At 42.5% G+C, this 111,729-nt stretch overlaps 2 protein-coding genes across 2 annotated transcripts in view; both read right to left on the bottom strand.

Annotated features, from left to right (window-relative positions):
* Window positions 1-12,766, bottom strand: part of Glut4EF (Glucose transporter 4 enhancer factor) — a 323,600-nt gene extending 310,834 nt beyond the window's left edge. Inside the window, exon 1 of the mRNA XM_080267338.1 lies at window positions 12,206-12,766. Coding sequence (XP_080123464.1) covers window positions 12,206-12,541 — 336 coding nt within the window. The 5' untranslated portion in view covers window positions 12,542-12,766. The remainder of the gene's footprint in view (window positions 1-12,205) is intronic.
* A 4,130-nt stretch (window positions 12,767-16,896) lies between these two features.
* Window positions 16,897-96,335, bottom strand: Rpn1 (regulatory particle non-ATPase 1). The gene is made up of 15 exons (XM_080267336.1): window positions 96,190-96,335; window positions 88,730-88,915; window positions 72,636-72,793; window positions 62,690-62,885; window positions 56,190-56,387; window positions 46,169-46,309; window positions 43,756-43,963; window positions 43,219-43,427; window positions 39,212-39,488; window positions 36,911-37,032; window positions 34,210-34,396; window positions 30,824-31,076; window positions 29,627-29,832; window positions 23,923-24,041; window positions 16,897-17,432 (listed from the first exon to the last, which is right to left on the bottom strand). The coding sequence occupies exons 1-15, from the start codon at window positions 96,271-96,273 to the stop codon at window positions 17,250-17,252; spliced, it is 2,727 nt and encodes a 908-aa protein (XP_080123462.1). The 5' UTR covers window positions 96,274-96,335; the 3' UTR covers window positions 16,897-17,249.
* Window positions 96,336-111,729: the final 15,394 nt, after the last annotated feature.

Genomic DNA, 111,729 nt, shown 5'->3' with positions numbered 1-111,729 from the left:
CATTTTCTCTCCCTGCTACCACGCTAATCTTTCAAACTTACGGGAATTGAAATCTTGTAGTGGAAGGACTGAAAAAAGCTGGGTTGCGGGTCATACGAGGTCATTATTTCAAGATGTTTTTTACTGACCTCAACCACGGCAGCGAATCAGTAAAAAGATGGACAGATAGACGGAGATAAATAAAAAGGAAGATACAGTGAGAGAGAGAGAGAGAGAGAGAGAGAGAGAGAGTGTGTGTGTGTGTGTGTGTGTGTGTGTGTGTGTGTGTGTGTGTGTCGTATTTCATATACTGCCACTTTATATGGTATTCATTAATTTGACAGTCAACTACCAGTATCTAGTATCCGTATGAAGTAGGTCTGAAGACAATACAAGCAATCATACCAGGAAATACAACTTAGGCTTAGGAAAGTTCGGTTTATAAGTACCGGCTAAGGATCGTAAACTAAGAAGACTTGAATGAGCAACACGGAGAGAAAAATGACAGCTACAAACAAGGCAACGGAGGGAAGATTTTTGGTTGGTGTTAGGGAAGTGGGAGAGAGATCCGGAGAGAGGGAGGGGGCAGGGAGAGAGGGCAAGTAGATGAGGAGAGAAGGGAGTGAAGGTAAGGAGAAAGAGAGAGATAACAGAAGGAATAAGGGAGCAGGAAAAGGGGAAAGAATGATCACTGCTGGCACACACACACACACAAGGTACTTTACTACGGAAACACCATGGGAGTTGAACCCTGGACTCCACTCTCCTTCCCTGCCCTGCTCTCTCTCTCTCTCTCTCTCTCTCGACAACATTTTCCCGTCTTCTCACAAATTAATCTACCCTAGCTTCATTCCTTCCTCTTCCTCCTAAACTGAGTCCTTCCCGTTCCTCCCTCATCTCTCCCTTCCTTTTCTATTTTTTCATCTCCATCTCTCCTGTTTCTCCTAAATTTACCTCCCTCCCTCTTCCTTCTTTCCTTCCCTCCCTCCCTCCCTTCCTTCTCTTTCTCTGCCTCCCTCTTCATCCCAACCTCCATCTTCCACTCCCTCTTTATCTCCATACTTCTCACCCTTCCTCTTTATATCCATCCTTCTCTCTTCCCCCTATTTCCATCAATCTCTCCTTCTCTCGTTATTTTCATCATTCTCTCCTTCCCTCTTCACATCCAACATTGTCTTCCTGTATCCCTAACCTTCTCTCCCTCCCTCTTTATCCCTACCTTTCTCTCCGTTATCCTACACTGCTCTTCCTCCTTCTTTATCTCCATCCTTCTCTCCCTCCCTACAAGGTCCACAAAGCTCATAAGACACTGGTGGTTCGCAACTTCGCATTATACAGAGAAAGAGAGAGAGAGAGAGAGATACTTGTGGTACAGAGCATGTGACAAACAAGTGTAACGAAGCCAGCAGCATTAACCTACTCGTAACTCTGTGTAATAAGGACAATTACACTGAGTCCCTGTCTGCATACCTAAGAGAAGAAAACAACGTGGGGGCTGAAGATGTATTTGACAGTGTGTGACAGAAGGCATTTTAGCTATACGTTTACATATATATATATATATATATATATATATATATATATATATATATATATATATATATATATAACGTATTGGCCCACAAGGGGGCGTCTTTTTCCTCACCCCATCCTTATGTGGGAAAAGATGTCTAGATGATGATGATGATGATGAATTTTGCCTTCTGACCTTGACTAAAATCTTGCTATAACCAAGATGAACTTATTTTTTTTCGGCACTGGAATGTAGGGGTTTGCAACTTGACTACCCGTTGTCTATTGCCACAGGTTTACGGCAGCCTCTTTTAGTAACCTTTTCCTAAATCGCCTTACTCCATTCCCGGTTACTCTCATATTATCCACTTCGAGGTGTACGGGTCCGGGGCTAAGCTATCGACGTCCAGTTGCTTTAAGGGTAGATGACCAGCCTACTTCACTTGGTGGCATTACCAGAATGTGGTTAAAAGAAAAAAATAACTGCCACATATAATGGATCGTAGAGTCATCACTCCGACCGGAGCAATTTAACCACAAGGCTATCTTTTACTATTTCAAATCTTATTAGCCCTCTCCGTAAAAACTGAGAGAGAGAGAGAGAGAGAGAGAGAGAGAGAGAGAGAGAGAGAGAGAGAGAGAGAGAGAGAGCAGGAAAAAAAAAAATACTCAAAACTCTAGACCCACGCATGAGGAGAAACGCTGATTTAACGGCGCTTCACGTTACCACAACATCAATAACAGACAAAGCTGCCCAGTAGGTAAGCACGGAAAAAAACATATATATATATATACAATTTAAAACGTACAATTTTCGATCGACCCGAATGTACTTTCAAAGCGGCTGAAGTCTGGCCAGTATATAGGGCCGGAAATATATGGCGTAGTCACAGGCAACCGCGATCCTCCTGGGCCGATACCGTAGTCATATAGGATCGAATCCGATTTTAACGGTAAATTAGTTTCGTTTTTATTTATTCATTTTCTTTTGTTGTATTTTTCACTTTATTTTTGTGTGGTTGGATTTTTCATGTTAACATTGTATGGTCGGATTTTTCAAGATACTGTAAGGTCGTATTTTTTCACTTTGTTGTATAGGTCGTGTTTTCACTTTACTGTATGTGAGTACTTTTCACTCTAATATTGTATGGTCGTATTTTTCACTTTATTATTGTATAGTCGTATTTTCATTTTATTATATCGCATTTTCACTTTAATACTGTATGGCCGCATTTTTCATTTTATTATTGCATGGTGGCATTTTAATGCTAATATTGTATGGTCGTATTTTTCATGTCAATATTTAACGGTCGTATTGTTCATGAATACTGTATGGTCGAATGTTTTAATATTACATCCGTATTTTTCATGCTAGTAGAATTTGGTGGTATTTTTTTACTTTAATGTTATATGGCCGTATTTTTCACTTTAATATTCACTATGGTTTGGTTATGACGTCTCTGGTTGCTTTACGAGGCAAGATAATTGTACAGTAGCTATACACAAACTACGGTATCTTAAACACAACTTAAGCTCAAGAAAGTTTATAAATACGACCCCTGAACAAAGGGCGGTATGATACGTGGCTCTGGAGATTTATTAACACTTTTTCAATAGCTATTTATTCTGCACATTAAACCTCAATATCCTCTTGTATGAGTCCTGATGCAAAGAGGTCAACATTATAATTATAAATAACATACATGAGAATGGTAAGGTGTAAAAAGCAGATTAAATCACTAGGGGGGATTTGTAACGAGCTCTGCAAAACCCATTTTGAATATGGCGCTGTATTGGTTTAGGGAGACTTTGTAAAACCTCTTCCTTCGGTATTTTGTCCATTACACGTTAATACCGGCATCCTTTTGTTACCAATACAAAATCATTTGAATATTAAAAAGATATGAACAACTAACAAGACAATATCCAGTCTTAATATGCAAAAAAGTGGCGAAGGAAGAACCGCTAAGATGCCTCCCCTGCTATGGAGTATACACGCTAAAGAAACTGGCGGTTTGTTGTGGTGTGTGGTAGCTGCTGCATCCTAATGAACTGGGAACACTGCCCAAACACCCCCCCACCCCACCCACACACGCACAGGCTTGACACACATTAACCCATTCAATACAATATCCGTACACTTTTGTCCATCCCTCTGACTGAAGGAATATGACTGGCCTACTTAAACCAACAGCTAAATTCTCTTTCTCTCTGATGGGGGGGGGGGGTAGCAAGAATGGAATGGGCGTGAGCATGTCAATCAGGAGAGGAGCTGAAAGGAAACCCAGGCTGCACGCTAGATCAGCCTATATGGCTAAGACTACCGCGTTTTGTGTGAGGTTGCCTACGGACGACAGTCAGAGGTTCCGTTCGTATTTTGCGTGTTTATTCAAGTTTTACAGTCTACAATCTCTCTCTCTCTCTCTCTCACTCTCTCTCTCAAAATACTGCACTACTGCGTGCTTGCCTACAGACGAAATTCTCAGCCTTCGTCCGTCTTTTGCAGTGTTTATCCAAGTATCACAATCTGCATAAACTACAACATGTTCCTTTTACAACAGGCTGACGTCTACAACTGTGTATCTTCTGACATTCTAAACTGATAAGCCAATCAACAGTCCTTCAATAAATAAAGTGATGAAAATATGTTGGCTACCGGTACCTGAAACTTAAAAATAATGTCCTTTGTGGTGAAACTTTTTTTTTTTACACCTTGTGGAGCGCCGCTAACAAACCCAAAGGCTTAACTGGTGGATTCTCGTACAGCAAGGGAGAATGTTTTTTTTTTTCTTGGTATTTATTTTCTGGTTCTTCCGGGTCTTTTTCCTACATAATTCATGTTAGATTACAAGGAAAAAATGGGATGTGTGTGTGTGTGTGTGTGTGTGTGTGTGTGTGTGTGTGTGTGTGTGTGTGTGTGTGTGTGTGTGTGTGTGTGTGAGATGGTCGGGGGGGGGGACTAACGGTGGTTGTGGTAGGTGGGGGAGGCTGCCTGGTGTGTTTGGTTGTGTACTCAAATGACCTCCGGCTGCTACACAACCTACCCGCCACCACGACCGTCTCCACTCATACAAGTCACTCTCACTTTAGATGATAATATGAAGATAACGAGTACCGCGTCACGTCATCAAAAGGACGCTGCCCTCTCAAGAGTCGATATGCAGCTACAGATTATGCAAATGATGCTAACGGCGCTTCCCAAGCACCTCACTTTCACAAAATGGACAATCCTTCGACGTAACCCTAGCGACAGATCTTTGAGAACATCCGATTGAAGTGGCCGGTCTCCTGCAGCCCTCTAGGTCACGTTCAGATGGCCTGGGGCAACAACAATCTTCGTAGCCCATAACATTGGCTAGGGAATGCTGGCATCACCGGTACCGGTATGTATGATGACAGGAAAAAAACGTAAGTTTAAAATTAACAATCATGATCTCAGCCATTCTTGCTTTAAATTTCAGATGATCACCCTCTTGGACACTTCCTACTAATGTCACACTAATGCCACATCTATAAGATAATGTAGGAAATAATACCGTACCTATATCGGTAACCTACATAATGTTTCATCAGTTCCAGATAGCTTTCCATTCTTGGTGTTCCATTTTAAGAAAAAGTTACGGTACGTCTTTCCATTTCTGTCAAAAACTCCCCCCATGTCATTTTGCAAATAACCAACTGCTAATCCTTCAACATACCTTCTCAACTTCCCCCCCCCCCCAAAAAAAAAAGAATATAGTGCTGTTGTGCACCACATTTGCGGTACCCTACCAGTAAATAATACTTGATGCTTTCAGTGTTCAATTTAAAGCCAATATTCAACAAAATGTTCCAATAATTTGAGCCTCTAAGAAAAATAAAATGTACACAACAGGCCAGGGTCTGGCCATTAATTAAAGCAATGGTTCTTAAACTTTCTCGTGCTGCGGACCCTTTCTATTAAAACTAATCATGTGGCGGACGCTTAATTATGAGTGGATTTCCCTCCTATCCTACCTCTTGAGTTTAAAGCTATTTGCGGACTATAATATACTAAAATTGTTACTGAATTACTTATTAATGGCTTAACTTGAACAAGACTTCAAATTTTACTTCACATAACTGTCATAACACTTCATTTTACAGTTTACATTATAATTAGCCTACAAATTTTATCTTATACTCAAATTAGCCTACGGACCCCTTGGAACGTTCTACGGACCCCTGGGGGTCCGCGGACCACACTTTAAGAAACACTGTATTAAAGTGCCAAGTAACATATTTTAACAGCTTTACTCAGATGACGTAAGGTGTAGGCATTACTGTATTTTGGCTGCTGCCAGGATAAACCTACTGAGTGGTCTATACATCGACCCCTTTTGGAAGTGGGAACAGATGGAAGGTAAAGATTACTGTTACCACCAAACAACTTCATTAAATTTCGGAGATTGTTCGAACTCAAAGTATTAGGTGTAGCCTTCAATAACTCCTTCAATACTAATTTGGCAGTTGAATGAACATGTCTAAAGTAGCAATGATTAAGGCGTCACCGGTTTGAAGGGGTTAAATTTATGAACACTAGTGTGTATATTCACAGTCATTATCCCACATTCAACAGTTGCATCGGTGTACAAGCTACGATCCGAGACGTCTCTTATGGTTATGGTCTACTTTTGCTGATGCAATACAATTTTATCCAACAGAAGATTCTTGAGAAGTGAAGGGTGAATAAAGGCTATTTATTATTCTCCAGTTCAGTGTAAATCCTGAGCTGAATTACATCGTCTGGATATAGCAAGAACAGAACGAAAAATAAGTGACGGAGCTGAACTAAAGCTCACCCTGGACAACGCAGGCTATGTGGTTACAGGCACAGCAAGCAAAACAGGAGGCTGATGCTTGAGTACGAACTAAAGCTGAAGGTTCGTACCCTGGCATGGCTCGCGTCCCTTCCCACCCATGCCTCTCTTCGCACCGGGATGGCCAAAAGAGAGAAGGAGGGAGTGGGGAGGGAGTTAAAGGACCGTATTTGTAAAGCATCTTAACTAATTTACTTGATAAAGAAATCTCCATTACAAATAACTACTACCACAGTGCTCTCACTCTCTCTCTCTCTCTCTCTCTCTCTCTCTCTCTTACAGTGATATGCAGTCTAACTGAGGGTGAAGTGCCTGGTAGGTGTACACGTGAAGACAAACGTAACTATATACAGTCTAACAGTCACAACTTAAACAAAGATCAACTTATAAATATGGCCCCTGGTGGGTACGCTGCAGGTATGAGGGGCATGAAACAGCAGGGCAGGAAAATATAGGGGCAAGCTCACCCACCAGTACACCTGGGGACTTGGACATAACGTCGACGGATTCTAGTCGTATTCTAGAAGTTGAAGACAATAAAAATGTACTGACTCTCCTAATGACCCTCGTGCAAATGATCATCAGCCCTCGTATCAATCTCAGCCCTCTACGTCTTGCCTTATTAGATAACTAAATGTAAACTGGCGTGTTTACCGAGACGCCACACATTAGATATTAGATTGAGGTCCAGTGTCACGTTTTGGGAAGCTTATTCAATCTGAGACATTTTCCTCCAAAGATTCTCACTTGCTAACATCACGCGAAGTCGTTCACTAAGGCTTAGCAAGGCCTCTATATACCGGTATGTATGTGTGTGTGTATATATATATATATATATATATATATATATATATATATATATATATATACACGGTATATAATTGTATGTGTACTAACGAGGACGGGCGAAATTGTCAAGAAAGTAACAAAGCGGGTCTGATACGGTTCATCTACCGAAAAACTTGAAAATAATGCCAAACTATGATCCACATTCTCCGAGACTATACAACGGTAGTTAAATCATACGTAACCATTATTCTATGAATGCAGAACAGACCTACGCGTGCCGATATTTAGAACTATTCATTTGTACGGCTTATCATATCCTATAACCACGGCTGATAAAAAGCGTGCAATCAATGATTTATGACAAGACAGCGATTTAAATAGTCATAAATGTCACAAACCTGTCAAGCCATGCACGAAAATATTGACCATATACCATACGGTACATCCAAAACCATGAAAATTTCAGTATCGTGCTTAAAGCTCTAATTACCCGTCCTCGCCCCGGAGGGACTCGGGAACGGATACTGTTTTAACTCAGCTTGTCTGTCTGCTGGTTTGTGTCTGTCTGTCTGTTAACAACTTTACGCGAAAACTGTTGGTGCAATTTTGACTCAAATTACAGGTATGATGGACTATGACTTTCTGATCACCTGATTAAATTTTGGGCCAAATCGGGTCATGGCCCAGGCTGTAGGCCCAAAAATTGTAAAAATAACAATAATAATAATAATAATAATAAAAATAATAAACATCGTTTTTTTCGCATTAACTCTTTTAAAATTTGTCATTTCGACACGAAACCAAAACCTAAAGGTGCATCTTTCAAATATGCATCCTTCATTACATTAAGGGGGTCATCCCCCAGTTAGGGATAGGGGGGTCAGTGTCTGGTGGGTCGGGGCTAAAATTTCAAGTGGACAAAATCGTCAATTTTCACCCAATTTAGACCAAATTTTATATGTGACATCTTTGACTAGATCCCCCGTTGTGTTTATAAGTCAGCACTAAAATGACTGCCGGGGACGGGTTTGCTGTGCCTTGGCACCGCTTCTTGTTCAAGTTGTCTCACAACACAGTACAAAATAAGATTCAGAAAAGAATTAATACATCTAAAATGTATTGCATTTGCCTTAATATGACGAAAAATTAACTGCAATTCGGCAAGAAGAATGAAATGATTGCGGTACTACATTCCGTAGGCTACTGCTGCAAAGATTAAATGAAATACGATATTACCAGTATTCCTGGTTTGATGAGCAATAATCAATAAGTTGATGGCTATATAGTACTGCCAACTTTATTTAGTATACCAACCCATTCATTCTTAAAACTAAAATTAAAACTGCTAAACAATAACGTACCGAAATAACTGTTGAAATCTTGAAGATTTTGAAAAGAATGGAAAATATTAAATTGGCACTGTTTTTACTTTTCTCTGTTCTTGATACATTTCTCAGTCACTTACTCCAAGAAAGCATTTTTCTTCCACTAACTGCAGTCATAATTGCTAGGCCTATGCTATGTTTATGTGTTACAGTGAACTTACTTCATTACTATTTCATTAGATACATATTATTTGTGTGAACTTTTTTTTGGCCAGCTCATGCTACCCTTACTGTGAAATTAATGGGTAAATAAAGAAAACTGTTTTTGTTTTTTTTACATTCACATTTAATGTTTCAAAAACTGCTGATTTGAATCATGCTTTAAATCAGTTTTAAATCACGATTTACGTCACGCCAACCCTGCCTTAACATTTTTTTTTCTCTCTCTCTCTCTGAGGAATGAGGGGTGTGTGGGGTGAGTGGAATGGAATGAGGTGGGGTGGCCATAACACTAGCCTATATACGGTATATATACAAACTTCTAGATTTAAGAAAAAGCAAACTACAACGTATATTTCTGCAAAACAGTGTATCACGGTCCTTAATCATTTACCTTCATTTTTGTTATTATTATTCCTGCTACTTTTGCACATTGATTCAGCTTATGAGAGACTAGCGAGTGTATGTGAGTGATGTGGAAGGGATGAATGGGAGGGGGTTACCGACAATGAGATAGGGGGATAAGGTGTTGAGGTGTATAAGTGAGGGTGGTGTGATCTGAAGAGAGGGCAGCCTGATGCCAGAGAAGAGGGCTGGCAAAATGACCGACCCCTCGACGCACATGACGTACATGAAGAGCACCCTTTTTAGGATGGAATTACTAAAGGCTATATGGTATTTAATCCCGCCGGTTCGATGGTCTTTCCTGAACTGAGTAATATCGTCTGAAGGCAACAGGAATAGAGTACGGTACGTCGCCGAATGATAAGCGACACAACAAGTGATACAATCATATGTCAAAGTTCAGCTGCTACATCAATAAGACTGAACCACGTACTGTACAGTAGCCAACCTAGTGCTACGGACAAGGAGTCACTAACTGGACCCCTTCAATTCGATAACGCAATTTACATTAACCTAGCTTTGAAGGGATTTAGAACTGAAGGAGTTTGATAAGCCGTCATTAACTCCATCACTAAGCTGAATAAAATCGCTTGGTGGTAGTAACGGGGGAAAAAAAAAAGTTGGACTGAAGGTATTAATAAAACACCTGGTAATATCATTCAAACTGAAATATTCGTCGTGACAGTACTTGGCGCTCGAAATAAGAAAACTAAATCGTATCGCCTGTAATAGGCACTTTTAAACCTCTCAAAGTGCAACAAATGTCAAATTCTGGGTCAACCGAGGGTTTTCCTTCTAAAATCCTGAACTAAGCTGGTGATTTACACCTTACTCAACAAAATAAAAATTTAAAACACCCAAAAATCTCATCAGCTATCAACGTTACCTAAATCTCAAACTGGTTGTAAGGCTACATCTCACCATGCGATAATGAATCAATTTTTATCTCGTTCCTGATATAAGGTTATGGGGGCTCTTGTGCAGCCTCATCAACAGTACAATTCACTAAACTGCATTAAAAAAAACACACACGAAAGATTCCAGTTGCCGGTAATGTTCCATAGAGACCAGGTACCGTACTACCTAGCCTGATACAAATTCATTACCAGTGTTGTGTTTTTGCTGCGCAGAAGACCCGTGAGTCTCCCAGAAATCAATGATGCTACACCGGTCAAATGCAACCAGAGGCTACATAACATGTTAGCTAATGGCTTGGGATCATACGATAAGGTCCACTCGTTCAGTGGCCGAGACAAAAAGTAAGGTACGATTGATCAACAACTGCTCTCATAAGAATCCTACAATAAATAAAATATCAATACATAAAATATTTAGCATTAAATATCCCCTTTAAACAGATAATTGTGAGTGATAACACCTTCTCTCTAGCATGTACCTATCCATGACTCTTATCAAATGCTTATGAATCCCGTCTGCATGTTCAGAAAAGTGGTATACGTACCAACGCTATCCAACGGGGGCACTCAGCGGAACGCATCTCTTCGACAAGGGCAACGTAATTTCCAAACCACCCTTCATAAGGGTTAAGTTTTCTCATCACTGATTAGTTTTTCACAAAATATGTTTTCCGGGTCCAGAATCTGTAATACGATCCGGATCAGTCACAAAACTTAATCGATTGTTCCCTGGGGCATGGGCTATCTACCCGCCAAAATTGGTCCAAATCACTCGTTTAGCTTTTGGTAATCCTAACAGAGAAACAAGCTAATCCAGATCAATCCCAAAAGTTAGTCGATTGTTCCCTGGGACATGGGCTATCTTCTCACCAAATTGGTCAAATCTCTCTTTCAGTTTTTGAGTAATCCTGCTAACAAACTAACAAACAGAGGTGAAAACATACAGTACTCTCCTTATTGGAGATAATTACTTTCCTTTCTTGATCCCAGTAATCCATCAAGACTAAAACAGAGAACTGTCTCTTAATTTCCGAATTTGCTTTGCCCATAATCATTTTAGCAGTCCTGTACATAGTAAGGACACCATTTATTTTTTCTTTCTTCCTTTCATTTACAGTAAAATCTAAGGCACAGCTCATATAAAAGTATTTGAATTAGTGTCTTCCCCTGGCTATATGCAATTAATTTAAATGACGCAAAGGTAGTTCGCTTTCCCTGTTGTAGGGTATCTGCTTGTGAATGTAGTTGGTATTTACCGGTGTAATAGGTAGTATACCTCGACACTCAATATCCTGACTACTGGTGCAAAATTTAAATGTGTCGGTGATTTAATATAAAATTATTTTAAGATTATATCCACTCAAATTACAGCCTTTCCCAAAGTAACATGATACACCCTACATGTCAATTTTTGGGCAAAAAGAATGTGCATCCGTAAATAAGTTCGTTTTCCTTTCTTATGCGGAGGGGTCGATCTTGAACAAATCACAGACTAAAGTGACGATAATAAATTATATAATGTGGGCAACTAAACTCTTCATAATGCTGTCGGTGTACAGTAGGTACCTGAGTGACAAAATGAAAAACTGGGGTCTTCAGTCTTTTAAATGTCTCGATCGATGTTGCGGTATACAAGATTGCCGTATCAGATTTCTAACAAATGCTGGCTACTCTTTCCTTTTGAATTTTGTTTAGCCAAGCAACTTACAAAGAGTTATCCTTCAGATAATTTTAGTACAACGGCACTTTACCGTACGTTCATGTTTTTTATTCGTACTCACTTGTCTTGTTACATTACTACCAGACTGTACCGTATATGCTTAAATATTGTCAGTAATACAATAAATATTCCACGTTACTGGTATCCATTACGTATATCAGTATATCACTATCCATCAGCCCTAGCTTACGGTGCCGATGTTACCATACACTGTATATATGTCAAGATGCTAACCCAGACTACTATCCATGCCGGCAGCAAAGATCATGTAAAGATCATTTTTATTATACATATAAACAACTACAAGGACGTGCTATTAACTATCATTTTAAGCTTAATTACCGATTACAGCGACCACCAGAAAGTAGAGTGATTTGCGGCAAATAATTATTTAACTGATGCTACTATTTTGGACTCGACTTCGGGGAATGTGAAGGAAAAAACAATCAGACTTCGAGCCGACAACATTATACTGTAACGTATATTTACTTGTGCACTTACCTCTGGACTGACGACGGAGATGAGCACTTCATCAATATTGGGACGGTGGTAAAGAACAGTGCCAGACACTTCTCTGTTATTGTGCGTTATATATACGCGTTGACCAGCACGCAGTTTGACAGATGCGACCGCAGTGAAGCCACTGCCCACTAAGTCCCCCTCACGAACTTCTCGTGACCGTCTTTCGCCTTCAATTCGTACAGAATAAACCGTAGGTCCATCATCAAATGTCTTTACGGCACATATTACTCCTGCATAGTACTTGCCATCCTCCAGATTGCAGGCCACACGAGTGCCCAAAATAGACCGTTTCGCTAAACGTTTTCCGGTAGACATTGCGAACAAAGATATTTAGCTCGATTTCAGTGGCAGTGATAAGAATTTTTTAAGTACGTGAAAACACCAACTTCAGTGTTTTAGACTATTATTTTATACAAGCACCGCCAGACAGAGGCTTCCCTTGCCTACAGTAACAGCAATCAACTCCCACTGCTATGTCACAATCCAGTAAGCGTCTTTATCTTGAACACAGATGCTCAAGAGAGTAAAAACGCACACAAGTCCGTCCTCGATATACATTTGCGTGGAACTGAATGTGAAATCAGCTGAGCGGCTCGAGCGGCCCAGCTGACAAACAACAACAAAACCACGTGACCTCCTACTCGCAGTGTGATTGGCTCCCGCATGTCTGACCCAGTTTTCTGATTGGTTAACGTGCCGGGGCTGCTGGCTCCATCAAAACAAAGAACGTTCACTGTTATAGCATCTTTACTGATTTTACAACTTTACTGGCGTCTTCAGCTTGCTGTATATAAGCCAAATACATTACTGTATCCAGTTCAGAGTAAAAACCATTCCAAAATGACGAAATAAAAGACTTATGTCAGCTGTGTTTTGGTTGATCCGCCGACCGCACTCCCTCCCCGTGTTCGCCTGTCAACTATCGCCGGCCGGCTTTATGAGCTATAATAAATACTCTCTTTTTAAAGCCAATTCCGTTATTCGATGTTCAAATATTTAAAAATTAGCGTTAAACAAATATTTCTGGTTATTTCGCACATAAAGGAAGAAAATATTAACTGAAGGAAATTAAATGTGACAAAGTTGAAATGCAGAGTCCCTCGCGAGAACAGCGCCGAGTTTACGTTTCATACATCTGCAATGGTGCCACACTTAGGAACCCATACGGTATTACAGTCAATTTATTTAGTGAACTTATTCATGTAAATCTGCTGTGTGCTTCACTTCTTGTAGGTAATATGCCGTCCCCGCAGGACACAGTACATTGTTAATCATATTAATTTACAGTGCGACTTCTGGCAACTTCATATATGGCACCACATGCGCACAAGTAAATTTACCGCTGCTATAGTGGACGCTGGATCTGCGACGCAAAAGAAGTGATGCCAAGAACCACCAAATTGTGATGAGACTACACAATAAAATTTAACTTGATATACTTATCATATTTAACATTGCTTATTTACTCCTGCTACAGATATGGCTAACTTTAACTGATGATTGCGAAGTGTGGAAGATGAATCGGTTGCATGGCTTAGCTGCTTGTAACTACAAATAGGAGGGGTTGGGGTGTGGGGGATGGCAAAAGCTTTTTTGAGTAGTCATTATCCTACGAAAAAGTTCTGTGCTTACGGAATCCAGTACTTAAGTATACATACGAGTGTCATTGGCTTTTATAGCGTTATTGTACCGAATCTGGAAGTGCCTTTGTTCAAACTATTATCTTGTTCCTTTAAGTTACAATAAGCATATTTAACTTACCATTCCATTAACTTACCTGAATATGCAGACACCAATCACCTTAACTTACATTTTATTACACAACCGTTCTTATATATATATATATATATATATATATATATATATATATATATATATATATATATATATATATAGTCGTTTGTGATTATTCAACTCATAACCAGCATGGTCCCTTTATTTTATTTGACATCTTCATTTTTATTAGTCCATTCCACAAAATTCAAACGTGCCCCTTCCCCCTTTTGTGTGTTCTTGTCTAATTGTCGTTACCTAACTGTATCCTTACAGGAATAAGTCAAGCTCGTACTGTCGCGTGTATTAAACCATTTTTATCTTACATATCCTTAAATTTGTGAATAATTTTGGCACACTCATTCGGTACTGCATTCCACTGATCAATTGCCCTGTTTGGGAAAATGAATTTCCTTGTGTATTTATCGCCTCTTTTTTTATATAGTTTTTTGCAGTGTCCTCTTGCTGATGCTTCCCCATAGGTTATATATATTCATTTATGTCTATTTTCTCTTTCCCTGAAATGCATTTGTATAGCATAGAATCACGTCTCCTCTTTTCCTTCTCTCCTGTAGTGTTGGTAGTTTCAACTTTTCTAGTCGTTCTTCGTAGCTTAGATCCCTCAAGCTTGGTGCCCATCTTGTAGCTGCCCTTTGTACTTTTTCAATCTTATCTATGGCAATCATCAACCCTTCCATTATTACATTACGTATCTGACTGGGCACAGGCAAGAAACTCTGCTCCCTCATGCCCAGCAGCCCTCCTGTGCACAGCTCATGGTATCACACATTCATATCATGAAGTTTACATATAATATATATATATATATATATATATATATATATATATATATATATATATATATATATATATATAAACAGAATAAAGAGGCTACCCCTTTAAGATACTACTATGACAGCAGAATGTGGCTTCAAGCTTATAGTGAAATGTGGCTACAAGCTTGGTACCTGTCGCATTTTGTTTTAACCTTTGCCCACTTGATAGAAAAGTGTGGCTACATGTAGTCTGATTGGTGTTCAGTTATACTAGTAACCAAAGAGACTCATTCTTACCTCATAACTCTCCCTGAACTTAATAAAACCACAAATAATACTCAAGTTCTTGGAGTGAACTATCTCTTATCACCTGACAACAAAACAAACTGCTGTATAGCCTTATACAGTAATTTAGCTTTTCCATACACATTGCTCACTGAAGCTTCTACCAACCTTTTCTTTGACTTTCTTCTTAGTCAACTCTGATTTTCCTCTCAGGTGTATGCTCTACTGATGCTGTACTACACATGCTTTCTCCTATCATTCCAAATTTTTTGGTATCGTTTTTCATACCCTTCTTTTCATAGAGCACTATCTTTTATTTCCCATCTTAATTACTTTAACAGAAGGCATAGATGAGTGAAACTGTGCCAGCAGTGGAAAAAGGCTGTGATTGTACCCCTGTACAAAAATAAGGTGTGCAAAGTGAGTGCAAGAATTATTGTGGCATAAGATTACTAAGTGTTGGAGGGAAGGTATATCTATCTATCTATCTATATACCTAGGCCGCTTCCCCCAAGGAAAGGGAGGTAGCCGAGACAGGACGACACACTCCCCATTTACTCATCCATTCGCATCTTAGCCCCAAAGGGGAGAAGGGACAGATCCTCACTACACCACACCGCACAAGGGTCAACCACGCAGTGCAATCAGTGACATCCGCAGCAGGGACCGACAGCAACCTGGTGAATGTAATGAGGCCACAGTCGAAACTATGATGATGGGAAGTTGGGGTTCCATGCTAATTTTACTTTTTTTTTTTTTTTTTTTTTTTTTTAATTGGTATAAGGCATGGAAGGGGAGGAGGGATGTCTCATCCCATTTTCTGTCACACACTACAGGCAGACTCTAATAATTTTGAGCAAATGCGAGGAAAACCATGTCCGTATATACTGTATATGGACTTCGCAGTTTTGGGTACTATGGGTTAGTCCGTATACAATATATACGAACTCGGCAATTTTGACACTATTGGTTTGCCTGTGTATATATGGACACGGCATGGAATGGGTTAACCATAGAATGTACCAACAAACAGTACTAGCAGCAGCACAGGGGTCCAGTCGCTTGCCCTAGTGTCACAATCCATATGAATTAAACACACATGTCATTACCTCCCATCTACCAGCCACTGTACCTTCACAAATGCAGGGGTCCTAAAGAGACCTCCAGGTCTAAAAGACTGAATTTTCAATTCTAAGGCCATAACTCACTGCATTAAAGCATTCTGTTATAGAATGTTTCCCCCCGCAACATTCATCCCTCCATCATCCAATCCTACGTTGCCCCATGAGGAGCGTAGGAGTCTGGGGCTAAGCAAGTTGGTCCTGACGTTTAAGATGAGAGTGAACAGCCTCACTCATCCCTGAGTGGCATTACTTGAGCAATAAACCCCAACCATCCCTTGGATATAAACCGTCACTGGCTCAATCTGATTGGAGCGCCGCAATTACCCACCAAACCACTAGGCGCCATAATTTGGTTATATGGTTACCACCCAGCACAGTAAATGGTTTCCTGGTGTACAGGAAACCATTCGGCTTGCCACTCAGCGTAGAGTCACCCATAGGCAGAAGGAAGAGGAAAGAATGAAGGAAAGAAAGAAAAAAGAAGGAGTGTAAAGTTACCCATAGGCAGAAGGGCGAAGAAAGAATGAAGAAAAAAAACGACACAAGAGGAAAGGAGGGAGGAGAGGAAAGGGCAGTCACCCAAAAGCAGCACTACATCTTTTTTTTCTTTTTTTAAGAAACATAATTTTCAAAAAATCAATTCTGCTCCACTACTATCTATAAAAATAAGTACGGCAATATGCTTTCATACTGGATAAAAATGCAAGAAATAGTTGTTAATGACATCTTTATATATATGACAAGTGATGACATATTCATTAAAGTACATCAATAAATATTAAGTTGCAATCTGCTTCTTCAGACTACATTAAAAAAAAAAAAAAAAAAAAAAAAAAAAAAAAAATCAAATTCAGGGTATTAACAATTCTGTTACAACAGCAATAATTATGCTGTGTCTTACTGAAGAGCCTGCAAAATGTCCTACAGTTCGAATCCTGTATTAGGTATTATCTATACAATAACGTACCTTAGTACCTCCATAACTAACCTGAATCTTGACTTACACTACCCAAGTCAAATAAAAAATAACACAGAGGACCTAGCAATTGAACCAATCCTTCATGACTAAGTATCAAAGTCAGGGTTCTTTTTGAGAATGACAAAACCTTCCATGATCGGTGTGAGGGGGATGTACTCGTCAGTGGCCAGCTCTGCTCGCTCCCCATGTGACAGCAGGACAGGAGTTGTGTGAGTTTGGAAGCCTGTGATAGTTTTGGGTTTTCCAGCCTGACCCACAACATCAACAGCCTGGAATGTGTTGTGTTAAATTCGTATCACATAATACTGTACTGCCTACAATACATGCAAAATCAATTACCAGCATTATCATTACCTTAAAATAGTGTGAACCTGTATGCATGATACTTTGTACTGTACTGAGTATTCTCAACTAATGCAGAATGACACAATTTAATGATTCCAAACTAAAATGTTGATGCTGATGTGAAAGTGAAATGGATAGTAGTGTGAAAGAAAAAAGAATGAAACTAAGGGCACTTCTGGCAGAGAAAGTCCTTATGTGGTGTCCAAGGAAGAACTGTATACAGTACTGAAGAGAAAGAAAAGACAGAGGAAAAGGGATAAATGACAGAATGAGAGAACCATGTAAAGTACTCAAGGCCAATTCCTGTCAGGAGGTTCTTGGGAGGGAGAAAAGCACTGGAGATGGTGACAACACCCAAACATATAGGCAGATTCACATGGTCATGTGGAATGTGAAAGGTGTGAATGAGGAGAGTAAGAGGGTGGAAGTGGTGAATGTGTTCAAGAGCGCGAGATATGCCATGATGGCACTGTGTGAAACTCATATGAAAGGGTGTGTAGTGGAGGAGTGGGAAGGTGCAAAGTGTGCAAGGTCAGGCATGAATGGGCGAGGAAAATGCAAGGAAGGAGTTGCTTTGTTGATGAATGAAGTGTGGCCGAGTGGAATGAAATACTACAAATGTGTCAGCTCAAGATGTATGCATGTCAAATTCAAGTTTGAGAAAGTGGAAGTGGCAGTGATTGTAGCATATGCAACATGTGAGGACAGGAGTGTGACAAAAAGACAGATTCTGGGAAGAGATGGATGAAGTAGTAGGAGAAATGCCCAAGAGTTATTAAGTGATTGTAATGGGCGATATGAATGGTTGAGTAGGCACTGATCCCGTGATATAATGGGCAATAATGGAGTACCATGAGAGAATGATAATGGGAAATGACTGAACGACAAGTGTCAGGAAAGGAGGCTGTGCATCTATAATTCTTACTTTAAACACAAAGATGCACATAAATATACGTGGTATAGAGGGAATGGAGATCATATTCAAAGAAGCTTGATTGATTACGTGCTCATAGAGAAATCAATGCTAGGTAGTGTTGCAGATAAGGGGGCAGTGAGAGGACAATGTGGAGGTCTGTCAGATCATATGATTGTGGTAAGCAAGATCAAACAGAGGAGTGAGGTGGACCAAGAGAAACAGGAGCTGTCAGGCAGAAAGACTGAAAGTCAAGAAGCTGAGGATCAAAGAAATGGCAGATGAATAAAGGGCCAAAGTAGGGGAGGAGTTAGAATCAGTGAACTGAAATGAAATGGATCTAGACAGCTTGTGGGATGTATACAGGGACTGCCTTGTTAGCAGTGCTTAAACAGTCAGTGGCGTGGCAAGAGTACTGTACCAACAAAGAAGAAAGGTACGGCATGGTTGGATGAAGAGGTTATGAGAGCAGTGGAGGAAAAGAGGAAGAAGTGGCTAGAGTGGATACAGGACAGGGGTTCAGTTGAAATAAAGAAATGAATATACTGAAATTAAGATGCACGTAAAGAGACTAGTGAAGAGGAAAAAGGAGGAGGTAAATGATGATCTAGGAAGAGAAATGAATGCAAATTACTCTGAAAATAGAAAGTTATTCTGGAAAGAGGTGCAGAAATGCAGAAGTGACAGTGGAAAGATATGTGAAAGTGTGAAGGATGTAAGTGGTAGATTATTAACCCACAGGGATGAAGTAAGGACCAGATGAGAAGAATATTTTGAAAGTCTGATGAATAGGAAGAGGGTCACCAAAGCAACTGTTAACATGAATCATTTTGAGAGTGTACTGAGAAGGAATGCAGTATCAGGAAACATGACACTTGCAGAGGCGAAGAACATTGTGAAACGACTGAAAAATGGGAAAGCAGCTGGGGTTGATGAGGTGTATGCAGAGATGATTAAGGGTAGTGGAGAGAGTGGAATAAAGTGCTTCTTGGAGATATGTATAAGGTATGGATTAGTAAAACTGTGTCACTGAAGTGGAGAAAGGCAGTGATTGTAACCTTGTACAAGAATAAAGGTGGGTGAAGTGAGTGCAAGAATTATCATGGCGTAAGTATCCTAAGTGTGGTAGGGAAGGTATATGGAAGAATTATTATACAGAAAGTAATACAAAGATCTGAAGTCCTAGTGGGCAATGAACAGGTCGGCTATAGGAGTGGCAGACGATGTGTGGATCAAATATTTATGGCAAGACAGACAATGGAGAAAGCATGTGACAAGGACTAAGGTGTTTATGGCATTTTTGGATCTGGAAAAAGCATATGACAAAGTAGACAGAGATGGATCGTGGAAGGTTTTGCACATGTATGGTGTAGATGATAAGCTGCTAGGTGCCATCAAGAGTTTTTATGACGGTAGTGAGGCATGTGTAAGGGTAAATGGGCATCTAAGTGATTGGTTCATGATCAGTGTGGGCGTGCGACAAAGGCTGTGTGATGTCCCCATGATCATTCAATATATATACAGATGGGGTGATGAGAGAAGTAAAAACATGAGTAAAGGAGAGAGGGATGGTGCTGGTAATGAATGGTGATGGCAGAATATCCCAAATCTGTTGTATGCTGATGATGCAGTGCTACTTGCAAATACCAGACAAGAACTTGGTAGATTAGTGCAGAGTTTTTGTAGATGTCTGTCAGCATCGTGCTTTGAAAGTAAATGTAGAAAAGAGTAAAGTGATGGTTACTGAGAGAGAAGGTGACTCCCAGTATGATGTTACAGTGAATGCAAGGAGACTAGAACTTGTGAGAGAGTTCAAATACCTGAGTACAGTGATACATATGAGAGGAAAATGTGCAAAAGAAGTGGAAGTAGAGTGACACAAGGAAGGAAAGTAGCTGGTGCTATGAAGGCCTTGATAAGAAACACAGGCTTGAGTGTTGCAGCGGCATGCAGCTTCCATGAAGGTGTGTTAGTGGTAACTTTAACTTATGGATGCGAGATTATGGTGTGGCGTGGAAACTAAAAGTCAAGTGTGACAGTAGGGAGATGGGATTGCTGAGGAATGATGTGGAGTACAGGAAGTGGATAGGATACGAAATAATGTGATTCGTGATAGATAAGGAATGAGGAAGTCTGTGGACACCAGAATCGGAAAGTACTGAGATGGTATGGTTATGTTGAGAGAATGGATAACAACAGTGGTGAAAAAGGTATATCTGAGTGAATCTGAAGGAAGGAGGTGGCAAGGTAGGCCAAGGAAAAGTTGAAGGATATGGTGGATGAGTGTGTGAAGAAGAGAGGTTTGGAAGTTGGTGAAGCTAGGGGACTGACAAGAGATCATGCTAGCTGGATGAATATTGTGAGAAGTGCATAATCAGTGATTTGGCATCCCTTTTTTGGACAGCGTCCAGATTGACTCTATCAGATACGTTTATGTGAAGCTACAGAACGTGGTGAATGTTTTTGACGTATCAGATAGAACCAGGAGTCCGGGAGCTTGAATGGTGAGTGAATGGAAGTGTGGCCTCATTGGACTAGGCAAATCTGTGCTGTCTGGATGTTGCTACTCCTCACCCTGCCCTTGGGTGGGAAAGGAGGTCCGGATGATGACGATGATGATTATTCTTATCATATCATCATTATACATATCATCATCATTATTATTATTATTATTATTACTTGAAGACTAGGTGTACGTAATTATGACCATTTTGGAACAGACATTCATTCAGGTTGGTGGTCTATACTCTTCTGCCACTCCATCATGAGAACAAACGTTTGCTCATGAATATCAGATTCTACGTTCAACTGCCTGCTAACACAAATGGATATCCATCTACTGAAGCTCGATATACAGTACGTACTGAACATATACTTATGAACTTTATTGCAGAGTACGGAAAATTAATAAGGGTATTATAATACCCTTATATATACAGGGGGTCCCCTACTTATAAACAATGGACTTACATATTTTTTTATTTTGCGAATTTAGAAACATTACCTCAAAATTTGAATTTTGATCCTTTTCTGGGCTAACAACATGCGGTATGATGCAGCAGCAGCGAGCTGAGTCACTCCCAGTTTGCCAGGCAGTCAATAGCGTGAATAATCGACACTCCAATGCTTTACAGTGTTCTGTGTTGCCTGCATTCTTTGGGATACCCCCCTATATCTACATTGTGTTTTGTGCATCCATCATGTCTATGAAATTCTGGTGTCCACAGACTTCCTCACCCTGCATCTTTCACGAATAACATTTCGTATCCTATCCACTTCCTGTACTCCACATACAGTACATTCCTCAGCAGTCCCATTTCAACTGCTCTCACTCTTGACTTTTCATTTTCATGCCACACCATAGTCTCACATCCATATGTTAAAGGTGGCACTAACACTCCTTCATGTAAGCCTCATGCACCAGCAACACTCAAGCCTCTGTTTCTTATCAAGGCCTTCATAGCACTAGCTACTACCCTTCCTTGTGTCATTCTACTTTCCACTTCTTTTGCACATTTTCCTCTCTCTTCTATCACTGTACACAGTATTTGAACTCTCTCATCAATTCCGGTCTCCCTCCATTCACTGTAACATCACACTGGGAGTCATCTTCTCTCTCGATTATCGCCACTTTACTCATTTCTACATGTACTCTCAACGCACAATGCTCACTGACATCAGCAAAACTCTGCACTAGTCTACTAACCTCTTGTCCAGTATTTGCAAGTAGCACTGGATCATCAGCATACAACAAATTTGATATATTCCATCTATCACTATTCATTACCAATGCCATCCCTCACTCCATTACTCCTGTTTTTACTTCACTCATCATCCCATCCATATATACAGTATACTGAACAACCATGGGGACATCACAAAACCTTGTCGCACGCCCACACTGATCGTGAACCATTCACATAGATGCCCATTTATCCTCACACATGCCTCACAACCATCATGAAAACTCTTGACTGCACCTAGCAGCTTACCAACTACACCGTACATGTGCAAAACCTTCCACAATCTTCTCTGTCTACTTTGTTGTATGCTCTTTCCAGATCCATATATGCCATAAACACCTTATAGCCCTTCTCAAAAGCCTTCTCCACTATCTATCTCAATGCAAATATTTGATCCACACATCCTCTGGCACTCGTAAAGCCACCCTGTTCATCTCTCACTAGGACTTCTGATATCTTATTTTCCCTATAATAATGCTTCCATATACCTTCCCTACAATACTCAATAAACTTATGCCATGATAATTCTTGCACCCACTTCTCTCACCTTTATTTTTGTACAGGGGTAAAATCACTGCCTTTTTCCATTCTGCTGGCAGTTTCACTCATCTATGCCTTCTTACATATCTCCAACAAGCACTTCATTCTGCTCTCTCGACAACCCTTGATCATCTCTGATTACACCTCATTACCCTCAGCTGCTTTCCCATTTTTCAGCCACTTCACGGCGTTCTTCACCTAGGCGAATGTCACGTTTCCTGGCACCATATTCCTTCTCTGCACACCCCAAAAGCAATCATTTTTACAGCCACTCAGCTCGCTCTATTCTCATTCATCAAGCTTTCAAAATATTCTTTCCATCTGGTCCTTACTTCATCCCCATGGGTTAATTATCTACCATCTACATCCTTCACACTTTCACATTTCTTTCCACTGTCACTTCTACATTTCTGCACCTCTTTTCAGAATAACCTTCTACTTTCAGAGTACAGTAGTTTCCATTCATTTTTCTTCCTAGATCATCATTTACCTCTTTCTTTTTCCTCTTTGCTAGTCTCTTTACGTGCTTCTTGCTCTCAATATATTCCATACTTATTTCAATTAAACCCCTGTTCTGTAACCACTCTAGCCACTTCTTCCTCTTTTCCTCCACTGCTCTCTTAACCTCTTCATCCCACCATGCCGTACCTTTCTACTTTGTTGTTACTCTTGCCACGTCACACAACGCTTCAGCATTCCTACCTAAGCAATCCCTACATGCATTCTACAGGCTGTCCAGATCCATTTCATTCCAATTCACTGATTCCAACTCCTCCCCTACTTTGGTCCTGTATTCATCTGCAATTTCTTTGATCCTCAGCGTCTTGACTTTCAGTCTTTCTCCATGACTGCATTTTCAACTTACAAAAAAATCGACTTAAGAGAAGTTTCTCAGATCATAACCTCTTTGTAAGTAGGGGACCACCTGCTCTGTAAACAGTAATACTGTGTTGATGAGTATGTAGGCAATACTGACACTATTAAAGAACAAACTTGTGGCCGATCCTATCAGAGGTCTCCCTCCTGTCAAAACCACCATTAATCCTTGCTGAGCTCAGACCTTATGTGAGGCACAATGAAGGTCTGCACAGGCCATGCTGCAAGCCTCATACGAGGTACAACTGACAGTGGTTATAAAACAATGACTCAGAGGAAGTAAACAACTTCACAAAGAATCAGCATGGCAGGGGTTGACATACAGCTTGTCTATAAACTCACCTGACCAACTCTAACTGAAACTGGAAGCGGGTTGAGTTGCTCATCAAAGGTGACCAACATGCGGGGCTGGATGGCCGTCACCAGGCAATACAACAGGTAGTGACTTTTGCCAAGAATTACTGGGAAAGAATAAATTAGCCAATATTAAAATGAAGTCTTTCACAGTATGGAGTAAATTGGATAATATTATAAATAAAGCAGTTTAATGATGAAAGTGAAGGAAAAAAGAAAGGGGTGAGAGTATGAGAGGTAAGTGAGAATAAAGAAGTATGAATGTAGTTATCATGGCCATCCCCTGTCCAGGGGTTCTCAGGAAGATGCATGGCATCAGAGCTCATCACAACAACAAAGTCTGTCATAACCAAGAATTAATTAGGCAATATGTTACTATAAATGGAGTCTGTCATTAATTCCTTTGAACCAATGATGCACTTGATTGATGTATTCTTGCAATTTCCAGACAAATTCATTAAGCTTTGGAGGACCTCTATGTGGTGAAAAGTCATACGAATGCTATATCTAACTACAGTACTCCCATTCGTCTCTCCAAACCTGAATAAAACTGTCTGAAGGCACCAAAATAAAATTTGACACTGGGATCAACGTATCAAAAATCAGTGGCAACAAAAGACAGCATTCAAGCCATACACTGACTGCGAATAGCTATCCTATAATTTATTTACCTGCCCTCTAATCCTTCAGTGTCCCATCAGGAGCACTGGGGCCCACGGCTAGACAACTTAGTCCAGACATTCAAGGTGAGCAAGACCAGTCGCTTGTCCAAGTGGTATTATGTAAGCAAAAAACCTCAACCATCCCTTGGATGTTGACCATTACAGGCCACATCCAAATGAAGTAGCATAACTTACTAGACTGCCAGGCATCTTATAAAACTATGTATAAAATTCAGGAAAAATCAAAGCACCAAATAAATTATAGTTTCGTGTCATTTTCAGAGGCTCCATCATGTCTGCATGTGTCAGCTTTGGTCACCTAATGGCAGCTTTCCATTCTGCCCGATCTCTGGCAGCTTCCCTGTTCAGTCCCTTATCCTTGAGGTTATGCTTAATGACTTCATCCCAGGCCTTTTTCAGTCCACCTCTCGTAATCCTACCCCTAACATTAACGCTTCTCACTTGCTGCACCCAATTATCATTCCCCATCCCCTCCACACGCCCAAACCATCTTAATCTACCTTTCTCCATCACAACACGAGCACACCCCAGTCCCATCCTACCTCTCAACTCTCCCATCATAAACCTAGCCTGCCCAGGCCTCACATTCAGGGATGCACTGCACATCCACCTAATCAATGTCAGTTCTGTACATCTAAACCTGTGAATATCCTCTTCCTTGACTACCCAGGTCTCACTACCATACAGCATTACACTCCTAACACATCCCACATGCAAAGGCACTGAGGGAGAGCCCTCTCAATGTCAGGAGAGGCAACAATTCCCTGAATTACTTCCAACCACTCCTCACTCTAGCCACAAAGCTAGCTCCAGTCCCACCTCCAGCACAGAACATGTCTCCCAAATAACAAAACACTTCCACACACTCAGGTGACTTGCCAGCAAGATCAATCTTTTCACACCTGACAATCTCAACATGCACTCCCCAGCACACCACACACATGAAATCAGCATTATCTCACAGTCTGCCTCTAATACCACTACATCTCTTATGTACCCACTTATCACAAACACTGCACAAGATGGAATTACTTTCCAAACCCTTGTGGCAAATAGCACATGGCTAGGCTACTCTCCCTCTTCTTTGACAGTACCACCACCAGCCCTAGATGCCATCACTTTTGTTTTATCTGCATTTTCTCTTAAGCCCTTGTGCCCCATACCACCTCTCGATTTCCCAAGTCTTTCCTCGGTCTCCCTTTCATTCTTTGCAAACACCAAATCAGCAGCATATAATACATCCCACGGGAACCCATTTCTGAAGCCAAGTGAGAGGGCTTCAATTCAGTAATCCCTCATTTATCTTGATGTGCAGTATCCGGACCTGTTCATTATCCGGATACTGGACCTTGGCTCTATTAAACCTTTATCCAAATTTACTTGCTATTAACCAGATGTACAAGTCCCCAAGAACTTCCATCAGCCAGCTGACGTGTTCAAACATTCATTAGCATGGCAGCTGGGCTCTAGTTGTGTGTGGGAAATAGGCCATAACCCACAACCTGAGCTAAAATGTCCATTTGCCCTTAAACTGAATGGTCAAAGTTGCACACTGGTCCGATCACTCCCTGAACCTCCAGCACTCGAGTACTACCAACCAAAACTCACAGGAGGCAACAAAACGTCTGTACGCATCCCCATCGAATGTCCAAAGTCGCGTGGTCACCAGAATTAGCCTTTCCCAACTGTCACTGCGCATCTAACTGAGACCGCAAGCCACAAGTCAGGTGACAGCGTCCGTCAGGCTCTACACCGAACATCCAAAGTCGCCCGGTCACCAGGAGTTGTTTCCCAATGGCCAATGTGCGTGTATGACAGACCACAAGCCACAAGCCAGGTGAAAGTGCCCGTCTGCCTCGTGACAGAAGGGTGAAAATCCTGCCCACTGCCTCTCTTCTTTCACCCCTCCATTTCCTCCTCCATTCCCTCCCATGTTCCCTGTCTTGCTATCCAGGCCTTCCAGCTCCCCCCTGAGTCCCTATCCTCCAGTTAGACTTAGATTAATGTGTTTTAGTCATAGGTGGAGTGAACACTGTCATTTGGGGTACGGATTCTCGCCCATCAGATGAGGTACAAAATAGTGTGGACAACTAGGCGACTCAGCAAAGAATATTTCGTGTTTGACCAATGAATTGTCATCTAACCTATCATGGAGTATTCATCCATCATCCAATCCTACATTGCCCCATGAGGAGTGTAAGAGCCTGGGGCTAGGCAGTTGGTCCCGACATCTAAGATGAGAGTGACCAGCCTCACTCATCCCTGAGTGGCATTACATGAGCAATCAACCCCAACCACCCCATGGATATAAACCTTCACCAGCTCAATCCGATTGGAGCGCAATAATTACCCACTAAACCATCAGGTGCCAAAATTTGGTTATATGGTTACCACCCAGTGTAGTAAATGGTTTCCTGGTGTTCAGGAAACCATTTGGCTTGTCACTCAGTGTAGAGTCATCCACAGGCAGAAGGAAGAGGAAAGGATGAAGGAAAGAAAGACAGAAGAGGGAGTGTAAAGTCACCCATAGGCAGAAGGACAAAGAAAGAATGAAGGAAAGAAAAACAGAAGATGAAGAAAGGAAGAGAGGAAAGGGCAGACACCCAAAGCAGCACTACAACAAGTGAATGATGAGCACCCCCACCTACCACAGTACATAATAATCATCATCATTCATCATCACCATCCGAACCTCCTTTCCCACCCAAGGGCAGGGTGAGGAGTAGCAATGTCCAGACAGCCCAAGATTGCCCAATCCAATGGGCCACGCTTCCATTCACTCATCTTTCAAGCCCCCGGGGTCCTGGCTCTATTGGATACGCCAAAAACATTCACCACGTTCTGTAGCTTCACATAATCGTATCAGACAGAGTTAATCCAGACGCTGCCATGTTAAAAAGGGGTGCCAAAAATCCCTGATCATGCACTTCTCCTCACAAAATTCATCCATAATATTCATAATAATAATTTTAAATATTAATAATTATGAAAACCTTAGAGAGTAATTATTTCATGCATCAATGAAAACTGTGACATCGATAAAGCATGTGTTTACATTCAGGCTGTTCAAGGAAAAACGCTTTGAAAATACAAAGGAATTTCTAAGTAAATGTTGGAAAATGAGAGAAGAAAATAAAGGAGCTCAGCAACTAGAACAGTAGCTAAAACAACATAAAGAGGGGGCCACTGAAAAGGCCACCAGAACTGCATCACTGATCGATAAATCATGTGTTTACATTTGGGCTGTTCAAGGGAAAACGCTTTGAAAATACAAAGGAATTTCTAAATAAATGTTGGAAAATAAGAGAGAAGAAAACAATGGAGCTCAGCAACCAGAGCAGTAACAAACAAAACATAAAGAGGGGCTGTTGAAAAGGCTATCCTGATCACATCATCGACCGCATTCCCCGTCAAGAGAATTCCCCGTCAAAACATCAGTAATTCTCCATCACAACAATTCTCACCTTGGACGATTCTGCGTCATTCACACATTATTATTACACATGACAAATGTTTATTTAATTGCCCCGGGACCATCTGATGGTGGGACTGTAAACAAAGCTACTGCTTTTTCTCTACTTAGTTTGAATACGAGTCGGAGATCGCATTCTCCAGTGACCCTGACTGGGTATAAATGACATGGACACTGGTTTTGGACTTAGGTTAGCTTCATTTACAGCTTTTAGGCCATGTAGATTGGCATTAAGCTTTTTTGAGGACTCATTTGGGTGGGTTTAGGACTTGGGGTTAAAACCCAAGGCTCAAAAATGCATCCCTATACACATTAAATCTTCCCCGAGATATGATACCCCGCCTAGCGATGGGTTTTTACTCAATTGCATCGTTCAACCAGGATATGCCTGTATTGCGATACCAAATCTAACGTATGAAAGTGAAGCTTGGACCTTGCTGGAAGGACACATGTCAAGAGTGAGAGCAGTGGAAATGAGTTATTTGAGAAGAGCATGTGGAGTTACATGGAGAAAGAGTCTGACAAACGAGGAAGTGAAAAAGCATTGTGGTGTGGATGTGGATGTGATAGAAAGTGTTAGGAAAAACACACTGAGGTGGTTTGGCCATGTGGAGAGGATGGAGAATGAGAGACTAACATGGAGTGTATGAGTGAGGTGGAGGGGGGAAAAGGGAGGAGGAGGCTGAGGATGAGATGGAGGGATGGAGTGGAGAGATATATGAGAGAGGGGCGTGTGAGCTGGGAGCAGGGCAGTGAAATGGCGGGGGACAGGGTGACATGGAGGCAATTTGTTTGTGACCACCCCTTACGAGATTAAGGTGTCTGGCAATAGAGAGACAGACAGATATTGATGAGCAAGGATGGGAAATATGAGATGGATACAAATGGAAGGGAAAGTTGCAGATACAAATAGGAGAGAGATAATCAATATGGCAGAGGTGAACATGGAAGTAAAGAAGTCAATGCATGACAGTACTGTGATCCCCAGGTTGTACAGTAAGCTTAGACTCTGATGTAAGGAAATAAGTCGCAATTAAAAGAGGTGGAAATAAGTTACCCAAGAAGCATGTACAGTTGTAGACAGCAGACAAATGAGGAAGGTTGCAAGCACTGTGTGGAACGTCTTAGTACTCTGAGATGGCCTGACCACTGGAAGCAAACAGAGTGACTAACTAACTTGCAAAATGTAGCAGTGAGGTGGAGGGACAGAAAGGAAAAGGAGGATGCAGTGCAGATGAGGTAGAGGGATGGGGTGTAGGAGTATAATGACTGATGGTGATAGATAAAGGGAGGCAGACTCATGGCTGAGGACAGGGCAAAGTGGAGATGAATTGTCTGTAGTCACCCACTCTAGGGTTAAGGTGTCTGGCTATAAAATGGTTAAATTATTATATGGTCATCCTTCATCTTTGCCATCCCTGTCTTATTCTAGTAGTTTAGTCACATTCTTGCAGGAACTGTCTAACATTTATCCTCTCTTCTTATGATCTCTAATTTCAAATTTTTAATGCAATGACAGCCTACACCAAATACTCACAAGTTTTTGTGTCAAGGAAGGCAATACATGTGGCTAGCAATCCTGCAACTGCAACCGGCGACATGAGCTGCCTGTTGCTGTGGTATGGGGAGAGAGTCATGGTGCCCTTGCCAAGATGGGTCAAACCCTGAGCCAATCGCACCATGAAGAGATTGTTGGGATCCTTGGCATGGTACTGGGCTAGCTGACGTAGCATTGCAGCCAACCTGCAGGCCATACAGTCCATTATAGATATCTATAAGATCACTGTATGTTCAGTTTATATCACTCAAAAAAATGAACTTACTACTCAGTGATGTGACTGAAAAAATAATAAAAATTTCAAATGTAGCAGCGTTCACCTTTCCAAGCCAATCTTTCCCTGTGATATTTCTCTTTACAACCATCCCTTGCACCTGCTATATGTCATCACGACTAGCTATTTTTCCTGAAAAACTGAGTGAGGAACCTACATCTCCACACAGTGGTTCTTACCACTGTAAAATTAATATAATTAACACATATACTATCAACATTAATTAAGTACATGAAAGAGGTATCATATTATACAATGACATATTGCAAACACAACTAAAATCACATATAACAAACACTCTGTTTTTCTCAACCTTTGTCCCCTCCTAGAAACTTCAAACAACTGATCCACTTCCTTTCTGCAATCTCTCATCTATAAATCCCTAAACTCTGTGCTACCATATAGATGGCTGGAGTTCTTCCTCTCCAAAAATTATAAATGGAGGAATTCTGCCGAGTTATCATCATCATCCCCACCTAAGAACAAGGTAAGGTACGAGTCAGAAAATAAGGAAAGAGGAATTATGAAAGTGAAAGAACTATCACCAGCAAGCACTGCAAAATGGGTGACACAACCATTCACACATTATTCGACCACCACAGAACCTGGCTCCATCTCACAGGCCTAATCTTCAGCACATACATTTTTGGATATTTTAATTCATAAATGCTCTCTACATACATTTGGCAAATAGTCCATCCAAAAAGGGAAGGGAAGGGCTGCCATACACGTCATGTGCTCCTCCAACCATATTTATCCAACTAGCATGATCCCCTGTCAATCCCCTAGCCTCATCAACTTCCACAACTTGCCTTCTCACACATTAATACACCAAACTCATCAACCAAGAAAGATCTTAAATAGAGTCAAAGAGAAAATCACTGAAGTGTCTAATGACTTACCTTGCATTATTAGTTCCTGCACCAACTAAACCCATGGCAAAAATTGCATTATGTGCTACATCTGCATCTGAATCATGAGAGAACTTGCTGAGTGTGTCCAAGATATTAAGCCTGGGGTTTGACACAGAGATGAGCCCTAGAGCAAGAGGTACAGCTCGCCTGATGACCGGTTCACAGTATCTCAGCAGGTTACCAAACTGTCGGAATGACATCTCAGCACCAATATCTTCACCCATGGAGATAAGAGCAATACCTGGCAAACCAACAAAAAACTTTGTATAAGTATGTTTAAAACAGAATACTGTACATGTATTCCAAATAATTTTTAAAAACCTGTACATCATCATCATCACCCAGACCTCCTTTCCCACCCTAGAGCAGAGTGAGGAGTAGAAAGGCCAGACAACCTAAGTTTGCCCATTTCAATGGACCATGCTTCCATTCGCCCATCATTCAGGCCCACAGAATCCTGGTTCCAACAGATAGGTCAAGCAAATTTCATCACATTCTGCAGCTTCACATATACCTATCTGACAGAGTCATTCCAAACGCTGTCACGTTAAAAAGGGGTACCAAATCCCTTGTTATGCGCTTCTCCGCACAAAATTCATCCAGCCAGCTCGGTCTCTTGTCAAGCCCTTAGCCTCACTTGACTTTCATACCTCTCTTCATCACACACTCATCCACCATATCCCTCCACCTTCTTGGCACCTTGCCTCCTCCCTCCTTCAAAGTGGCTCAGATATGCCTTTTTCGCCACTACTGTTATCCATTCTCTCCACACGATTAAACCATCTCAGTACAATCGCTTCAATTCTGGTGTCCACAGACTTCCTTACTCTGCATCTTTCACAAATCACATTATTTCATATCCCATCCATTCTCTGTACTCCACATACATTCCTCAGCAGTCCCATCTCCACTGCTCTTACTCTTGACTTTTCATATTCATGCCACACCATACTCTCACATCCATATGTTAAAGTCGGCACTAACACTCCTTCATACAAGGCTAGTGCGGCTACAACACTCAATCCTCTGTTTCTTATCAAGGCCTTCATAGCACCAGTGGTATATGTATATATATAAATTATACAAAAAAAACTGCATCCACAACAACTCCTCAACCTGGTGTTTTAAATGAGAAACAACTCTTATTGGTCTTAATGAGGCTAACAGTTTACACAAGAAATATCTTTTCAATGTACAGTCAGGTCCTGCTATTCGCAGGGGTTACGTACCAAAACACCCTGTGAATGGTGAATTCCACGAATAGCCGAAACCTACCAGAGAAGTCACTGATTTCAATGTTTAAGCTATTCCTATTTCCTACAAACCAACACCTGTAAATGCACTTTATGACACATTAATACTTCCTAAAAAAAACAGAACAGGATGATACACAGGCCCTCCTGGGTACAGTGTACTGTACTCACCACGCAACGATGTGTCAGTGTCCACACATATACTGTACACCTTTCAGATATGGGTGTGAGATTTTTTATGACATATGACAAGAGTCTGTTCCCATTAAGTCTGGAATGACAGCAGTAGAAATGGAACAGGTTGTGCAGGTTGGAAATGATAAGAACCAAAATGATTTGTGAAGGAGGAGTAACAAATTTTTGGACCATTAATCATGGGATACAAGAAAGTGTGTTCAGATGGTATGTTCACATAGCAAGAATGAAGTGGGTGGCAATAAAAATCAGTATACATAAGTGAAGTGAAAGGTAGGAAGAGTCATAGATGGCCAAGGCCATGGCAAGACGGTGTATGAATGTCAATGTGAGGTAAGAAAGTTCGGGAAGCATTTGTATTGCCCTAACATAATACACTTTAAGTTCCCTTCTTTCTTAACAACCAGTGCCTTATTTACATTGACTTTCAGACCTCATCATTCACAAACACAAAATTGAAAGATACCTGATACTGTGATACACCACAGGAAGTCACTGGGGGTAAGGACATAAGAATACCTACCAACTACACAAAGGGACATTAGGGCAGACGAGCAATTTTTGCTACTTTGCTAAGATTCAACATTCTCAAAGGATAAGACATTCAAGAACTGAATTTATATCCAGGTCCCTAACTGCACAGACATAAGGGGAAGCAAAATGATAACTGTGGAGGGGGGGGGGGAGTAACTAGTGAGCAGGACATGTTGGGATGGTAGTGGGTTGTGGGCAAGGCAGAATTATAAACAAGCAGTCCTTCTTATAAGCAGCATTATTTTTCTCTCTCTCACCTATTACATCCTCAGTAAATTATTTTACAAACCAGCTATCAGACTCCACTGGTACCTATAACTAGATTGGCTAGCTCCCCCAAATTATAAGTGTGTTATTTGGAAAAAGTGTTTATATTATGGAGCACATCACCGACATGCAATGCACACTTACTGTTCTGTGACGATGGCAATGTAAGTGGAGCACTGCTGACAGTGACAAAATGTCAAAAATTTTCCAAGAAATTCAATGTGGGAGAGTACAGGCAGAAAATGTACAGGGTGGATGAAGAGGTGGCAAGAAAGGCTGGGATGGCACTGGGTGGCAAGGCATGATGAGAGGGAATATAGCAATTGCAAATAGGAGTCATATGTTAAGCAGTATTGTTGAAATGAAGGTTCACAACATAATTTTCTCCTACAATACAAACAAGAAACAAAAGCTGCTCTAATATACCTGGGGTTTTTCAATGCAAGTAAAATACATTTTCATTATCATACTAGCCCCTTCAATCTAATGACATATATTTAAAGTTTATTTCTGCTGTCTAGATGACATTATTTACATTCTGATAGACTTTTGAAACAAATTAGTTAGATATAATTCATTCATTCATCATCTAATCCAGTGTTGCCCCATGAGGAGTGTAGGAGCCCAGGGCTAGGCAAGTTAGTCCGGCCATTTATGATGAGAACGAACAGCCACACTCATCCCTGAGCAGCATTATGTGTGCAATAAACCCCAACCATCCCTTGAATCTGCACCGGCTCAATCCGATCAGAGCACCTTAATTACTCACTAAACCACCAGGTGCCATAATTTGGTTACATTGTTTCCTGATGTACAGGAAACCATTTGGCTTGTCACTCAGTGTAGAGTCACCTGTAGACAGAAGGAAGAGGAAAGAATGAAGGAAAGAAAGACAGAAGAGGAAGGAAGAAAGAAGGATGGAAGAGAGGGAAGGGCAGGCACTAAAGAGCAGCACTACATCAAGTGAGTGGATGGTTAGCACTCCCACGAGAAGTTAGATATACCCTTCAGTTGTCTCTTCAGTAACATATATTTCCTATGCAGACTAAAATTCATCCAATGGAAAGAAAAAAAAAAAAAAAAAAAAAATCCGTGGAGTTAAAATTTAGAGACTCTGACTCTTACCAAGCACAGCCACAGCTTGTTGTGATGACAAGTCAACTTCTTTCTCTTCTGACTTTTCCTTATCCTTGTCCTTATCTTTATCCTTGTCTTTCTCCTTCTCTTTTTCCTTTTCTTTCTCTTTCTTGTCCTTTGACTTGGTCTCTTCTTGGTCATAGTGGTCAGTGCAAATGTGTAGCATCTCTTGGACCTGCGAAAAATAAAATACATACTCAATGTGGCTTCCTCTTTGTTCAACATACAGCCAAACACACATATATACTGTACTCGAATACAGATCTATGCTTTTCATTTTAAAATATGTGTTGGGAAGAGTATGTAGAGAATGTTAGGCGTGAAAGGGTTGATCTTGCTGGCGAGTCTCTTGAGTTTTGTTTTTGGGTGATACATAGTATTACCGTAGTGCGAGGCTATCCCCCCCCCCAAAAAAAAAAAAAAAAAAAAAAAAAAAAAACTTTAAAAGCTACTGTTCAAATTTTATTATTAATACATCAAAATGCAGGACCATGCAGGCCCTTCAGATGGTAAAAAATAATAATAATAATAATAATGTAAATGTATTCATCCATCCATCATCCAATCCTACATTGCCCCATGAGCAGCGCAGCAGCCCGGGGCTAGGCAAAATGGTCCTGACATTTTAGATAAAGTGAAGCAGTTAAAAAGGGCTGCTAAATTGCAATGCCAAATAGCCCTGGGTAGGGGGCTTTTTGGCAATCTACATAAAAATGCTAAATAAACTGGATTTACATGCTTGCTTTAAACAAAAATGAAATTACTTCCTTTAGAATGTTTGTGAATATTGGTTTTTGACATGTTTTGACACTTTTTAATATGGATATACCATATATATTGTATTTTGTTTTATTTAATGGTTTTAATATTTTAACCATGGTTGGATGTTCTATATTAACAAAATCTGAAGAGAGAAAAAATATATATGTATATAAAAGAAACAAAAAAAATTAACAGTACAAAAGCAAAATAACAAAAAAATACTGACGTGCCAAACGGCCTCGGGTGTATAAAAAAATTCATTCATTCGTTCATCATCCAATCCTACGTTGTCCCATGAGAAGCGTAGGAGCCCGGAGCTAGGTAAGTTGGTCCTGACATTTAAGATGACAGTGACCAGCCTCACTCATCTCTGAGTGGCATTACGTGAGCAATAAACCCCAACCACACCTTGGATATAAACCTTCACCAGCTCAATCCAATTGGAGCACCAAAATTACCCACTAAACCACCAGGCACTTAATTTGGTTATATGGTTACCATCCCGCATAGTAAAAGGTTCCTGGTGTAAAGGAAACCATTTGGCTCGTCGCTCCGTGTAGAGTCACCCACTGGCAGAAGTAAGAGGAAAGAATGAAGGAAAGAAAGACAGAAGAGGGAATGTAAAGTCACCCGTAGGCAGAAGGAAGAGGAAAGAATGAAGGAAAGAAAGACAGAAGAGGATGGAAGGAAAGAAGGAAGGTGGAGAGGAAAAGGCAGACACACGAGAGCAGCACTACATCAAGTGAGTGGATGGTAAGTGCCCCCACCTACCACACTATTACAATGAAAAAACAAGGAAACATAAAGTGACTAAAACTGCATGGATTACTCAGAAGGGATATGTGCATAACTTCAAATGTCTAATGCGAACAGTTTTTCCTCCACAGACCTTAGAAAACAAAAAATTGAGATATCAGAAAATGTAGTTTCAACAATTGTCCTAAAATGATTATCCCAAATAAATATAATAACTGCTACTTCAAAAATAGCCAGATGAATGCTGAAGATTGTACAGTATTTATTTTTTTTATTTTCCTGAAATTTAACAAATCGTTTATAAACAAAATTCATGCCACATAGCATGTGGAATGCCAAATAGCCCCACCCTACATGTCTCAGAGGTGGGGTTGTAGGTAGCTCTGTAGGTAGGGTAAGGAGCAGCTGGAGAAAGTTCAGGGAGCTGTTGCCTCTCCTGTGACTGAGAAGGCTAAGGGATCCTTGTATGCAGCATGTGTTGGGAGTGTAATGGTGTATGGTAGTGAGAGCCGGGCAATAAAGGAAGAGGACATTCATAGGCTCAAGCATACAGAAATGACAATAATTAGATGGATGTGTAGTGCATTCTGGAATGAGAGGCCTGGGGAGGCTATGTTTACGACTAAAGAACTGAGAGGACTGATCAGAGTGGAGTGTTTTGGTGTTGTGATGAGGGGCAGACTGAGATGGTGTGGGCATGTGGAGAGGTTGGAGGATGACAACTGGGTGCGGAAAGTGAAAAGTGTGAATGTTGGGGGTAGGGTTGCAAGAGGCAGACCAAAAAAGACCTGGGACAAAGTCATACAGTGTGAACTCAGGGTTAAGGGACTGAACATTGAGCCTGCTAGGGATTGAGCAGCATCGAGAGCCGCCATTAGGTGACCAAGGCCAAAGCATGGAAGCATGGTGAAGCCTTTATAAACAACATGGTATGTTAAACAATGATCCATGTAACTTTCAGTTACAATAACTCATTAAAAAAATAAATTAAAATATGCCTACTGAAGAAACTAACAAAAGCAGCAAGATTACTAGCACCTACCTTAGTAATGATTATTTTTCCTTCACTATACTATTATACTGGGTGGAAAAAACAATAACAGTAACAAATGAATAAATAAAATGAAATAGGATAACTATGACAACTGTTACAAAACATATTGATACATACCTTTAAAACATTGCCAGATCCAGCATAGGCACATACTTCAATGAGAGTACCAGTCATCTGACGGAAGGGGGATGGTAGGTTCTCAATGCATGAAAGAACTACTTCACACTTATCCTGGCAACCTGATGAATAAGTTTACATCAAACCTTTTGATAGTGATATACTGTACTGCACTACGGCTCTCTCCAGATTATTTTACTCAGCTTAGGAAACCATCTTACCAACAAAGGGATTAAGGAAGGCTACATCAAACCCTTGCAGTCTGAAATTTATCCTAAGCTGAATAAAGTTATCTGGGGATATCAATTGCATCAGTACACACACATCACAACAATCTTTTGTGTACAAGGTCTGCCCAAAAAGAAACCAAACTTTTTTTACAATGCCCCAACAAGGCAACCACAGTCGTATTATGATCGCAATAGGAAAGCTGTGTAACGGCAACTTTCAGCTTTACCCTAACACTTGCCACATCACGCAACATCATCAAGGTACATGCGCTTGAGCTAACGTGTTTAGCACACAAGGCAATTTGTTCCAAGTTGAAGAGCAACGTGTTTGCACAAAAATCTGTTTCGGATTGGGTAAAACTTTTATCATCATCGTCATCATCTATTCTTATGCTGCCCCAGAAGCCTGGGGCTAGGAAAGATGATCCTGAAAAATGTCATAATAGGTGATGAAACGTGAGCGTATGAGTAGGATGTTGAAACAAAAATGCAGTCGTCACGGTGGGGTTGGAAACATTGTCACCACAACCAAAAACGAGCACATCAGGGTTGCTCAAATGTGAAGCTGTTCCCTGTTTTTGGCTGGATAGGCATCATTTACCATGAGATTGTTCTATGTGGTCAGACAGTCAATAAAGACTTTTACTTGGATGTTTGAAGCATTTGAGGATTCGGTGCGAAGAAAGAGGACTGGAGTAAACAAAACCTCGATGCTGCACCATGACAATGCACCTGCTCATGTGTTGCTCCTTATCCGTGACTTTTTGGTGAAGCATGAGACAACTATCATCCCCCAGTCACTCTACACCCTGGATTTGGCCCTACCAGACTTTTGTTTTCAAAGCTGAAATCCACTGAAAAGTCACCGATTTCAGACAATAAATATGGAAGAAAATTCGCCAAGTGCATTAAACACGTTCACTCAAGCATATGTGCCTTGATGACTAAGTGGAATAGTGTGAAGCAACTAGTGTTAGACTAAATCTCAAAGTCGCTGGTATACCGCTCCTGCCTCAATCATGATACAGCTGCTAGTTGGTGTGCTATTTATAAAGTTCAGATTCTTTTTGAACAGACCTCATATCAGGGATACTGGTAATATGCTTGACCCCTCCCGTCCGGGTGGCATGTATACATGACGACCTGGGGACATCCAGGTGACATGTATACATGATTTAGTGTTTTGTAGTATTACTGTTATTGGCCATCATCCACTCACTTGATGTAGTGCTGCCTACATCTTCCTTAGCCTGTATCATTCTTTTTCTGTGCCTGTCCTCCTCTCTTCCTATTTCTCCCATCTTTCCTGTCACTTCTTATTGCTTTTCTTTCCTTTACAGGTGGCTTTACATTGAGTGACAAGCCTAATGGTTTCCTGTAAGCCAAGAAACCATTTACAACGCTGGGTGGTAACCATATAACCAAACAATACGTGCTCCCTACTTGTCAACAAGTGGGTTGGTGGAGGGTTAGTGCCCCTCCTCGTAAAACAACTAACTCAAAGTTAAATGGCCACCCCTTACGGGATTATGGCGTCTGGCAGTAGATAGTAGTAGTAGTAGACTGTTATTGTATTATTATTATGATTACTGCATCATATTATAAGAGCATATTATACTATAATTTTACATTATAAGTTTAGCTGAGAAATTATGATTTAAATAACAGTGATTTTTAAGAAAAACACCTGCTGGTGGTCTGGGTGGTGAAAATAACCCCTGGACGAGATGGGTTAATACAATGCTCCTTACAATAAGCATCCTCTGATATGGTGATCCATCTATATACTGCATGTTCTATGGTGTACCAGAGTTAAACTTCAAAAGACTTTGCTTTTTCCATAAGCAATGACTATTAACTCTTCTTTACACAATATTTAAAAATCCAAGACAATTCTTAATAGAATACTACGGTAATGTATATATTTATATCCCTCCTCCAAAAGTATCTGGAATAAGCTGCACATAAAATTACAAATACCGGATATTATATGCATTATTTTCTCTCTGCCATATATATTCAGTATTTTTATCTACAGCCATGTGGCATGAAGACACGAGGAAACACAAACCAAGATATGCCAGAGCAAGTCCAAGTGAGAGAAATCTTGCATAGGTGTCTTTTAACTCTGTCTCCGATTTGGCAAGAAGTGTTGTGACAAGTGCTTCAACCACCAGCTGGTTAGTTGTGCCTACTGCAATCATTCCTAGTGACAGTGCTGTGATGCCCAACACCTCCATGCTGCAGCGATCATCTGCCAGCACTGGGATTATCCCCTTCAATACTGCCTCCCTGTTGCTTCCAGCATAAGCCAGGCCCAGGCCCAAGATGGCACCTATTCGGATTACCTACAAGGTACAAGATGGTCATTAGTTTCAGGTACATGCTCTCCTTATCTTAAGTACGGAAAAAGTTCTAAAATATAATAATTTTTCACTTACAATTGATACTGAAAATTATGAGAACTGACAGATCAGCTTTATAGACAGCAATGCAAATTTCCCAGGCAATTTATCCTAAATTTACTGGACTAAATTAAATTAAAAAATAAATAAATATACAGAGGACTACCTATTTCTGCTATATACAATAAATACAATCCAAGAAAACACACAAGGTATTAGATGATTGGCAACCATCAAATCTGGCAAGAACTACCATAATAATGAAGTGTAGCAACAAGCTTGGTAACTAGCCACACAATCACCACTCTTAGGCAAGAAACTCAGCTGCATGTAAACAGAATCAAAGTCAAAACTATGACATACTGCTAAAATTCATACTCAACATTTCATACTTTTTTTCTCTCAACAGTTTCCAGCAACAGTTTGGAAGGCATTACCTTCCTTTGCTACTGGTTTAACACCCAGTTAATAGGAAACACCTGCTGCACCATAGCCAACCTCGATAATGGGGTTCTTTAAGAGGAAACATGGTGCCAAATGATTTGTTTTGAAATGACAGAACACTATGGGAATTATACAAACATGTCACCACCTTTACACTGGGTAAAGGCTGTAAACCAATACTGAAGAGAAGGATAATGTGGGCAGTAAAAACATATTTTAAAAGATAAAATATTAATTCCAATTAAAGGATAAATACTACTTGCTAATGATCAACAAAGAGGGGAGATTTGTGGCAATCATATATATATATATATATATATATATATATATATATATATATATATATATTAGATAGATAGATAGATTTATATAGATAGATAGATAGACAGATAGATAGATAGATAGAGACATATATATATATATATATATATATATATATATATGTATGGTACACTGAAAGCAGTGATGAGAAATAGGGAGGTGAGTATGGAAGTTAAGAAGTCACTGCATGATAGTATTGTGATCCCTACCCTGACGTATGGAAGCCAGGCATGGACCTTGCAAGAGAGGAACAAGTCAAGAGTGAGAGCAGTGGAAATGAGTTACTTGAGAGGAGCATGCGGAGTGATGTGGAGGGACAGGTTGACGAATGAAGAAGTGAAGGAACGCTGTGGGGTGGATGTGGATGTGGTTGAGAAGATTAGGAGAAATACACTGAGGTGGTTTGGACATGTGAAGAGAATGGAGAATGAATGACTGACTAAGAGGGTGTATGTAGGTGAGGTGGAGGGAGGGAGAGGGAGAGGTAGACCGAGGATGAGGTGGAGGGATGGAGTTGAGAGGTATATGAGGGAGGGGGGGATGAGTTGGGGGGAGGGTAGCCAAATGGTGGGTGACAGAGCGACTTGGAGGCGTTTTGTCTGCAGCCACCCTTTGCGGGATTAGGGCGTCCGGCTATAGATAGATAGATAGATATCTACCTATCTATCTATTGCCAGACAGCTTACAAGGTGGCCACAAATAAACTGCCTCAACGTCGCCCTGTCCCACGCCATTTCACTGCCCTGCTCCCAACTCACATCCCCATCTCCCATATACCTCTCCACTCCATTCCTCCATTTCATCCATATATATATATATATATATATATATATAAGATATATATGAGCGAACCAGGAGGAGGAAGGAGGCGACGTAGGCCAAGAAGAAGGTGGAGGGTGTATGGAAGAGAAGTATGGAAGCCAGTGAAGCTAGGGGACTGATGATATCAAGCTGGCTGGATGAATATTGTGAGAAGAAGTGCATGATCAGGGATTTGGCACCCCTTTTTAATGTGACAGCATCCGGATTGACTCTATCGGATACGTTTTGAGGCTACAGAACATGGTGAATGTTTTTGGCGTATCAGATAGAGCCAGGATTCTGGGGGCTTGAATGGTGAGTGAATGGATGCATGGCCCACTTGACTGGGCAAATCTGGGCTGCCCGGACACTGCTACTCCTCACCTTGCCCTAAGGTGGTCCGGATGATGATATACAGGTAAGCTCTTAATTCACGCGAGGGTTAGGTTCCCAGACCCTTCGCGTATGTAGTAAATTCGCGTACAGTATATGTTCTGCCCTTGTGTGCACATAATTACGCATGTCTATACATATATTACATCTGAATAATACTGTTTATGCACTACATACACCTTATAAACTAGCATTAAGTATTAAAAACAACAAAAATGTAACAAATTTAAAACTGAAACCCGACAACCACAGGCGTAGGTGGAGACACTTCAGCAGTCTAGTGCACTAGCCCTCACTGCCTCCTGTATGCTACATTCTGCCTTCTTTATTGTATGAACAGTTGACTCATTCACCCCAAACATGCAGTTACAAGACAATTCACAGGCGTAGGTGGACACTCTTTAGCAGTCTGGTGCACTAGCCCTTCTCCAGTATGCTACGTTCTCCTTCTTTATTGTAGGAACAGTTGACTCACCCCAAACATACGGTTCTGAGACAATTCATCATCAAGTCAATTCACCGTCAAAACATGGACAATTCCCCGTCATTCTATTAATATACTTATTATTGATTAATTAATACTTTAATAACTAATTTTCAGGGGGATTTTATAACTCATATAAGTAAAAAACTAGTGTGCTGTACTTGCTAAATAAACTGGTATGTAAATAAATGACGGGGAATCGTCCTGACAGAGAATTGTCGCCGACATTCCTCCCTGAAGTTTGTCCAACACTTTAACTTTCTCTGTCAGCAACATCACTTTACAAGTCAGTTTTGGTGTGTTACCACATGCATCACTAGCACTATGCTTATGCCCCATGTTGACAGACAAGGCAAGCAATTACTGGAAGGCAGAAAAATAAGCCACAAATAACGATTTGCAAGTCATGCATGGTTCGACCGTTCGGCTCCCACACACACATACACACACACACACATACATATGTGTGCACACGGGCAGCAGGTAGGCATATTTTATACTTTATTATTAATATACTTATTACTGATTAATTAATACTTTAATAACTAATTTTCAGGGGGATTTTATAACTCATATAAGTAAAAAACTAGTGTACTGTACTTGCTAAATAAACTGGTATGTAAATAAATGACAGGGAATCGTCCTGACAGAGAATTGTCGCCCACACTCCTCCCTGAAGTTTGTCCAACACTTTAACTTTCTCTGTCAGCAACATCACTTTACAAGTCAGTTTTGGTGTGTTACCACATGCATCACTAGCACTACGCTTATGCCCCATGTTGACAGACAAGGCAAGCAATTACTGGAAGGCAGAAAATAAGCCACAAATAACGATTTGCAAGTCATGCATGGTTAGACCGTTCGGCTCCCACACACACATACACACACACACACATACATGTGTGTGCACACGGGCAGCAGGTAGGCATTTTTTATACTTTATTTATTTCTCCTGTATATTGAAATTACTTATTTGAATACTATAATTTTGTTTTAATTATTGTACGAAAAATTCGTGGATAACCGAAATCGCATGAAAAAAGTTCGCGTGAATTAAGGGATAACCTGTATATATATATATATATATATATATATATGTCATAAATTTACTGCAATTAAAACTAATAAACATTCTTTCAAGAATCAAGAGAACATTCATTATTACATACAAACTTGCTTGTAGTAATTATAATTCAAATAGTGTATTTAAATGATGTAACAATGTCTTACCATGGTTTTGTGTCCAATGTAATCTGAGAGAAGGGCAAGAGCTGGGTCACACTCATTTCGGACACCACTATTGACAATACCACAAGCAAGCAGTGCCCCAGTCTTGATGAAGTCCTCAGAAGAATATAAATACTTGTCAATCTGTGTCAACCCTCCATCCACATCCCAAAGCAAGATCAATCCAAGGGATGCTGTGGCACTTAACATTCCTGATGTATGTGAAGAAGGATAAATCATATCAAAGAAATGACTAAACTGTGAAGCTAGTAACTATATCAGTTTTAAAATTATTTTGTTCTCATCAAATAAATCATATCTTATGAGAACCAACTGAATCATTAATGACTTCATAAAGAACAACAACTTTTAATTTGTTTAGCCCCAAACAATTACACCTTTAAATTAACTCCCTTATTCGCATATTCAGATAGTAAAAACACTTATATAGCTTTACATTGTACAGTGAGCTCAGTGATCAAAGAGATCAATGGAAATGAGGGCTGGTTAAAAATACTGTTATAAAACACAAAGACTTACCATGTTCCTTGTTTTTATACAACCATTTATTACCATCTTCAGTGAGCAGTTTGTCTGTACCAAAAGCAGCATTAACAAAACCATTGACGAAAGATGAAGCAAGATTCTGACGTGCAGAATCTACTTGTCCTGGGCCAAAAGTTGGACGATTGTTCTCCAAGTGTGATTTGTATATATCTTCAGGAGTCTTTGGATCCATGATGTCCAACTATGAAAATGAAATATGGAAACAGGCATGAATAAAACATACAGTAGCCAAAGGATGCATACAGACTAGTTCATCACAATCATCATCATGACCATCATCATCAACCTAATTCCCACCTATGAGATGGGGAAAAAAAAAAAAAAAAAAAAAAAAAATCGAACACAATGCCCAGAAAGGCTAACAATATAACCGTTTACACATCAATCAATCAAGCTCTTGGAATTCTGGCTCCACCTCACACAAAAATCTCTCTCCACATACTTTGTTAAAATTATTTTTTCTTATGTGCCTTTCATACAATTGTCAGATAGTCAGTCCTCACACAAAAAACTCTCTCCACATACTTTGTTAAAATTATTCTTTCTTATGTGCTTTTCGTATAACTGTCAGATAGTCAGTCCTTCCACTACCATGTATTGAAAGGGGGCACAACTTCACTCCCCTACCCCAGTCTGGCTCAAGGCACTGACCTGACAGTCTGTCCCTTAAGATCTTGCAATTCTCTTATGCATTACATACTTTTACATCATCACTTCAATGCTAACACCAACCATCCATATTGAATACAGGCTAGGACTGTTGCAATAAGAACTAGTGTAATGGTACAGTATTGATGGGGGTGATTTTATGACATGTCAGTGGATCGTGTAGAAGACCAGCAAAGTCTTCTTTAAGTGTATTCAAATTACCAGATTGTTCCATCTCCCAATGTCCCAATGTAGGACTGAACGTGCATCTTTCCTGACAGCAGACCTCAAACTATCTGATCACCACCCACCCATAGACATGATCCATCCATTTCATTTCTTATTTTCCTCAACATACCTTGCATTTTTTACAATCTCATTTACTATATATCATCCATACTCTTCTCAGTCCATGACATCTCATGTTCAAGCTCATTCAGATAGTTCTAGGACAATTGCCCCCTGGACAACTGTCCCCCGGACAATTGTCTCCGCAAAATATCGGCCGATTCACTGGACAAATGGTCGCAAGTGTCTAACCTAACCTAATTTAACCTGAAATAACCTAACCTAACCTAATTTAACCTGACCTAACCTAACCTAACCTAACTTAACCTGACCTGACCTGACCTGACCTAACCTAATCTTTAGCGGGAGGCAATTGCACAGAGGGGGCAGTTGTCCAGGGGGTTGTCCTACGGGCAGTTGTCCGGGGGACAGTTGTTCAGATACCCATTCAGACATTACTTTACCCTATCTCTATCCAGTTTCCCTGTACAACCATACCTTCTATGCACAATCTCTTCTACCATTTAATAAATGGACGTTCCTACCCCACGCTTTTCATAACATAGTTCACATTTATTTAACCTAAAGTTCTCTTTTAACACTTTCCATCCATCATCCAATCCTGTGTTGAACCATGAGGAGCTTAGAGGCCTGGGGCTAGGCAAGTTGGTCCTGACATTTAAGATGAAAGTGGCCAGCCTCACTCATCCCTGAGGGGTATTATGTGAACAATAAACCCCAACCACCCCTTAGATATAAACCTACACCAGTTCAATCCAACTGTAGCGCCTTAATTACCCCCTAAAACCCCTAGGTGCCATAATTTGGTTATATGGTTACCACCCAGCGTAGTAAATGGATTCCTGGTGTACAGGTAACCATTTGGCTTGTCACTCAGTGTACAGTCACCCACTGGCAGAAGGAAGAGGAAAGACTGAAGGAAAGAAAGACAGAAGAGGGACTGTAAAGTCACCTGTAGACACAAGAAGGAGGAAAGAATGAAGGAAAGAAAGACAGAAGAGGATGGATGGAGAGAAGGATGCAGGAGAGGGAAGGAAGGAAGGAAGAGAGGAAAGGGCAGACACCCGAGAGCAGCACTACATCGAGTGAGTGGATGGTGAGTGCCCCCACCTACCACACTCAGTATAAATATCGTATATCACCTTCACTTTGAATCTGGTTGGGGTGTGATACACCCGTATGATGATTTAATTTAAAGTTGCAATATCTGATGTACCATCTACAAACATTATACAGCATACAGAAAATCTTTAAAATTAATAGGCTTCTTGTAAATATGGGTTAATGGAAAAATGATGGAATTTATGCTACTCCTGGAAATGGTAAAGTTGCATCGGTAAGTTCTGTACACCCTATTCTACCTCCACGCTAAACAGGGCTGCACAGATCTTGGGCAAACTATAACACTAAAAAACCCTGAACCACTTACCTCACGACCAAGGGAAAGGAAATGTGTATTCAAGTGTGAATTTGAGAGAATTTCAGTGAAGTCTTCATAGTCATCCATTTCCTCTGGCAGCTCCAAAAATACTTGATGTCTTCCCAACATGAAGGCAACTTGCATCTTCACCTGTATATAAAGAATAAATACAGGTAGGTCACAACGTAATTCTGTAAAGAAACTGCAAATTATCATACTACAGTTTTCAAACGGATACTAAGGGACGGGGATCACAGCCAAAACTGATGCACCAAATTTTCTCCAAAAACTTAATGATAAGAAAGAAGTGTGTCTACAAGCTTGTTAACTAACCACATAATCATCATTCTTAGGCAGAAAACTCGGCCACAAATTAAAAAATTACATGTTGTTACAAATCACATCTCGTATTACAGTGCACGTCCTATTTTTTTTTCTTTACAGCTTTCAGCAATTCCTGGGAAGTAATAAACTGGTATTGGGGACTTAGCTTAGTTTCTAGTTCATTGAAAACAGCAGTTGTAACATTGACAAACTCAATATTAGGATATCATAAGAGCAAAAATGAATAATTTTTTATGTTTTCATGGAAGCATGCAATGTTGCTGTTTGCTGATGATACAGTACTGTTGAGTGACGATGAATGGGAGTTGCAAGGTTTGGTGAATGAATTTGGGACAGTGTGTAGGAGGAGGACTCTGAAAGTTAATGTAAACAAAAGTAAAGTTATGGTGTTTGAGAGGAATGAAGTCACAGAGTGTGCAGTGAGGTTGGATGGTGAGGATATGGAGAATGTGAGTGCATTCAAGTACTTGGGTAGTGTGATGAGTAAGGAGGGAACTTTGGGGGATGAAGTGCGAGAAAAGGTACAGCAGGGTAGGAAGGTTGTTGATACACTGAAAGCAGTGATGAGAAACAGGGAGGTCAGTATGGAAGTTAAGAAGTCACTGCATGATAGTATTGTGATCCCTACCCTGACGTATGGAAGCGAGGCGTGGACCTTGCAAGAGGGGAACAAATCAAGAGTGAGAGCAGTGGAAATGAGTTACTTGAGAGGAGCATGCGGAGTGATGTGGAGGGACAGGTTGACGAATGAAGAAGTGAAGGAACGTTGTGGGGTGGATGTGGATGTGGTTGAGAAGATTAGGAGAAATACACTGAGGTGGTTTGGACATGTGAAGAGAATGGAGAATGAAAGACTGACTAAGAGGGTGTATGTAGGTGAGATGGAGGGAGGGAGAGGGAGAGGTAGACCGAGGATGAGGTGGAGGGATGGAGTTGAGAGGTATATGAGGGAGGAGGGAGTGAGTTGGGGGAAGGGTAGTCAAATGGTGGGTGACAGAGCAACTTGGAGGCGTTTTGTCTGCGGCCACCCTTTGCAGGATTAGGACGTCGGGCTATAGATAGATAGATAGATGCAATGAAAGCAAGTATTTTCTAATTTAAGCTACAAATACTGATGGTGGTGTAATCTTATCATCATCCAGACCTCCTTTTCCACCCTAGGGCATAGTGAGGAGCAGCAACATCCAGAAAACCCAAATATGCCCAAGTACTTAAACATACTCACATTTTCCATTTCCTCATCATCCAACCTCACTGTACATTCACTGACTTCACCTCTCTCGAAAGCCATAACTTTACCTTCCCTATATTCACCTTTAAATTCCATTTCTATCACCAAGCCTTGCAGCTTCCCTTCGTCTTCACTTAACAACACAGTATCATCTGCAAACAACAGTACAGGGAGTTTCCAAACACTACCCTCTCTCACCAGGGCCGCTCCCACATCCACTGCCCTCCCTTGTATCTCTTTTATTACCCCACCCATATCCAGACTGAACAACCATGGAGACATGACACATCTTTGTTTCAATCCAACCTTCAAACAGAAAAATTCACTCAGTTCATTATCCACACACACTACAGCCATAGCACCCTCATACATATTCTTCAGGGCATTCAGCAACTTCCCATCTACTCCATATATTCTTAATACTTTCCACAATCCTTGTCTATCCACCCTGTCATATGCTTTCTCCAAATCCATGAAGGCCACATACAACTTCTTTCCCTTCTCTGGAAACTTTTCCACTAAAGATCTAAGAATGAATATCTGATCTACACAACCTCTTCCCTTCCTAAACCTCCCTGTTCTCCTCCAACCAACTCCTCTGTTATTTCCCTAACTCTGTCAATAAGTATCCTACCATATACCTTACCTATTACACCAAGAAAACAAATGCCCCTATGATTACCACACACTTCTTTTTCCCCTTTTCCTTTGTACAGAGGAATAATTATATCTGACTTCCAATCCTGCGGGACTCTACCTTCCTCCCAGGCCAATCTGCACATCTACATCCATTCTACTACTATCTCTCCCCATGCTTCAGCATTTCACCACGCACTCCATCAATTCCTGGGGCTTTCCCCATTTTGACTTTCTTCATTGCTTCCACAACTTCCATCCTACTGATTTTTTCCTCTTTTCTCACATCCCTCCTTCTCCCAGCCATTCCCCAGTCACTTATACTTGCATTACTTTCATTCTCTATGTTCAACAATTCCTTAACCCCTAAAGTACTAAGCTTGTTGATCGAGCTTTTTGCACAATTTCTTAAATGGACGAGCAACGCCGATCGTGCAACATCCACAAAATACTGGTGGCAGGTGGCTCCACCCCGGCTGTGACGTAGATGGCTTCTAACCAATCAGAACTAAGCGTTGGACACACTAGAGGGGGGGCCCAGGCCCGTACCCAGGCAGTGAGGGGGTGTACCCCCCCTCCCTCTTGCAACGTCTCTCTACCCCACTACCTAGTTACCCTACCTCCCATCGTTCTTACCACCACCACTACTCCTCCAACACCCTCCCTCCCATATGGATACCCCCCCAGTCATCTGCAGGGAGGGTATTTCCCCCCTACCTCCCTCCATGTCCCTGTACTCCACTGGGGCCCTTCTTTTGTGTTTGGTGGTGGTCTCCTCCCATCCCTCCATCCCCATACACCCCCTCCTGGTCTTACCACCTCCCCCCCACCCCCACCCTCCCCCCCACCCCCTAGCACGCAGTATCTTTACCTCCCCAGCCTCGAATATTTTGCGTATTTTTTACGCTTTATGGCATGTGTTTTTTAATCATTACCTGTAATTTATTCTTGTCTTTGCATACAGATATGCACACCACAATTATTTTAGCTGTCTTTATTCAAAACCCACTCAAAAAAGAAATTTTATTTTCCCTAGCTAGATTTGACAGCTTGGAGGGGAGGGGAGGAGGGAGAGGAAGTTAGGCAAGGGAAGGGAAGGAAAGAGGAGGGGAGGGGAGGGAAGGGAAGGGGAGGGAAGGGAAGGGGAGGGAGGGGACTGTAGGTATGAGGAGGGGAGGATAATTTTTACTATTTATCATATTTTAATTGGGGGGGTTCATGACCATTTTCCCTAGCTAGATTGACAGCTCGGCAGGGAGGGGAGGAGGAAGGGGGATTATGGGAGGGGAGGGAAGGGGAAGGGAAGGAGGGGACTGGAGGTATGGGGAGAGAAGAGGAGGGGAGGATAAGTTTTACTAGTTATCATATTAATTGGGGGGGAGGTTTGTCACCATTTTATTTTTTTCTAAGCGCATTACAATGGTTTATAACAACTATACACACCAGAAATAATTGATTTTGGTGATTTATATACGTATTTTTGTGAAGAAAACAGGTGCGAGCGGCGTATTTTCTTTCTCGCCGGAGTTGTGACAGGTAACTATTATCAACTTTGACGAGCCACAGCTTGGTGACTATGGGGTCTAGGAGGGTGGGGTTTGCGTTTTCAGGTGTGTAAATTCAAGCTCTATAAATCAAGCATAAAACTTTTAACCTTTGAGAACTCGAAAAATAGGCCTGTTTTTGCGTCCTGGGGGGTAGTCGAGGCTGGTGAATTGCGTACCCTAGGGGTTACAGTGTTCTCTCCATCTGCTCACCTTTTCTCCCTTCACTACTAATGTACCATTTTTATCTTTCACTCCCCAACTAACTTCTCTGGCACCCTGTCTAACTCTCCTTACCTCTTTCCAAAACATTTTCTAACACTCCCGCCACTTTACACTCCAGTTCCTTCCAAATGCCTCATCCACTCTCTTCTTACTCTCTCTTATTAATCTTTTCGCCTCTCTCCTCCTCTCTACATGTAACTCTCTCTTCCGTCTCTCAACTTTTTCCACGCCCATTTCTCATCCACTTACTATACAGTGTGCTTTCTTTTGTGCCACAGCCTCTCTCACCTCTTCATTCCACCATGCTGTTCCCTGCACCCCCTTTTGTCATCTCTTCATCCTACACACCACCTCAAATGCTGCACAGATTTCTTCTGTGAATATCTTGCACACACCTTCTACGTCCCCCATCTGCTCCAATCCATATTTATCCAATCGCTCCTCCACTTCCCTCTTATACTCTGCCTTCTTTCCATCCTCTTGTAACCTTTCCACCCTCATTGTGTGCACTACTTCCTCCTGTCCTTCCCTTCTTCTGTTTTTCCAATTCATTTGGACTTTGATCAGAAACTCCATTTCCCCAACCTCTATATACTCTTGCACCCATTACACACCCTCTCATCCTTTCATCCACATACACATAATCAGTCATTGCCTTCCAATCATTCAGTTCACCACCCACCCTTTCTCATCACTCGCCACGTATACTTATGGATCATTTTGTGCCTGAAGAGGGTATTGGCTATGACCAGCCCCCTCCTGGCACAAATGTCCACTAAAGCACTGCCATTCTCATCCATCTCTGCAGGCACACCCCATTCGCCAACTACTTCATCCACCTTCACATTCCCTACTTTTCCATTCATATCTCTAATCAAAAGCACTCTCTCATTCCTTTCAAACTTTTCCATGCACACTTCCACATTTGTCCAGAACTCCTCTCTCACTCTGCTTGCAAGATCTTGCGTTGGCACATACACACACACAATCACCCACATTTGTAGTCCAACTTTCAATCTTACCCACACAATCCTTGGGCCAACCGATCCATACTCTCTTGTATTCTCCATCCATCTGTTACTCACACCAATACACACTCCTTTTTTTGCCCTCTCATTCTCACCTACACCTGCACTTATACCCCATCCATACTCCCATTCTCTCACACTCTCATCTCTCCATTTAGTTTAATTTAATCCACATATATCCACTTTCACACACTCAAGCACCTGGAAAATCTCTCTTTCTTTCACCTCATCATTTGCAGTCCTTACATTCCATGTAAGTTATCCATACCATGTCCTTTGTTCGGTCCTTAGTCGTCACCTTTTGGTCAGGCTTCTGGTTTCTATTTTTAGTCAGTTGTTTTCTACGGAGGGGCACTAACCCTCTGCCAACCCACTTGTTGTCACGTACGGAACACGTGTTGGTTGGTTATAAGGTTTGCATTCAGCATTATAAATGCTTTCCTGGTTTACGAGTTACAAATGCACAACCTCCTTTCCTGCCACATATCCTTCGGTTGCTTCAAATTATCACTTTCTCCTGGTACTCCATTACAACCCATTACATCATCCTCAGTACCAGTGCCTACTCTTCCAGCACAAATTCAAAATACCACAAAACAAAACAGTATTCTTAAGTTCATTTTAGGACCAATGATTCTATCTACCTATTGCCAGACATTTTAATCCCATAAGGGGTGACCACAAACAAACTGCCTCCATGTCACCCTGTTCCCCACCATTTCACTGCCCTGCTCCCAGCTCACACACCGCTCTCTCATTTACCTCCCCACTCCATCCCTCCATCTCATCCTTGGCCTCCCCCTTCCTCCCCCCCCTCCACCTCACTCACATACACTTTCCTCGTCAGTCTCTCGTTCTCCATCCTCTCCATATGGCCAAACCACCTCAATGTATTTCTGCTAACACTTTCTATCACATCCACACCCATGTCACAATGCTCCTTCACTTCCTCATTCGTCAGTCTGTCTCTCCAAGTGACTCGACATGCTCCTCTCTTCCTCATTTGCCAGTCTGTCTCTCCAAGTGACTCGACATGCTCCTCTCAAATAACTCATTTCCACTGCTCTCACCCTTGATTTCTGTCCCTCCAAATACAGTATTACAATACTGTCATGCTGCGACTTTTTTACTTCCATGCTCACTTCCCTGTTCCTTATCACTGCTTTCAAAGAACCTTTCTTCCTTGTTGTACCCTTTCAAGCTCTTCACCCTCTAAACTTCCATCCTTACTCATCACACTACCCAAGTACTTACACACACACACACATTTTCTTTTCCTCCTCATCCAACTTCACTGTACATTCAGTAACTTCATTTCTCTCGAAGACCATAACTTGACTCTTCCCTACATTCACCGTTAGATTCTGTTTCTTACACACTCTCCCAAACTCATTCATCACGTCTTACAGCTCCTCTTCGTCTTCACTTAACAACACAGTATCATCTGCAAACAACAGTATAGGGTGTTTCCAAACACTACCCTCTCTCATTAGGGCCACTCCAACATCACTGCCCTACCTTGTACAGTATATATCTCTTTTATAACCCCACCCATATACACGTTTGCATGCATCAGCTTTTGTCACCTAATGGCAGCTCTCCATGCTGCTCATCTCTGGTAGCCTCTCTGTTCAGTCCCTTATTCCCAAGGTCACACTCTATGACCTCACCCCAGCTCTTTTTCAGTCTGCCGTTCACAACCTTACCCTCAGTGTTCACACTTCTCATTTTCTGCATCCAACTGTTATTTCCCATCCTCTCCACATGCCCAAACCAATGATTATTAAAAACAAATTGAGTATGTAACAAACTAATACAGTATCTGGATGTTCACACTAGCTACACGGCAGTGAAAGTATTCATTTCCCTTCTCTCCACGAAGAGAGTCACAGATGTCATAATCTGAATCCTTATCCCCATCATAAAAATAAATAAATAAATAAATAAATAATTAAAAGTAGGAAAACTATTCAGTGTCCCCAATGAAATGACCCACACATTGCATCAAATGTCATTACATCATCCAAGTCTAAACATCATTACATCATCCAAGTCTCTGGAAGCCTGGATCCATTTCACAAGCATATCCATGAACATATTTTTTTTTCTTTATACATGAACTTCACATACACCTGTTTCATTTAATCTTGTTTCGTTTATAAAGGCTCCAACATGCTTGCATGTGTCAGCCTTGGTCACCTAATGGCAGCTCTCCATGCTGCCCATCTCTGGTACCCTCCCTGTTCAGTCCCTTATCTCCAAGGTCACACCCTATGACCTCATCCCAGGTCTTTTTCAGTCTGCCACTCACAACGCTACCCCCAACATTCACACTTCTCACTTTCTGCACCCAACCGTTTTTCCCCATCCTCTCTACATGCTTAAACCATCTCAATCTACTTCTCATCATAACACCGATACACTCCAGTCCCATCCTTCCTCTTAATCAAAGACGAGTGTTCGCATATGCTGTCCGTGGGTACCAGGGCCAAAAAGACAGGTGTCTGCATATGCGGTCACAACCCCCCCCCATCCCACTCCACCCTCCTCACACCCACTACCAACCCCCACCCACCACCCCAACCCCCTGCCCTCCCCCCACCACCCCAACCCCAAACATCCACTGCCCCCCAAATCCCACCACTGTCCCCCAGTGCTCCCCACAGCCCCCTACCACCACTAACACCCACTCTCTCACCACCCCCACCCCCATGCCCCCCATAATCCCCCCAACAGCTTCCCCACCACCCTCCACTCCCTCCACCATCCCCCCACCACCCCCTCCTGCCCTCCCCCTACCCCTACCACCCCCAACCCTCTATCCTTCTGCACCCCCCCTCATCTCCCCCAAACCCCCCCCCAAAAAACACCACCCTCTAGCCCCCATTGTCACCCCCTCCCAATCCCCCACTTACCACCCCTATCCATCACCCCCCACCCCCACACCCTCACCTCCCCCAAGCACCCAGCTCCCATCCCCGCACCATCCCACAACCCCCACACCCCTCCACACCTCCCTGCCTACAAATCCCCCACCATATCGCACCTGCCGATTATGCCCGTCCTGAGCGTATATCAAAGAATTACGATGCCCATCTTTTAGGGGTTAACTCTTCCACTGTAAACCTAGCCCCCCCAACCCACAGGCCTTGCATTCGAGGACGCACTGCACACCCACCTAATGATTGTCATTTGGTATCCACTGGCTACCAAAGATGGTTCCAACCCACTGTCCTGAGTTCCTCTGTCCATACTAAATTTTCACAGTATTTCAATTCCCTGTTAATTCCTTAGCATCATCAATTTTCATACACTGCTTCCTCACACAATCACTGTACCATATCCATCCATATTCCTGGTCTACCATGCCACCACTTTCCTTTAAACTCACTCACATATACACCGCTCTCACCATCCTATCTATATTCATTTTTCTAAATTCATTCATTCATCATCTAATCCTGCATTGCCCCATGAGGAGCATAGGAGCCCAGGGATAGGAAAGTTGGTCCTGATACTTACGATCAGAGTGGCCAGCCTCACTCATCCCTGAGTGGCATTACATGGTTAATAATAAACCCCAACCACCCCTTGGATATAAACCTGCACAGGCTCAATCCAACTGAAGTGCCTTAATTACCCACTAAACCACCAGGTGCCATAATTTTATTATATGGTTACCACCCAGCATAGCAAATGATTTCCTGATGTACATGAAACCATTTGGCTTGTCACTCAGTGCAGAATCACCTGTAGACAGAAGGAAGAAGAAAGAATCTAGTAAAGACAGAAGAGGAAGGAAGGAGAGAAGGACGGAAGACAGGAAAGGGCAGGAACCCAAGAGCAGCGCTACACAAAGTGAGTTGATGGTGAGCATCCCCATCTACCACAATAATTTTCTAAATGACCATATAATCTAGTAAGCACACTCTCATCCACCCTCTTATCAATATGCTTCCTTATTCCATATCTTCTCTGTCCCAGTCTACAAAATCCACACAAATTCCTCAACTAGTTCATTTCTGTGGCTCTGTTTCTTAACTTTTCACACTAGTGTCATACCCAAGTCTCACACCCATAAGTTAATGTGCTCACTAACACACTAACACAATCATCTTGCTACCCCTACATTTCAGTCCTGTTTCAAAGAAATCAGAAAAAAAAATGCATTTCAATACTTATTTGCCTGAGAGAGGGAGCCAAGAACTCTGACAGCTTGAACATATTACTAAATGGATGGGTGGTTTAGTGGTAGGTGGGGGCGCTCGTCATTGACTCACTCGATGTAGTGCTGCTCTCGGGTGTCTGCCCTTTACTCTCCTCCTTCCTTCTTTCCTTCCATCCTCTTCTGTCTTTCTTTCCTTCATTCTTTCCTTGTCCTTCTGCCTATGGATGACATTATACTCCCTCTTCTGTCTTTCTTTCCTTCATTCTTTCCTCTTACTTCTGCCTGTGGTTAACTCTACACTGAGTGACAAGCCAAATGGTTTCCTGTACACCAGGAAATCATTTACTATGCTGGGTGGTAACCATATAACCAAATTTTGGCGCCTGGTGGTTTAGTGGGTAATTACAGCACTCCAATCAGATTGAGCCGGTGAAAGTTTATATCCAAGGGGTGGTTGGGGTTTATTGCTCACGTAATGCCACTCAGGGATGAGTGAGGCTGGTCACTCTCATCTTAAATGCCAGGACCAACTTGCCTAGCCCCAGGCTCCTACGCTCCCCACGGGGCAACGTAGGACTGGATGATGAATGGATGGATGGATGGATGGACGGATGGATGGATGTGTGGTTTAAATTAACTGGCAATGTGTCACATTTCCTACATTCACATTTTCTTGTTATTGTTTCCAATGTAGTAGCTACTGTGCTTAATATTTTAACTGGTTTGGATGATGATAATGAAGATAACAAGAATGACTATGATGATCACAATGACAATTTTAACACGAATCCTCTGCTATTAAAAAAATAAAAAAATGAGAAACTGTGGACAAAGGTTATGTTTCTTCTATTACCAGTTTATCAGGACACTCATCAAAGAGTTGCTTGATGAGTTCATGATCATGAAGTTGCAATGCCAGCCTCATGGCCTGTGGGTACTGGCCAAATTTTCTGTAGAGCTTGAGGGCTGTCTGGAGAAGATTAGTGTTTTCTGGGTCCGGCACATAGGGCACACAGCTTGTCAGGTACAGGCATACGCGTTGGTATGCATCCTGAAATTAATGATAAAAAGAATGGAGAGGAGTGTTTGGAGGTCTTTCATAAACACACACAAACACTAGAACACACACACGAACAGCCGGAGAGAGAGGACGTCCCAGGCATCGCTCCTGACCTTGAGTACTTGATCGGTACGTTAAAGATGGCCGAAAATGTAAACAATGAGGGAATGGAATTTCAAGGATTTGATGCTAATACTAATGTCATGGACCTAGTGAAAACATTAATTATGAGGATTAGTGAACTCGAAAAAAAAGTAGAGAATCTAGTGATAAAGGATGTGTCAGGAAATACGGAAACCACCATACAGAGTCTAATCCAGTCCAACGAAACAGCCAATGAAGAGATAAAGAATTTGAAGCGGGAAAATGTTGAACTGAGGAGGAAACTTGAAGAGAGTACCAATAAAACGGAGAAGGTGAGTAATGTACTAGAAGAACACAAGGCAAAGTGGGCACACGTAGAGGAAGAACAGAAAGAAGTGGTCAGCTTAAGAGAGATCATCCAGGAAGAAAGGGAAATGAACAAGAAAGAAATGGAAGAAAATGTAGTGAAAATACTGAAGAAAAAAGAGAAAATAGTGAGAGAAACTGTAGAAAGGAACAGATGTGTGATAGTATTTGGAAACAGGGAAGAGGAAGAAAAGGTTAGGTTCGCAAGACTCGAGAGAGACACGAACATGGTGAGAGGAATATTAGGCAAGATTGACCCCGAAGGAAACAAGTGGGTAAAAGAAATTGAGGAAGTAAGGAGGATAGGGCCTTATAAGAAAGGGGAAACAAGACCAATGAGAGTCAAGTTTACATCAGAAAGTGTAATAAATGAGATACTTAAAGTGACCTGGAAATTAAGCAAAGAGGCGGGGATGGAAAATATTATAATAAGAAAAGATCTGAATGAAGAAGAAAGAGAAGCTTTAAAATCATTAAAGGAAGAAGTAAAGGAAAAAAATGATAAGAGGACAGAGGAAGAACGTAATACTTTTTTTTGGAGAGTATTGGATATGAAAGTAAGGAAATGGTATTTAAGGAAATAGAAGTGAAGGAAATTAGGGGGGATGGTTGTGAAAGATCAGAAGTTGAGGAAGTGGTACGGACAGAGAGTAGGAGAGAAGAGGGTATTAATAATGTCAAAAATAATTTGAAGGTGATATATACTAATGTTGATGGTTTCATATCGACAAGGATCGAAATTAATGATTTCTTGAGAGAACATGAACCTGATGTCATGTGCTTTGTAGAGACCAAATTAAGAGAAGATATTGATGTTCATTTGGGAGATGGTAAATACAAACTGTGGAGAAAAGACAGAAAAGAAAAAAAGGGAGGAGGAGTGATGATAGCAGTGAAGAACAACATAAATGTAGATACTGTGGAAATGGGAGAAGGCAGGGCTGAAGTGATATATATGAAATTAGAAACTGGAGAGAATGTTAAGAGAGATATGGCGGTAGTGTATGTTCCCCAAAGACGAGAGCATGGAAGGATGACGAATACCATGAGATGTTGTCAGATATGGCTAGCTACTTGCAAAAAAAAATTGAGAAAAGCAATAATATAATTTTGGTGGGTGACTTTAATTGTAAAGAGGTGAACTGGGAGGAATGGTACTCGGGAGGCGGCGAGGGATTCTGTGGGGTACTATGTTATTAAATATAATAATGAATAATGTGATGACGCAGTGGGTCAAAGAAGAGACACGGTTTCGAGGTGAGGACACACCAGCAAGGTTAGATTTACTATTCACCAAAGAACCTGATGTAATAGAATCATTGGAATATCTCTGTCCTTTGGGAAAAAGTGATCACGTGGTCATTGAGTTCCAGATGTTAATAGGAAACGTCGAGCCAAGAGACGAGCTTCATAGACAGGGAAGATACAACTTTGGCAAAGCAAATTTTACAGGATTGAGAAACTTTTTTGAAAATGCGGATTGGAGAAAATTCAGAGAAACAAGAGAGATACAGAGGAAGTGGGATATCTTTCTAGACCTCTATAATTTGGGAGTGGAAAAATTTGTACCAAGAGTAAGAGGGAAAGAAAACAGGAAAAAGGAGTGGTTTAATAGAAGGTGTATGATAGCCAAAAAAGAGAGAGATAAGGCGTGGAACAATTGGAGAAAGAGAGGTAACGACAGAACAAAGGAAGAATATAAAAGAACAAGAAACGAATACACAAGAATACGTAGGGAAGAAGAAAGGAATTTTGAAAAAGGTATAATTGACAAATGCAAGGATGAACCCAAACTGTTTTATAGATTTGTTAATGGCAAACTGAAACAAAAGGAAGGAATCACCAAGCTGAAAGTAGATGGAGAGGTCTTTAATGATGCGGCAATGCAAGCAGAAATAATGAACAAACGTTTCCAGTCAGTTTTCACTAAAGAAAAGGAGCTTGTGGAAGGGGAGGGAGTGATTAGAAATGTTCCGGTGATGAAAGATATAAAAGTGGAGGTGCAGGAAGTGTATAAATTACTGGAAACTCAAGATGTAAGGAAAGCCCCAGGACCTGATGGAATTTCTAATTGGGTACTGAAGGAATGCAGAGAACAACTGGCGGATAAAATTCACAGTTTAATTGTATGCTCACTGGAAGAGGGGAAAGTGCCAAAAGAATGGAAGAGGGCAAATGTGGTACCAATTTACAAGGGAGGAAACAGGGAAGAACCCCTGAATTATAGACCAGTGTCTCTAACCAGCATGGTCGCAAAATTGTGTGAGAGAATCCTGAAAGACAGATGGATAAAATATCTGGAAGAGATGAATATTTTGGCTGAATGTCAGTTTGGATTCAGAAGTGGAAGGTCATGTGTTTCAAACTTGTTGAGCTTTTACTCAAGAGCGATTGATGTGGTACAGGAGAGATGGTTGGGTGGATTGTGTGTACTTAGACTTAGAGAAGGCCTTTGACAAGGTACCTCATAAAAGACTAGTGTGGAAACTAGAATATATAGGAGGACTACAGGGGGAAACTTCTGGAATGGATGAGAGACTTTTTGAGAGACAGACAAATGAGGACAGTAATAAAGGAAAAGATGTCTGGATGGAGGGAAGTAACAAGTGGAGTCCCTCAAGGCTCAGTGTTGGCGCCAGTAATGTTCCTGATTTATGTAAATGATATGGTAGATGGAGTGAACAGTTATGCGAGTCTGTTTGCTGATGATGTAAAGATCTTGAGGAAGATAGAGGTTGAGGAGGATTGTAAAATACTGCAGGAGGATTTGGATAGGATACACAATTGGAGCCGGACGTGGGAAATGAAATTTAATGTAAAGAAATGTAAAATATTGGAAATGGGTAAAAGTACCAGGAGACCATCACTGAATTATTTTTTGGGTAATGAATTAATCACAAAAAGGAGAGAAGAGAAAGATTTGGGAGTGCTGGTCCAAGATAGTTTGTCACCAGAAAAGCACATTAACAAGATAGTTGGAGAGACTTATAAGCTCTTGACTAACATAAGAGTAGCATTTCATTATATGGATGAGGAAATGATGAAAAAATTGATAGTGGCCATGATCCGCCCCAGGTTAGAATATGCAGCGGTAGTGTGGTCCCCACACAAAAAGAAAGATATAAACAAGATTGAGAGAATACAAAGAACAGCAACCAAGATGGTCCCCAGTCTGACAGACCTGTCATACAGAGAGAGGCTGGAAAAAACTGGATTTGCCTTCGTTAGAGGAAAGGAGAAAGAGGGGAGACATGATTGCGGTGTTCAGGACCATGGTGGGAGTAGATAAAATTGACAAAGAAGATCTGTTTGTATGGGATAAGAGAGCAACAAGAGGACATGGAATGAAATTGAAAAAGTCAAGCTGCTTGAAGGATATCAAGAAATATAGCTTTCCTTACAGAAGTATAGACTTATGGAATAGCCTGGACAAAGAGATCGTCCAGTCTAAAAACATAAACGAGTTTAAAGTTAAATTCGACTTATTGAGAAACAGCGACGGAAACCCACGAGCATAGTACATTCCGTGTATATCACAATTAGGTATATTCTTAAATATTTGGAATGACTTAGACAAAGAGGTGGTGCATGAGAAAAACATTCATGTGTGTAAAGGTAGACTTGATAAATGTGGATATGGAGACAGGACAACACGAGCATTGCTCAATTCCTGTATACTACAAATAGGTAAATACATCCTGAGATCAATGAATAGCAGATTAAAGTGTTTGAACAGTAACACAGCTTTACAACTCATTCATCAGTTATGCAACCCTCCGCTTAGAACTTATCTTTTCAATTTTCTTCCTTTAATATTACTGAACAGCCCATTCATCTTTCCCTTCACAATGGTTTCACTCAGAACTGTTACATCTAGTTTACAGCTACAGAAACTTAACCTAACACCCAGTTCTTCCCATCATCATCACACCCATACATAACCAAAATTCTTCTGAAGCTCTGACAAAGGAGTTTTCCTCAAACACTTACTTCTATCCTTTAATAGTACAGTACTTACTTAACATGATTTACTTACTTCTATCCTTTAATATTACAGTACTTACTTAACATGATTTACTCATTTTATCAGGTTCTCATTCTTCTCATGTTATCTCGTACAGGAAATAAACCACATGATATTTCTTTCGGCGTGGAATTCTCAGTCAAATTTCAATCATGGTGCAGAAAAGGTCATGTGCTTTAATTCACCATACATTAAAAAAGTTAAATTTTATATCAGGACCCTAATAAAAAGGTTTTGCTCACTTGATCCATCGAATGTGTCATGGTTGCCAGATGTGTAATGTATAAATATGCACCTGATTTTATTTGTATATTACTAAATAATGTAAATGCTTCTTAGAAGGTAACTTTGTGCAGTTCATGAAATGTGCCTTGTTCTGGCCCCTACTTAAGAAATCTAGTCTCGATGTTACGTTAAACTATTACCCTGTCTCTAATTTGTCATTCTTGTCCAAGATTATTGTACTCAATTAGCTTCTACCACTACAGTACTTGAAGGAAACTGTTGTTCCCCCTGTTCTGTTTGCACTTAGGAAAACACTCAACACAAACTGCGTTAACAATGATTCATAATGACTTGGTGGCAAACACGTGAAATGAGATGTCCTCTTTCTTGGGTCTATTAGATGTGTCTGAAGTCTTCGATAGAGTGGAGCATTAACAATTACAGGATGATCTGCCTTTTTATGGCACCCACAATATTACCATTTTACTCCTTAAGTTATACCTGCCTGACAGATGTCAGTGTGTGGTAGCGTGGTTGCCAACCACAACTGCTTGGACTCAGTTTGTCCCCCAAGGATCCATTTTAGGTCCAATTATATTTACCATGTATGAGAGAAGTTTTTCACCTCTACTTAATGCACACGATGCATCCTATCTTTTTTTATGCTGATGGCATGCAGCTTTTTGTTATGATGACCAATATTAATGATAATAAGAATAAACTGGAATCCCTAATGGCTGATATTAAGATCTGGATGGCAAAGAATCATGATAAAACTGAAATCATCATTATCTGAGGATACAGAAGGGATGGTGATGCTAACAACTCTGAAGACTGGTGAGTCACAACTCCATCCAGTCTGTTCTGTATGAAATCTGGGTGTACATTCCAATTAAAAACTAAATTATAAAGAACATACCGTGTGACTCAAGTTGCCAGAAGTTGTAACTTGCACAACAGAAACCTGTATTCTGTAAATAACAGTTTCAAAATAAACAATGCCACTTAACATTGGTCCATACAATGGTTTTGTCTTGCAATGATCAATGCAACTCGTTATGGATTAGTCTTTCCAAATAATCTACTGAAGAAGGTTCAGTCTGTGTTGAGTGGGGCAGCAAGGCTTATCTTTGGCTTTCTCCCAAGAAGCCCAACTATTTTATTCTAAGTTATACTGGTTGCCAGTTCAGACTACAATAGAATTTCAGCTGTGTTTTATTACTTTCATGGTTCTTAAGTTTGGTACACCAAAGTATCTTGCAGAAATACTGAAGCTTTCACCGGTGCACCCATGTGCAACATTAAGAAGTGAAGATGATCCCTTGCGCCTTGAGCCTAGAGCTTTCCATCAGCCATCTTTCTCTGACAGATATTTTTCCTATATTGTCCCTAGGTTATATAAAATGTTATTACCTATGAAGCAACTGACTTCTGCTGTATCTTTTATGGGACAGCTCAAAGCCTTTCTCTACTCATGAAGCTACTCAAAATAACAACATATTATTTGCCATCTTTTCTTTAGCATACTCAAAACAAAATGTTCCCCACTCATATGGCACAACAGGGTGGACTAATGAGAACAGTATGAGATAACCTTGTCAACATAATCTTGTGAGGTGAGGAGCTCCAGCTGTTCCATCTCCATTAGCAGGTCACATGCCTCAGCCTCAGCATTGTGCTGCATGTGGTATGGGACAATCACATGGGCCTCACTGATCAGCTCTGCACGTCTGGCATCATCATCATCACCCAGCGTCTCCCACTCTTGTGCAATCTCACCAGCAAGGTGCCTACACATGAACAATTATGATAATGAGAACAAAGCTGATCATAAAACCTGTGAAATAACTATCATTAGCTTGACCCTGCTCTCTGAACCTCCACATCTCATCAAGCTGTTCCTGTATTACAAACTAATATCCTTGCAACATTACATACACCTGTATCGCTCTTAATCAACCAGTCCTCGTATGCATTCCACAAATTTTTCAATTCCATTTGCTCCATCTTCACTGGCCCTTCCTCCACTGCCTTTTATTCATATCTGTATGTCACTGCTTCATTTCTCAGCTTCTCCATTTCCAGTCCACCCAGAGCACTATTCTGACCCAGCATCCATCATGGTCCTTTTTTACATTACTTTCACTGTGCACAGCATATTCATATGGTCAAACACCATCCTTTCACTATTCTCATGTCAATAATATTTCCATGCATTTTTTCTCTACAGGAACATAATCAATTAGGATCCCTTCAACATTTTTGCCGATCTATAACACGGACATTTATGTACCTCTTTGTGTTCAAAATATACATTAGTCATGTACAGCTTCCTTTCTTCGCTATAGCTAGACGGCCTGTTCCTTTAGAACATACACAGAACACAATTCAGATGAAATAATTATGAATTCTGATGCACATTTTAACCCCTACATGCCAGACGACTTATAGTGCAGTCGTCCTCTCACTGTGGGCAATTTTCACAAAATAGCCTGTTTTCAAACCTTCACATCAGGGAAAGTATAGTAGTTAAGAAAACAAAAATCATATTATTCACCAACTTTTCTTCTTAAGAATGAAACCATCCCAAGGTCTGCAGGCAGTCATGTTGAAGAGTAAGGACTTGAAGACAATGTGTAACTTTCGGCACGTAAAGCAGGATGTCGTGCATGTGCGTGCAGCCTCAACTGTGGCTTCACTCTCAACAAGATAACATCTCCACTACTATATAAACCAGACACAGTGGCATCCAAGGTACACCCTATGGCACTATCAATGAGCCCTTTCCTAGTATCTTTGGACAGAGACTTGGGAGGGGTGCATGAGGCAAGGGGTCTGCGTGATGTGAGAATGGAATCGGACGAGAAGGTTTAAGAAAATACCGTTCTACACCTGGCAAAGTCACGGGACAGACTGTAGTACGCTTGCATGCACTGGCAGGAGTCTCTCCCTACCCTTTAGAGGTGAGATCAAACATAAGCCAGTTCAAACTATAGCACAAATGCACTTGGGGCAAATGCTGACGCTCAGCAGCCTCTATTCATCTAAATTGCGTTGGCATATCCCGTTGCTCAGCATATAGGGGTTAAATACTCGGTACCAGATACTTTATACTGTACAGTACAATTCCAATTATCTGGTTACCAGGCAACTGAAATTATCAGACAACAGGGAAAATTCATGGACTGGCGAAGATATAAATAATATAACAGTGTGTCCCACTTTGATTGGCCACCCCTACATGGGATAGTCATGTGAAACTTGGGCAATGCAAAGTGAAGGCATTTCTGGTCAAGGTCATTTCCTAGTTAATCCCATTCCAGCCCTCCTCCCCCCTCTTTCCCCTCCTCTAATTTAGTCACCCTCTATACTTCCACAAATCACAAGTCACCTTACCGTCACCAGTCAGCACACAAGCAATCTCACTGTTGTGTTATAAGTTCGTGATTAGTAATTTGAACACTCTGTGATGCCAAAAGTGCAAACTAATCTTAAGCACACTGTGGTCACCTTGAAACAAAAGCTGGACAAATACAACTGTCTTGAAAATCGAGAACATTGTAAGAAACTGATATCGGTAAATGAATTTAACGTAGGAAATTCCATGACTTATGATACCAAGTCCCAGGGACCCAAGCTCAAGGAATTTTTTTATGAAATGCAAGATGAATAATTCCTCTGAAAAAAGGTATACTCTTCATAGGCTGAAAATGTGTGGTACCGGTACAGTTTTCTACCTAGCGAACTGAGTCTAACTACCCACAAGCTTCCAGTCCCTTTTAGCACCTTGGCAAATCCATTCTGTTAAATATTATTCATTATTTTATATGGCACCTGGTGGTTTAATGGGCAATGAAGACAATCCAATCAGACTGAGCCTGTGCTGATTTATATCCAAGGGAAGGATGGGGTTTATTTATTTATTTATTTATTTATTTTTAATGTGTCCAACTCTGGGCACAGGCTTCAAGGCCTATCCCAAGGTCCAGTAGTACTCCTTCACACCTCCACATGTCACCACTTCAGTGCTAATACCCACCATCCATCCATATTGAATACATGCTAGGACTATCTCATACAGGACCGGTGTACTGGTATTAGCGGAGGTACTTTTACATGTTGGCAGGTCTTCTGGTAGATCAGTAAAGTCTGCATTTATGAAATTCAGATCTTCAACTGTTCCCTGTCCCAGCTGGGATTCGATCCTGGGTTCATTAGGACTGCAGGCTGCCTCTCTACCGATTCAGCCACCACCTCCCCCAGGGACGAGTGAGGCTGGTCACTCTGATCTTGTCAAGACCAACATGCCTAACCCCAGGCTCCTACACTCCTCATGGGACAATACAGGATTAGATGATGAATGAAAGAAGGAATTTTATTTAAAAAAACATGCAAAAATAAACTATAGAAATAAATCACAAGCATTCACTGGTGAACTGATGTTTGGAGAGAAGTGTTCAACAGTACAGTAGTAGTTGTTCCCTTGGCAGTCTGGCTGAACAGCCCCAACTAAAGTACAGTTATCACGACTCCCTTGCTCACAGCTCTGCATACGTGCCGTGGCCCACCCATTTATTTCTCACCAGACTGGGTTATTCCACCCATCACTCTCCATTCACCTGTTTGGCAGATAACACAGTACAGTGGGTTCACAGAGTACGCTGTGATTTCACATACTGTGAATACATAACCTCATGGGAAAAACAACATATGGGCGGGACTCCCTCAAACCTTGATATTTTTTTAACTTTAGAGACATAATAAATGGAAAATTTTTAAGACATATACTACAGATATATCTAAAATAACAAAAATGTGGCCAGTCACTTTAAAAACAAAGGCCTGATGGACTTTAATAGCAGGGGTTCCGAGCCACGGCAACACACTTAGAATGCCCCCGCTGCACCAGCCACTGCACCAGCTGCCACATCAACACTTTCTCATAACTTGACTCCTCCTGAGCACCTTCCCCACAAGCCTCTGACTCAGTCACTTCGGCCAAAAACCCCTCGAAGTCCAATGCTGACACAACTGACATTGCATCTTCTTCCTCTACAGGAACTGGATCAGACGATTTAGCTGGTTCCTCGCTTTCACTTTCTTGAGGCCGCTGTGTGTAACTTGTTATGAGTGTCTGTTTCCTCCTGTTAATTTCTTGCCTATGCCTGTCCGTGTAGAAGCAGAAGGCTTTGTCGATATTACCGAGAAGCTCCTCCGTTCTTTGCTGGTAGATTTCCTGTTCCTTCAGTTCTTCTTTGACCTTATCCACTGCCGCAAGGATCTTGCTTATCCTTGACACAGACAGTTCTATGTCACTCTCCATCACACTAGGCTCCTCTACTTGACTCTGCCTGGCCTCAGGCTCGGCGTCAGCCTCGTCTACCCGATGCAACACTTCCTGGGGAGGCTGTTCCTCGGTAGCAGTGTGCACCTCTCGTATGTCCGCCGACGTTACATCCTCGAAACCTGGTACAGCTTGTGCTGCTGTCAGTGTGACTGCCTCAGTCTCCACCAGTGGCTGAATGCCGTCCTGTGGTTCGTGCGTAAGTGAGGCATGAGTAGTTGCCACGCATGGTTCACCATTGCAGGGGTTATCTTGTCCCAGGCCTGTAGGATGAAGTCACCTGCATTCCTTACTGAAAAACGACGCCAGAATGCCACAACAGACTCGTCGGCTGAGGCGGGTGGTAGTTCAGCTACTGGCGGAGACGGTGCGGGTTCAGCTGCGTCATCCATTTCTAAGTTGTTGTCTTCTTCTAGAGTATGAAGTTCCACTTGGGTATCGGTCTTCCTGCATAGGTAGTCGTACACCTGTTGGTGGTAAAATTGTTTCACAGTGGCAATCACTTCTTGATCCAGTGGCGGCATGAGCAACGTCATCCTAGGTGGCAGAAACACAACACAGCAATCCTTCCCCAGATCTTCAAGTACAGCTGGTGACATGGTGCATTGCTGAGCAACAACAGCATCTTGAAAGGGATGCCAAGTTCCCGACACTTGGCCCTGGCGTCCGGGATGCAGTGCCTTGTCAGCCACTCAGACATGATGTTACCAGTCAACCACCTGCTAGCAGACTTGTACCAGTACATGCCAGTTGTGTCCCTCTTAATGAGGTGTTTGTAGCATCTTGGGTGTGAAGCTGTGTGGACAACAACTGGCCAAATCTTGTGGCTCCCAGACAGGTTGACAGTCAGCATGACCATCATCTTTGACTTGTCCACCTTGCAACTGGGGGCTTCCTTCTGTTCCTTTGTGATGTAGGTTGATTTTGGCATGGTCTTGTAGTACTGTATAACATCGTCTTGTCAACGTCGTAGATCTGGTCCTTGGTGTACTGTCCTCCTTCAATGATCGCCCTTAATATTGCAGGATACTCTCTTGCGGCTACATTGTCGGCAGAGGCATGTTTACCCAACAGTTTTACGCAATGAAGTTCCTTGAATTGTAAAAAACGGTGCAGCCATCCAACTGATGCCTCGAAAGGTTTGTCCACACATAACCTGCGAAATGCTGCCTTGTAAAAGAGCTTGGCTTGGCCCCAGATATATCTACTGTTGAGTGGCACACCTTCCTTCTCCTTTCTCATAATGAAGGTGGAAAGGTATCTCGCAATTTTTGCATGATTACCCATGCGGGATTGGCCGTCAAGCTCTGATGCCCTGTATGTCTTCACAAGTCTCTTGATGACCTCCTTGTTTTTCCAAACAGTCCTCACTATAGATTTTGCCAGGTCCATGGCGTTGCCGATAATGGAGTTCCCTTGCCCCTCCTCTTTCTTACCGATTATCTCCATCTTGGCAGTGTGCGTCAAGAGTTTCTTCACTCGTGGTGGTGGAGGCATAGTGCTGAGAAGGGACAAAGCAGCAGGAAGCACAAAAAACAGCAGTCCATAGTACTCGATAAGGTAACCTGGGAGAGCATATCCTCACAGTGTGCGCGTCTTGGTTATAATGTCGCGGCCCCTCGCCCCACACCTACACTGTGCAGTAGAATGCCCGGGAAGTTCTGCACATCTAAGTCACAACTGACGTCATGATGGGCGCATTGTGGGGGGAGGTCGCATAGTCTGGGAAAATAGCGGTTTTGGGCCACTCTTTGCCTCTGCCTCGCGTATTGTGGGCTAAACTCGCGCACTCAAAGTTTTATGGCTATGATCGTGTACTATGCGATTCGCGCACTGTGATCACGCGTACTGTGCGAGCCCACTGAAAATACGCTGGAATTGCAAGCACAGTAATTTTGTCAAATAAAATCAATGATTCATTTCTATCAGCTAAAGTGTATCTTTTCTGCCAAAGCAAATGTGTTCAAAGATTATGTAACCTTAGAATGCATTTGCATTTGCATCAAATCAAATGCATTAAAAAATGACATCATCTTAAAATGCACCTGCATTGGCATCAAATGTTTTATGATAATATCACTTTAGAATGCATTTGCACTGTCATCAAATGTGTTTTAAGATTATGTTATCTTAAAACGAACTGTTAACAAATGCGGTCTAAGATTATGTAATCCTAGAATGAATTTGCATTGGCATCAAATGTGTTCTAAGATTATGTTCAAATGCATTTGCATTGTCATCAAATGTTTTCTAAGATTATGTTCAAACGCATTTGCATTGTGATCAAATATGTTCTAAGATGACTTCATCTTAAAACGCATTTGCATTGGCACTATCATCAAATGCATTCTAAGATGATATCATCTTAAACAACATTTGCATTGGTAGAAAAGAAATGAAGCAATTATTTTATTTGATAAAATTACTGAGCCTGCAATTCCTACATTTTTATTGTATTATCTGCAAAACACCTGAGTGGTGAGTGAGGGATGGAGTGACAGCGGTCAGGTGAGAAACAAATGGGTGGGCCACAGTATAAACAACTGTAAGCATGGAAACCATGATAACTACACTGGAGAACACTCCTTTCCAAATCATCCATTCACCAATAAATGCTCAATTTACTTCTTTGGTTTATTTTTCCATGTCTGATGAGCAAAAGAATGAATGCTATTTAACACAATAGATTTACTGTGTGCATTTTGCACTACTCCAAGACACTGCAACCAAGTGTGTTACATATATGGGGTGTGTCTGAGGTTGTTTCAAATGGAAAAAAGTTAGTGTGGCCCTAGACACGGGTGGTACTGCACATACTGCAATGATATAGCCTATAAATCAGATACCCAGGAAAAATCGGTAACCAGGAAGGTAAATTTCCCAAGCTTCGCGGTTAACTGGGATTGTATTGTAGTTATAATGAATACTATTTAACACAACAGACTTACCGTGTGCATTTTGCACTACTCCAAGACACTGCAACCAAGTGTGTTACATCTATGGGGTGTATCTGAGGTTGTTTCAAATGGAAAAATGATAGTGTGACCCTGGATGCAGGTGGTATTGTGCCTATATATCAGATACACAGGAAAAATTGGTAACCGGGAAGGTAAATTTCCCAAGCTTCTAAGTTAACTGGGATTGTACTGTATTTGATCCACACATCCCCTGCCACTCCTAATGCCTCCCAGTTCATCACTCATTAGAACTTCTGATATCTCTCTTTCTTTCTCTATGATAATTCTTCCATTTATCTTCCCTACGACACTCAATTAACTTATGTCACGATAATTCTTACACTCGCTTCGCTCACCTTCATTTTTGTAAAGGGTTATAATCACATCCTTTTTCCACTCTGCTGGCTCAGTTTCACTCATCCATGCCTTCTTACATATCTCCAACATGCAGTTCATTCCACTCTCTCCACTACACTTAATCATCTCTCCATACACCTCATCAACCCTGGCTGCTTTCCTATTTTTCAGCCGTTTCACTGCATTCTTATCTGTGCGAGGGTCACATTTCCTGGCACTGCATTCCTTCTCTGCACGCCCCCCAATCAGGTTTACAGCCACTCTGCTCTCCCTATTCCCATTCATCAGGCTTTCAAAATAATCTTTCCATCTGGCCCTTACTTCATCCCCATGGTTTAATAATCTACCACTTACATCCTTCACAATTTCACATTTCTTTCTGCTGTCACTTCTACATTTCTGCACCTCCTTCCAGAATAACTTCCTATTTTCAGAGTAGTTTGCATTCATTTTTCTTCCTGAATCATTTTCCTCCTCTTTTTTACTCTTCACTAGTCTCTTTACATGCTTCTTACTCTCAATATATTCAGTTCTTATTTCAACTGAACCCCTGTTCTGTATCCACTCTAGCCACTTCTTCCTCGTTTCCTCCACTCCTCTCTTAACCTCTTCATCCCACCATGCCATACCTTTCTTCTTTGTTGCAACTCTTGCCACACCACACACCGCTTTAGCATTCCTAATTAAGCAATCCTTATATGCATTCCACAGGCTGTCCAGATCCATTTCATTCCAATTCACTGATTCTAACTCCTCCCCTACTTTGGTCCTGTATTTACCAGCCATTTCTTTGATCCTCAGCTTCTCAACTTTCATATTTCTCCCTGACTACCCCTCTCTCTCCTGGTCCACCTCACTCCTCTCAGCTTGATCTTGCATACCACAATCATATGATCTGACAGACCTCCACATCGTCCTCTCACAGCCCTCGTATCGGCAACCATTCCCAGCACTGACCTCTCTACGAGCACATAATCAATCAGGCTCATTTAAACACGATCCCTGTGCTTTCTATACCCTGCACTTTCATGTGCATCTTTGTTTGAAATATGGGTTACAAATGTACAACCTCCTTTCCTGACACATATCCTTCAGCCACTTCCCACTATCATTTTCTCCTGGTACTCCATAACAACTCATTGTGACATCCTCAGGACCAGTGCCTACTCTTCTGTTCATATCGCCCATTATGATCACTTTATGGGTCCTGGGCATTCCTCCCACTGTTTCATCCACCTCACCCCAAAACCTGTCTTTCTCTCTCTCTCACTCCTGTCATCATACGGTGCATAAGCTACAATCACTGCCACTTTCACCTTCTCAAACTTGAACTTGACATACATACATCTCAAGCTGACACAAATCTCTCATTCCACTCTTCACACCTCATTCATCAACAAAGCAACTCCTTCCTTGCATTCTCCTTGCCCATTCATGCCTGATCTTACACATTTCACACCCTCCCACTCCTCCACTTCACACCCTTTCATCTCTCACACAATGCCATCAAGGCATATATTGCACTCTTGAACACATTCACCACTTCCACCCTCTTGCTCTCCTCATTCACACCTCTCACATACCACATGGCCATGCAGATCTACCCATTAGGTTGGGACCCTGGACAGGTATTGTGCCCTCCAAGGCTCTCCAAACATCTGCCATAATTAAATGATTTTGGATAGGGGAATCTGGGAGACAACCCGGCCAAAAGCCCCAGTTACATGATTACCCCCCAGCATAGTAAATGGTTTCCTGGGTACAGTGAATCAGGACCTTATCTTGAAGTCACCTTTATAATCATTCATTCCCTCTGGACAAACCCCTCTAAAATTCTGAGATGCAAACCAGATCCACAAATGACCTTTTGCAGAACACAAGTAATACTGGTACCAAGACCACATTCCAACACTAGTTTTCATGAGGAAAAAAAATATATATCTTACAATGTACAGAAAGAACTACTGAGTACAGCTTAAGATGACTTCACACACACATCTACTAAGTACAGCTTATGAAGAATTCACACACACATCTACTGCACATAGATTTCAAACACACATATCGTTTTCAGAAACAAGCAATGGAAAACATAAAACACAGAAACCACAGCTCTCAGAGTAAAACAGAATGCACATATACTAGTTCACTAAGGTGCATATTTATAACAGGAAACCAAAGTGCAATCCTCAAAATCTGAAACCACATGAATATGAGAGGCACACAATTCACTGTTTCAGCACTTGACACAATTCACCTGCAGTACTTGTTATGCTATCCTCCATCAAAAATAACAATAATACACTAAAGTAGCCTACCTACACCCCAAAGGTGATAATATGGGATGGACTGTACCTGTTTTACAACGAATGCCCAGAAGTATCCACCCCACCACATGCCTATAAGTATCCACCCCACCACCAACTACAATAACATATTACACATGTACTGGACCATCCCAATCATCCATCCTCTCAGGCCAAACAGTATCTTTCATAAACTACAGTACCATCAAAAATCATCACTTTCAAGAGAAATGGGTATACTTTCCCACAGTATCACACAATATACAGCAACGTAATATCCTTTCTTTCTAAAGGAATGCCCCTTTTCACACTATTGTACACTTAACCACCTCATGAACCTCCCTCTCACAACACTGACAATCTTTCAAAAAAGTTCTCTACTGAACTGTCCAAACCTCCATCTCACAACACAGACAATTTTTCAAAAAAAAAAGTTCTCTACCAAGTGTCTGAGTATCTACCCAGCATCAAGTTCACAAGTACAGTACATGAGGTAATACCAAAGCAATAACAACAAATAATCATCAAAACATTAAACAGTAAGGATATACATGACTTCTGTTAGTCATTACATACCTGACATACTCATGGCCCCAGTCACCTATATCTCCACGCTGCCCAAGTAGACGATACTTGAGACACTCTCGCTCCTCAGACATTGTCATGGCCAGAACTGACACAATGTCAGCAGTAAACTTCCGTAAACTGTTATCCTTCATCTTTTCATAAATATCCTGAGGAGTAAAGATACTTTAGCTGTAGTGCAAGTATAACAGAGTCCTAGATGTTCAACTACATATCATACCCTGATGACATACCCTGTGCTTACAAACATTTACCCATCGCAACCACAAGAGCATGGCTTTACACCAATGCTGCAGTCCACCATCACAACACTACAAGTATACTTCAACAACATACTCCCTCCTCCTCTATCCAGCACTACACTTAAGAAACATATACCGTAAACACACATGAACACTGGTAGCCTTCATAGCTATCCAGAATTCCTAATGGACATTCATGACTCAGAATCTGTCCTTCCCTGACAGATATGAGTGCACCTATCCAGACTACAATGTGGTCATCACCCTTCCCTGTTTCAGTACCAACACAAAATACAACTCACAAACATTCCATTACATCCTTACTGTAATACAGCCCCTCATACCTTAATATAACTACCTCATGCACTTCCCTATCACAACACAGATAATCCTTCAGCACAAGACCTCTAGGGGTGTTCAGTTGAAGTAGCCAGTTTCCTTCATTCCACTGGGTTCACAGCCATATGAGTCCATGGCTACAACAACAACTCTGCTGTCTAAACACTGTATAGCAAATCCTTTAAATGTATTACATTTCTAAATGTACTGCATTACACAAAAAAACAGAGGAATTACAGTAGTTGGAAAAGAACAGGGAGATGCTGGGACAGGAAAAGGTTGTGTTGATCAGATCTTTATCCAAAGGTGTTTAGCGGAAAAGTTTCTACAGAAGGGAAAGAAGTTGCACACTGCCTTCATGGATTTGGAGAAAACATATGACAGAGTGGATAGACAAGGAAAGTGGAAGACTTTATAAATATATGGAGTAAATGGGATGCTGTTGAATGCCATGAAGAGTATGTATGAGGGTGCTAGGACTGCAAGCATGTGGATGGAGAACTGAAAGAAATTTTCTATCTGAATGTTGGAATGAAACAGGGATGTGTCATGTCTCCATGGTTGTTCAATTTTTAAAAGGATGGAGTTATAAAAGAGACACAAGCTAGGGCAGTGGATGTTGGGGCAGCCCTAATGAGATAGAGTAGCATTTGGGAGCTTCTAATTCTACTGTTTGCAAATGATACTGTATTGTTACATGAAGTCAAAGAAGAACTGCAAAGCTAGGTGAGTTTGGGAGAGTATGTAAGAAACAGAATCTAAAGGTGCAAGTAGGGAAGAGTAAAGCTGTGTCTTCAAGAGAGATGAAGTCACTGAATACACAGTGAGGCGAGACTGGATAGTGAGGAAATGGAAAATGTGATTGCGTTTAAGTTCTTAAGTACGGCAGTGTGATGAGTAAGGATGGAAGTCTGGAGGATGAAGTGCTTGGAAGGGTGCAGCGGGTAAGAAACGTTGCTGGCTCATTGAAGACAGTGATGAGAAATAGGGAAGTGAACATGGATGTAAAAAAGTTACTGCATGACAGTGTTGTAATCCCCCACTGGAAGCAAAGCTTGGACCTTGTTGGATGGACGCAAGTAAAGAGTGAGAGCAGTGAAAATGAGTTATTTGAGAAGAATGTTGAGTTATTTGGAGAGAGACTGACAAACTTGGAAGTGAAGAAGCACTGTGGTGTGGATGTGAATGTTTGAAAGAATTAGAAGAAATACCCTGTGGCGGTTTGGCCATGTGGAGAGGATGGAGTGAGAGACTAATTAGGAGAGAGTATGTGAGTGGCATGGAGGGGGAGGGGGGAGACCAAGAATGAGGTGGAGGGATGGAGGAGAGGTATATGAGAGAGGGGGATGTAAGTTCGGGGGCAGACAGCATAATGGCAGGGAACAGGGCTACATGCAAGCAATTTGTTTGTCACCACCCTTTATGGGATTAAGGCATCTGGCTATAGACAGACAAATTACACAAAAACCATTTTCAGGAATATTGTATTAATAAAAGAAAAGAATAAAAAAGTATAGGACTGCAAATATGAATATAGATTTCATGTTGTGATCAGGCACACGTGCATCTATCCGGTATGAAAGTACACCAGCAATTCACAAATACAAATTATATACTGTACTGTACTGACATTGGGATGTCATGGTATGTAGAAAGTGTTCACGATGCAATTACCAGATTTGTTACAAAATGTGTTATGTGAAATCATGTTAACTGAGGAACCACTGTTCTGTATGTTAGACTACCTGCCCTTCAAATAACTCTACAAACTCTACATTCATCACCAACCAATCCTTTACTGTCCTCTCATGAGCACAGGGGCCTGGGGCTGGAAGTCAGTCTTTATATATACCTAGTAACTCACTTCTACAACACTCCCTCATAACTCTTGTCCTGCTATTACAGAATTCATTATATAGTCAGGAATAAAACAACAAGCTTTTGCACTAATTACATACAGGTAGTCCCCTACTTACAAAGAAGTTACATTCCGAAAAACTGCTCATAAGTCAATTCTTTTGTAAGTCGTAAATGCATTTAATACACCTAACCAACCAAACATCATTGCCTTGCCAAGTCTACCTTAAATGTACATAGAACACTTACATTTGCCTACAGCTGAGGAAAACCATTAACACAAAGCCTATTTTATGATAAAGTACTGAATATCTCACGTTATTTATTGAATACTGTACTGAGATCATCGACTGCGAAAGTCTAAGTTCATATATGATGTCATTATAGGCTGGTTCACAATTCCTCATCAAAACAAAAACAGGAAACATTGCCGTCTGGAGTAACTGCCTTCCTTTCTTCTCACCAGTAGCAGGAGAGACAGAAGGGCATTTCGTAGACAAGATGGATGCACACAATACAACATAGATACAAGGGGTTATAAAAAAAAAAAAAAAAAAAAAATGGCAATACAGAACACTACAGAGCATCGGATCATCGAAAGTTTATACTAAAGACCGCCCGGGCAAACTGGGAGTACCGCATATTGCTAGCCCGGGAAAAGATCATAATTCAAATTTCGAAGTACAGTTTCTAACTTCATAAGGTCAAAAATTTGTAAGTCGCCCATTCGTATGTAGGGGACCACCTGTGTATGTATATATGTGTGTGTGTGGTGGCGACCGTCATCCACTCACTTGATGTAGTGCTGCCTACTTCTTCCTTAGCCTTTATCATTCTTTTTCTGTGCCTGCCCTCCTCTCTTCCTGTTTCTCCCATCTTTCCTGTCACTCCTTATTACTTTTCTTTCCTTTACAGGTGGCTTTACATTGAGTGACAAGCCAAATGGTTTCCTGTAAACCAAGAAACCATTTACAACGCTGGGTGGTAACCATATAATCAAACCATACTTACTCCCTACGTGTCAACAAGTGGGTTGGTGGAGGGTTAGTGCACCTCCCCGTTAAACAAATAACTCAAGGTCAAATGGCCAACCCTTAAGGGATTATGGTGTCTGGCAATAAATAGATAGATAGAAGCTCTCCCCTAACACGAGGGTTTCGTTCCTAATGTGGCACGTTCGGTGCAAAACTGCGTAAGTTTAAACTACTCCTTATTTTGCTCCCTAGACCCCCTAAATGTGATATTTTGCTGTTACCTCCCATTGGTAATCATATGAAGCACTTGTAAGTGGTTAGAAGGTTTATTTAATGTTATAACTTACAAATAAAATACTGCACAGCAAAATTTCAACATACAAATATGTAAACACAAGGCAACATTCTGACACCGATTGGTTTCGGGACCGTCACAGCAATAACAAGATAATTTGCCGTCATTTATGAAGACAGCTATGGGTGACACTAAAATATAATTCAAAGGTGACTATATCGAGGAAGAAACAAGTTAACCCTTTAACTGCGGGCATTGTTTTGCCTCGACTGGCCTCTCCCGCAGGGGTTCCAGCCAAAATGTAAACAAACTTTAAACCTTTATAACTCTGCACAAAACAAATCTAGAGCGAAAAATAAGGTACCATTAGAAAGTACTAACCTTCAGCTTTGCAATGATGTAGGTTTCATGATTTCGTTGACTATCACTGGATAGGCAGTGCCATTAGAAGTGAGCGATCTAAAATCACTATTTTTCGCTCACACACCATTACCAAATGCCAACCTCATTCTGATAATAATACTATAAACATATATGAACACTGCACATACGATAAACACCCACTCTGTGTTCACTAAGGCAGGTAAAAGGCACTGTAATTGCCCGCACTTCACTGCCACATCAGCGGTGTTGTAATCACTATTTTTCGCTCACACACCATTACCAAATGCCAACCTCATTCTGATAATAATACTATAAACATATATGAACACTGCACATACGATAAACACTCACTCTGTGTTCAATGAGCCAGGTAAAATGCACTGTAATTGCCCGCACTTCACTGCCACATCAGCGGTGTTGTAATCACTATTTTTCGTTCACACACCATTACCAAATGCCAACCTCATTCTGATAATAATACTATAAACATATATGAACACTGCACATACGATAAACACCCACTCTGTGTTCACTGAGGCAGGTAAAAGGCACTGTAATTGCCCGCACTTCACTGCCACATCAGCGATGTTGTCACTCACACAGCTGGACAGATACTGATGCGTGTTTGGTCAGGGGTGGGGTGGGAGGAGGGAGGTGGGGGTCGGCTGGAGTGAAAGAACTTAATAGCTACTCTCCCTTGAAACAATTGGCGCATGGAAAAAACGCGCGGTATTCAAAATATTCACAAACATTCGAGAATGACACCCGCGGTTTGGTCCAGTTTTTGCAATGTCATTCTGGGATGACACCCGCGGTGAAAGGGTTAATTAGTGACTAAAGGTGCGACTAATAAATAATATCCAAAGCCTATGCTATTGAACATAACTCTGATGGATCCCACTGAAATATAGTTATTAATGATTAAATAATAATAAGTATATTTATAAAAGTATTGATTAATTAATAATAAGTATACTTATAGAATGATGAGGATTTGTGCAGGGTGCGAAATGTCCTGACGGGAAATCGTCCGTGTTTTGACAGCGAATTGACTTCACGCTCGTATCTCTGACTGGGGTAAAAATAATCTGGTTGTTTTTAATGCATCAAAGACTCAGTTTTTGCACCTATCAACCCGACAAAATCTTCCACAGGTATACCCACTTATGTTTAATAATACTCAGCTTAATTCAGCATCATCCTTGAACATGCTTGGGGTTTCATTTGCTCGGGACTTGTCTTGGAAAGATCATATTACATCTCTTGTAAAATCCTGCTTCCAAGCAACTAGGTGTGCTAAGCCGACTCCGTTCCTTCTTTGCCCCTGCACAATTGTTGACTCTATACAGGGGTTTTATCCGCCCCTGTGTGAAGTACAACTCTCATGTGTGGGGAGGCTCCCCACATACAGCTCTTCTCAATAGGGTGGAGTCAAAGGCTTTTCATCTCATTAACTCTCCCCCTCTTACTGACTCCCTTCAATCTCTGTCTCTTCGCCGCAATGTTGCATCTTTATCTCTTTTCTATCGCTACTTCAATGGTCACTGTTCCTCTGAACTGTCTGCATGAATTCCTCCACTTCTACGACGGGGGCGTAGCACCCGTCCAGCAGCAAACTATCACCCCTTTTCTGTCCAACTCTCTAACGCAGGAGTTAACCGTTACTCCCAGTCCTTCATTTATTCAACAGGTCAACTCTGGAATTGTCTCCCTCTGTCTGTATTTCCTGCTTCCTATGATCTCCAGTCTTTCAAACGCAGTGTGTCCAGGCATCTCGAAATGAATGGATCTTGAAATTTGCTCTCTCTTGTATTTTGTTTTTCTCTTGGAACAGTTTTGTGGGCTCATGGCCTTTGGTTCCTTCTTCCTCACATAAAAAAAAAAAAAAAAAAAAAAAAAAAAAAATGCTGATCATGGGTAATCATATAAATCAGGTTAACTGGTTACAACGCATTATTAATACTTTAACTTTACTTAAGTGCTTTAACTTACAAGTACATACCAGAACAGTCAATATTTAACTTACTAATACAGTACTGAGGAAAAGCAGTACAGCAAGTATTTAACGTACAAATAGAAAAGGCAATATTCCGACGCCTATCATGTAAACTGGTTATAAAACTATTTCTTGCTTTAACGTTATTAATAATACTTTAACTTGCACATAAACTTACCAGAACAGTGATGTAAATATTTAACTTACAAATACAGTACTGTGGAAAAGCAGGACACGATCACATGATCAAAATAAACCGTGCGTGGTGCTGCACTGATGTTGAAGATTTGGCCTTTCAAAGGCCGCCTCTCTTGAGTAAATTTATAGTTTTCGTAATGGTTCTTTTATCTTACGTTGTCTTATACGTATCCCAGCACTTACCGTGTACTGTATACCGTATTTCGCGGCATATAAGACGCACTTTTTTGTCTCAAAGTTACCTTAAAATATCCCCATGCGTCCTGCACGTTAGACTAAGGCAGGTTAGTTAGGCTTCACTGAGAAGAAACTCTTATAAAGATGATCATCTCAATGCTTAGCAACCACAGGTGTTTTCTACAGTATGCAGACTTCATTTTATTTTTTAAAATAATATACACTAGTGTGTATATGCAGCAGATTTAAGAAACACCCGAGATCAGAAACACATAAAACTTTTGCGGGTTTGTTTACAGCTCAACTGGCTAACATCGTGAAGATATTTAGCGGTTTAGCAATTTAACAGTTTAGCATCCGCACTATTCCAGCAAGCTAACGTACATGTACATGATCACTGGTGAACTGTCTGCTAACCTTCTGAAAGGCAATCATGACCACTTTGCTTGCCATCCATTCACCAACGAGCAAAGCAATCATACTGGAGAGATGCTGGCTAGTGAAACTGCCAAGCCATCAAAACAGACTTTCGTCACGTATGGAAATACAGTAACCCTAATTAGGTCAGTTACTTTTGAGACATTTTGTGAGTGTATATATGCAGCAGATATTAAAACACGCAAGTTCAAAAACACAAAGCATTCACAGTTTGTTTTCAGCTCAACTGGCCAATACCGTCAAGGAGTTTAGCGGTTTAGGAACTTAGCAGTTTAGTGTCTAGCGTACACCCTACTCTAGCAAGCTAACGTGCTCACTGGTGAACTGTCTGCTAACCTTCTCAAAGGCAATCATGACCACTTTGCTTGCCATCCATTTACTAACTAGCAAAGCAATCATGCTGGAGAGATGCTGGCTAGTGAAACTGCCAAGTCATCAAAACAGACTTTCGTCACGTATGGAAATTCAGTAACCCTAATTAGGTCAGTTACTTTTGTGATATTTTGTGAGTGTATATATGCAGCAGATATTAAAACATGCAAGTTCAAGAACACAAAGCATTCACGGGATTGTTTTCAGCTCAACTGGCCAATACCGTCAAGGGGTTTAGCGGTTTAGCAACTTAGCAGTTTAGTGTCTAGCGTACACCCTACTCTAGCAAGCTAACGAAGTTACAGCTTCACTTTTTCAGCTAAGTGAAGTACTTTAGCAATGTCTATGCAACTCAGGGCACACCCAATTACAGTATTTTGTTATGAAAATAGGATAAAATTCACTGAGTAGCATAACTGATGCAATATCTGAAATAGCAGTGCCTGACGGGCATTCATATCAGCGTCCGCCATTTCTGCTGTATTCTTAGCAGACGAAGCGATCAGAATGATTGACAACGTTCACTCTCTGCATCTCTGCTGCCTAAGCAAAGCTCTCATGATCGGCAATGGGGATCATTTAGGCCGTAACGTCCAAATTTGTTAGGTTAGGTTAGGTTAGGTTAGGTTGTAAAATCGTTTGCCATTTCGGACGTTACGGCCGAAACGACCAGAATCCTAAGGTGTAGGTGAGAGTTTGGTGTGGGTGTAGTTAAGGAAGTAGAAGTGGGAAGAGTCAGGCTAGGGAACTGATAATCCGCTTATTATAATCCCTTCAGCCCAGAAATGTATTTTTAGGGTAGTTTATTCATGCTCGCCATATGATTTTATTCAGTTCAGGAAACATGTACTGAGGAGGTTAATGTGGGCTGTATCAAATGCCCCAAGTCTGAATATCGCCTGTGCTCAGTTAAAACGATTGCCAAGTTAAAATCGTATGAAGTGTGGTATAAGCAATTCAATGGATGGTACTGAGGACCATTTACTGTATGAAAGTGACAGTGAAACAGTGATGATGACTGAGGTGATGACTTCCAGTGATGCTTCAGGACTCGGGGGAAGTAGTGATGAATTCTCAGGATTTGAAGACGAGTGAAATTTTCACCATGTCAGTAATATGAAGTGAATATAGGTTTTAGGTGATCATGACAGATGCAACCATGGAAAATTTAGGATCAATGGTGCTGTACACCTTTAGTCTTGCACTGACGATGTTTGGATGAATAAATTGTTTGAGATGTTTCATGTCCTTAAGTGATGATATTTATATTGAACAACCAAATACATTTTGATGTTTTTGGCATATAATAAAGCCACTGGGTACTCCAAAACGGACTGATGTAAATGTTTCAGAGGTGAGCGAATGTTGCATGTGGTGTGTACATGTGTGCGTGTGTGTGTGTGTGTGTACCATAGCGACTAGGAGGCAGCAGTGTTAAGACCAAAAATGGATGTTTTCACAGTACTCGAATGTTTTGAGATGGATGTCTGTTTTTAGCAAATTCTGGTAAGAGAAATATGCATTTTTAATTGTTGATGCTGCAAGGAAAACAGCTGACAGTAAGGGAGTAATACTGGGAGAAGAGGGTTGAGCCAGTTGTCTAGCACTTGGGATGCAGCAGTGTTGCTAAGAGATAGTTTCACCATTCTCGACATGTTTTGAGATGAATGTCTGTTTTTAGTAAATTGTGATCAGTGAAGAACGTATTTTTAACTGTTGATGCTGCAAGGGAAACATCGCTGACAGTGAGGAAGTGATACTGAGAGGAAGGGGTAGAGACTGCTGTCTAGCGACTGGGAGGCAGCAGTGTTACTAAGGTGTAACAATGGATGTTTTCACCATAGTATGTTTTGAAATGAATGTTTATAGTAAATTATGATCAGTGAAGCATACATTTTTAATTGTTGATGCTGCAAGGCAAACATAGCTGACAGTGAAGGAGTGATACTGAGAGAAGAGAGTAAAAACAGCTGTCTATCCTGTTCCCAAGCAGCCTTGCTATATTGAACTTTGGTTGTAAAACATTGTAATTTGTGTATTTACAAGTGCAACCTTTTTATATTATTTGTGGAGGTAATTACAGGTTAGTTAGAGTGCATGATTAATGATGGTAGTCGTCTGATATTGTGCTTGAGTCAAGGCAATGTGAGGAAATTCCGTAACAGGTGTGGAATATGACGGGGTTCTTTTAGGATAAATGAACTGATGTGAACATTCATTGTATTTTATGTTTTCGTCAGTGAATGAAAGAATAGAGTTTATTGACTTCATTTGTGGTTTAAAATTCATAAAATATTAAAAACAGTGTTTAGATCAGTTTACTGATACATTTTTATCAACAAAGTTGAGATGGCCTCGTGGTTTGAAGTCACGTTTTGTTAAGAAGGGGTTTTGTTTTCTCTTTTCCTGTATCATTCTTTGTACATAAAAGAAGAAACTAAAGGATGATGAGCAGTACTGAATAGATTCTGAAAGGTGAGTGTTGTATCTAAGTGATAGTGGCTCATATCAGTCACGTTTTGTCAAGAAGGGGCATTGTTTTATTTTCCTGTACCATTCTTTGTATATAAAAAAAGAAACCAAAGGCTGATGATCAGTAATGAATAGATTCTGAAAGGTGAGTGTGTATCTGTGTGGTAATGGCTCTTATCAAGAAACCTTACTGCAGTCTTGGTTGGGGCAAACTTTTTTTTCACAGAACTGCCCTGCCAGAATTAGGATGCGTCTTTCACAATGCTGCGTCTTACATGCCGCGAAATACGGTAATTGCGAGCGCGTTCGGCGAGAATGTGTTGGGGGCGAGCTTGCTGTATGTATATAGATATATATATATATATATATATATACAGTATATAGATATATATATATATATATATATATATATATAGATATATATATATATATATATATATATATATATAGAGAGATATAGATATAGATATATATATATATATATATATTTGTATATATATATATATAGATATATATATATAGATAGACATAGATATATATATATATATATATATATATATATATATATAGATATATATATCTAATGTCAGACGCCTCAATCCCGTTTGGGGTGGCCACAAACAAATCGCCTCCAAGTCGCCCTGTCCCCCGCCATTTCACTGCCCTGCTCCAAACTCACATCCCCCTCTCTCATATACCTCTCCACCCCATCCCTCCATCTCATCCTCGGCCTCTCCCTCCCTCTCCCCCCCTCCACCTCACTCACATACACTCTCTTCATCAGTCTTTCACCCTCCATCCTCTCCACATGGCCAAACCACCTCAGTGTGTTCCTCATAACTCTTCCTATCACATCCACATCAACACCACAACGCTCCTTTATATCCTCATTCGTCAGCCTGTCTCTCCATGTGACTCCACAGGCTCCTCTTAAATAACTCATTTCCACTGCTCTCACTCTTGACTTGTGTCCTTCCAACAACGTCCAAGCTTCACTTCCGTACGTTAGAGTTGGTATCACAATACTGTCATGTAGTAACTTTTTCACTTCCATGCTCACTACCCTGTTTCTTATCACTGCTTTCAAAGAACCAGCAACCTTTCTTCCCTACTGTACCCTTTCAAGCACTTCACCCTCCAAACCTCCATCCTTACTCATCACACTACCCAAGTACTTAAACGTACTCACATTTTCCAATTCCTCACCATCCAACCTCGCTGTACATTCACTGACTTCACCCCTCTAATATATATATATATATATATATATATATATATATATATATAAATATATAATAAGACCTCACTGTAACGGACTAATTGGGGTCCAAACCATTCAGAAAAAGCAAAATTCCGATAAAAGCGATATCCGGACTTCCACCTACTAATCCGGACTTTTTCCGATATATCAGACATTAGTCCAGATTGCATGAATAGTTTTTAAACAGTTTTGACTACCATTGTGGTACTGTACTGTGTTATAACTTCATTACATTAATCAAATGGTATAATATATAAAATAATACTGTACTGTGCACTGATAAACATGCCTTTTATTTACTTTATTGTGGTGAACATAGCTGAAGTGGTCAGGCAGTCTGGACTGCTTTTGGCTTTATGAGACTTTTTCCGATATACAGGAATTTAGTCCAGTAGCTCCTCAAGTCTGATAAAAGCGAATTCCAGTCTACTGAAGTCCGTTATATCGAGGTTTTACTGTACATCTATAACTTGATGTAGTACTGCCTGGTTCTTCCTTAGTCTTTATCATTCATTTTCTATGTCTCTCCTCCTCTCTTCCTATTTTTTCCATCTTTCCTGTCTCTTCTTATTGTTTTTCTTTCCTATCCAGGTGGCTTTACATTGAGGGAAAAGCCAAATGGTTTCCTGTAAGCCAGGAAACCATTTACAATGCTAGGTGGTAATCATAAAACCAAACCATAAATGCTCCCTACGTGGCAACATGTGGGTTGGTGGAGGGTTTGTACCCCTCCCCGTAAAACAAATAACTCAAAGTCAAACGGCCACCCCTTACGGGATTATGGCATCTGGCAATATATATACAGTACCTGTATATCCATCCATCCATCATCCAGTCCTACTTCGCCCCATGAGGAGCACAGGAGACCGGGGCTAGGCAAGATGGTCCTGACATTGAAGATGAGAGTGACCAGCCTCACTCATCCCTGAATGGCATCACATAAGCAATAATCCCCAGCCACCCCTTGGATATAAACTTTCATCGGCTCAATCCGATTGGGGTGCCTTAATTACCCACTAAACCAACAGGCGTCATAATTTGGTTATACAGTATGGTTACCACCCAGCGTAGTAAATGGTTTCCTGGTGTACAGGAAACCATTTGGCTTGTCATTCAGTGTAGACTCACCCACAGGCAGAAGGGTGACTCTACACTGAGTGACAAGCCAAATGGTTTCCTGTACACCAAGAAACCATTTACTATGCTGGGTGGTAACCATATAACCAAATCATGGCGCCTGTTGGTTTAGTGGGTAATTAAGGTGCTCCAATCAGATAGAGCCGGTGAAGGTTTATATCCAAGGGGTGTAGTAGTAGTAGTAGTAGTTGTTCCCTAGGCAGTCTGGCCGAACAGCTCCGAGTCCCTTAGAAAGGCCATGGCCGAGACCGGGCTTTCCCACAGAGCTCTCAAAGAGTGTATGTTGTGTTGTTGGTGTAGGTGATTGTATGCATTGCAGTCTTTCATAATGTGCTTAATAGTATGGGGTGCTGTGTTGCATCCTGGACAGGTATCAGCAATGAAGTCATTCAGCCTCTTCTGGTAGCTTAAGTGGGCTGGATGGTGCCCACATCTCAGCCTGGCCAGGTGGACCCTGTCCTCACGAGGAAGATAGGATTCAGAAGGGTGGATGTCAGGAGGCCGTGCATGCAGCTGTGTGTTGTCTTTAAGTGACTGAATGGAGCGGAGAGTGATCTGAGTGTGGATATGCTTCTGGAAGCTAGTCTGAGGTGGGCGAGGGGGGAGAGATGACAGTATTTGTGTATGGTATCGTGTGCTGGGTGCTGTTTTGATGTTCCTTGGTGTGGGTGGATGTGCTGCCATGTACTGTAGTGGATGTTGTGGGTTTGTGGAGGCTGCAGCAAGAAACTGGGTGCCTCTCATGTCTAGGTGGTCCTTGATGTAGGTGGTCTGTGGGTGTAGTAGCTGTGCAGCCTATGATTATTTTTAGGGCCTTGTTCTGTATGGTCTGTAGAGTGTTGTAGTGTGTTTTGGTCAGGTTAGAAACCCAGGCAGGGCTTGCATAATTCATTATTGAACGTATGGATTGTTTGTATACTGTGGTGGTGGTTTCTTTGTTGTGTCAGAATGTTGTATGGGCAAGTGACCTCAAAGCATTGAGTCTTGGTGTTATTTTATTTTTAATGTTTGTGATGTGTTGTTTAAATGACATTGATGTATTGTATGTTACACCAAGGATTTTGTGTGTGTGTGTGTGTGGTAGGGAAGTGTTGTTTATGGTGAGGTGTGGGATGTGACTGTGTTCTGCTGTCCAGTTTGTGAGAAGAGTCACTGTAGATTTGGCTAGGGCTATTTTGAGCCTGTTTGTGGTGAACCATTCGTGTAGTGTGTTGAGGTAAAGTTGAATGATGTGTGCAGCTGTGTTTGCGTTTTGGTGTGTACATGTAAGTGTTATATCATCTGCATAGGAAGCTATGTGTATCTGTGGTGTGTGGGGTGTGGGTACGTCGTGAATGTATTGATTAAAGAGTGTAGGGGACAAAACAGATCCTTTGGGGGATGCCGTTTGTGAAGTTTCTGATGTTAGAAGACTGACCGGCAAATGTTATGTGTGCACATCTGCCTGCTAAGTAGTTTGCCAGCCATCTTTTTGTGTTATTGTGCATGTTTGTGTTGAGTACCGGTATTTTGTTTGTGAGGTTGTGGCGGGGGATGGCATCAAAAGCTTTGCTGTCTAATGTGACTAGGAGTGTTCTGTGTGGTGGCCTAGCTGAGTTTATGCCATCGAAAACTCTCTGTGTAAGGTCTGTAAGAAGGGTGTGTAGTGGCCTAAAGCCATGTTGTGACTGGGCTAAGGGAATGTGAGGTGTGACTAGTTGTAGTATCAGTCGTTCAGTGACTTTAGAGGGGTGTTGATATATATACCAGGTATATATACTGTATATATATATATATATATATATATATATATATATATATATATATACCGCAAATTGACATAGGACCTACACACAGAATTGCTGTGGGAGAGTTGTCTGTCTTTGCTTTGTGTTTCCACCTCTACCAAGTGAATTTTTTGGGCAAGAAGTAACTGGAACCTCCTCTGGTGTTGGAAGGAGGTGGTGAAACACTCAGCACGTCAGCGCTTGCCCAGAAGCAAGAGTGAGAGTTTACGTTCCCGTCGCTCCGAGCTTGCACCTCCCTCTTTTTTCGTATGCATTACTGTAGAGTCGAGTTGTCATGTCTGGAAAGTACAGCTCAAGGGATGAGAGGGTCCGTACCATTGAAGGGAGGCAGGATAATGTCCCTATCAACACTGTTTGTGAACATACTGGACACACAAAGTCGACCGTCATGAAGATTCTTATTGCAGCCCACGGCCTGCCACCTGATGTCATACCAGAGCACAAGCATGGTGGTGGAAAGAAGACTGATGACTTCCAGAGGTACAGATACGCTTCTGAAGAAGGAAGTAATCAAGAATCCTCGACTGACAGCAGCAGAATTGAAGAGAATGCATCCCCAGCTGTTACAAGACGTTTCAGTTCGAACTATCCAACAGCGCTTGCAGAAGGAGATGGGTTTGCCAAGCCGCACTGCAGCCAAGATATTGCTTCTCACTAACCGCATGAAGAAGCAGCACATTCAGTTTACCAAGATGCATGCACACTGGACATCGGATGAGTAGAGAAAAGTTATGTTTTCCAATGAAAGCACATTTCATGTGTTCCAGGTGCGTTCTGCCAAGGTTAGTTGCCCTGCCTCCCGTAGTCAATATGACCCCGCTTACACAGTGCCGACTGTTAAGCACCCACAATCAGTAATGGTATGGGGGTGTTTCTCAGGTGAAATGGGAAGGGGAGGCCTCTATTTTCTTCCTATGAACTTGATGAAGAATGGTGGCCGGTATATTCAAGTTCTGAAAGATCATTTGTTAAACTTTTTTGCTATTCATGGGTGCGACTTTTTCATGCACGATTCAGCTTCACGTCACAAGACAAGAAAGGTGACAAAATGGCTTCAGGATAATGGGATTCAGGTCCTCCAATGGTCTGGCAACATTCCGGATCTAAATCCGATAGAAAACTGCTGGGCGAAGATGAAGAAAATCATGGGAGAGAAGACACCCTCTGGACAACCTCAAGACTGAACTGACAAATATTTGGTGCAAAGAAATGTCCTTAGATTACTTTAGAGATCTAAGTGATTCCATGCCAAAACACATCCAACTGGTCCAAAAAAACAAGGGAAACATTATTTCATATTAATGAATGGCATTTCATGAACAAACATTGTGATATACTATGATTTCTCTGTTTTTTGATACCTTGTGGGGGGAGGTCCTAAGTCAATTTGCAGTAGCTGTATACATATACCGGTATATATATATATATATATATATATATATGTACCCATTTTTCCCTGTAATAATGAGAGTATCAGACAATATCATCAAAGTTGCCACAGCCTCTATGCATATGAGCTAAGCTGAGAAAACACTGTGTAATAGACAAGCTATTCTGACCTTTCGTTACACCCATCAGGCAATTTTATTCTGTTGCCTTACGAGTACAGTATACTATGGAATATATGGAAAGTTCACAATTCCAGAAGGGTTTTCAGCACCCTCTTTCCTTGGCACTGTATTTGACATAACTTAGACTGTCCTTTTGTGACAAGTGAGGAAGCTTTTTCACAGGTGGGCATTTGAGAAGTTTGGAATTTTAATGAATTTGCTCAAAATCTTATTCCGAGCTTAAAAGTACCTCCTGCAACCACATTTTATTTTACTAACACTATTAGCATAGATAATCCTTAACAGAAAGAACAGGAGCAAAAACAAAGCTAGGCAGTCATCAGGCTATGTAGTTTTACAAAGCAGACAATAATCCCACCAGTTAAAAAAAAAAAAAAAAACTACTGTATTTAATCATAGCTTCTTACTAACTCCAGGTGTATAACACAGTTTTGGAGAGATCGGTTCTTGTGAAGATATAAATGAATACAAACTCCTCCAGCTAAAAAAATCTATCCTAAACTGGATAAAATTGTCCGGAAGCAACAAGAATCAAATGGAAAAAAAGAAGCATCATTCCACCAAAAGATTTTCAAAAATTCCAACCTTCATTGTCTGGTAGTGGAGCCTCATAAACTTCAGCGGCTTAGGAACACTAGTCATGGACGTTGTGGAAGAGCGAATCAAAGAACGAATCTGCTCCAAGGCTGGCTTGTACAGCTCGGTGTTTGATTCCTGCAAACGCTCCACCAGCATGTTCAATTCCTCCTGTAACTGTTTGTCCTCTTCTGACTGAAAAAAATAAATAAATAAATAAATAAAAGAGAGGGGGTGGGGAAACAGAGGCCGCACTGTCAAAGTTTAGGTCTGCAGAAATTCATAATTTATCTAGACTTATAATTATGGCTCTATTTCAATCATATACCACGTAATACTGTACAGTACAGTACTATTATGCACAGCGTTTTTACATACGAACATCTGCATCTGTTTTAGTAAGGCTTGTTAGATGACAACTGGTTAAGATAATGTTCTGGTACTTAAAAACATACCAGTAGTCATGTCAAAATTATAAAATTCAATAGACAATCACAATGTAAAAGTTACATCATGCTAAAATTAGGATGGGTCAGGGTTAACGCATATTAATGTACAGTAGATCTATCTATCTATAGCAGGGCAAAAGGTTTCATCCAGATTGGCAAAAGGCACTTTTGTGGTAGCCATCAAGTATTCCCACGATTGCATATTCACGGCTAAAAAACGCAATTTCACGCCCTCCAGCACCACAGGTTTCAGATTCTTGCCATGGCAACACAAGCTCCAACATTCAGTTTTGACCTCTTTCCTGCACATGTTCAGTGTGTCTGTAGGCTAAGTGTTACACTCTCACATCCCTAATTAGTAACTGGCAGAAATATGTCATCTTGTTCTGCAAGTGGAGACAGAGGTGGACCGGGTGATAGTGGAAAATGGTGTAAGAAGGCGTGAACCTGGAACAGCAGGCAGTAAAGTGAAGGACAAGTGTGACTACCGCAATGGGGGGAAAAGATGCGAGTATGATGACAAGTTAAAAAATAAAATCGCAATGGATACCCCCTAACGTCAAGTCCTTTAAGACATTTACCCTTGTCTCTCTGGTGAGTGTTATTTTTGAATGGAGGGAGTGTGTGTGATACATGTGTAAGTAATATTGCTAATCCATACTGTACTTAACCCCTAAAGTCCTACAACTAACTACTGTGGGCCTCAAAAGTGCGATAAAGTCCTGTGGCTGATGATCATAGAGAGGTTGCAAAAAACTGGAAAGCTGTAACTCTGCTTCCTTTATGACGTGAATGGTACCGAGCTAATGGAAACTAATAGATCAGGTGATGGGAGGCATGATCTGGCCCTCTCCCCAGGTGTGGGGACCCCCTTTCCCCAAGTCATCTCTCCACCTCCCTTCACCCCATGGGATCCTGTCCTCTGTGTCCCCTCCCACCGAAGCTACCCCTCATACCCACTCTAAACTGTACTGGCTGTGTGTGGCAGACATATTCCATAACTTTCCTCCCCCTCCTGATGTCCCCCCACACTCTCTCCACCTCCTTATTCCCCCTTACTTTTCAAGGACATCCCATTCTTGCACATAGCAAGGAGTGCCTTTTTTTTTTAATTTTTTACGGTCAATTGTCCTGTAACCATTAGACAAATGAGAGCAAAATATACAATTTCTGGTATGCAAAATCAAGCTCTTCAAATCTATTCGACCAAAATTACTTTGGTGCATTTTTTTTCTCTCTATACGTTCATTGAGGGATGATATTGCGGTAACCATTAGTCATACGAGAATGAAATATACATTTTCAGGTGTGTAAATTCAAGCTCTTGAAACCGGTAAGAAAATTTTTTACCTTGGTGAAAGTTAAAAAAAAATTGGACCCTTTTTGCAGTTATGCAGATAGGGGTGCTGGGAGACTTGCGGTCCCCGTATAGGGGTCAAGTGTATTTTATGATGCTTTTATGTGGTAGGTGGGGGCACCCATCATCCACTCACTCAGTGTAGGGATGCCTTATGGTGTCTACACTGAGTGACAAGCCAATGGTTTCCTGTACCCAGGAAACCATTTACTACGCTGGGTGGTAACCATACAACTGCAGTTTTTGGCCAGGTTGTCCCCTCTATCTAAAGTCACTTAATCATGGCAGACATTTTGGAGAGACTCAGAGGGCCCAATACCAGCCAAGGGACCCAACTAAATGGGCAGATTTGCATGGCTATGTGAAATGTGAGAGGTGTGAATGAGGAGAGCAAGAGGGTGGTTATGGTGAATGTGTTCAAGAATGCAAGATATGCCATGATGGCACTGTGTGAAACAAGGATGAATGGGTGTGAAGTGGAGGAGTGGGAGGGTGTGAAATGAGTAAGATCGGGCATGAATGGACGAGGAAGATGCAAGGAAGGAGTTGCTTTGTTGATGATTGAGGTGTGGCAGAATGGAATGAAAGACTACAAATGTGTCTGTTCGAGATGTATGTATGTCAAGTTCAAGTTTGAGACAGTGAAAAATGCAGTGATTGTAGTGTATGCACCGTGTGATGACAGACATGCGAGAGAGAAAGACAGGTTTTGGGATGAGCTGGATGAAGCAGTGGGAGAAATGCCCAGGAGCCATAAAGTGATCATAATAGGTGACATGAATGGAAGAGGAAGCATTGGTCCTGAGGATGACATAATGGGTTGTAATGGAGTACCCTGAGAAAATGATAATGGGAATCAACTAAAGGATATGTGACAAGAAAGGAGGTTGTGCATTTGTAACTCAGATTTCAAACACAAAGATGCACATAAATATACAGGGTATAGAGGGAACAGGGATCATGTTTAAAGGAGCCTGACTGATTATGTGCTCATAGAGAGGTCGATGATGGGAATGGTTGCTGATAAAAGGGCTGTGAGAGGACAATGTGGAGGTCAGTCAGATTGAATGATTGTAGTATGCAAGATCAAGCTGACAGGAGTAAGACAAATGAAGAGAGAGAGGAGCAGTCAGGGAGAAAGTCAAGAAGCTAAGGATCAAAGAAATGGCAGATGAATACAGGGCCAAAGTAGGAGAGTTGGAATCAGTGAATTGGAATGAAATGGATCTAGACAGCCTGTGGAATGCATGTATGGACTGCTTAGTTTGGGATGTTAAAGCAGTGTGTGGTGTGGCAAGAGCAACAACAAAGAAGAAAAGTACGGCATGGTGCGATGGAAAAGTTAAGAGAGCATTGGAGGAAAAGAGGAAGAAGTGGCTAGAGTGGTTACCGAACAATGAGAATAGGGGTTCAATGGAAACACTGAACAATGAGAATAGGGGTTCAATGGAAACACCGAACAATGAGAATAGGGGTTCAATGGAAACACCGAACAATGAGAATAGGGGTTCAATGGAAACAAGAAGGGCGTAAAGAGACTAGTGAAGAGGAAAAAGAAGGATGTCAATTGGCAACAAACATTTGTACTGTATTAAACAAAATTCTGCTTAATAAATGCTTACCGTACTTACAATGTAGCCTCGGTCAATTGGTACTTCTCAGCATGAAATATGCAGTGATTCAAGTGGTTTTCTTACAAACCCACATTTTTAGGGAAAATAATTTTAGTACTAGATACAACACAGGTGATTAACATTTGATTTTCAATCAAAACCTTTTATGAGAATATACAAAATAAACCTACTCTGCAAGATTCAAGAAGGTTACCTGAATGCCTGCGACAGTGTGTTTACCGACAATCCTGCAGACTGGACATGACATTGCATCGAACAACTAAAATGTTTAGTACAATCTAAAAACCATAAATAACAAAAGAAACCTAACTGGGGGACTTTGTCCTCCAGAAACCCCAATGACTGTGACCAACTTCATAGCATAGAGATTAAAATATGCATTAGGTACCATGCATTAAGAGCATTTGGTGATAATCACAAGGTACGTGTGATCAAAAAGCAAATATTTAGGTTCATAATACACAAGCCATCTATAATGAAACTATAAATTAGAATAAAGCCTGGTGGTGCTGAAGACAGACGGATGTCATCTTAGAATGCCATTTTCAACATAATTACCCTTATTAGTGCCTATTAATCCAAACCCAACTAAAAATTTAGTAGCTATAACATTATCTATTCTATTTTATGATAACCTAACCAAAACTATCACTTATGCATGAAATCATACTTTCCTCTTCATACTCGAAAACGCACTTCTGTACACCTTTACAAAAGCCATGCTTTCGTGAGGCCTTTTTAAATCAGCTAAGACCAGTCAAAGTTTTCTGGAACTACTTGATGCTCGCAAAGAATGGATTTTAGACCCGCACCATCCTTAACATGCTCCTATTGGCTGGAGGATGGAATAAGCGGAGTCATGCCAAAAGCAGCTGAGTTATGTAAACAGAAAGAATAAGATGGTAATACTGTACATCAATTTAGCTATAAATCTCATCTTTGTTAGTGTGTGCAATTCCTGTTTTCTGTCATATAAAAGAAAATATGGCAGCCTGCAAGTGCATCACTATTAAATTATGATAATGAGAGTTCTCATTACACCATGAGGTGAAATAGCTGTGCAGATTTACCTTTTCAGTTAAAAGAGAACTAATATCCTGAAGCAATGGATGCAATATCCATCCTTAAGGAATTATTACTGGGAAATAGTTGTAAATGCCGTCATCACCTTATAATAATCCACTGAGACCCAAGAATTTGAATTTCTCTCCAGACATTATTATCTTACTACTTCAGCCATGACTGATTATCTTTTTCAATTTAAATATATATAAACAGGTATTCATCTCAAGTAGCATCTAGATTTACAACACTGTCCTATGTCAATGCTGACTATTATTTGTGCAAACTTCAAGCTTTCACTTCTGTCAGCCATCTTTACCAGATCAGCTGTTTACCCCCGGCACAGAGCGCTCTTTGCTGTCCTTGCTGCCCGGTACTACCGTGCATCCTCTGTGCAGAGGACTAGGTAAACACAGTCCTGGCTCTGGGGCAGGACCACTTAAAGGCCAGTTCACACAAGCTAAAACGCGGCTGTTTTCTTCACCGATTTGTGGGGGAAAAATGACGATTTCGGCATTTCTCCTGGAAAGGTGTTCACATGTACAGAGATTGCAGAGGCAGGAGCACGGCAACAGTTTACAAACAAAGATGAACCACCAAACCGGTACTGAGTATGCAGCTCTTGCTCTTGGACTTTGCCTACTTCAAGATGAGCCTTCACGGCCACGATTTAGCTCGTGTGAACTGGCTGTACTGTCACCAAGCTTTCCAGTGGCTTCAAGGGTTGTATGCATACATTTTCTTAAGCATAAAATCATGTACAAGATTCCTAGTGTATACCTCTATCTCATACCCTTATAAGATATCCCTACAACTCCATAACATGTCAGGTAACCCATGGTCTGCCAGACCCCAATCTTTAGAGAATCACCAAAAATACTTACAACACCTTTATTCAAACAACCACTTGTACACAATTTCTGTAGCCCTTTTCCTTCAATTTGGTGCAAAATGTATGAAAATACAAGTGACAAAATATTGTAAAGAAAATTAAAATGAAAAACATTGACAAATTTTATTCCAACTGAAATTAGTGGCTGCCATACCAAAACTGTATGTTCCACCAGTTTTCTATTAATGCCTGCTGCAGACCAATAGCCAATGTATCTTTAAGATGAGAAGAACATGTCATAATAAATAATTTTTGGTATGAAAGATATATATGGGAAAAAAAAAAAAAAAAAAAATCACAGGTTAGGTAACCCAGGGTCCACTGGACCCCAGAGGCCCTTTAGCACGAAAATAGAGCCAGATCCCAAACTGACCTCATCACCTCCCTAAACTAGTCTACTACTCAGGAAGGTAGAGGGAAAACCAGAACCCAAGACCTTATAGTAATATAAGAAAAACACTAAAGAAAAATAGCGTGGGGTCCAATAGACCCAGGTTACCTTAGGAGGGCTAAAAAATCATACTTTTATACTCTTGTTCATACCAGATACACCCAAACTGGAATGAATGTTAACCTGTACCACGCTGGAGAAAAACAATATATAAATAAAACCTCGGCACCAGCCGATTTTGGATTTTTTATTTCTGACTAAATGGGCTTAATACATCAATATAAGATCCCTAGCACTAATAAAAGTACTATAACCACTGAAGCCAGAAAGTTGGTTGAACTGAGTCGGGTTGGTGCCACTCTACCTCTAAAATCTTCGAGGTTACTGAGAGCACAGCGTCTGTGAGCTTGTGAACTGATTTCGGATTTTTTTTTTTTTTTCAACTAAATGGGCTTAATACATCAATATAAGATCCCTGGTACACATGAAAGTAATCACCAGATCCCTGGTACACATAAAAGTAATCGCCAAAGCCAGAAAGTTGGCTGAATCCAGTCAGGTTGGTGCCACTCGACCTCTGACATCTTCAAAGTTACTGAGACGGCAGAGCGGCTGCAAGCCTGTGAAGACTGTCACTCAAATCCTGCGCTCCTAAATCAGTGCTGTAAGTTTCATTCATTCATTGCCAGACGCCATGTATCCCAAACAGGGTGGCCAAGGGCTTAGAGTTAATTGTTTTACAGGGAGGGGCACTAATCCTCCACCAATCCACTTGACACGTACCGGTAGGGATGCCAACAGCATCTGGTGTTCTCAGGCGGTCACCCATCCAAGTACTAACCAGACCCAACATTGCTTAGTGCTGTAAGTGTAGTGGAGAAATGTCTAAAGTTAGCAAGATACCGGCAGGTTATTACCCTCCATTTTACTTCAGTTGCTTGCAATGACTTCCCAATCCTGCAGGATGTAGATCTACGTCACTGGCATTTAAGAGGGGGGCATACCGTAGATCTTCGTCATTAGCGTGGTACGGGTTAAAGGAAGAGTAATAGCAGTAGTTAAGACACAAGATATTGTATTCATATTCATTCCCAGAGCTTTGCCTTGTTCAGTAATTCCATTTCATTCAGCTCGGTCTCTATCTCCTAATTCCGACAAAAAAAGCAGCCGCGATTTCTGCCGGGGGTAGCTCCTGGCAAGAAATAGCCGCAATTTAGTTTGTGTGAGCTGGCCTCAAGACCAGTCTGAATTTTTTGAGTCTGCCTCGCCAGCACAGCCATTGGTCTACTCTTGAACGGTCTGAAAGCCTCACAAAAATGCGGCAAGTCACCAAATAACTTCACAGGTAGACAGGTTTTAAATTATAAGAGGTGGTCCTACGTCATCTTAAAGATTACCAATGTAAAATTTTAAAAAGCCACAATATACGCTAATCTACAAAAAATAACAAACAATCCTGTCGGCAACCCATTCCAGGTGGAAATTTGGAAGTGTCCTATTTTAACTGGACACAATTTGCACATATCACTGAAAAGCCTCGTATGTATGTCTTCTAATACTGCAGATATACCAGGTGCAATTTCCACACTTTTGCAAGTGTGAGTACAACCCGCGGGGTGACAAAACGCGTACAAGAAAGTGCAAGGAGCCTATCTTTCACTTATTACTCTAGTTTTACACTTACCAATTCTTCTTTGATATCCCCATCTTTCTTTTCCTCATCTTTCTTCACCTCCTTTTTCTCCGATTTTGTGCTATCCTTCGTCATTGCTGATATATTTCAATTGTTTCTGACTGACTTCCGTTACACTGCCTGTCGCCAGTCCCTGTTTGTTGATGTTGCTACTTGCTAGTCAGATTTTGGTGGACCATCGACTTGATATAACCATCAGTATTTTATCATTCCATTACATGCAAGACCACAGCAAAATAATTGGTATAGGTTAATTGCTATTAGTCTTGAATATCTTGTAAAACTAACTACCAGTACATCTGAAATAAGTGTGTGTTTATATGTTTCACTGACATCTATAGTATGGAGAGGCTATCACCGCCGCGAGCGTGTGACATGGGCCGCCATATTGTAACACCCGCACTCGTAGCTTATAATACAAAAACATATAGGGATTTTTTTTTTTTTTTTTTGCCTAGTTCAACGAATTATATGGGGTACATTTAGCCAATGAGTATGAAACAACGCCATCGGTTGCTGTAGTGCAGAACTTACCTTTTCTGGCACTAATGCAGAGAGGTAATGGCAGAAAGGGAAAACATAGTGTGGTATTAACGTTGAAACGATGGTGATGTTAAAGCTGTTTTACGTCGAAGTGATGGTGTTGAAATGGTGTGGGAAGTCCTTACTTAGATATCCATGGAATGAAACCGAATGCAAGTGAAATATCCACCCCATCGGGAGACCACGTACAGAGTGGCGAAACACCCACCCTGAGGAGGGACAATGGAGAGGGTGACGAAATACCCACTCCAAAGAGAGACCACAGGGAGACGCAAAGAGCGTAGAGGGCCCAGACCAGACAGGCCTACGTCCCCCACCACCTTGCGCCCCTCTTCCCCTCAACAGAGACAGAGGTATGCTGCCCCGGCAGACTACTCTCCAGCCAGACCAGCACTCACCAGGATTGGGGTGGGACTTGCCCTTCGCCAGTCCCATGTAGAACCGCGATGACGGCCACCGTACGCTTCGCTTCTACCACCTCCCGCAGGACCGCAGCGACGGCCACCGTATGCTTCTCTTCTACCACCTCCTGCAGGACCGCAGTGACGGCCACTGTCCGCGCCGAGGAGAGATCGGCCATCGTCCGTCTCTCATCTACAGTCCCAGAGAAGCTAGGGCAGAACTGCGGCGACAGCCACAGTCCACGCCAGGGAAGGATCGGCCACCATCCGTCTCTCACCTGCTGTCTTAGGGGTAAGTGGAACTGTGGCGACAGCCACCATCCACACTGGTGAGGGATCGGCCACCGTCCGTCCCTCGTCTGCTACCCCTGTGACGCCCCTCACAGAGGACGTCCCTTGCTTGCCTCACCCCTCCAGAGGCTGAACAGGACACCCCTCTCGCTCTCCCCACAGAGCCAGCCCCCCGGCTGAGTTGCAGCTGGAGAGGATCTGGAGTGGCCCCATTGTGAGTCTGGGGATCCGCTCCTTACAGCCAGCACCCCTACATCGCACCTTGCTGTCGGACTCCTGGAGGAAGAGACACCGCAAGCAGCCCCTGACGGCCTCTTGACCCGAGTGAGGCTGCAGCCCCCAGTCACCCAGGGGCGCCCCCAGGACTCCAGGGGGAGACCTCCCTGGCCCCTCTGACGAGCTGTCCTCCTCCAGTAGCTGGCGCAGAGAAGCTCGCCTGTTCGGCCCCAGTCACGAGGGCTGACCTACCCACCGAGGCCCCACCAGCGAAGGGCCTCCCTCTACATCACCCAGCAGCTCACCTCAGACGACCCGGCCCCTAACAGTGGTCCCATGTCTCCTAATGGAGAGCACGCCTGACGGGACCCCTCCCACACCTGGATGACACCTGTAGCAGCCCAGTCACCAGTAGCCAAACCTGAGTCTTCCTGTCTCAGAGAGTGTTAATTTGTGGTGTATTGTGTTTAGCATTGCATTATCTTTATAGCACTATATGTGTAAGGTTGGTTGACCCGAGTTTTTATGCCCTGTTCCTCTAGTTGCATGCTCTAGACCCGGTCTTGAAAGGAACCCCAGATCAGTCGCTCGTGTCCAGAGAACAAGGAGTTAAGCTCTGAACACGTAGCATAACAGCAAGAGTGTAAGCAGAAGAGAAGAGGACATAGAGAGAAAGACTGAAGGTAAATGGGCCCCTTTTAGTCGCCTCATACATGCAGGGATACTGGGGAAGAATCTTCCCGTCCCTCCCCAGGGGGCAGTAATCTTAGAGAATTAGCAACAAGATATATTATTTTCTTATTTGTGAAATGTAATCCCTTCTCTCCTCGATGAATTCCTGTGCCCATTTTTGCACCCGCAAGCTGCAGAGTGGACCATGGCACTATAGTTTCCAGAATCATCGGCTGCTTTCAAAAACCCACAGACAAGCTCAGTACAAAAATAACGGGCATTAGGCGTGGAGTAACATGGCTGCCGCAACACCAACGGCGGACACAAATTGCGGCGCTACCCATGAGAAAGCCTCTCCAAACTATAGAGCTCAGTGGTATGTCTACAGAAGATGAACCGAGGAAGGAAAAACAAATAAAAAGATAATCCATACACCAGATTACAGGTGCCCCTCATGCATAAAAAAAATCAGTAACAGTTGGACTAGACCTGCTGTAGGTTGAAGTTTGGGGGGAAGTATTCTAGTGAAGCGAGTTCTGAAGATTCTGTTTGGGAAATAAAAGAATTCTAAAGAATTCCACCATTGACTATTCCCATGCTGTTCCTCCATTACTCCTCCCCACCCTCCACTACTTCCTCATGGCTGACACTGTTTCCTATCATCACTGGCCTCATTACTATTAAGGCATATGAGCCTGGTAGGATCCCTCCTATTTTCCGCAAGAACTGTGCTTCTGTTCCATAATATCCTGTATTTCTAAAGTTGTTTAATCTGTGCTAGGTTGCTGAAGATGTTCGAAATCAGGGAGAAAACTCTAAAACTGAGTGAGTACTGAGGAGAGGAGACCCGTATGGATTGCTACTCTAATGCAAAATGAAAGTTAACGTGGGAGAGCAAGTGATGAGATTATTTCTTAAGTGACAGATACTTTCGTTATCCTATACGTCGTTCCCCACACTTACAGAGTACACACGTAAATCTGCTATATATATATATATATATACCACCCCCACAAGGAATACAGCATAGTGCCCCCATGAACTCCCGGACACCCCCACAAGGAGCCCACGGAGAAGCAGCAGCAGCGCACCAGAACTCGGTGCGACAACGGTCTAAGTCAGCCAGGGCCGCGCCCATATGACCCGGAGCCCGCCCTCCGTCACCATAGCAGGAATACTGCACTACCTTCCGGGCGAGCCTTCACTGACCAGCTAAGGGGTGGAGCTGCCTATCCAGCTCCTGCTGGCACCCCAAAGGAGACGGCCTGTAGCCGCTCCTGCCTTCGCCAAGAGATGACCTGTGGTTGCTCTGAAGGTGGTCTTCCGGAGACGGCCTGTAGCCGCTCCAAACCCATCCTGCAGGAGTTGGCCTGTAGCCGCTCCCACCTTCGTCAGATGGCCTGTAGCCGCTCCGAAGGCATTCCCCCTGAGACGGCCTGTAGCTGCTCACCCCTTGCTAAGGAGACGGCCTGTAGCCACCCTGAGGGTAATGAGGAGACGGCCTGTAGCTGCTCCCGCCTTCGTCAGATGGCCTGTAGTTGCTCCGAAGGTGTTCCCCTTGAGACGGCCTGTAGCCGCTCTACACCCTTCCTGAAGGAGTCGGCCTGTAGCCGCTCCGAAGGCATTCCCCTAGAGACGGCCTGTAGCTGCTCGCCCCTCACTAAGGAGATGGCCTGTAGCCGCTCTGAGGGTAATGAGGAGACGGCCTGTAGCCCTCCCACCTTCGTCAAATGGCCTGTAGCCGCTCTGAAGGTGTTCCCCCTGAGTTGGCCTGTAGCCACTCTACACCCCTCCTGCAGGAGTCGGCCTGTAGCCGCTCCCACCTTCGTCAGACGGCCTGTAGCTGCTCCGAAAGTGTACCTGGGTTTGCTGGCAGACATTCACCCTCTCAGGCCATGGCCAGTAGCTGGGCCTTGGTGGCTAGTAGCCGCGCCCCTAGGAAGCCACGGCCAGTAGCTGGGCCTTGGCGGCTAGTAGCTGCGCCCCTAGGAAGCCATGGCCAGTAGCCGGGCCTTGGTGGCTAGTAGCTGCGCCCCTAGGAAGCCACGGCCAGTAGCTGGGCCCTACAGCAGGAAGTGGCCAAGAGCCGCCCTGCTGCCTAAGCTTGATGCCTGTTCCCCGACCCCCAGCACAGAGGGCGTAGAGGAGTATTGGAGAGGCCCTGTAGTCTCCCCTGGCCTCCACTCCTTACGACTGGCTCTGGAGGAGACCCAACTGACGGACCCTGATGCAGACCAGTGCCACAGCCCCCTTCTGTTGGCGCCGCCCAGCCCAGGGGACCTCAGTCCTCGGGAACCCCAGACCCTCCCCAGAACGCCCGGGCAGGAACTCCCTACACCTCGATGACGGAAGACCTCCCCTTCCGTCAGTAGCCTGAACGACCGATTCAGGCAATTTCCTGAGGGCCGCACTCCTGTCCCAACCCTGAGAGTACTGGCCCCTTCACCGCCAATAGCCCCTGACGAGAGCAGACGTCCCTGCTCGTGATCCCGTTCCCCCTGAGCACGGAGACTACTGTTGGTGCCCAGCCCCGTCAGTAGCGGAGCCGCGTGGCCCCTCAGCCACGCCCTTGGCGCCAGATGAACCATAATGACTGTGACTGTGTAATAAGAGTGATCAAGTAGTGACGAGGCAGAATAGTGAACTGACAGTAATAGACTAAAGTGTTGCAATGGGAGATAGACACAGTGAAAGGCTATACAGTGATAAGATAAATACCAAGGCCGTGGAGTAAGTGACGATAATTGACCAAAAGTGACCCTCAAGCAGAAAATAAAGTGAACACACTGCTATTAGACTCTGCCTCATATTACCATAATCACAATTAGACCCCAGTCCCTTACACCCCCCCCCTCTTGTGAGAAATAGCCCTAGCATCTCCACTCTCGTAAAGACCCTGGACTATACTACTTTAGAACATTTCGCCTCGAGTATTGTTTCCACTTTATTTCCAGACAGTTATAGAAGTTATAAAAGAACAGAAATGGAGGTGGGCAGGCCATGTAGCAAGAACAAGGGATAATGGATGGAGCAAGAGGTTGACTGACTAGACACCAAGAGATGGTAAGCGTAGCAGAAAAAGGCCAGACAGGAGGTGGAGAGATGAGATAGAGAAATTTGCAGGGAAAACGTGGCAAAGATTGGCTCAGCCAAGGAATTCGTGGAGAAGGTTGGGGGAGGCCTTTGTTCAGCAGTGGACTTATAATGGCTGATGATGATGATGATGATGATGATGATGACGATCCTGCGAGATACTATTCATCCTATCTAGTTATAAGAGTTTATGATCACCCAGAATATCGTGTCTGTAACATCTGCTGTTTCCCGTGTCTGACTGAGTAATACACGTGTAAGGTTATTGCTTGAGTTTTTGTGCCCTGTCTCTCTCCCCACAGGTGCAGCTCCCCAGAGGAGTTGCAGCTAGAGCAGCTGTGGAGAGGGCCCATCTCGAGCCTGGGGAATAGTGCCCTACAGCCAGCCCCTGGACGACGCTCTTCGCTGACGGACTCCATGAGGAAGGGACGCCACAGGCAGCTCTGACGACGGTCCGACCCTGCAGAGACCACAGCCCCCAGACACCCAGGGGCACCCCTAGGACTCTGGGGCGTGACCTCCCCAACCCCACCTGCAGGCAGTCCTCCTCCAGGAGCAGATGGAGGCAAGCCCATCTGCTGGCCCTGTTCGGCCCCACTCCAGAGGGCTGCCTTCCTTGTCAAGGCCCCACCAAGAAAGGGCCTTCCTCCACGTCTACCAGCAGCCCTGTCCAGACGACAATTGCCCCCGGATGTAGTCCCATGCCTCCTATGGGAAGGCACACTTGACGAGCTACCTCCTAAGTCCAGGCGCCATCTATAAGCCGCCCAGACCCCTAACAGCCCGGGCCAGAGTTTATTAGCCTGACTGTGTTCCCGTTGACCTGTCTGTGTATACTATTGTCATTATATTGTACTGATTGTAACTAAGGCAATATATGTGTGATGTTGGTCAGCTGAATTTTATGCCGTTCCTCTTGTTGTGTATCCTAGTTCCGCTTTCGAAAGGGAACCCCGGCTCAGTATTTAGTGTTCTAAGGATGAGAGGTCGACCAAAGAACACCTAGTATAACACTGGTGGCCAGTGGTGGTTCTTGATCCAATCAGAATACAGAGAGGAGCAAACAGGGAAGTCTAACAAAATGGCGGCCAAACCTCACGTTCAATTGCCAAAGTTCGATCCTGAGCAGTATGATATCAATGTATACCTGTCTATGGTAATGCCACTACTGGACATACCATAGGCTTTGAAAAATGACAGGGAGAAAATAGCTGTCACCCTGCTGCACTTGAGCAAGGGAGTATTAAGTATTGCCTCCAAGATCATCCCGGAATTAACATGGGTGCAGTTTACTGAAATCGTGATGCAGGTAGTCATGCCATCTTTGGGAAAAGTCGTAGCTCTGTCACAGCTCGACTCCCTAACCTACGATGGCAACCTGGATGACACTCATCCAGGCCAAGCGACCCGTCACCGCCACCTACCCGGAGACCGACACAGCCACCCAGGAGCAACACATATTCAACACACTGTTGAGGATCCTCCCCAGCACCACAGGGGAACATTTCACCATATACGACCCTTCAGGCAACCTCGACAAAGACCTACAGCTTGTGTGGTGCGTCCTAGACGCCCTCTTCACCACCCAACACATTGGCGAAGTAAGCAAGTTCCCCACCCAGAGAACAGTACAACACCAGAAGCAACGGATGCCCTTCACCCACCCAAGTCCTTCATCAACACCCTCCATACCCAGGGCACACCCTGGCAAGAGGTGCCCCAGTTCCAAGGAAAATCCGAATCTGATATCCTTCGATCCATGGGAATTCACCGCCTGCAGCCGCAGCTGCCCTCTCCACGACATCCGTGAACAGCTAAAGGCTACCCGGTGCAGGACAACCGCCCAGGGGTGCCGCAAAATCTCAACATTAGACGACGAAGGTGCCGAGGACAATGCTTCACCCACCGACTGCGCCGACCCCGGGAAAATGAAGCCTAGGAGGAAGACACCTCACAACAGCTGGATTTTTAAGACTGCCTCAGCACCTCCCTACGGTGGTGGGGGCCATCTCGCAGAAATACCACCACCCAGTCTACTATAAGACGAGACTGAATGGGGTAAAAGCGAGGCTACTGGTCGACAAGGGAGAGGCCAGATCTTGCCTCTACACTCACTTCTACTCCCGCCACATCTCGGCCCTTGGCGTGCTTCTCCTCACCTCAGCTCACCTCGTGGACACGGGGGATGGTCCCCTGCCAATATGTGGGGACACCCGGACCCTATGAGCCAACACCCATCAGCAAGTATCCACCAAACATAAGTTCATCATCTTCGATTCAACCTGCCGTGCCTATGATGGCTACCTGCGGCTGGACCTTCTGCAGAAGTGCACACCAACATTGACTGCCACAAGCGGAGTTTCCAGTTCCACAAGCCTCCTATCCCCCCTTCTCAGCCACTCTGCACGTGCACACCACCCTTCTCACCCTGCCCCCCCACCATTCCTCCACCCTACACATTACCCACCCTGCCCACCCCGCTCCTCCCCACCCCACCTTCCCCGCTACCATCACTTCCACCCTGACCATTCCCCCAGCATGAGGCCTGGATACACCTGAACAGACCTACCGGAACCCCCGTCCTGTTCTCCCCCAGCCTACCACCGGGGGCATTCTCATCATGTCTTCTGTCACCCACCTTCCTCCCCCTCTCCACCTTCGAGCAGTATGCATCGCCAATCTCTCCATCACCCCCCTCACCCTCCCCAAAGGATTAGTGGTGGGAGAAATGGAGGAAGCCTAGCCTTGTGAAAGCCCCCCCTGTCCCCTGCCACCCTACCCCCCCTACCTGAACACCTCTCGCCTCGCCAAGCTAACAGCCTTAACCAACTGCTCCTGGACTTCCAAGACCCATTTTCATCAGGACCAGCAGACATCGGCCACACCACGTACCTGACAAATGAAATCCACACCACAGGACCACCTATACACCATACATTACGGCGGAAAACCCCCAAAACAACGGGCTGAGGAACACTGGCAGGTCCAGGAAATGCTCGATGCCGGTGTCATCCCTCCCTCCACCAGCCCATGGTCCTCCCTCTTCGTCCTGGTCACAAAGAAAGACAGCACCATGTGCTTCTGTGTGGATTACAGACGACTCAATGACGTGACCAACAAGGACGCCATTCCCCTACCCAGAATAGACAGCTCCCTAACTCCTTATACGAGGCATCATGGTTCTCCACCTTAGACCTGCAGTAGGGATATTGGCAAGTCCCCGTTCACCCTGAAGACAGCAGAAGAAGAGCCTTTTCCACCAGTAATGGTAAACACTACGCATTTAATGTTCTCTCATTCAAACTCTGTAACGCCCCCACCATGTCCTCCCAGCTGATGGAGTCGGTCCTCAGCGGCCTCACCTGGGAAATCTGCGTGGCATACCTGGACAATATGATCATTTTCAGCCGAACATGGGCCGACCTCCTCCAGTGCCTCAAGCAAGTCTTCCTGCAAATCCGCCAGGCGTAACTCAAACTTAAACCATCCAAATGTGTCCTGGCTGAACAGTCTGTCTCCTTCCTGGGCCACATCATCTCGGTGGAAGGTATATCTCCAGACCCCGACAAACTGCAGACCATTGCAGACCTTCCCTTACCAAAAGATGTCCATGACGTGCATGCCTTTCTCGGGCTCACCTCCTAATACTGGCACTGCGCAAAAGGTTTCGCCAACATTGCAAAACTCCTCCACGATATGACTAAAAAGGGTGAGCCATTCATCTGGACCAATGACCGACCACCACCTTCCACACACTCAAGCCTAACTCATCACTGCCCTGGTCGTTGCATTCCCCGACTACACCCTGCCCTTTCGCCTGTACACTGACGTGTCCCTAGTGGTGATTGGAGCTGTCCTAGCCCAGGTCCAAGAGGGGCGAGAACACATAATCGCCTGTGCCAGTCGCACTCTCAACCAAGCCGAGAGAAATTATGCCATTGCCAAACGTGAATGCCTAGGCATTATATGGGCCTTGGAGCATTTCCGAGCCTACCTCTCTGGCACTCACGTCATTTTCATCACGTATCACCATCCCTCCAGTGGCTACGACAATCCAACACCTATAACACTAAACTGATTAGGTGGAGAGAGACCCTCGAGGAGTTTGGTTTTGAAAATGCCTACAGACCAGGGAAACTACACATTAACGCTGACACCTTGTCCTACTTACCAATCAACTCCATCAACGCCACCTCCAACCTCATACGGCAATGGCAAAATAAGGAGCACCCACACTGGACACCACCCCAAGGTGTTCTCCAAGCTCCACAGGCATGGCGATCACCTGTTTACTCAGACCAGGCACATAGTCCTCGACGTGGACACCGCCCTCAATGCAATGACCCACCTACATTCCAACAATGGCATCCATGTCGGCACAAAAAATCTCTTACAAGTATTCAACGATATCTACTGGACACCCGGCCCCTCCAACCTTGCCAAACGAATCATCCAAGCTTGCCAGGCCTGCACGCTAGATAAAGAGATCACCTGCACACCTGGGCCATTGGGAAGGATCACCGCCCACAAACCATGGCAATTATTGTCCGCAGACGTAGTCAGGCCCCTGCCACCCAAAGCCGGTTACAAATACATCATAACATTTGTGACGTTTATTCAAAATTCCTCATCACCTGCCCAGCCAAGGAGCACCATGCCATGGCCGTGGCTGAAGCCCTTGTCCGCCACGTCGTCCCGTACTTTGGTATTCCCCAGGCCCTTCACTCAGACAATGCCCCAGAATTTACTGACAAGATCTGGAAGGAACTCGCCACCATTTTCGGTTACCAGGTCTCCCACTCCTCCCCCTACTGGCCCCAAGGGAATGGAGTGTGTGAAAGGAGCCACCACACCCTTTTCAACCAAGTGAGGGCGTGAATACAGGAAACAGACAATGAGGACTGGCCGGAGCATGTTAAAATAATACAGTGGGGTATGAACACCTACCTAAGAGATGACAGAATCACCCCCCACGAACGGGTATTTGGGGAAACCCCTCTCCTCCCATCCCTCCAACACCGCCTCCATCCACCCTCCTCATCCGACCCCCTTCATCACCTCAAAAGACGACTGCACCACCTGCAAAAGCATCAAGACCTACAGCCGGACATCACAACACCCAACCCATACTAGACAGGAGACTTAGTAGCACGCCTATCGGCCCCTGTTCTGGTGCCGACATCATTTCCACATAGAAATGATGTCTGTCGCTACTATACACATTATGTTTATTCATATTTACAGAAAATGTGTTGTAGTGTTGAGATAAAGATCCAAATGGCACTTCAGTGTAAGCTTGGTGTGGGAATAAGATGAGCGCCAGACCTGCGAAAGTCAGCATTTTCGGACGTAAACATTGTAATAACTGAAATGAAACTTAACAAATTAATCACTGGTCTGAACCGGACTTGAACTCAGGCCCCAGCGCATTATACGCGTTCATGTTACCACTGAGCCAAAGAGAGGATCCCCCACATTGCCTCTAGGCAACGCGGGCTTTATAAAACACGCCACCCCTCTTTTCTCCCCTTGGTAATTAATTTAGTGAGTTTCGAACACACAAGGTAGCGTAAGCATCGGAGGCCACCATGGGGAGGCTGCGGACCACACCGAAACAGCCCATCACCGGGATGAGGGCAGTGACGCTTTCAGCTAACCAAGGACCAACATCAAATTGCCAACCAAGCCCCGCCTCACATCCCACACAGCTGCCAACCAATGTAATAACCGAAATGAAACTTAACAAATTAATCACTGTCCTGGCCGAGACTCGATCTCGGGCCCCCGCGCCTCATACGCGCGCACGTTACCACTGAGCCAAAGAGAGGATTCCCTCTTTGCCTCTAAGCAACGCGGGCTTTTATACATCCCATTACAACATGAGGGTAAGGGAAGGCGATAGAAGAATATGAATTGTACATATGTTTAAGTCTTGGGAGTAGACTGTAACACCAGTCGAACAGGGCAGTACTCTCGAGGTTGATGGCAAGCTGGTGATAGGGAGAGCTGGAGCTCCCGTTTCACCAGCCCTCAGGACTTGATCCTGACCATCTCCCTTTTCTGAACATTTTCAGTGCATTCATTTACACAGAGAGTAGGCCAGCACGCTCTCATAATACCTCTACCTTCAACTGTCAACACCACACTACATGCGCATAACATATCACACCTTCTATTCACATCTTTAGTAATGGCCGCTGCAATCTTACAATCAAATGAGGTGGTACCTCGGATTGCCACCACCGGCAGGGTAGGGCTGGTGGCACAGGGTCCTCCCGGTCGCCATCAAGCGACTGTGCCGGCAGCGACTGTTGCTATTTCTGGGAATGCTCGTCAGCGAAGAGGTGACGGTGCGGCCTTATTCTTTACCAACATCCGCGGCCTTACCACAAATTTAAACTCGGTTCATTTTTTCCTTCAGTCCATATCCCCTTTGGCCCTTTTCCTCACAGAACCACAAATCTCACCCTCTACCGATATATCTCCATTTTGTTTTCCCGGTTACCATCTCCTTACAAACTTTCGAAACAAGGGCGGCACCTGTTGTTATAACAAATCCCAATATGCAGTTGATACTATTTTAAACTTCACTTCATCCAGTTTTGATTACTCATTATATAAATTAAATTGCCAAAACATTACCAAATATATCTGTGTAGTTTATCGTTCCCCCAATGCTTCTTCGGAACCCAGTGTATTTGATTCCATATCCATTCAGTTGAGTAACCTTGACCTTGCCCTTGGCAATGAAATTACCATTTTGGGTGATTTTAACGTACACAATGTTGAGTGGTTATTGCATTCTGCCCGGACTGACGACGCTGGTCTAGAATGCGAGCTGTTTGTGGAATCGTTTAATCTCACCCAGTTGGTAAAGCAACCAACCAGAATACCTGATAATCCTGACCATAATGCCCATCTCTTGGATTTATTCTTGACAAATAATCCAGATCAATACAGGATAGAGGTACTGTCACCACTTGGATCCTCTGACCACAATCTCATCAAAGCCTCATTAGTTAACCCTCCTACACCTCCCCATTCCGAACCTGTCAGGGTGACCCGATGGCACTTTGACAGGGCAGACTGGGATGGATTTAGAAATTATCTTGCTGATGTTCCATGGCAGTCTTTCTTCTCTAGTGATCCCAATTCTACCCAGTCCCACATTTGCGACTTGATACTAGCTGGTATGGATTTATTCATACCAAGTCAACAATTCACTAAAAGATCAAACTCTCCAAAATGGTTTGATGGCAATTGTGCCAGAGCAACAGCCCAAAAGTCATTAACATATAATTCTTACTTAAAATCAAAAACATCTGAATCACTCTCCCAATTTAAAATTGCTGGAAATCATGCAAAAGCTGTATTAAATCTATCTAAATCAAACTTTCTTCAAAAGCAAGCATCAAAACTACTTAACAATCCTAATGACAATAGAATATTCTGGTCAACTCTTAATTCTTTCAATAATAACTTTAACAAGTCATCTTCCATTCCCCCACTAAAATCTTCAGATGGCAATATTACAAATGACCCACGTGGGAAAGCAGATATCTTTGCTAGTACCTTTGCAAGAAACTCTACCATAGATGATACCAGCCAGAATGTCTCAGTGCTGGAACTTGATTCTCCCGAAATTGCCCCACTTAAAATACAGACAAGATTCGTAAAATCCATCCTAGACAATTTACCTACCAACAAAGCTCCAGGCCCAGATGGAATTCCGCCAATTGTTTTGAAAAAGTGTTCCCCTGAACTTGCCTCTGTCCTAGCCAAATTATTCAGACTATGCATACGTACTTCTTTATTCCCAAATTCATGGAAAGAAGCCAATATCCACCCAGTTCCGAAGAAAGGAAGTTCGTCTGACCCCTCCAATTACAGACCAATAGCTGTCACATCTTCTCTTGGTAAGGTATTTGAAACTTTAATTAATAAGCATATTGTTAAACATCTTGAATCCAACAACTTAATTAGTGATAGACAATACGGTTTTCGCCACGAAAGATCCACCATTGACATACTCAACCTCTTAACTCATACCATCCATCAATCAATTGATCTTTTTGGAGAAACTCATGCAGTAGCTCTCGATATCTCTAAAGCTTTCGACAGAGTATGGCACCGTTCCCTGCTGTCCAAACTCCCTTGCTATGGACTAACGTCTTTTGTTCCTTTGATTTCTTCTTATCTTAGTGACAGGAAAATAAGAGTAAAAGTAGATGATGTATATTCGAATTTCCTCTCAATTAACGCCGGCGTGCCGCAGGGATCAGTTCTGGCGCCAACCCTATTTCTGGTTCATATTAATGATCTCTTATCTGTCACTCACAATCCCGTTCACTCATATGCAGATGACTCAACACTACATAGTTCATTCGCACTCAGACATCCATTTACAAAGTCTAATATCTCTGCCTATCAACTCAGTACAGCCATCTCCATAAATCAAGATCTAGCTACAATCAGTGAATGGGGACAAAACAGCCTTGTCTCTTTTAATTCTAGTAAAACTAAATATATACAGTTTACTAATAGACAGATATTGCCAGATTCGTACATTACCTTCGGTGCTACTAATATTCCCATCTCCAAAAGTATTGAAATTCTTGGTGTCTCACTTAACAGTGCCCTCAGCTGGACCTCTCATGTCAGATCACTTGCTAAAACCGCCTCAAAGAAACTTGGATTATTGTACAGAGTCCGTAACTTCTTCGCCGATGAGCAGTTAGCTATAATTTATAAGAGTCATGTGCGCTCTCAGCTTGAATATTGCTCACCCTTGTGGAATGGTTGTGGAGAGGTTGCATTAAGACAACTAGACAAAATTCAGAATAAAGCTGTTAGAATCATTAACAACCCTGCCATTACATATAAACTACCTCCTCTGCAAGTAAGAAGGAATGTTGCCTCCCTTGCATTATTTTACAGATATTTTTTTGGCAAATGCTCAGACGAAGTTGCGTCCATGGTGCCACCTGTCCATGCCTTCCCTCGTCCTACACGGGCATCTGGTAGCGCTCATGACTGGAATGTCACTCAACCATATTGCAGAACTTCTGCCTATCAGAATTCTTTCATTCCCCGAACTGCATCTCTCTGGAACTCGCTTCCCCAGAGTTGTTTTCCTCCAAATTTCAACCCACATCTGTTCAAGTCTAACTGTTACAGATATTTTATGAATAGAGGACACCAGTAATCTGGTGTATGGATTTTTTTTTTTTCACCATTTGTTTTTCCTTCCTCCGTTCTGTTATTAAAAAAAAAAAAAAATCATATACCTTACCTGTTGCCAGCATTCAGCCGGAAGAGCTCAACCACTCACCACCACCGGAGATGAAAGTGCAGCGCGTCCCCCGCCCAGGGACAACACCACCTCCGCCTCCTCCTGCAGATACCACACACCTCCACCCTCCACATCACCTATGCTTCGCACCAGGAGCCCAACCCGCTCACCCACCACTGGATCACTCTCCTCCGCCACCTCACACCAGCACATCGGACCACCACCTCGGACACCTACCACCTCCAGCCATGGGGACGTGACTTTCTTCCCACCGACAGTGGTGAAGTGCCCACCCCCATGGGAAGCCCAGGGAAAGGTGTCGCAACACCCACTCCAGGAAGGCCCCACGGCTCCACACCCACCCCAGGAGGAGACCACATGGAGGTGCGTAAGGAAAACGCAAGGCCCAGGCAATGCAGGCCTAGGTTCCCCACAATCTCTTCCCCTCAATACGGCCACCAGCAGTAACACAGCCCCGGCAGACTACATCACTAGCACAGACCCAAGCAGCACAGCAGTGACGGCCACTCTACGCACTAGGAAGGGACGGCCACTGTATGTCCTTCAGCTGTTGCCCCCTGCAGCCCTGCGGTGATGGCCACTGTAGGCACAGGGAAGGAAGTGACGGCCACTGTATGGACTTCGGCTGCAGCCATTTCTGGGACCAGCCCCGCAGTGACGGCCGCTGTACGCACCAGGAGGGAAGTGATGGCCACTGTACGTACTTTGGCTGGTAACCTAGAGAGAGGCAGACCCGCTGTGACGGCCACTGTATGCACTGGGAAGGAAGGGACGGCCACCATACACCCTTTGTCTGCCACTTCCTTAGGGAGCAGCACCCTGGTGACGGCCACTGTACGCACCAGGAAGGAAGAGACAGCCACTGTCCTCTCTTCGGCTATTGTCTCTAGGGCCTGTGGACCTGTGGTGACAGCCACTGTATGCACCGGGAAGGAAGGGATGGCAACTGTATGCCCTTCATCCACTGCCCTTGAGACTACCCCTTGAAGGATGTCCCTAGCT

This window comes from Coenobita brevimanus, chromosome 23 (genome assembly GCF_032717465.1).
Source record: "Coenobita brevimanus isolate Jiangsu-jjx chromosome 23, ASM3271746v2, whole genome shotgun sequence".
NCBI lineage: Eukaryota > Metazoa > Arthropoda > Malacostraca > Decapoda > Coenobitidae > Coenobita > Coenobita brevimanus.
Note: the sequence above shows the minus strand (reverse complement) of the source record. Positions and strands in the feature narration are given on the sequence as shown.

Bases quoted from the DNA above. Each gene is read 5' to 3' on its own strand.
- Rpn1 (XM_080267336.1), bottom strand. From the start codon at position 96,273: ATGACGAAGGATAGCACAAAATCGGAGAAAAAGGAGGTGAAGAAAGAT. The intron at 56,388-62,689 runs GTTATCTCATAC...CATTAATTTCAG, and splicing joins CACAAGATTATGTTGACAAG to GATGCATACCAACGCGTATG. The intron at 31,077-34,209 runs GTAAGAGTCAGA...TTGGTTTGCCAG, and splicing joins ACAAGCTGTGGCTGTGCTTG to GTATTGCTCTTATCTCCATG.